Here is a 106,799-nt window from a genome sequence, read left to right on the forward strand (position 1 = left end):
TGTCAACAAGAAAAAAAATAAATTAAATGAACCCTTTTCAATGGTGAATGGTTTTTATAAAAGCATAATCTTGTGAGGTAAAACAACTTCCACCAAGAATGCAACTAACTAGGAAAACCTCCTAACAAAAGAAAATTTATTCCCTCTACTTAAGCGCTCTTAAATCACTGAGAGGCCAATTGGAAATAACAAGTCTCCACAGAGAATTCAGGAAGAGCAGCAACACTGTTCCCTTTCTATATAAGATGGATTTGGCTTGTGTTCTTACAGGGAAGTTGACATTACAGTTCTTGGTTTCCTGTGGATATGGAAAATCCTACAGAAATTATTTCCTTCCTTCCTAGAAATAATGATAGCTGTTGGTCATTCCTTCCCATGTTCAAAAGCCACACAGTTTTGACTCCAAATGAAGTAAACCAGCATTCTAGCTCAGCATCACCTTGCTTAAACCTCCATGCCATGAAAAGATTCCTCTAAATGCCACAAACCTACAAGAAAAAAAAAAAAAAAAAAAAAGCCATCGAAAAGCTCCAAAAAGACACGGTATGTACCAATGGAAAAGTACAGGCATTTTCAGAAAGCTGCTGAAGTGGGTTCTGCCACGCAACACCCCTGAGCCCTCTGACCCCAGGCAGCACAGCAGCCTCTCCCAGGGAACAGTGCCACCTCGTGGAACGGTGGTGCCGGAAAGGACTCGGCACGTGAAAAGCTGGAGAAAACTGAGAAAGATTCTTCTCTCAAGAAACCCATTTTCCCTGCATCCAGCCTAAGAACCAGCACACGAGCAATGCCTTTAACAGAGCCTGGAGACAGGGATACGCCTGCATTATGCAGAAGTCACCAAGAACCGCGGGCCACCTGAACAGTGCATGAACATTCTGAGTAATTTCAAGTAGAGCTACTCAGGCGTTTCTTCTCCTATTTCCCTGCATTACAAGGAGAGCTCCAGAACTCTCCGGCAGTCTCCTCCCCTTCCACCCTTCCTTCTGCTCTAGCAGAGCTTTCAATATGAAGTTTCCTAAAACAGCTTCTTCCTGCTTGCTGGAAAAAGGGTACCTTATCCTGCCACTGTGAGATAACTCTGCCATTCCACTGACACAGTACACACCTAAGGGAAGCTCTTATCTGGAAAACCTGGCTTTTCCAGAGTATCATTTATTTACTTGCTGGCTTCTCAGGCCAGGCTGGCCAAACAGGGAATTGCTCACAGCCCAAAGACCCACCTATGCCATCAGCCTCACACAAAAGAATTCTGAGTCAAGCTACCTAGTAAAACCAAAATCATCACTTTTCCCCTAGTTTTCTGTTGAATAAAACAGAAATGCTTTTAAAATATTTACATCATTAAATTATGTATTATTTAAAGTCTTTATTACAGAAATGACTGTGAATCCAGACAGATAATACAGTTTCTAGCCACAGTGCTCTAACAATACACAACGCTAGACCCATTTTAGGCCCTATACCACAATTTATTTTTGGTAGAATGTGGTAGAATTTTACAATCGCTCCTTAATTCACAAGTTTTTTTTTATTAACTGAACAATGCATGTAGTGATCTGGTTTGCTATTATCCCCTAAGCAAGGACACATCTATGCTTTGACACTAAGAAACTGAAACAGGTGCAAAGTTGCAGTTCTTAAGTCAAAAGTTGAATTTTTTAAATTTTCTGCTCAGTGAGCCCATACTGGCATTTGCAAGGACTAAATCCATGCCCATGAAATGAAACACTAACAGATAAAGTTGCTGATGAAGAATTTCCCATTGTTTCAAAAGATACAAAGGCATACTGCCACTGACATGTTTTATCTATTAATAATTTTTTAGTTGATTTTTTATAGCCTTCCTTTTGGTTTGTAAATTAAAGCCTTAGGAACCAAGAAGTAATTAACTGTGAGGTTTTGTAAGGAGAGGTAACTCAGAACATATGGTAAAAATATTATGTACACCTATTACAAGTGCCTCCAAAATTCAATATATTTTTCTGAATGCATATACTGACTTAGGTCATTAGCATGAAAACATTCTCATGCTTAAGAACTACATCAGAAAACTATTAAAGTGAGTTTATGTGAACAAGACTTGTAAATTCCTTCAAGGGAGACAGTTCTACTGTTTGAAAGCCCCTTCATTATCCCTTCCAAAGAAAACAAAAAATAAATTCAGAGAGATAAGAACAGCACAGGAGACTCCAAGGCCTTGTCCACACATGAACGTTGTATGTATTTAACAATAGTTTCTGGTGGTCCTATATGAAAAGTCTATTTTTATACAGCCAAATTCTAAAACAGAGGAAAAAAATACCCAAAGTTAGAAGAAATATCCAAAGTTAGAAGGACAGTCTTTGGTCCCCAGCACATTTATTTCACCTGTAATTATGATCACCTGGAGAACAGGTGATAAGAAAACAGTAGGAAAGACTGCTAAAAGGCCACAGAACAGAAATACAACTGGAAAGCCATGCTCTTCATCTCTGGGAATGGGGAGGAAGAGGACAGTGTTAGCCCCTTAAGTTTTTTACTAAGTATACAAAAAGCACATGTGTAACTTCAGAAGAGATCTTATTCTAGAGTAAACTGGATCAAAAGACAGAGAGCATGAAATAGAGTTAAATCTAGCTGTCCGTGTTTTTTCCAAACTGCCCAAGTCAGTCTTTGAGTTAAGCAGCTCATCATCCATGGTGTTTGTAGCACACACTGAGAAAAGCTGGCCAATGGTGTGCAACCATAATGAAAATCACCTGGAAGGGGCTGCAACCACCTGCCTGGAGGTAGAGAAGTCCTGATCTGAGTGACTGGAAAGTTACTAAATGTCTGGACTGGCGCCCTGATACCTCAAAAGCTGGAAGATACTGCACTCTGCTTAAGCTTCAGCTCATTATCATGTACAGGAATCCAAATCCTGTGTCCTCAGACAACAGCCAGAGAGGTGGCCAAAGTAACACACACAGAAGTGTGGAGGGAGTCTGTCCCCACCACAGTAAAAGCCGAGATAGAAAAAGGATCTCTCCTACTGGAAGCAATTTTTCAGATCTTTAAATCCTAAAAGGAATTGATTGTCAGTGATTTGACAAGATAGTGGGAGTATTGCCAAATGCACTTTAACAGGAATAACTGACAAAATAAAGTGTATGAAATTAATCAGTCTAAAGTAATTTAGACAAAAACTCCCTCCTGCTAGCTAGCATGGTTTAAGCCAGAAGAAATGGAGCATTGCTAGGCCATTATCTACATGTGTTATGTAGAGTCTTCTAATTCAAATCAGAACTTCTCAAACACCTGAGAGGCCACTCTCAAGCACAGGCAGGCAGCCTGCTCCCTTGCACTTCAACAGGAAAAAAGTCAGAAACTCAAGTATATGGGGCTCAGGTGCCATGAAACAAAACAGCCTCTGAAGAGGATGGCCAAACCAGAGGATGTCAGAAAAGCACATGTGACAAACCTGAAACAGTTTTCCTACGTCCTAATGGTTTTGTGGACTAGGGAGAGAAGGACCAGGATTTGTGGGCAAGGAGCAGCTCACCTGCCACAGACCTGAGACGGCTCTGTTTCAGGATTAAGTCTGAATAACTTTTAATTCATGTCCATGGCAAATGGTTCAAGAAGAAAGTACTAGTGCAGGTCAGGGGTTGATACGAGTCGTTCCTCTGTCCTGAAGGGTTGACACTGATGGTCATTCCATCCTGAAGATAGCCAAAAGCAGCTGTCTCAGAAGGAGTGAGGTACGGCAAATACATGTGATACCTCCACAATCTCTACTCTCCCAGACATTAACCATTCTGCTGAGGAAGTTGTTTCTGCATCTGAAATTATTCAGTCCACGAATGCAGTTCTCTGAAACACTTATCCAGCATCCCTTAAATTCCCATAAACACTTTTAATCTACAATGTCATCTCGTAAGAAGCTTCATTTGATCAATCATTTTATGACTCCCCCTTCTTGCTGTGAGCGTGGCTATTCGCTTCACGTGATGCAGGTACCTGGTGTGTCAGAAAAGAATGCAAGTGCTTGAGCCCTACTCTTTCTCCACTGTCATTTCACAGACACCTCTAAGTCACCTCTCTTCCCTCACTCTGCAAATTGACCCTTCCTAATCTGAAGGGTCCTAACCCTCTCTGATGGACTGACAAAAGGCTTTCCATACATTCACTTATCCATGTTGAAACTTTCTAACATACCCTTTTTCTGAGACTAGAACTCTACACAATGGCTAAGATACGGGTGATCACGTATTTATGCTGTCACTTTATGATGTTTTCTGTTACACTCTATTTCCTTTCCTAAAAAACTGTAACATTTCATGTGTTTTTCTGGCTGCCACCAAATACTGACGTGGTGTTTTGGGAGAACCATGTATCATAATCCCAATCTCCTGACTGAATAGGAACTGTGTCTGATAACATGGTTAAGTAGAATTTACATAAATTTAAAAGGAGCCACGTTATTAAAAGAGCTCCACGTTACCAAAACATTCAGAATAAAACTAAACAGCAGGTGTGGTGCTTCACTGCAACAAAAAGCAAGGAAAATAATAGAACTAGAAACTGTTCAAGCAGGGTAGTGAGACATCCAAACACTAGAACAGCTTTTACAGGGGAATGAGTACGAGGAAGGTGTAACTGAGGACGAGTATGACAGAACCTGTAATCATGAGTAGCATAAATGTCATGGGCAGACATACAGTTTTCCAAAGAAATAATTAAAAGGCCAAGTGCAGGCTGCAAAGGCCTTGACCAAAAAAAAAAGAAACCAAAAAAAACCACCAAAAAACAAACAAACAAAAAAAACCCAAAGGAAATGAAAACAAAAGAAACCAAACCAAAAAAACTCCCCAAACCAAACCAAAGACCTGGTTCATCACACAAGGTGTTGCTGAGATACAGAATCCCTCTCGGGGATCGAAGTGCATCAAACTGACACAGAAAGTTAACACAGGAGAAGCTCTCAGAGGATTACCAAATACGCAAAAACTGCACTGGATGAGCTAAGTAAAGTCAGGAGGCCTGGTGGCTACTTCAGGAAGAAGGGAAACATGATGTATCGCAGCCCCATTCCCATCCTTTTCCGTACGCACGGAGGGCGCGCAGGCAGGGCTCGGGACCGCCGGTCCCTCCTACACGTGGCTGACGGGACACGGACGGTTCCCAGAGAAGGCCCTTTCCTGCCGTCCCCTCCCCTGTGCGTCGCTTGGAGGGCACCCTGCAGCCACACAGAAACCCCGGGGGGGCACGGGGTGACCCCGGCCAGCCCGTCCGCGCCTCGGCCGCCCTCTCCCGGGGTGCGCAGCGGGGTCGGGGGGTGACGGGGCGCTGAGGGGGCACGCGCGGGGGGCCCCCAGCCGCGCCCCCCCCCCCCGCGCCACTCACCGCCCGCCGGCCCCCTCCGCGCGCGCGCAGCTCGCCCCTGGCCCCGCCCCAGCGACGCGCGCGCCGTGCCTGCCAGGGGGCGCGCGCCCCCTGCTGGGCGGCGCGGCGGGGCGGGGCCGGGCCGAGCTCCCGGGCCGGGGGCGGCGGGCGGGGGGTTCCGTGTGGGCTGGGATATCTCACCGGAGCGGTACCGGAGCCTGAGCTGGGCGGCGAGACAGCCACAGGCATCCGGCCTGTCAGACTTGGCGAGCACAGGGGCCCCTCGAGTGAGATGTCAAGTGTTCACAAGCCACGAGCTTCTGCCTTGCACTGCAGCCCAGTGCCCCAAACTGTTTTTCTACATCTGGCTCTCCTGTCCAGGCTCTCCATTTCTGTTAAACATTAGCAAGCCCGAATAAGCTCCCTTTCTTGCATACAAACAGAAGTCAAGCTGATTCTTAGATGCTTTCAAAAGACAGCAAGTTTTAAAATATCTTCTTTGTTTAACTTCATAAAATCATAGAATGGTTTGGGTTGGAAGGGTCCTTAAAGATCATCTAGTTACCACCCCACTGCCATGGGCAGGAACACCTTTCGCTATCCCAGGTTGCTCAGAGCCCCATCCAATCTGTCTTTGAACACTTCCAGGGATCAGGCATCCACAGCTTCTCTGAGCAACCTGTTCCAGAGCCTTACCACTGTCACAGTAAATAATTTCTTCCCAATATCTAATCTAAACCTACTTGCATTCAGTTTGAAGCCATTCCCCCTTGTCCTGTCACTAACATGCCCTTGTAGAAAGTTTCTCTCCATCTTTCTTAAAGGCTCCCTTCAGGCCAATTTTTCCTTCAGATCTCCATATTTTAAACTCTCTCTCATGTGGAGACAAGGCTTTCCACGGCAGTAGAGAACTGTGGGCATTTTCATTTCTTTTAAAAAGACTTCTTTGCAGTCTGGATCTGGCATTCAGTGCATTAGCCACTCTATCTTTGAAAGTTCTTGCTAAAACAAATCTTCATCCCAGCACAGAAGACTGTCTCATGTGGAGTGCATCCATATCTATTCAGGCTACCGCCACTGCTGTAATTTAAAACAAGCAAACCAATCCCTTTTCCCTGCATTGTGCAAAGTCACAGTTGTCTTGATGCCTGCATAGCACTACTGAGTGCAGCAAGAAATGTGGTTTAGATACTACAGTGAAGTGACACTTCAGTAATTTTCCTATTTCACGCATGTTTGTAAGGCATTTTACATGAAAAATGAAAGTAGAAATGAGACTGGGATGACACCTACTCTCAGTCCAGATTTCCCAGAGCAGCAGTCTGCCCCTTGACAAGCAATTCCTCCTCACCAAAACGGTTAAACAGATCACATAAGGGCACAAGGCTGTGTGGTGGCTTGGGGGGTGGGCAGGATGACATTATTTAGGTTATGATATCAGATACTACTTGGCAGCAAACAGACAGCTCAAAACCTTGCTTGAATCCTGTTACAAGACAATTCTAGAAGGAAAGCTCCAAAGGAGCTCAAGTGACCCTGTAGGATGGAAATAACCCAGGTTATCTCTTGCTGCAGTTTCTTTGGGATGTGAGGACAAATGAACCACAAACACAGGAACACCTGTAAAGTGGACCCTGAAAGAAATTTCTTATTAACAATTGGGTTTTATTGTTCCCTCATATTTTTTGCAGACAGGTATTTCTAGTTAAACTATCTCCCCTGTCCTGTCACTGACAGAGCCATGTCACACAGCAGTAATACTGGTGTCCTTGAGACAAACCTGATGACACAGACCACTGCCTCTTCACTAATGCATTTGCTAGATCAAAAGCAGTGTTCAAAAATACAGTTCTACCCTGGAAAGCAGTAGCAACTTCTTACTCACAAGGCTTTTTCTGTTTTGGTGTTTGAGTTTTTATTTTTACTCTATTGTATTTTTTCTCTACTGATGAACTTCTATAGTTTTGTTCTCACCATAGCACAAGCCATAGCCATATGAAAAGGATAACCAGCTTTAATTAATATTAAAATAGATTATTAAATTCTAATTGTAGAATCTTTCCTGTTGCCATTAAGTCTAAAAAACTTCTATTAGCTTTTTCCCAGAAAAATCCCTCAACATGTTTAGGGCTGGCAAACCAACTGCACATTGTTTTGGAAGGCAGCCAAGCATGCAATGCTTTACAACCATACAAGGATTATTTCTAGTTAATGTCAACATAATCCTACTTCTGATGATGGAAAATAGCAAAGTGGAAATATTCTAGTTGGAGGACAACTTCCAACACCTCATCTTTGTAATCAAAGCACTTTTACTTTCACTCCCAAGCTGTTCCCCCTAGAGATGGAGAATCAAACGTGTGTTGGAGCAGGGCAGGTGCACCACAGCTTCCCAAGACTTTGTGGCACAACATGAAGACAGACTGGCAGTCAGCCTCTTAAAAGCTTGCAGTCACTCCATGAATTCAAGTACAGTAGTAAGCTTTCATCTTCAAGCAGGTCACGTAGTCCCAACTCTTTCTCTATGGAGATATAAATCTTAGAAACATGACAGTGATACATGATCCCTGCGACTTCTTTCTCTTTTGCCAGGCTTTGTGCATCCCTTGGAAGTGACTCAGGGTTCACAAAGAGGGCTACAGCTTTCAGATAGAAAAATGCTCTACATAAGTGACCACTAGTCACTTAATACCACCTAGTGGTATTGACATTTAAAACAGAGTTTACAAGTATTTGAAAGAAAACCCCCAACCCTTCAACAGAATTACCAATATCTATACTTTTGTACATTTTCACATCCCTATAGATTTTACCATGGCTTCCAACTTACACAGTTCTCTCAAAAAATGTCCCAAGATACAGGGCAACATCCAACCTTCATGGCATTTTCTGGCCCCAAAGCCTCGTCATGGTTGTTTTTGCTTTTCCCCCCAAAAGATGTAATCACTCTGCCATCACAAGAAGCAGGAAGGAAAATATATAAAATATATTTAGCAAAACCAGTAAAATTAAAGTGGAACAGAAAATGCAGTCAAGTAGCAAACATATACAGCAGCAGATTTTACAGTTTTTCCTACACATACCTCTGCACTTTTTTCACACACGCTCTTTAAGGAGAAGGAAGAAAATAGAAATCAGATAGTGTTACGAAAGAAAACATTTCTTTTCCTGAACAGTAAATGGGGTTTATTACTGCTTTCTGCTTTTGAAACTCCAATTCAGACTATATATACCTCTAAGAAAAATAAGAGAAGGACACCCTTTTCTCTGTCCCTAAAGCAAAATTACACTGTCCTCCTTTTACAGACTATACTGGTATTTTAAATAGTTACACTCGCAGGATCTAGACATTATCTGGCCATCTTAAGGGATGCAGGTAACAAACATTTTAACCAAGATACAAAACAGGTATCCAATTTTTCCAGCTTTCCTGAGGCTGAGTGAATTGTTTAAATACATGTGCGCTTATCAAAATCCATGTTACAGTACATTTTAACAGTAGTTTGTTAAGAAATCATGAAAGTGCATAACAGCCTAAAAGCAGGCAAAAAGTACTTCAGAAGAACAGTCTTTCCTTAAAGTGGCAGAAGAATATAAGCTTTCCCCAAAGCAGTGTTGATCTTACGTGAGGACATCGGTGATCATCCTAAAGATTCCACAGTGTGGTGGTGGGCTTTTGGCTTTGGGGGGTTTTTTTGTGAGTTACAACAATCATTTCAAAAACAAATGACCATTAGCAGTATTGTTGCCATTCTGAAACTAAAGCAAATGTCCTGACAGCTTATTAAACCAAGTTACCAATGAGGCTTTCAAATCAATATTTGTGTTGGAGTCTATTGATAACTCATTCAGGGAACACCAAACACAAAGACCGGAAGCAGTTTGAATATGCCACAAACCTAAACTGCAGCATCCAAAACAATAAGTTAAAGCAAATCAAACATACATGTCTTTACAACCAGTAACAGTAGGCCAGACACAGAGGGGAAGAAAAAGGGAAGTACATCACACCCATAGCTTTGCTTTACTCTAACTTGCAAAGGCAACATGGCATGTCAGGAAAATCAAATCCGATACCATCTAACAGATGTTAAAGTGAAAACAGCTGTTCCACAAGATTCAAATATAGACAGGAGAAAAACTAGTAGTGAATTATGTATCAGTCACAGTGGGTAGCTTCTTTGTTCTCTTTGGATATAGAGATTTGTCTGGAATGTTTTCCAAAATAAAGAGGAATTTATTATTTAATCAACAAAACTCACACTGATAGTATCACATTTCATTTCACAGAATTCCAAAACAGTACTCTCTTTTCCCCAACCAACGTGTTGATAAAACGGCAGACTTTTACTAATCCCTTTCAAGATGACATGGGTTAAAAGTTACGGGATAACACTTGTATCTTGTAGATTGATCTATTTTTCTTTCTCCAGATAAGATTGCAAAGTTATCACTTTCTTCTCCTCCTCCTCCTTCCCTCTTCCAGGTCATGTACAACCTGCTCCTTGGTTGGCCGACCAGACAAATTGCACTTGGAGGGTTGTGCTTTCCTACTTTTCTGTTTGTAAGACATGGCAAATCACTGAAGGAAAAAGTCCACCACCAACTCCACCACGCACAACTGAAGCCAATATAAGTTCCATAAAGGCAAAATTGATGGGGTTTGTGTATACTTAGACAAACAACTGTGAATAAAGGCTTTGTACCCAAATCATTCAAGTTTATTCCAGAACTTGTATTTAAGGTAAAGCAGAATAGTTCCACTTTCTACATGAAAGGCTCTTGGATACGCTGCTGTTAGTCTTACCAATTGCTTTCAGGAATTTCCTCAAAATGACTTTAAATGTTTCTGTCCTTCCCCAAAATATTCACTGAACTAGACCATGCCAATAGAAATATATAACTGCATAATCTTGCTTTTGAAACCAGTAAAATTCTAGTGATACATACAGCCAAGATATATAGCAAGCTGTCACCACCATACTTGTTGCGTAGTTTTACTTTCAGGATTTGTGAAGCTTTTTTTTCTTTTCTAAATGATGTGAGTGCATGGAAGTAAGAGAGGAACAAAAGAAAATAGCTGTAGTTTATCTAAATGTAATTGTATTATAGCACATTAGGAACTGCTGCCTGTAACTGAACTTCTCTGATATCCATGAAGTAACATACTGTTAGATGTTCCTAACATGGGAACAGATTATGAGTTTGGAGAACATTTCTGTGCCAGATATCATCATAAAAACTGTTTAGATTAAATACACACACACACTCTCACACAAATTAAAGACCCAGAAATCAGTATTCCTTTTGAGTAGACAAATACCACTGATAATAGTGACCTGAAAAGTCACTGTTAAAACTTCTTTTGGAAGATGGGGGAAAAGATTAATTTGATTATATATTCACAGCCGCTTCTGGTAATTGTGGTCCAGTGTGAGATACTCCTGTGGCACCCCTAATCACACATTTTTCTGTTGATGGACAAACTCATTCCTTAAGTGCTGATGTAAACTAAAGTTACTCCACCAACTTTTAATCTAATTACTGTGCATTCACTGTAGCCAAAGAGCGAAAGGTGTAGCCTAAGCTTTCATAATGTTCCTATTTATGTTTCCACTGTAAGGAAGTATAACAAATGCTTTTTCAGGGATTCAACACAGGTGATATTTTAGAAAAATATTAAACAAGAATACACACAAATCACACATGGCCAAAACAAAATAATAAAAGTCTTTAGTGGAAAACAATTTTATCCTCTTCCTGCTTATGGATCTTAAAAATACACAAAGTGATCGTTCCAAAATTGAAAATTCAGTCATGATAAGGCTTGATTACACAACCATTTCCCAAGTCTTATTGCAATAAACTGTGAAATACTTCTATGCAACTTCATATCTTCAACTGTACAGGTAAAACAATACTTGAAATCAACTAGCACTTCACTCCCTGTGTTTTTAATATATAAACTCAACACAGTACTGAATGACACATTTAAAATATTTACACACCTGACCAACAGCAGTACTAGCATTTATTGCCTTAAAACTGCATGTTCACTGCATGGAGGTTCCTTATTTTGCACAAAGAGAACAAACAATATAGGTCTTTTTTTTTCTAATTAAAAACTCCAGAATGGTTCAATGGGAGATTCAAATGTGTGGGGAATGCTATTAGAGAGGTTTTCATCAATTTCAAGTATCAAGCTGTAACAGACTGGAAAATTACATGGATAGTATCTTTCTCTTGAGGTTGGAAGGGCCTTCCAAATCAGCTTAAGAGTGGCTTAAAAAGACAGGAAAAGCAGAATAGGGAATGGGAAGAAATGAAAAAGCAGAATCAATTTTAACTCATTAAAGAGAAGGGAAAGCCTTCTCTTTAATGAATTAAAAGGGGTATCTTACTTCTCAGTTTCTAAGGCCCCAAGAAATCTCACACTGAAAAAAGGGTTTTATAAGATAGCTGAGAGCTTGAGGCTCTAGAGCAAAACATACTTCATGATTTGCTTCATGATCAGTGCTAGAAAACATTAATCTAATTTACTGAAAACAGAGCACAATCTACTCAAATGCAAATTTATGGGGGGTGGGGGAGCAGGGCTGGCTTTTAAAATTTTAATTGTAATCATTAGACTTTGGTTATACTGAGTGACTGGAACAGACATGGGAGAAATGAGTGGTGTTTGTTCTTTGCAGAAGAATGTAAAAAAACCAAAAGTAAACCAAACAAAAAACCCTACCACCACAAGCAGCACTTGTCACAAGCAGAGGCACCGAAGCCTGAATAACCAACAACTGTCCTCTCCCTTTGTAGATCAGAACTGAGGCACACTGGTGGGGAATCTCACCTTATTTAAGAAGAAGCCACCATTCCAATTGGCTGTAATTAAAATAATGACAATTTACAGCAAGCATGACTGTACTGCAGTAGATCAGTCCTGGGAATACTGCACCACTGCTGCCTCTACTGGGCTTTACAATTACGAAAATCTTCTGTTTTCATTACAGTAAATCTTACACCTCACAAAACTAAAATTAAAGTATATAATATTTACATAGCATCTCAGATCCTCAATGCATTTTACAGGCATAAGCTAATCCTCACAACATCCCTGTGAGGTAGGTAGGTGTTAATGCTACTTTAACAACAATACAGTTCTAGTGACTTGCCAATGGCCACTGAGGATCCAGTGGAAAAACATTACAAAATTAGAGGAGCCTGGCTCCTACTCCTGCGCTTATATTCATCAAGCTACTTCCATTAAAAAAACACCCCTTCTTATGTAATTACTTAACCAAACCTGAAATTACTTGAAGTGTTTTACAAGCAAAATGCTGCTAATTTGTATTTTTTAATAGTTTTACAGATCACAAATTAGAATTTGCTTTCCCTTTTAAAGAACTAGATTTTAAATGGACAACTGACTGCTCTGAGCAAGCTTATTTTCTAGAACTACATGGCTTAGACATAAAGGGATTTGCCCAGGCAAACACTGGGGCTTTAGTGAGTTCTACTCACTATGAAAGCGATGACTCCAATTCAAACCCCTCTCTTTTAACTAGTAGGATTTGGACATGCTGAGAAAACAAGTTTCTCATTCCTGAGAAAAAAGGTGAGCCCTTTTATCACTAAACAGTGAAACACAAACCTCTGGGCAAAAAAGTAGCAGATTCTGGCGGTAATTCAGTGAAGCGAATTAAGGCATAAATGCACATGAAAGTGGAAGTTTCATGCATCCAGTCCACTTCTCCCTGTCCCTGTGTATCTGTGCTTTCAACAAGGTCTTGAATTTTATGATTGAACTCAATGGTCATGCTTGTCAGTGTTGAAAACTATAGGTTGAACAACAGAAAATTATTATGCCAGCATTAGAACTAACTATTATAATGGGGAAGGAGCTGGCAAAATGGGAAAGAAGCTACTTAATTTCTAGTCTCAGACTGAAAACACTGGTCTAATAATCTGTTTTAGCAAGAAGAGTCTAGACAAATATATTTGTTACAATTATATCACGCAGCATTTATAATTCGGTTTGAATTGTCTTTTTTCTTCCTTCAAAAAACAGGTGCATTTTTAGAACCATTATTCACTTTGCACAGTGAATGGAAAGTCAATGCAATGATGCTATAAAACTTTCAGAACACTTATGTGGAGTCAGCTCTCAGTGTTCACTACAAACAGTCTATGAGTCTTTCCTGTGGACCTCAGTGTGCTTTCACATCCAGATTTACAGCAACTGGATGTGTAGAAGTTCACAGAAGATTCTTTTCTTTTTTTCTTTTTTTTTTTGGTAGGGATACAGAAGCCAAATAGCTCAGGTAGAACAGTCACCAAGCCAGCAGGAGCATGAATGAACAGGACTTATTCCCAGAAGCCTTTGCAACCATTTCATGGATGTCACTAAGCACAGACATCTTAGCATTGCTCTAAAAGAAACATAAAAAGGCATGGAAAGATCCCTGTTGAATATATGAGAATGAAAGAAAAATTTAAAAACAGGAAAGTGTAACATCAAGCAGGAAAATTACAAAAAACTCCAAACCCTTACTAGGACAGTTTTCCTTTAACACATAATATTATTTTTAAATGAAGGTCAAAGGAAATTTTTAAACCACCTTTAAAACTAGTCTTTGAAAGTAAGTGTTCATACTTTAGCTAATGTCTTGATACTCAAAAGATGCTGTGTGTCTCTTATTGTTACAACACAGTGGGCCTGACAAGAAAAATAATGGGTATGCACATTACTTTGCCCAGAATACAAACTCAATTTGTGCTCCCATTCATCACAATATGCAAGGGGATTTCAAAACTTTAAAGTTAATAAATATTTTTAAATAGTGAGCCAGCTTTAGGATTAATTAAACAATAGTGACAGAGCTAGTTAGAAAGGATGACTGAGTGTATCAGTTAGTCAGACCCAAACCATGGAATATTCGCTATGATCTCTTTGAAGACTTCAGTCTGGATATCTGACATCAAGCACTTCATAACACACCAGCAGCTCCTACTGCTGCTGATGTTCCCAGGCTTCAGTGCCCTTCATCTGAAAAAAATGAGGTTTCAGAACTTCTGTCCCATCCAATGTACAAACTCAGAAAAACTCCAGAAGCAGTTTCAAAAACAGCAAACCCCAATTTAAAAATAAAAATTCAGCCATCACTACAGTTTGAAACAGAATGATCTGCCAGGATCATTGTATTTTGTGCAAGTGCACAGTCAAGAAATCCTTTAAAGAAAAGCACTAGAGCTTCAAGAAAAAATTGAGAGCAATACCCCTGTTCTAAAATACTACACAAAGTCTTAGAAATAAAATACTATCTGGGAAGGTACGCTATTATCTAGGAAGTTTTATGGTCACTTTGTAATGTGTAAATCTGCCCTTGCCCAGTTTTCACATCAATTAAAAGAGATAAGTATAATAAAGAGATGGCATTTTTGGCCTTGTGGATCCATGCTTGAGACACTTACAGATTTAACTTTAAAAAAAAAAAAAAAAAAAAAAAAAAGAAGAGCCTTAGATCACTTATAGCACAGTATTAGAGATTTGCATCTGTTGTGAGATTCTGGCTATTGTGAGTAATTTTGAGATGAATAGCTGAAAAATGGCACAGAATTGCAAACACGAAGCTCTACATAGCCATATAAAGGTGTATACCAGACTTTTTATAGAAATTTTAAAAACACATGGGAAATTTTCAACAGCATAATCTAGCAGAGATCTTAAATGGAAGGGCCCACTTCTGCCTCTGTGTATTTCCACAAAAATAATTTTACTAGACATGCAGCATTTGTGTTTGCTTCAGTTTCCTCTGGCTCATGACAGGAGACAAAGCAGGCTTTGCTTTCATAGTCATGGGCTGCTCTCCCTTGTTGGTTGTTTATACTCAGGGCACTATATTCTGCTATGATAAAAGCTAAAGTGCTGATATAAAAAAACCAAGCAAGAGCAGAGCAGCTGGGAGACCTCTGCAGAAGTGGGGCTAGATTCAGCAAAAACAAAAATCTCCTACAGCACTAGATTTCCCAATTACCCTTCCCCACTGGAGTCAGACATGCTTGAGTAAAAGGGTTTGATGCCCCTGTGCTAGCATAATTGTTTTAGCTAATGCCCCAACTTTGTAAAGTTTGCCAGTAATTCACACCTTTTGGGTTGTTATTGCTTAAGCAAACAGTTCAGTGTAGAAATACATTGCAGTTGCGTGCAACCCAGGTGAGAATCAAAACAGATACTGAAAGTAAAACTACACATGAACCTTGCATTAGACACTCATTCCAAAACAACACGTCAACATGAAGGGCTGCAAAAGGTACACAGCAGCTCAGTGCCAACATCCTAAACCAACTCTGAAGAGTAATATCTTGCCTTAAATCTTGCCTTAAATTTCTTACCTAAAGTATATGAGCTTTTTTTTTTCTTTTAAATTAAGGCAATGAAATGGCTACAGTTCCTAAAGTTCATTTTAGGGGAACAAAAATATACACCTTTTTTTCTCTCTGAACTTTAGGCAGCAGAACATAATGTAAAAATCTGCATTGCATTCAACCTGCAATGTCAGATTGACGTAGAAGAACAGAACTAAACACAAGTTAAAATACCATTTGGTTTTTCTTCCCCATTGGAACACAAACTCAAACTTTGAGAGAGGAAAAATAAAGCTTAAAATCAGCTAAACTGTTTAGAGCTTTATATGTATCTGCATCACACTCTAACATGATTTTGGGTAGAAAAGAAATCTGTGTGTTTATACGACCACTCATATTTTAAACCAGTGCAGGGGGAAAGGCACTGCATTTATTTTATTGTGCCCATATCTGCACATAAATGGAAAAAAATTCAATTCAGATTTTCTGTTCATTTTCTTCCACACCCTAGTATGACAGATTGCAGCTAATACATAATAGCAAAAGCTGATTCAAAGTTGACCTCTCCTATTCCATGGTGTTGCGTTCAAACTTCCAGGGTCTCTAGAATCTGAGATGGCTGCAAAGAACCCAGAGACAGGTACAAGATTTAGTCAGCATTCAGCATTTCTCAGTGCATTTTGCAGAAAGGGTCTAAATTAGGCATAGAGTTCTGTTGTTTATTTTACACAGAGAAGTCCACCAACATTTGCCATAAATTCTTCTAAACTCTTTAAGAAGGCCATCTTCTGCTTACGGTCCAGTGTAGGAGGAGTGCTGCTTGCAGTAAGCTTGTTGAAGGCATCTGCTAACCGCTGGTAAATTACTGGATCTTGTTGAGTTGATAGCAATGTTTCAACTAACTCTGAGTATTCAGCCTGTTAAACATAAAAAAAAAAAGATACAATATATACAACTTCTCTCATCATGACAAGAGCCAGAATAAAGGCTGTGACAGAAAACCATCAGTACCTCCCCACCTGTCCTCACAGCCTTTCACCTACCTCTAAACCAGATAAAATCCTTCACCCAGGCTGGGTATTTTAGTAAGGCTAAAGAAGTCTTCAAAGCAAGGTACAGTGCTTTGCAGTGCAGAGTAAGATAACCATTTTAAGGCAAAGGGACCTTCTGGCTCTTTCTTAGCATAGGCTTATTCTTAATGCCTGCCCCATGTTCCACACCAATCATCTCCTCGCACAAGTTCTCCATTTTCTAGGGTGCCTCCCCTGCAACAGAGCTTAGATTCCTTTCTAAGAGCTTCCTACTTACTCTCATGCTTACTTGGACAGAAACAAAAGACAAAGAAACATGTCAAAGATAACTAGAAGGACACTGCCAAGGAACACACACCTGAAGCAAGTCCAAAGGGACCGAGCTCTGGGAGTACAAGTGAAGGACACAGGAGTTAGAATGGCAGTTCCCTCCACTCTACCCATGAGGGGCTGGGTAAGGGTAGACACAAGAAGAATTTGCCACCAAATATCACAGGGTCCTTTTCTCTTACATGTTCATGAGTCCCTCTTTGAGGGATAAGGACTGCTAACAAGAGAGAGGATCCATGGGACAAAGTGGCTTAGCATCGTCTTTGCCCAAGGCTTGCCAAGCCAGCAAGAAGGGCTTTAAAGGGCATGTTGAGGGATGGTGGTAACAACTTGTAGATAAGTAAAGAGAGAGACCAAGAGTATTAAGAACACAAAGAAGTGTGATGGATTTAAAAGTGCTCACCAGGAAGGGTGAAACAGGCTGAAAGGAGGCCAACCTGAAATGCCTGTATGAAAGTGTGTTCAGCTTTGGAAACAGAAGGAGCTAAGAGCTCCATGGGCAGGTTCAGAGCTGCAACCTTACTGCAGGCATTGATATGTGGTGGGACAGGTGGCATGACTGGAGTGTTTCAAGGGACAGACGGAAGCTTGTTAGAGCTCTTTAAGGAAGAAGATGACAGAAGATTGACATTTCTTGAAAAGTCAGCTCAAATTAAAGATGGTTTTCTACAGACTGGGCAGCAATCTAGTTGAGTGCTTATGGATCATGATCAGAGGAGAAGCAGTAAAAATGACATCATCTTTTGGGGTGGGATCTTGTTACAAATCCCCAGAACAGGGCTTTTAGTGGACTGAGTCATCTCTAAGCAACCTGAGGAAGTTTCCAGATCAGACTTACAAGAGATTATCTCCCTGACATTTGCTCAAATACCAGATGGGCTACCCAGGGGTGTGACTTTGCATCTGCTATTCACAGCTAGTAAGAGCTGGTCAGGGATGTGGTAATTAATGCCAACATTTCAGCTATCATTAAATAGTGGAGTTAAGGATTCCCAGGAAAGCAAGGAAAGAGGACAGGCAAGTAAGAACCTGGACATCATGAGAGCAGATGTCACCTTATTCAAGACAGGTGGGTGGGATCCTGTGGGAGTGAGCTCTGAAGACAAAAAGAGCTCAAGAAAGCTGACAGGCCTTTAAGGACAATCTTGTCCACGCACAAGAATGGTCTGTCCAGATACTGAAGAAAACAATAAGGACACAGATTCAGCTAAGCAGGGACTTAATGACTAAACTCCAGCCCAAGGGCAGCACATGCAGGAAATAGAAGCAGGAACAGCTAGAAAGGAGGAAAGAAGAAACATTGTCTGGACAAAAACAATGACAGAAAAATGAACTTCAGCTAAAGTTGAATTTAGCAAAGGACATCAAAGACAAAAAAAGCAGCTTTTACCAGTACTTTAAAAGAAGGAACAGGGAAAATATGGGTTCTACTGCTGAATGGAATAGAAGATTTAATGATCATAGACGAGAGGTAAGGCTGAAATAATCAATGCTTTCTTTTGCCTTGGTCTTTACTGACAGGTTTTTCCAGACCTTTGTGACTAGAGACAGGGTTCAAGGAAGAGAGGAATTATGCATAGTAAAGAGGATCAACCCATGTATCTCTTGAGAAATCTTGATGCATGCAAGCTCATGAGATCTGACAGAATCTATCCAAGGGTTCAGAAAGCTGGTTCATGTCATTCATTACTGGCTGCTCTCTATCATCTTTGAATGACTAAGAAAATCATGAAGCAAGTACTCTTGGAAATTATTTCTGGGCAGGTGAAAGTCACAGGACCCAAGGGAATGGCCTGAAGTTGTCAGGGAAAGTTTACATTGGGTATTAGGAAAAGGCTCTTCACCCAGAGGGTGGTTGGGCACTGGAACAGGCTCCCCAGAGAAGTGGTAACAGCACCAGCCTGACAGAGTTCAAGAAGTGTTCAGACAATGTTCTCAGGCACATGGTGTGATTCTTGGGGATGGTCCTGTGCAGGGCCAGGAGTTGGACTTGATGATACTCATGGGTCCCTTCTAACTCAGCATATTCTGTGATTCTGAGAACAGATAGTATGGATTTACCGAGGGGAAATCATGCTTTACCAACCTGCCTTCTTTGACAAAATGACTACATCTATGGCTAAGACGAGTGCAGTGGATGCCTAAGGTGAGTCTTTAGCAGTTGTGTACTGCACCCTTGCAACCAAGCTGGGATTTTATTGTCTAAATGGGTAAAAGCACATGTGTAAAAACACACCTGTACCATCAGCCTATAAAGGATTGAGGTTAATGGCTCATATTCCACCTGGAAGCTGGTTCCAAGTGGCACTGAGAGCTCTCATCTGGACTTTGTCCTGTTAAATATTTTAGTCAATGACCTGGAGGGGGAGGGAAAATACACTCTTCTCAAGTCTGTGGATGAAACCAAACTGGGGAGTGCAGCCAGTGCATTCAAGGCCAGGACTGACATTTAGAGACACTTACTCAGGCTGGTGCAATGAGCTGACAGGAAAGTCATGAAACTCAAAAAGGACAAATGCAAAGACCTGCAACTGAAACAGGCAGACCTCCTGAGGGTCCCTCCTTCCAACCCAAATGATTCCATGATCCCAAATGATTACCAGGGACACAAGAAATAACCACTCTCCTTTAATAAATGACTTCTTTTCAGGGTGTGTCTGAATGCCATACCTGATGCAAACACACTAACGTGTAGAATGCTTCACCTGCTGCAGTTGTCATTTCTGTATTGTGCTTCTGAAGTACCAGCATATCAAAAACCATCTGAAAATGCAAAACAGAAGTAGTTGTGTAAGTGTAAACTTAACTTTCTACTTTACCAGCATTTGTTGCTGAAGCTCATCTTCACTTCTGATAATAACAATGAACATGTATTACAAACATCCAAGGTTGCTGTTTGCTTTGTTGCCCCCTTTTTCTATTTTTGAATTTAGGTACCAGTAATGTAGAGGCCAAGTTCTTTTAGAAGTTGAGTCTTGGCTTAACAGCATAAATTCACATCTCAGAGCACTGGAACCTCTTGTTGATTTTTATCAACTGTTCTTCAGAGAAATATGACATCACTTATACTTTTCTCCAAAAGCTGCAGATATGTCAGAGAAATAATGAAAAAAGCCTTTGCTGTTTCAGAATAAAATATGGAACTTTTCCTCAAGTTTTGGAGACTCCTATAGCTCACAGAAAGTCAACCCGGGAACAGATTAGTCAAGAGTAATATTATAATATTAAGTGAAAATTTAGGATTAAGGAACAAAACTATGTTAACTTAGAAGACACATAAAGACAAAATTATTTAAGTCTCTCATTCTCTCAGCTTGTCTGATGGAAGCTTTCAATGAGCAATCCTCAGAAGTCCCCATGTCAGTTTGGTAAGAAAAGTTGTCTTAAGTAAAACTGAAGTCTATACAAAATCAGAAGATAAGCACACAAATTCCGCATTTACTTTGTTGCCAGTTAGTAGGAACCTGGTTGCTACCAGGTCACTTCAAAATTTATTAAAGCGGATAGTCCTAAAAAGAAAGTACCGAATGCGATATTGAATTAAGAAAACACATAGTTCATTAGATACATTGAATAAATGACAGCATTTCCTTTCTAGCTCCCAGCTATGATCTTTTTCATGCCTTTTTAGCACTCTACCCAGCCTCCAGTTCACAGAATCCTGGAAGCTTTCTGTTCACAGCTTCCACAGTAACTGCTAGAAGTGTCAATCAGTTCAAAGCTCAAGTGCAGAGCATGGATATATAAATTGCATTCTGAGAGACTCAGGGCTTTTGTTTATTGGCAATAATGGAGTGGTTCCCTCTACATCTCCATCCTCTTTTGTACTCTAGTCCGATATCTCCAGTTCTTCATGCCCTTTTTCTTCTTAAGCTGCCACTTTTTTTTTTTTTTTTTTTTTTAAGGTGACAGGCTGTTTCCTACTATATGTGTGAGCCTGATTAATCTGGATATGATCACTGTTTGGCCTCTGGATGCTACCTTTATGCAAAAAAACAAAGTAACACAAAACGTAGATGCCTTACCTTAAGAAAGTGCCTCGTTGCTAGAAAAAGGGTTGAATCTGTTTCTTGTGCTTTTGCACACTGTTCTGCTAATGGTGTTACAGCCTCCAGACAGAGCTGGCAAACCTCTGAGCTCATTCTGATAATTGGTGTTAAAGAATTGAAGTCAGATTTTAATTAAATTGTGGTCAAACCACCCAGCTGTGACACTAGAAAATATCTGAAATTCTTGTATGTTTCAAGGTTTCTTTTCACTGCAAAGTTGCTAATTAAAAAAACACTAGAAAAAAGGGGGGAAAAAAGGTTCCAACTTCATTACCTTCTTTTATTAGCTACATGCCTTAAGGTAACATAACCCTCTCTGACATAACATTTTCAGAAAGAGTCCCTTATGGTCAAGCTCATCTGTTTCTGACACGTGCCACAGATTAGTAAAAATGGTACTCCCATTATGAGAGGGAGAGCCCATTGGCACCCTGACAGGAAATGCTCTGGAGCCAGCCCAGTAGAACAGCAGCAATGTTTTGTATTACCAGCTGAGAGACTAATTCAGGAATGGCTTTGGGATACCAGCTGAAGGCTTATGAAGTTACACACTCTGAAATGAAGTAATGGAGGAGGCAGGAATGGCTGCCAGAAAAAACTTACATGCTAAGCTACTTAAAGGCTGCGCCCAAGCACCACAAGTCAGAGGCAATTCAGCAAATGTTGGAATCTCAATGGACGCTACAGCGAAACTCTCAATCCCCAGAGAGCAGAGCAAGAGTCAATTACTGATACATAATTATAGATGCAGATATTCATAGAAAGAGGAAAGAAAAGAAAAAAAAACAAAGATAAAAAATTGTTATTTTTAACAGGTCCTTATAAAAGCAACTTAGTTTTTTTTTTTTTTTTTTAACATTCCCAAGCTCTATAAAGGATACGATGACATCCCTAACTCCAGTGAGTACATTAGGCTCTTAAAGAGGTCCTCTGGAAGTTGTGGAATTTTCTCAGGGAATATCTCACATATGAAAGTGATTAATTTGTAATATTGATTACACAGGGATGGAAACTGTCAAAAGAAAAACATGATATTTTTAGATTCAATCACAACTTTTCTGGCATAATTTTCAACAGTAGAAAGAGACAGGACTCATGCTTTGCACTAAAGAAAAATTAGAATGGCTACAACTTTATATAAATATAAACACTGTGGTACAATAAAAGATGATTACTAAAGATAAACAGTTGATGGTGGCAGTCTGGTATCTGCTCTACACAAATTAAAGGAGTTTTACTTCAGACATGGATAAATCTAGTCCTGTGGGGTAAAAGCCTTGCAATCCTTTGGAGCACAATTGAGGGGCTCCCATGGTACATTTTCAGTTTGATCTAAAATGGACACAGCCCTTGCACTCAGCAAGTGCTACCAGATGAGAAGCCATGTGAAGAGGGGACAGCTCAGACACCCTTCAGAAGTGTTCCCCGGGTTCAAAGGAAAACATGAACACAGTGCAACCCAATGAAATGCTGCTGCCCCATTGTTTCATATTTTACTATTCTACTGACAAGCTGCTGATGCCTACAATTGAAAGCCATCTGTATTGTGAAAATAAATAGTTACTTTTAACTAATATCACAGTTTATACTTCTTGTCACATTTCTGACACAATGAGAAAAAGGACTCCATAAGCCACATTTCAGGTTTGGCTGTTGATCTGCACAGACTTGCTTTTAGAAGAACAATTTTGTTTAGGATCTTCAGATATACATTTTCTCAGCTTACAGTATTTATTTTCAAAGAGTATCTAGAACTATGGAACAGTTGTTTACATTTAGGAAGTCTAGAAAATTCAAGTTATGGAGGTTGAATGCATATAGGAACAAATTCTGGGAATTCATTACTATAAAGCTTTCACATTCTAGCAGCTCTGTGTAAAAATATACTTACCTTCAGCAGATCTTGTGACATTAGAGGCAGAACTAAATTAACCCCATATAAGACCACATCTGCTGCTGATACAGATCTATTTGTAACTTGCCCAGGCTCATGTCCTCTAAATACTTCATCTGCAGGAAAGACAAAAAATATTTCGTATAAAAGGAAGATTAAACATATTGAAGTAACAGTCCCATTTCTTTGTAATACAGACATTTTTAAAAATAGGACTAGTCCCCTCTCTCCAAAAAAAACCATGAGGCACTGTATTAAAATAGAAATGTAGTGAGTGGAGGCGGTCACTTCACTCTATATTTACATTCATTAGGACTAAGCATTTCATAATCACTTGTACCAGATGGCATGCTAAACCAGAACACTTCAGATACTGAGGGCTCCCTTCCATTACAGAACATTGCATTTGTTTCTAGTGATAGCTGCTTCATGCCTGCACACATAAACACATAGTGAGTAAAATACTACTGCATTTTTATACTTTTTATATATATTATATATTTACATATGCTTTAATATCTTTTATAAAGAGAAAGAGGAAAAAGAATGGGAGAGTTAATATAGAAAATTTTGCAGTTTGGATGCTGCCAAGTTTACAGGTTAAGGCCTACGTTTCCCATTAACTGGCAGTGACCTTACTTTTATAATTCCTGCATTGAGTCAGCAGCAGTACGTAGAAAACTTGCAATACATTTGATCTCTGGGCATTGCATCTAGGTTTTATTCACATTACTTCATTTCATGGTAAGTATTTTAGTGTTTTCCACACAAGTAACATCCAGATCTCAAAGCAAATACTTTACATAACACTGGGTTGTCCATTCAATGGACAAAGTCTAAATCTGGTTCTGTACTTGTGTTGTGCATGCATGATGAAAAAATAAAATTATGTACTGCATTTTGGAGTACAAGGCTCTCTCTTTCAAGATGTACCTCAGAAAAGCAATTAATATCAAAATATGCTTGGTATCAAACTGAATCTGCCTGGGTTGTTATCTGTGCAAAGTGTATAGAACATTGTGAGATATGAACCATGCAAATGTTTGGCTTATTCAAAAGCAATGCACCACAGCTAACTGCCAGAACATACAACTGCAATTTTACGTGGCAAATACATGTAAGAAAGTAACAGGCTGGGATACAAGAAGGAACCCTTAACTACACCCAGAAATCATAAAGCATGTTCTGTGAAAGAGGAATACAGAAAACCCTCACATGGTGGAATTTTAATGAGCTCAACATTTCACAAAAGTTCAATCCCGTACTAAGAAGACGATCCATCTGCTTTCTAGCACTGCTTTACTACTCCAACTTCTCTACCTGTTTTTTGTTATAAAACTGCTGGTACAACATGTTCAGACTCGCAACATTCAGATTTCAAGCTGTTTTATACAACCCCAATTTATTTTATAACAGCAGTAATAATTTCAGATGTTAGAATATTGTGAAAAGTCCTTCCATTGCTACTTTAAATAGCAATTTTCATATCCGGACCTAGTCAAGCCTAAACTTCAGCTTTTCCTTTATATGGACTGAACACAAGCCCCAAAATGGTTCTTACAGTTTAGAAAACAACTTGTGGTTCATCAATCACCAATTCCTTAATACCTGTATCACTGAAATCTATGAATTCTTTTGATAGAAGATTAGTGAGAAGCTCCATAATAAGAAGGAGATCCTGGTACTGGTCTTCTTCTGCTGTAACATCTATCCGTTGTCGACCTAGATTATTCTTGGAATACACCTGGAGCAGAGTTAGGCAGGCCTCATACAAGTTCATGGCTTTGGCCTATAAAACAATGTTACATAATAAGAAAACTTCCATATGCTAAAAGTGACACACTTTGTTCTAAGATGGCATTACTTGGTAGACAATACATCAAGATTTTAATTTCAGTATATGACCACTTTTGTACCAACTGTAAACAAAATCATCAAGGAAACAGCCACCTGAGACTATAAGAACACTTACAGCCATATATGAATGTGCTACTGATTGAAAGAGCAAAACATTACTTTTCTTGATTCCTCAGTCTTAACAAAAATCCCAACAAGAGTGGCTTGGAACAGACTGACACATCGCACTAATCTCACAAACTAGATTACCAACAAAATCCCCTGGGTACACACTTTAGTTATAGAAGTTTGGAGCCACAATATGCTGTTTGTACATACCCAGTTTGGAATAGGCAGGAACTCTTCCAGACGCAAAAACATAATTAGCCAACAGTGCAAAGATCTAAGTGCACTGCACAAACTCAAAATTTTAACTGTTAACTTCTTGGGATCTATTAATGCCTTGTCGAGGACCAAGGCAGTGTCTCTATGGTATGCATTTGCCACATAAAACAGTGCTGCAATTCTCCTAGACTAGACTTCTGAGAAATTTAATATTGTTATAAAAAAAATACTCAACATTGTCTGTCCTCTTCTGCCACCCATAGAGTCAGACTAGTGATGAATTGCGGATAAATTTATTGGTAAAAAAACCCTAGTCTAAATGTCTTGCTTTTAATCTTTGCAAGTGTATGTTTTAAAACAAAGGAATTCCTTAACAGATGTGTCCATATAGTCTTTCTTTCTCTCTATAAAAATCACTACTGTTTTTTTTTTTTTAAGGAATAGCACTGTATACACACTTACACACATGCATATGCACACACACACTCTGCCCCCTCCTTCCCCTTATGGATGTATTTACCTCTCCAAGATAGCAAATTTGTTTATGTGCAACTTCAACAAAGACTTCTATTATGAGATTGACAGTCTCTGGTGTGTTTTTGTATACTTCCATTAATCCAATGCAATTATTAAGGAAGTCCATTAGGAAATTGAAGAGAATTGCTACATTATCAATCTGGGTAGCCTCAGCAATGCCACAGAGTGCTTCTAAAGTAGCTGTGATTTCCTGTTTCACTTCCTCCTCTTGACAGATCTGCTGAAAGTTTTCTTGGTTTATCACATTCAAGAATCGCTGCTGAAGTGGCTGAAGAACCTTGACATTTTTCAGAAAAGTCACATTAAGATAAGCATACTATTATATGAGATGCGAGATTTAAATAATTTAGCAAACTCATTGCTTTTGGCATGGCAGTACAAGAATCAATCACTTCCACTTTCCAATGACTCAGTTATGTTATCTGTCACATTAATGTAAGCAGAAGTGGTAGCAATTAGTGCTTCTCATTGTCCATCATGGTCTGCAGGCAGGTGTCAAAATGAGCACCTCCATAAATATTTTAGGTAATTTTGTAGTGTTTAAACAAATAACAATGACTTTCTCTGGTTCAAAGCATTCAATTCCCTTCAAATGCAGCATTAGGGGAAAAAAATTGTTACAGCTCATTAATGAAACCACTAAGATTAATGCCCACAGTTATCTTCGCCACATTATGATTCTCAATAGTGAAATCACTTCTCATCATTTGTATTTGGAAACAACTTAGAAACTTCCATAAAAATAGTTAAATGTTTTTTCCCAATTACTTCTAGTACATTACAGTCTTACCTTAAATCACTAGTTTCATAGCTCTGCCAATAAAAGCAAGTTTTTCTCAGAAGGTCAATGCTTTACAAAGTTATGTGGTGCTTCCTGATACCATTTCAGCTACTTTCTAGCATCAACCTTTCTGGTATTAAATATTTGAGCTTTAATGGAGCCAGGGCATAAAGAGCTGGTCAAGATTCTTCATTATGTTGCACATTAGCTTTTCAATTACTGTCATTATGATTAAGTGATAACAGAATAATTCATAACACCATAAAATTAAAATGAAAGGAAGAAATGTCCCGGTACAAGGGAAATTTCTAATGTCCTATTATAGTCTCTTTCAAACATATTGCTCTACTGTCTGCTTCACAGATCCTCCAATTAATTATTAGTGGTTTCTCTTTAGGTTGAGATATTCTAGATACAATTTAGATACAATAGATACAAGTACTGATCAAAGAGAGAATAATTTAAAAAATCACCAGTATTAAATATCAAAATATATTATACAAATTGATTTTGTGTGACTATAAAATTCCCTAAACTAACTTGTTGTACTGCTTGCTTATATGGAGGTAATAGAAGTATCAAAATAGCTTACCTCTGTCCAGTATTGTTGCTTTGTTTCTGTATCCATATGAGCAAAACCTCCTAGAACTAAAGCTTTCATTAGCGTTCTCTGCACAGAACTAGACAAATAGTGAAGAGGAGGGCTTCGCCTTGCAAACTGTTTAGCTAAATTCCACCAGTTTTCACACTGAATAACTAAGTTTGCCCTAAAAAAGAGGGAAAAAGATTTCATTAAAGACTTCACAAAATTGTATGAACAGAGCACATCATGTTTCTAGCAGTTGCCAGAAGTTTTTTGTTGCTATTTTAAAAAAAATTCCTTTATTCTGAGGCCAAATTGCCTTTTGGTTTTCATCTTACTAATGCCTCAGCTTTCAGATTTCTATCTCAGATACTCTGAAAATAGATCAATTCATAAAGGAGAAAAGCAGGGAAGTGCTTTAGTTTTACACACATACACACACAGAGTTAATGGACATATTGCATGGATTAAAAGCTTAGTCTCATTACATCATAATAAAATAAGCAATTTATTCTAAAACTAGCTCCTGTGGGGTTTAATTTTTTTTTTTTAAAGAAAAATCCTCAAACATTTTAAATCCTCATACTTCAGAGCAGTCTTTCAGTAGACTGTGAATGCATGATTGCATGTATAATTGCAGGTCAGTTGACAGAAATAAAGCATTCAAGAACTTCCTGCTTCACAGTTTGCAATACCAGAGAAAACTTTGAAATTTGTCTGAATCCACAAAATCCTGTATTTAAAAAAAGAAATTTAGGTTTACAAAACATATTTCATACTGGCTTAGCCAGTACCTGAACTCCTAATCAACAAAATTAACAGCAACACAAAAATCCTTGCAATAAGAGTGGAGACCAGGAGAGTTTTCCTTTCTCACTGTTTAAGAGTGAGGCACAAAAGTAAGAGAAGGAGAGTGCACTTCTAAACAGTAATAAAAATTAGGTGATGTTTTGTCAAATACAGGTCTCACTCCTCAGCTTATCAGACAAGTTTGTGGTGGTTTTTTCAGTTACAGTATGTTACTAATGTAATTTGACTTACAGAGACATGAATATGAAGTGCCCTATATCTGGATTACTGTGGCCAAAAAACTTTAAAGGAAGCAAAAGAAACTTTTTGACTTCCAGAGGTATAGCAACTTACCGCTCTCTCCTTTCCACTAATGTTACTAGCAGTTGTACAGTATCATTTGCAAGGTCCTGCTCTGAACTCCACACTGCCAGGTTACTGATCACTTTTTCTAAAAGGTAACCCACAATCCACTGGGAACCCTCTGTATCAGCACCAAATGCTGTACTAAATGGCAGACTTATCTATAAGAAAAGCATTAAAATGAGTGAGTTTTACAGAAGCCAGAACCCCAAAGTGTATGGCAATCATTGTCAGCAAATTCTTTTCAGGCTGTCACTTCTTTCCTACTTAAATTACACAAATGTTACATAGACAAAGGCAAAGAATATCTGTAACAGAAAAATCTTTGCCAAATTTATCTTGCGATTTTTAGGACAACATCTAAAACAAAGAAAAGTTTCAACCTCATTACAAAATCAGGTTTGAGTATGCCTAGCTTTTAAGGCCAATGAAAGTTCAAAAGCTTTAATAATTAAAAGAAAGATCCCAAAATCACCTCCCAAAAGTGTTTCCATGAATTTAAGACATAAATCCTCAAAATTCAGTGGTAAAAATTATTAGAAATAAACCTAGTTCTTGATCTAAATAGAAACTTGTAAAAATTAATTTTCACCTCAATTTTTCTAAATGTGCTTTCTGCAGATGGTTTCTTCAATCTACACATCTTTTAGATGTCACACTCAGGTCCTGGCACATTAAAATATGCTTCCTTGAAATTGCCTGTTCTCCTATCTTTAAAGGAAGTTTCTCAAGAGTGAAATCCAAAGACTTTGTAGTAACTGTGCAGGGGCTTCCTGTCAGCACACCACTAACGATTCTACCTTTAAGGACTCATGATATATACATGATTGAGGTTTAAAGGTAAATAAATAAGGTTTAAACCTAAAAATAAGGTTTAAATAGAGGTTTCAATCTCTTTCACATGCCAACACAAACAAAATGTGTGCATTTCCTAGACACTCTGTTTTGTTTCTTTACACTGTTTTTCACGTGGATCTCCTTCTAACATGATCTCCAATTCTTGCCCAACTGGCACCTTTACAAATTCTTAGCTGTGCTGTATGTATGAGCCGAATAATATGACTTCAAGCATTTACAAGTCTATGTGATACCTATTGTTGTTAAGGAGAGGCCTCCTGAAGCGTTAGTATGCTTAGTTGCTTCAATAGTGGAAATAAAGGGGAGGAGGAGGAGACTTCCCAAAAATTAGAGCCAACAGGACCTCCTGAGGATGGGAGGATGGGTGGCCTCTGTGAGCTAGCTGAATTACAGTTAGTTCGATAAGCAAAATCAGGATCAAATTCTAATCACGATTAGTGCTGTCCAAGCACAGTGAGAAGTTGCCCTTTACAAAGAACGCACCGTTGAAATAATGATATATACAATGAGAATGAGGAGAGAAAGTAGCATGACATTAGCTAATGTATACTACCTTGTGGTGGTGTTAAATATCTAACTCAGAATCACAATCAAGAGCAATCACAGTATTAGAGATGAAATGTAAAATCTGATGGACAGTCACAATTTATAACATCACTGCAGTCAGTGAGTTTCACTCACTACACAGCCCAGGAGCACTGTGTTATTCTGATATGGCAATGGCTACCCAAAAAAAAAAAAAAAAAATCACATTTACAGCAAAATGTGCAAGAAGAGTCCCCATACAACTTGTATTTCTAATTAGCAAATGGAAGAAAACATCAATTTTCAAACAAATTCCAAAACGAATCACAACCCATTTAACATTAAAAATACTTTAGCATTGCACTTTTAAATAGCTACACTGACATCTACATTCACAGGACAGTATTATTGCTAATACTCACAAATAAATCCATAAAAGTTATATCCTTACCTGATCATACAACTTTTCATCTACTAGGAGGTAAGTCTTTGCCCAGCGCTTGAGAAACCATACAATATCTTTGCCCATCTGGGGGCTCAGGAGGTGCGTGAGATTTGCCCTTATTGCTCTAGATTCTACTTCTGACACTCTTAAAATAGCAGATAACAACCTGCAGATTTAAAATACAATGAGGATGCTGAGAGTGGTTTTTGGAGAAGCAATGCAACTACCAAAACCACTTTCATTTTTCACAAAATATGACAGAAGGATCAGGATAATACAAGGCACTTCAACTTTAATCAAGTAAAAACACCTGAATTTATTGTTTTTGAAATGTGAGGCAAGGGGGAAAGAGAGAGAGAACAGACTGGCAAATATCATCCAAAAAGTAAGAATTATGCTTTAAAAGACAAGATTTAAAAGTAATTTTGACATCAAAATTAGTGCAACAAAGAATCTTCACAAACATTGTGACAAATGGACTACTTGGGAGTGCCTGAAAAGCTGTTTCGAAAAACCGCTTTTCCCTTCCTTGCACCATAAAGTTTAGTGACCAAACGGGTTCTAATTGTGCAGCGCTTGCAGTGTGACACATACCAAAAAGCAAATACAGAAATGACCAGTTGTTTTGCTCTTATTCATTACTGCAGGGAAATAGTCTGAAGTAGTAAATCACCAGGTGACTGCATTAATACAATCAGTCCATAAAACGACATTAAATACTAGCTTTGGTATTAAATACTAGTATGTCAAATTTTGTAAGAATGTGATTGTACACAAGAAATTTAGGAGTTGACAGTGGCCTATTTCTTGAAGAACTCTGAACTATTTCAGAGTTATTGCCAAAGGGCCTCAAATCTCTCCTTATTTAGATCTGGTTTTTTTTCCTACCACCACTGAGACACTGCATCAAGAAATGCCGTTTGGTGGCTATTTCTTGAAGTGGACAATAGTATAAATGACCAATATTCAAGCTTCTGGACACTAGACACACCTCATTGCTAATGAAGATCTGCTTTTTCTACCTTCTTCCCAGAAAAAAAAACATTTAAAGAACACAACAACTTATCTTGTGTGAAGCCTCTTCTGTGTCAACTAAGAGTGGAATGCAATCTTCTGAAGTGTGAGGATTCAAACTGAGGAGTCCATTGTGAGCATCAGCCTTCTTGCAAAAAGAGAAGGGAAATCTCTCCTGCTTCTTTTATAGGCTGACAGTGATGTGTGTACTTAACTGACAACAATTCCTCACGCCCTGAGGATCAATTTTGCTGCTACTGCCAAGCTTGGGCAGTAACTCATGTTCAAAGTAGAGAAGTTCACTGATATTCTGGAAAGCATTTGCTAAAGCTGTATGTATTATCTAAAGATTTTGAACTGCCAACTTTTCTTTACTTAAGTAGTTTTAAGGATTTTCTGTAATAGATCAAAGATAGGTTTTCAGTAGAAATATAAAAAAACATTTCTGTTTATTTCCTTTGGCTCATTACCTCTGTTAAGACTATTAGGTCAATCCTTCCTTTTTCAAATGTTCAGTGTTTACATATTGCTTACTTTTCACATTCACAGAAGTCTACTCACATTCTAGGTTTGTTTTTTTATCTCTGAAAAAGCATTTAACACACTTAATAGTACAAGATGCATCCTTACCTAATTACAGAATCAGTTCTGTTGTACCCTGGGATGGAAGAGGCCTTTTCTCCTGGAGATCCCAGTATCTGAAGTGTGGTATTGATGTCAACCTCAGCTGAATGTTTAATGGAATATTCCATGACTTCTGGAGGTATTAGCGGAGTCTCTCCCTGAGTATCATTAGCCAAGAGGTAGCCTTACATTAAAAAAGAAAGAGTGATCACAACTTTCTACCCTATGTTAACTTATGGCTTTCTGATTAGAGAATCCACAGGCTTAACTGCAGACATCACACCAGAATCAAATGTTTATACAGACCCTCACTAACACTGCTTAAATGCATACAAATTAACTTTAGAATCCTTAAAGCCATTCAGTAGGAAAGAAGCCTTAAGTGACAAGAAACCAAGACTGGAAAAAGAAACCACCAATTTAAAAACAGATAAAAAGAGACAAGATTTGCATCATGTAAAAGTGCTACAGTCAATTCATCTACTTGGGAGAGGGACAAAACAACATTTCGTTGTCATTTTTTTCTTCTTCTGCTATGTGGTAAAAAAGCCTTGATTTTACAGCTTCCCCACAGAGTCCATATCATTTGGGACTTCTGTTTCACTAACATTCCAAATCTGTCAGTCTTTCAGGCCTCAAGTCCATGTGCTGTAACACAGTTTTCCTCGCCTAGCAACTGCAGATCAGGTGAAGCATGTGTTTTCATAAAATACTCTGGGCTCTAAATAATATTGATTCCAGCTTTAGTTGTAGTCTTCAATATCTGAGCTCATAACCATCTGTGAGCTACAAATTCCATCTCACAGTGTTACAAAAATATTATAATCACATTCATGTCAACATCTGAGAGCAACTAAAACATCAGATCTTCAAAAAAGTACCACAAAATATTTCATGTATTATACATTTCTCCTAGCAAAGTACAGACCATCTTTAATTGTTATGTTTGCCAACTTAAAATAAAATATTTCCATCTAAAAATCAAGCCCAAAAAGGTTTTAAATTCAAGTTCCCTGAAACATAACAAAATGGCAGGTCATAGATCATCAGCACTGAGAAATTCTAGAACTTACTTGATTATCTGTCACCACTGAGTACCATTACCCTGATCTCATGTTGGTTCCCTTACAAAGCCATGTGCACCCACACAACACCACTGATACCATGAACGGACTAATTTCTTGAATAGGTTGACTGATAACACAACTCAAAAAAACTGTAACAAAATTAGTTTCAGGAGTTTCCAACGGACATTGATGAAACCTTTACATGAGGTAATCATTAGAGATAGTATTCCTGTTACACAAAGCAGATGATAGAAAGACAAGGACTTTGCAAGTCCTTTATGTAAGATGAAATCATCGTAAGGGATAAAATGTATAGTCAATCAAGAGTAGTTGATATACAGGGATTTTTTTTTTTTCCTGAGGTGTTCCAGCTGCAGTAAGACTACCGGAATAAGTACTATTTAAAGCTGTTCACTAACCTGTAACTAAAATAAGCCAATGAATATCCTCATACAGGTCATCAAGCACTTTATTGTCAATTGAACCTGATGCTGGTGAGGCAAGTAACTGCTGCTGATGTCTTTGCAACTGTCCATGGAGCCTTGTCACTCGGTCTTCTAACAAACTGTGGACAAATAACAAGAAAGTAGCTTCAATGTTTTTAAACTGTTTTGGCAAATTCAGGCTTTCCCTATGGGACAGCTTTATTGATTTGCATTCGTGACTACTTTCTTTGTACTTACCTTGTGAGAAGAGGTATGCAGTGCTCTGCAGCAATCCTCCCCAGCATGCCCACACTGGCCAACTGGTCACAGAACTGGTCTCTATCATCTTCCTGCAGCTCACTTATTTCTTCTTCTTCCCGAGAGGCCACACCATTGGCAGTCTTTGGTTATTTCAACAAAATTAGAAGCAACCAGTTAGGGTCATACTTGTTAAATTCATTATCACCACAATTTTCTGCATTATTCTGGCTCTTTCTTGTAAGGTAATTTGCATATATGAACAACAGACTTGTACTAAATTAGACACAGAAGAGTTAAACAGAGTCAGCATGGGTTCATACTGTTTTAAAATCAGTATTTCACAAACTCATTAGCAAAATGCCACATTCAGTTCATTTGCTAACATTTCAGTAGTTCACAGTTGTCTGAGATCTTACATTAATCACATAATAGGCAGTATTTTTCATGATGAAATGAATGTTAGCCCTTTCATTAAAGATTTTCCCTAACCTACTGTTTGAGGGGACACAGTAGTTTAAAAAGTACCACTAAATTTTAAAAAAAAGTACCTTAAAAGTAAATGCCATAATCTCAGTAAATAGCAGACTAATAATCTTGATGATCTCAGTTTTATTTCTTGCTGATGCAGGAGTTGCACTGTTCAATTTCTCAAAGCTTATCTTGGTTGCATTATAAAATTATTTAAATTATAATCAGACCTTATTCCTTGAAGAGATTAACCATGATATGCAGAAACCAAGTATAAATACTAAAAGTGTTTCTTATCTCTCAAATAATCATAAAATTTATGCAAGTAACAAAGTAAAATAGAAGAGGCGGAGAAAGCTATCAGTCTGCTTTGTTTCTATAGAGGCCCTGGAAAACTGAATCCACACACAACTCCTTATGCAAACTGCTTTTAACCCATCTTTTCTTTATGCAACCCAGCAAATCATTCTCTTTTGTCAACTTCAAAGTTGCAGCTGTTTACTGAAGGGTGAGCCTCTGCTCTCAAAGCAGAGACTGAAAGTTCCTGTTACCGCTTTGATATTGAACAAGAAGCATTCTAAAATGCCAGCTGTGGCTTTTAAAGGTTACCCATGGGATAAATGACTTATCTCACAGAATGACATGAATTAACCTGTGTATACAAGTTATGTCAAGACCGCCTGATATGAATTCAAAGTTCTCTTGTGAAATACTTCTCTCAGTTTTGGCACTGTTATTACCATCTGTTACATATTGAGATAGCAGAATTACATTTTACACAGCTCTTTTCAGAATGAGGTACCTCTGAGATCTTTGCACAGCATCAAATTAAAGAGAGATTTTATACAGTTATTGAATTGAATCTGTGCAATAACTAATTCATCCAACATTTACATCCAACTTTCTGCATAAGAATCTGTTTTAGTAAGATCCAGATTCCTGGCAAATGGATAATCACCTTTCTTTCTCAATGGCTCAAGAGATACTCGATGTACTTCTAAGTTTTCTCTAGATAGTCAACTCTTCAAAAGCTCAACTGGGAATTTATTTTATCCAAAATGACTACATGATGTTCCAAGTTTCTTCTACTTTGAGCATAGTCACTCTACATTTTTTCAGATATTTATGCACGTCAATTATATTTTGAAGATAGTGCATGGGAGGCAACAATCATAAAAAGGGCCCCCAATTTCACTGAGGATTTTAACTAGAACTCTAATCCAGAAGGAAGGTCAAAAGTTTAGTCACTATTTGTGGAAAGAACAAGATACACATTGATTTGAGTTACAAGTTTACTTATTTCCTTTTTTTTAAGCGATTTCCAACTTTGCATTCCTTTAGTTCTTCTCCAGAATGAGAGAAACAGACTGGGAAATCACAAATGAGTAACAAATTCAGCATTTTTTTTATTTCCAAAGTCACAAATGGCAATTCTATACTAGCTGCCTTGAGCTACGTAATATACACACACCAAAGGACATGGGCTAGTTACTGTATGTTATCATCAAAAACTACTACAATGAAGGCTTACCAAATTCCTTGTGCCATCAGGAGCAGCTAGATGGCACTGAATGTAGGAATTAAAGACTTGAACAGCATGTTGGGTAAAGAAACCTTTATGGAAATGTTTATCATCTTGGACCAAAGTAAGCCAAGATTCCAGCAACTTATCATATGCCTCCATATATACCATGTCATCTTTGTCAAGCTGTAAGAGACGGAAAAAAAACCAAAAACAAATAAAAAATCTAATTTCTAAACTAAACCAGAGGAACATACTTATATTCATCATTATTTTTCAGATGTCCATGTACTGTTGAAACAAACACAAAAAAACCAGACACAAAACCGATCTAAGGATAGCCAAGAAAATATCAGAGTGAACTGATGGAATGCATTGAAAAGGTCACTGCAGCTTTTATGTCTGCTAAGCTTTAAAAACCTGTCAATGAGTTCAGCTATTTCTCTTCACCTGATATTGCATACAGATTTATAGGTATTCCACTATTTCTGAAATAGAGAGAAAAGACAATGATTCTCTGTTCCAGAGGAAATCACTGCAAGACTGCAAGTGTTCAAGAAACCTTATTTACAGGTAGCCAGTTTTGATGATGAATCACAACTTCTTGTTCTAGGAATAAACCAAAACCCAATTAATTTGTACAGAATAAGCCTGCAACTCTAATTACATAGTGCATTTCAACTGACGCTCCTTGTTTTTAATTATTCATGTGCTTCTATATAGTACATAAGTTGCAAAAGGAAATACCTCATCTGAAAAACGAAGTCCTGAGTTGCAGGCAAACTAAAGAATCCAAACAGCAAAGAGGCAATTTATTTTTAGAATATTTTTAATGTAACTATCAACTTTTTGTTTTGATGCAAAAATTGAACGTTTGTAAATACATCCAACTTCAAATAACTTCAGCATGACTGTATAGATAAACAGCCTGCTAAATTTCTTAGAGGAAATCTTACAGGATGGCTCACAGAAGTTACTCTGAGATAGCAGAGCTTAGTAAAATGGTTCAATGATGAAATAAAGAGATATTAAGGCCTTAATCATGCTCCAGACACAAGAATTCCTGACTTCCAGTGAAGTTACAAACACGGTTGGATAAACAGGCAAGGAAAAGAAAACACTGGCTGGATGACTGATTAAGAGGAAAAACTGATATCACATTGGAAGCATTCCAAGATAGCTCCACAGCATCCTTTTGTAACTGCAAAGCTGTCATATTTCCAGAAGTTAAAACAGGGGACATACTGATGCAACTGTGAAAACAAAACCTGAAGATGACAAGGAGAGAGGCAAAATTGTATTCAACACTAACATAAGTCATAAATTTAGGAAGGACACCACAACATGTCTTTCTAAAACTTGGCTAAAGGACACACAAATTTAGAGACAGTCATTCAATCCCGAAGAATTTTGAAACGTACGTAATATATTTACATATATAATTTACATATATGACTTTTAATAATTTTTAATAATTGAGAGCATAAACAAACAGACATGTTTTTATGAACAACATAATACCCTCAAATATATCCAATTTATTTATTTGAAAAGGTACTAAAGAAGTTAATGCCATGAAGAAAAATTAACACTTGGAGATATTCTCATAAGCAATCTAGGACTAACAAGTGCCTCCATAAAATAAATGCCCAAACAGTAAGAAGATTTTATCCATATTGAACCAATCTGGTTCCAAAGAAACCTTACTAAAAAGTCCCAGTCCTTATTTCAAATTAGCTACAGCTAGGCTACCAAAGATGTCATGCAGGCAAAGAGCCGTGCTGTCGACTGGGAGCTGAATCATTCTGATGGATCAGAACTCAGATCTTCAGGAGAGGCAAGATAAACCCAGTAAATATAAAACAAAGATTCTTAATTCCTCCTTATTTCCTCTATGGGAAACAAAAAGAAATTTGGTCCTTCTTCCTTCCTAGCTATCTGACCCTTTAAAGAAAAAATACTGGAAGTTGGTCAAGCAGCAAGAAGCTGCTAAGAGTTGGAAGCACAGCAAGGGGACTAAATTCAGAATGGTCTCTGTCATCACATGCTATTTTTAAAAATATCACTAAACAGGAACAGCACATTAATATTTGTTTTGAGAAAAAGAAGCCTTTGATACAATTTTTATTTGACTTCTCATCCAACATCCTGTTCATACTCTTCACTAATTCAGGTGGACTATTTGATTCTACTTCTGCATAAGCATTAAGTGTTGAGCATGGCAGAGCATAGCTGTGGATGAGCATCTTCTCACACACCCAGTGCCATTAAAGGCAGAGATTACTGGTCCACCTTGCCCCATAAACTAACCCTCAGCACTGCTGAAGCTTACTGCCCTTTGTCCACCAGTGTAGCTGCTCAGGCAAATGTTTCAACCTCCTTCAGCTGATCTCCCCAACCCCAACGAGCAGGTTAAAGCAAAAGAAGCATTTGAACATAATGTTTGGATTGTGGAGTTTTTCCCGTGGTTGAAAATCAGTATTAGATGCTTTGCAGTGGTTTGCATATTTTGATTCAGGACCTCCATATTTTGACAGTTTTCATAGTAGGTCTTCCCCATCAGGCACAAGAAGCCCCCCTAGCTGTTTCTGCCATGTTCACATGGTAAGTTCTGCTGGCATATGAAGAAGCAGAAATATGGGGAAAACAGCTTTACCAACCAGCAAAGCTTAAGGAGTACACCCGCCTGTGTTCTGCTGCATTTCGTATTTCTGAAAAGCTCCAGCAATATTACCTGAGGATTCTACTGAGCTCAACACACAGAGTATTTTATCTATCAGAAAGCTCTTTATTACAGACAGCACATGAGCTGACAGAAAGTATCACTGCACGCATTCTAAAAGAAACTTGGGGAACACATTAGCTGTGGCTAGGACATTCCTCAGCCAAAAGATTGTTTTCAGGGATGCAAAGTAGTACTTCTACAGGCACAGCACGCTGTATCATTGCACCAGATAGTGGTACAAGTTAGTGCAAGCTCTTGCTGAGAGATTAAGTGTTTTAAATGGCACCATGTTAAGCGCTGTTTTCATTAAACATGATTGTGTATTCCAGTTCTCAAGTAACAAGACGCTCCCTTTAGTTCCTTTGAATTTAAATGATAGCTGCCTATGGTTTTGCTGAATCTTATAAAGGCTTCAGGAGCATTTCTATATGTATTGGTGAGCACCAGTATACATATTCAATATTCTACTAGAAAACCTCAAAAGCATACAAACTTTGACCAGTGAGGTTTGGAAAGGAGCTGTATTTTAGATTCTAAATTTAAACACCAATTTTTTGGTTAAGAAATGAAAAAAATGAAAAGTGTAAGTTAAGCACTTAATATAATAAATATAATAAATTTTAACATTGCAGTGAAGACACATCTAATGTTCCTCAATGCATGCTAATTAATACACCTGTGCTCTCTGGTAAAGAAACACATCCATCAACTTTGTAACTAAATACTTCTACAATTATTTTCAAACTCAGGTAAATAACCTCTGTTACTACACCAAACTGTCAAAACAGAAAAAAAAAAATCATACTTTCTTATGATAGTGGGGAAATATTGGCTAGTATTTTGATAGTCTCATTTTAAATCTATAGCCACTGCACATAAATAGCTTAAGTGCAAGATTACTCACCTTAATTCTTACTTTTTTTTTCCTTAAACTATGTGTCCTTGGTAGTTTTTATTTCCAATGCAACTTTTAGAAGCAGAACACTTGGGCTTTGCCAACTGCTCTTTAATGTTACAACCAAAGTTTGAAAGAAAAAAATCCTCTTAATTCCTGTGCTAGATTTGTATGCACAATTACCATTTGAACTGTGTCAGCAACGAAGGGATGATCTGAACAGCTCAGAAGTATGGTGTTAACAACAGACCTTAATGGCTACATTCACTTAAAACAGAAACTCCTGACTCAGAACTCTAGGCAGCAGTTAAGTTACAGTCTGTCCATATGTTCATGTAGTCATTTTGAACTTTCAGGACTGCAGCTTATTCACTATCTACAACAGTTTCCAGAGGAGTCCTACAACAACAAGTCAGCAATACTTAAAACTTTAATATTTTAAATGAATCCATTCACTTAAAATTAAAAACTTAAGATGTGCTTTAAATCAAAACGAAGTCTGAAACAAAGTCTGAAAGATGCACGCAGTGTGTAATTATGTTCATTACGTTGTGTGAAATAAAAAGAAAATCCTCTCATATGTGATTTCAGAAATACCTGAAACCACTGAATTCACAACAGTTATTAACAAAATACCTGAATTCTCATGTCACTTATGCTTATCACAAATAGAAACAAAAAAGGCTACCCAATTTTTTTGAGAGCAGTTACTTACCACTTCTTCCAAGGCAGCACTTCTTCCAAAAGAACAGGTGAGGTGTGCGAGGCAGTTAACAAATGAAGAGAAAAGTTCATTTGGAATGGCCGTTAAAATATTGCGAGGAAATACAGTTATCAGATTGCTGATAATACTGGAAATTCCCACTGCTTCAGAGTCTTCTATTTCAATTCTATAGATAGAAATAGCAGTTTTTTGCCATTAAGAAAATTGCTAAAAGGGAATTGGTTTTGTTGATACACATTCAATCAATAAATCTATTTCATAATAAGCCCCACCTACTTTAAACTACTCTTTCTCAATTTAAGCAATCCAACAGTAAGCACAAATTATATCCAGAAATAAGCAAGCCATACCACTTCTCCACACAGATATGCTACAGTCCAAACTAAAGATTAAAAGATGCCATCTAAATTTAGAGAGCAGGCATACATACCCATTGATAGTATTCAGTAATCCCTCAATGAAGTGTGCCAGGTAATCAACTTGTGAACCTTCATCAGGAAAGACTGGCCCATGCAAAGACGCCAGCTGTGCCAGGCACTGTAATGAATCTTGGGCCATATCTGTATCTTCTCTGATTTTTCTATGTACCTTTCAGGAAGTGAGGTAGTTAATAATACATGAAAACAGGGTGTTCTTACAACAGTCACATGGCTCTCAATCCAAAAGAGTACACACCAAAAAAAGCTTACTATAACTTCCATTCAGTCTGAAATACAAGGGTTTCTGCAACTCCCTAAACCATGGCAAACGTCAAGATCGTGACTCAGCTCACACAATCTCAAGCCTTGAATTAACCCACTGAAACAAACATTTAGTTAAGGCTCATCAACATGTTGAAAATTGAACTGTCTATTGAATGTTATGTCTTAAAGAGAGAAACAGATGCCAGTCAGTCAGACATGCTGCTCCTTCTAAAAACAGCAATAATGACAGTCATCTCTATTATGCTAACTATGCCTGGGCTATACAGTCTTGCTAAAGTTAGTCAACAAGTTCAATCAAGATTATATAGATGCTTCTTTAGCAGAGGTAAACACTGAAGACATATACAAAAATGAATGCATCACTTCCTTGGCAACACCCTTATATTATACAAGGCCAACAGTAATCTTCCTCTATTTGTGCAAACTCTTATGTCATCATTTTTGTCACTGAGACTTTCTACATTTGAATCTTACTATTTCAGTAAACATATTCTCACATACTTATTTTAATCAGTCAAGTATGGATTTAAATAATTTTTTTAGGCTTATGCCTATTTATTCACAGAAGATTTATTGAATAAATAAAAAAATATAAAGTAACTTTTTCACCCAGAAGCAAAATTTAGCTAAATTATTTCAGCAATATTATACCAAAAACTACAGTTAAAACACTAACCATTCCTCTGTGGTGTTACAGTTGCAAGTTCACCTAACTCATAACTAGTTGGATTAGCTGCACAGTTAATCCCTGAAAGATCAAACTAGCAGGAAAAACAAACCCTGCAACAGAAATACCCCTCCTAATATATGTTCCACATGAGGCTGAGATTAGAAATGAAGACTCTCATTCTAACATAGCAGTCCTGCCTGCCAACTTTTGCAAGGTTATTAAAATTTCTCAGATCACATAAATGAATAAAAATTATTACCATTTACTTACATTACTTCAAACAGCAAACTACTGCTGCAAGCCTCAACCATTGCAAATCAGGAATCTAAAACCAGAACTGACAGCATACTGCCCTGGCTAGTGTTCATTCAAAAATAATAGAATACAGGCGAGCCTTTGTTACTATTAAGTAAAACATAAATGTATTAAAACAAATCTGCATATTATTAAAAGTATTTTTCTTATCACAAATAAGTAATTGTAAACCAATCAAGGAAACAGATATGCAACTCTGACAACTTCATACTGTTAAACAAAGAAGGGTTAACATGTAAGCCAAAAAGTTATTTGCATGTGGAGGTTCACAGCTGACAGTAGCAACTGTCTGGATAGTCTAGACAGCTGTTCAGATTGTGTGTAGCTGCTGAGAGTTCTGCCAGTGATTTTTTTACCTTTTCAAAACTGCTGGATAAACTTGCAGTAAAAAATATAAAAATAAAAATTTATATTTATCAAAAATCCTATCAAGTAAGGACATATATCCAAACACATACTGTCAAGCAGCACTGGAGAGTTACATCTACACTGTATTGTAACAACTTCGTCCAAGTTTTGAGCACATTTCTCTGCTTTGCAAAAATGAAAAGAAAACTGAGAATGCTGAATTCTCAGATCCCAAGAGATGTAACCTAAGTCAAATCGCATAGCAAATGAATTTATAAGCCAATATATGTTGCTGCTGCAGTAAGTCCTAGCTGAGCAATGACTACAAACTTCTCCCAACAGCTGTAAAAATAAAACAACACAAGTTCTATCCATTTTTAATATTGTGGGGCTTTTAAGTAACAGAAATTGAATATTACATTCTCCCAACACTACCTCTTCCACAGCCCTCCTGACTTACTCTATTTTAACTTGCATGGATTTCCTTTGTGCTGAGAAGAGTGATGCAGAATTCTGTATGCTGAAACTGGCTAGAAAACTACAACTACATGACTTATTTTCAGCTGTTCTGTTGAGCAAATGCTTTAATATCAGCGAACACATACTGTTTGTTTGATCTTTTCTGAGAGCCGTTACACCTTATCTGAAAGAGTCACTACTCTTCTATTGCTCATCGTGCTTTGTTTTGCCTGATGAGTACATGCCCAGAAGTATTAAATGTATAAAAGTTTAGATAACTACAAGCCTTTTTCTGTTGCTAGTAGTCATCAATTTAAAGCAATTTATAGGCAAAATACATATTCAGTACCCTATGAAAAAGACAATACATCTGTCTGCTTCAATAAGCAAGGTGAACAGAATCAGTCCTACCTGATGCAAAAGGAAGAGTCCGACAATACAGTTTTAGAACAGGAAGGAGCTGCTTTCCCTGTGGTCTGGACTATGAAAGTTGAAGAAAGAAACTTACTGTAAAGAAAAGCTCCATAACTCTGCTGTCCAGGAGGGTCTCGCGCCAGGATTCTGTTGGCTTTAGCATCACATTTTGTGAGGATTCAAACATAGCTATATAATGTCTGCCCAGTTATCTGGTGTCAAGGTCAACAATAACATTCCTACTTGGCTTTTAAAAAATCCTAGATACAACAGGATCCATTCAGAAAGAATGTAATGGAAACAAACTTTAAGCCTCTTCACATACACAGCATAATTCATGCATGAGGCCAAGGAATAAAAGGTATTAAGTATTGAAAAAAAGAATGCTCCAGGAATGTTAGATAACAGTTTGATCGTAATTATGAGACATACCATAGTGATATGATCACTTTGATAACCAGGGTGTCTAATGTGACACAGCGAGAAGGGAAAAAAGCAACCGCAATTAACAGGTGTTAAAATTTATGCAAAATAGAAAATAATTTTCTAAAAAATTTTCCTGGCAGCTTTTAAAAAGGCCTTACCATAGCTAAAGATAGCTCATTGAAATCTATATCTTATTTTTCTAAATAGCCAGATATGTGTCACAGAATGCAGATATGTTAGCCCTGCATTAATCTACATTTTCTAATTACACTGAGAAGAACAAAAGCACAAGTCAGCACAAGGCATTGTCATATTAAACATATTTGTGAGAGACGCCTATGAAAAATGTGCAGGCTGTAAAGACATAATTTTGTTACACTCATTTCAGCTCTCACCATGCATAACTTAATTTACAAAATTCTGCAAATGTTCTAGTACAGAAAAACCAGAGACATGAGCAAAAACATTTAAACAAACAGGTTCAATTCTTTGTCAGTCTGATCACACAACAGTTTTTATCAAAAATTTTTGGAAGTACTTCCCTTTGTGACACCACCCATTTCAAGTAATAGTTGCTAAGTTAAAGCAGTTTTACTAATGTTTTATTTGTCTTTCTTAAACCCAGATTATCCTCTTTGATCCCCTTCTAACCCAACCATCAGAGTAAGTAACAGCATGTTCAGCTGCACATAATTTACTTACTGGTAATGAACGGCATTACCTTTTGTACTGTAAGTAATCCAGTGCGATAAAAAAAGTGTGTAAGAAACTAATTCTATGTCTAGAAGCACATAAATTTTACAATGGTATTGTTCAAAACAGTAGACCCCATAACTGTTGACGGGTTTTGCTTAAGGGAACAATATTTAAAACAAGCATGTAGTTTAGCATGAAAAATTGTGTCACAAAGCAGGATGCACAGTTTCAGTTTATTTATACTTGTCTTCTGAGTTCTGCCACAAAACAAAATTCCTAATGACACTGTGCAAAACCATATTCCAAAAAAGGGACTTCTTCCACAGTACAGTACCAAGTGGACCTTCACTGGTGGTATGTGCCCAGGACTGTTGTCAGCACCTTACGCTGCATAAGAACAATCAGGGGTTTTCACATTAGTGCAAAATAAAGCCAGTTTCACAATTTTCAAAATTATCAATGTATGTTGAGCTATACCAGATCTGCATTATTTCAGATGGCAAAAAACTAAAAGTCACAGAATTTTCTACTTTACTTCCATCTGAAATACTGATGCAATTTAATTGATCAAATATGACCCACTTAAAAAAAAAAAAGTGCATGAAATTATCACACGCAAGCATCCTTTAGCAGGAGTAATATTCTAAATAAAAACTAATTTTATCTGGCAAATTAAGCTATGCCTTTTTTCCTTTCCATTTAGAATGTTTTAGTCAAAATGGTATTTTAAAATTGTTTACTTACAAGAACATCCTTTGCTGTGACTCTCCAATAAGCTATTGTCTCCCCACAATATGTCCAAGCCAATCATAAACACACTATCGGTCTCTGAAAATGAATTTACTCTTCGCTAGGTTGAGTCTATGAGGGGACCAGCTACAAAATGCTTTTCACATGGAATGAAAGAAGCGCTAGTTTGCTGTCACTATTTTAACAAGACTCACTATTCAGCAGCCCTATCCTGTTATTTTTAGTCCTGTTTCTCATGCTAATGGTCCAATGACACATCTGACAATAGGCAATTTGTGGGTAAAATATCTGTTCACTGAACACTACAAATTTTGACTCCACCTATCATGGAGATCTGCACCCGTTTTCCATCGTGTGCTAAATGTACGCAAACATTAGCAGAAACTGGCTTTGGAGATGCTTACTGCCATGAAGTACCCCAGCTTATGTTGTGCTATGGTTTGGTCTTAGTAACAGCAGTCTAGCTATGCCAAACCTGAAAAAAATTGCACTAAATTACCTTGTACATGGGTGTGCACAGGACAAATGCACTCTTCATCACCCAAAATTAACTTACTTCTCAAAACTTACAAAGGAAAAAAAAAGTACAGAACAAGCATAACACTTTTTTTCTAAGCACTCAAGCTTATGATTTAGACTTACAACATAGATTTATGATAAGCATAGATTAATCTACTATGACATCCTGGACAGTTTGCGGGTTTTTTTGTTTCTAAAATGAAAAACAATTGTAAACCACTTCTGGTAATAATACAAATGTTTCTAACACTCCCAGGTCTACTGAGGAATGGCTAACTCTTAATACAATTCACTTCGAATGATATGGAAATCCAGGCTAACAAACAGCTACCAGAAGCATGTCAATGTTTCACCCATTTTGCAAGACTTAGGACACTGATTCCTTCAGACACTGGAATCTTCTGCATGAATCAGATTATTCAGTGATGTGAACCAAACTCTATTAAAAAGCATAAGAATATAATTAGATGCCTTCATGTATGATAAGGCTCATATGCTGGCTATTAGTGCCTAGACAGGAAGAGGAGAAGACCATAATGTTAAAGATGACTCTATTTATGCCTGTAGACATTAGCTCTATGCTTGGTTTTGTTTCATGAGCTGGAGAAATAAGAGTAGTATTTTTTACATTATAAATTTTTTATTTTAAAACTGATTTAGAAAAAAAAGTTTGAGGTTTTATGTGTTTCTTGGAGGAGCATCTAAAGCAACAAAAATAAAAGACCAACAAATGCGTAGTTTTCCTCTCACTCATAGCCTCTGTCCCAGGAAGGGACTGATAGGTGAAGATGAATATCAAAATATTTCATCTCCACAAAGAAGTAAGTTTGGAACTCAAAAATCAAAGCTGAGATTTCTTCTACTAGAACCCCATCCATAAGTTTGTGCACAGAAGTTAAAAAAAAAAAAAAAAAAAATCTCAGAAATGGAAGAAAAAATCCTGAAGTGTTAAGGTCTGAATATCTTTCTTAAAAGTTATTCTAATCACTTTACTTCTGTTGTTTGAAATATTTCTGGACAACTTTGTGCCAGTAACAGACTTGCATTTTAAAAATAAAAAACTGCCTTAGAAAGTTACCTGCCCTCCAGTGATATGTTAAATACTGATTTTATCTGGATTTTTAAGACCTCCTCTGGCTTCCTAGCTAGTGAGCCAAGCACATGGGATGAGTCTAAGGAGCAACTGCCTAAAACTGCTGCAGAGGATTGCTGCCCCCTATAGAGAAATCCTTCACAGACCTTTCCATACCTCATACTCTCAGCAAATACATCCAGCAACCAGGGCAAGGAGCATATGCTTAAATGTTATTAAACACAAGTATTCTTAACAGTCACGAGAATGAAACAATACTTTGTGATGGAGACACTGGACTCAGATTGCAGGAACAGGAGTAGGAAGTGTAGGAACACCCAAGCTAATTTTAAACCCTGCCGATTCCAGAGCCATGCCAGTTCCAAGGCTCATGACCACCCATGTGGATTCTGCAGCTCTTGGTACATTCTGCTGCTATGGTTATGCAGCTTATGGTATGCAAGCTGATCACTTCCAGCCTAACTTGCACTTAAAGCACCTGTGCACAAGTGGCTGCCACACAGATGTGGCTTAGGAGTCACACCTTTCCACCACACACTGGCTGCCATCCAGGGTGTTGTGACCATCACTGCAAAACTGGAAAAGTAAAACCACTGGGGCAAGAGAGCACAATATCAGCTCCCTTTCATAAAAAAGGTCATTCCTGGTCTCTTTTCCTCTTCTGATATTCATGCTTTTAAGATGTTCCTACATTGCAAACTGATTACAGAATTCATTCAGGAAAACCAAAATGATGAAAGACTAATTGTTAAAAAGTTCAACATCAATACAAATATGTTTAGTGAAATTATGACAAAATTCAGGAGATCTGCTAATCTTTTTGGGTTTGCCCAAAGTCATCTTAAAAAGTTGCTAGAAAGGATTGACAAGAAAACACATAGTGCCCTAGAAATAATTTCTAAACATCAGGGATTTCAAAGTCAGGTCAGTTTTCACCTAAAAATGATAGGTGATAAAAGTCTGATAAGAGTAAAATGCAGCTCTCTTAAATACAGCTATTTCATTTACATTGAATGAAATGTACAATGTACAGTTATATTGACTTTTGCTCTGTATCCCAAACAATAGACAGGATAGTGGCCCAATGCTTCATTTCTCAGATAAAAACAGACTGCTGCAGTAAATTCAGGATAATTCCAGGCTGCTAACAAACACAAAGGCCTATGGAAAGCACCCATGCTGCTGAAGAAATCTGTGTTGTCACTCCTTTGTACAGGTTGAATAATGTCTGTAGTTGTGCAACAAATCAAACCAGGGGCCACAACCTGCTAAAAAACCCCACCACATTTTCAGCCAGGTGGTTCCCTGCTCAGCATCATGCTCATGGCAGATGATAAGGCAGGATGCTTTTTCAGCAGCAATGCCAACTTGAATCATTCCTCAAAACCAACCTTGAATGCTCTGTGTGGTTTTCACGCACTTCCATTATGCACAACAGATGCTACCAATCTGGGTTGGACTGAGTTCAAATCTTAAAAGTCTGCAGAACTACATGGTTCACAGAACCTTCCAGACAGGTGTCTCATTCTGGCTTGAGGTTTAAAAGACCTTTTGAAACAGAGATATGATGAGCTTTCTTCCTTCAACTGCATGGCCAAGGAACACAAAAATGTTCAGATCAGACAAAAACTTCAGTCAGTTCATACAACTGCCGTGGCACCATCAATTCCAATGGAACAGCAATGATGTGTATTAGTAGAGTGCAAACCACTAGGTGCAAACCACATAACCTGCATTTTAAATCCCCTATTCTACATTCACTTGAAAATTTGCCAGCTTGCCTCCAAGCAAGTACAGGCACTAAATCCAAAACAAGAACTAAGGCTCAAGTATCTCTTTATTCATATACTGTAATCCATACATTGAAGAATAAGGGATAAGTACTTCTATGACAGCTCCTAATGACAGATAATAGACATCTTTCTGTAGATGGGAGACAGCTGGACACAATTCTAATGTTCTGTTAAAGAACTTTTATGTTTGAGGACATTCAGTCAAAGTCCACTAGAATATGGCTACCAGGAACAGAAAAATCCCAAAGTCAAGACGACAAGAGAAATATCTCTGGAAGTAAAATGATAAAAATTATAATTCTATCCTGACTTCACAGGATGTGTATGTCCATGCCAATGTGCATTAAAGCCCAACAACATTCAGCTTCTTAACTGGACACTTTGGGTACTCACAATGTACTAAAAGTCAGATGCTTGAAGGACCTTTTGTAAAAGAGAGGGCTGTACTTTTTAGTACTGATCAACTGTACTTCCTTAATTAGTCGAAACATTCATTTAAGAAAAGGTGCAGTTAAAACTAGTTCCATCAGAGTAAATAACATTTAACAATACTGTAACAGCACTGAAAAAAGAAACTGTACAGAAGCCAACATGCCACAAGATACTATCTCTGAAGCATCCACAAACACCGGGTAAACTAATATCTCAAGGTGGCAGATAAAAATAACAATAGATGATTGTTGGAAAATGAAATGGGAGAAACTGCACATTACTGAAGGGAGGTTTCCTAGGTCACTGTGCCATGTCCGTCCTACTGCAGGCACTACATCCCAAGATAATTTAAAAATACTGAGTTCCAATTTGAAATTAGGTAGGTGACAGAGCTTCTTCTTTTGTTGCTCCAATGAGGTGGGTATTCCAGAATGCATCTTTCACGGTAGCAACAGACAATGCAGACTTACTGCAACTTTTCTTGCAATTGGTGGCAACACTGTCCAAGACTGCATTTAACAACGCAACACTTATCAAGTTTTCCTATAACAGCACAGAACTCTTGAGAAGTGGTATGTTTTGATCCAATTCTAACAGCTTGGGGATTTGAAGGTGCCACTTTGCAGTAGTCGCAATAGTCACCACACAGTTAATGCACATTTATGCTACTTCTCCTTTTTGGAGATACAAGAATCTTGCTAAAGATTACATAAATATGCTGCAGATTACTGTGATGCTGCAGGAAATACTGAGAATCAATACTATCTTGCCAGGGGAAATACCAACTGAAGGAAAAAAGTCATATCTGAGAATACAATGGATCATTTTACTCCATGCTTCAAGTATTAAATTTATGCCCATTGCTTCAGCATATGTACTGTCAAGATTTGGAAAGAGGACACCAAAAGGACTTTAACCAATCAATCAACACAGCAATTCTTACATTCTTACATAATGTGCTATCTATTTAGAAACTACAGCCAAGCTAAGTTTCACTGCCCATGAGCTAACAATCAACAGTTAAACAGGTCATCTTAAGGAAAAGATTTATGCCACAATACAATCAACATGGCACTGTAAACCCCAATAGTTACTGAATATTTGGCAGCTAAGGCCAACTTTTCTCAAGGATGACTGAAGATGGTCCAACTTCTGTGAAAACAGGTTGATACGTAAAGAAAGAAGACGCAAGCTGGTGCTGTAATTCTTACAGCAAAATGAAACATCCAATGGTAGAAAACAAAAAGACAGTATCAGGTGGATCAGAAATTACAAAAATATTTGAAATGGATCCATCAAGAGCACTTAGGTCCGTCCAGCTTCCAGAAATGGCCAGAACCTGCTTAAGAGCTGTAGTATCTAAAGGCCAAAATAGCAGAAAACGATTAACCTTAAGCAGTAGTATGGCTTGCTTTGCTATTTCTAGTAACATTTATTTACTAGCACCTAAATCACTTCACATTATATAGACGTATAAAGGAAAGCTGGAATTCCAAGACTCCACAGGTTGCATGTATCTATCAATCTATCCATATGGCTCCACCAGTGCAAAGACTAGGACAAAGAGCTCATGAAGAATTACAGCCCTCACTTTCAAACTATTCTAAGATCCCAGACACACCTACAGGTTAGAAGTGATTAAGAGCAGCACTGCAGAGAAGCACTCAAGGGTGATGGTTGATGAAAGACTCAACATGAGCCAACAATGTGCACTTACAGCCCAGAAGGACAACTGCCTCCTGGGCTGAACCAAAAGGTTGAAGGAGGTGATTTCTCCCTGTGCTCTGCTCTTGTGAGACCCCACCTGGAGTACTGACTACAATTCTGGTGTCCTCAACATAAGAAGGACACAGAAGTGTTGGAGTAAGTCCAGAGGAGGCCATGCAGCTGGTAAGAGGACTGGAGCACCTCCCCTATGAAGACAAGCTGAGAAAGTTGGGGCTGTTGAGCCCACAGAAGAGAAGGTTGTGTGGAGACCTCACAGCAACCTTCCAGTGTCTGAAGGGGGCCTACAGGGAAGCTGGAGAGGGATTCTTTGTCAGGAACTGCATGACAGGACAAGGAGCAATGGGCACAAACTGAGAGGAAATTCAGGTTAGATAGTAGGAACAAGTTCCTTATTGTGAGGATGGTGAGGCATGGGAACAGGTTGCCCAGTTAAGCTGTGGATGCCCCAACCCTGGAAGTGTTCAAGGCCAGGTTGGATGGGGCTCTGAGCAGCCTGGTGAAGGTGTCCCTGCCCATGGCAGGGGGGTTGGAAATGGATGATCTTTAAGGTCCCTTCCAAGCCCTTAACATTATTTGATTTTGTATTTAGGACTACATCAGAAGTTTGTGCAGAGGCAGACTAAAATTCAGATGGAACCACCACTGCACAATACAAGAGCATTTTCTTTCTATTTCAAATCCCAAATCCACTTCCAAAGTGCAGTAATTTGACTACAGTCTCCATCTTATAGGCACATGGGCTAAATTCCTCTCTGAACCCCTGCCAAACCACTTCAGGGACGATAGAAGTGGGATATTTACTTTTAATCCACAGAACCTTTCTTAGAGCCAATATAACTGGCATTCTGCTTTACAGATGTGAACCAAGGAATATCCAGTTTCAAATAAATTTACTTTTGCTGCCTGCTGCATAATGAACAGACTAAAAGAAAACAAAAATACACAGATATCACCTGCTGACTGTCACACCAGGAAAGCAAAAAAAAAATCCTTCACAGTGGATTTGAGAGCAACATCAAGATTCCTGCAGTATGTATAACTTGGTAGCAATTTCAAAAGTTTTAGGAAAAAAGTTTATAAACCAGTTTAAAAATTTGGCTCTTGGGAAGTTTGCTGAGCTTCTTAAAGGTAGTCTGGCTATTAAAACAGATACTATAATGATTTACCAGACATGCTGTCTAAAACCTCTATTAAATACAGAGTATTATTGAGTATTTCTACAATATTTGTCTAGCCTGAACATTTTTATATCTTTTTTTTTCTCTCCTTCACTAAGACCCTTTCTCTTTCTGATTCCCATTTCCTTCTCTACTTTCCACTCCACCTTTCTCTGGACTAATGATCAGCATATATCTCAAAAATATCAAAACAGAAGCAATGGCACCTGTGTAAAATGAAGTTGACATTTCTTTTCTCTGCTACCAAATACTTTTTTCAGACTGAAGAGACTCTATTCTATGTTCTAGTATATACCACGTTGTTTTGAGGGGAGTTGGTTGAACATGCATATTCCTACATGATGGGGCATTTTGTCTGTCCCTACCTCTTCTCTGAGGGAGAGAAGTAGGACAGATCAGGCCTCTGCATAAAAATTGATCAGGGCTTAGACTCTTCCTCATATGGTTCTACACTGAAGTAGCAAATTACATGTTTCCTGTTCCCTGCACCAACCAGACAGACCATCAACCTGTAAAACGGGGGTGCTCTGTTTTCTCTTTTATGTAAAATACTTTTAAACTTTAATGAAGAACAGCAGCTTCCATATGTAAGCATCTCTTAGTAAGCATGGTGGAGACAAAAAGCACTAATGGAAGGAAACATAAATCAAGGACTAAACTTAAAGTTTATACGTTTTATGGTTTACTCTCCTTACAAAGACTTTACTCATCACCCAAGAAGTGATGCAAGTCAAGGGAAAAAAAGGACCTGACATGAAAAGGATATAATTTGGAGGAAGGAAGTTCCAGCTTAAGACCTGATTGGCTAGTGCAAGATAACGCTGAAACACTGAAGACATCTGAGCATTGAGGTTTTCACGTCTGCTGAATTCCTGAAGTACCTCTACTGTGAGCATGAAGATCTGCCGCAGGTCGTCCTCCTACAGTCAGGACGAACACAATACATTCAGTATCTCAGACATTTACAAACGTTGATCAACAAGAAATACTTTTCCAAAGAGAAAAAAAATTTCCAGCTTCACCCTATTTTTCATTAAAATACAGAAAATACTCTGAAATTGTGAGAACCCCCCCTTTTGTCAAAATTAATTGACTACGTTTGCAAAGACTATGAAAAAATCCTCCCATAAATACTAGTCGTTAAAAGATAAAAAACCAATATGTTTTTAATAAGTGGTGGAGAAAAGAGTTGGTCTTTGGCATGAAAAAAAGTTGGTAATTTGTTCCACAACAGTCAGTTTAAAGCAATGCCTTCACAAAAACATTTCTGACTGGCCAAACAATACATCTGAGACAACCAGACTACACCATCTGCAATAATATTTTTAAATACATACATAGCTCTCCTTGGCTTTAAACCAAAGCTATATTTAAGACTATCATTGTTCCACAGAGTATTCGTTTTGTTTGCAATTGGTAGCCAAGGAATTAAAGAGTCCAACAGCATAAAGATCTGTAGCTCTACATTCATAAAATGAGCACAAAGGGGTTGTGCCTTTTTGATATAAGTTTTTAAAAAAATACATTATCAATTTTCCTGAAGTAGCCAGTATCTGCATTATTTTCAGTATCTGGCCTTTTAAATGATTTTAGGCAAACAGTGTACCTGACTGCACCTGCCACAACAAAGTATTTCAGCTTCTCAATGTTTAAATTCTAGAAAGAGAGGTAGCATATATCAATACAGAACTAGTTTACCTGAAATATACGTTTACAGTTACCATGGAACTCCATGCTTAGTCCAATGTTGCTGGTTTTACTTGAACTTGAGAACTCGCTCAACAACGCCGTTAGAATGGAACAGGCCAAAGTTTGCTATAAAAAAAATAAGGGGGAATAATATAACTAAAAGGTGTCCAATAATGCAATAGCACCTACAGCGTCCTTCATTTTTCTATTAGCATTTTAATACAACTATTACTTCAGTTCCATCTAACACAAACTAGAACAAGGCAAACTTTCAGGAAAATAGATTACTGGATGAACCATTTCTGGAATCATCAGGGCTCCATCCTTAAAAAAGAAATTCGAGTATTTGAGCAATATAGAAGCTGGTACCTGTGTGATCATCACTACAAACAGAAACCAACTTACTGCAAACCATTTCCCAGCCTTTCCATTTACCTTCTCTCCCTGTGCACAGGCCTTTACAGTTATTAGTTTCAGGGAAGATTCATTTTCCACTTATTTCTATTTATCTAACAGTTCAGGTCGCTCTGGAGTTTTTTTTGGCCCTTCTTTGCATTTGCTACACTTACCATGTTGGTATTTGATCATGATTAACTTTATAGCAACAAAAGTGATACAAGTTTGTCAAAAACAACACCTGCAATAACACTCTCCACTACATCTTTTCCCTCTCTCCCCATCAAAACAATTAGAAGAGGAATCCACAGAAAGCCCGAATGCTTGAAAGGTCTTGGATATCTCCCTCCAAAGCACCACATCCACAAGCCTCAGAAATAACCCTTAAAACTACTCTATTAAAATTATGTCTCTGAAGAGATATAAAAATTGGTGAGAAAAAGGCATATGTTAATTTTAGAGACACAGACTCATGAAGACTGAAGGTTTAAGTATCTTTTCATTCTCAAAATTGAAGATAAGGTAAATGAAATGCTTATCTAAAATACAACTTAAAAGCCAACTTTCTGTATGAAACACATGGCTCCAGCCTTTGTTGTTTCCTGAAATATATAAAAAAGCTTTTTTTCCTGATGCCAAAGTCCAGAAACCATCATCACCAGTTTTAATATCTTTTAACTGATCCCTGCACACAAAGAGGAGTAAGTATTGCACAGTGGAGATGCAAGTAGTACTTCAGACTTGTGCTGTACACTACTGTAACAAGCAGAATAGAAAGTGTATACTGCTGAAATGAAAAGACTTTTTGTTAAAGAGATGTTCTTTACAAAAAACTCCAAAATTACTGGCTATCCTCCCAGACTTTTTGGAGCCAAGGTGCCAGGCATGGACAGAGGGATAGGAATTGTTAAAGGGTCATGCATGCCAGCAAGTGTCCAGGGGTTAAACAGAAATATGCACACTACCTCTGAACACCCGAAAGATTAAAGTGGAGATGATACTATTTATGCAAGCTCATACAACAGCTGAGACCAGTGCCATCCACCCACCAACTGCAACATCTTTGTTCAGAAATGCCTCTGAAGTCAGTACCTTGACCCCCCCAGACAACTAGTTATCTTAGTCAGTGTACACTAAATTAACATTCTTACTCACTAAATAAGTTCCAGACAGATCAAACATAGTGGCTTTGTGATAATACACAGGTTTTCTCTTCCACTATGCAGTAAAGCTGTGTAAGTACAGCAGACCAGCATATTGCTGATCAGTTGCTAAGTAAAAGCTTTCCCATTTTAAAGAAATTATTTGTTTCAAGTGCACTATTTCTCATTTACAATCAGCTCTGTCAAACAACATATATGACTAAAGATGCATTTAGACAGTGAAAACCAGCATCACAATTTAAACTACTCCAGTAAAAGTGCAATTTTGTCACTTCTATACTAGAAGTATTTCTAATTAGCTCAAACATCTCAGTATTTTATTTCCAAATTTTATTTATTTTTTATTTAATTTAGTTCCAAAATTTTATTTATTTCTGTGCAATTTCTGTATTTTTTTTATCTGTAATTATCTGTATTTTTTTAGTTAGAGGAAATACAGATTTGATCTAATATCAAAAAAAAAAAAAATCAGTATAGGCTAGTATTGAGTTTTAAATCCAACATTAAAAGTTCCATATGAAAAGAATTAACCTGGATTAAAAAAAAAAGACAAAAAAAAAACAACTAAAAAAACCCCTCAGGTCCGACTTCAAGACAATGCTTCAGATAAGACTACATGTTTTAAAGAAATAAGGCAGAGTTTTCTCACATGACTCTCTAAATAGTTTAAAACACAAGTTTTTATTTGATGCTTAAATTAGTGACTCACTCACATTTTTCAGCTCAAAGCAACCACAATGTAAGGACATCACTAGCTGCAATTACAAATCTGTACACTTTGATGCTCTGTAACATACCCTGATTACCAAGTGCTATCAGTGGCTCCAACAGTACAACCAACCAGGCTAAAACTAAACTGCTTCTGCTTTATCATATTAAGATCTTGCCACCAAGACACCATCCAGACCACCACAGAACAAGCAGGGCAGCAATGCAGACTACCCATCATTGGCAGGTCATTGCCATTTATTGGAAAATAAATCACCAAGTTCAAATAGGCAAGAACAATAGGAAAAAAAGTTTGTTTCCACTGTGATTACAAATACTTAATATTAGCTGCAACAGTTCCTTCCTTTTTCTCCAATTTGTTTATATGTATATAGTAATTTATCCTTTCTCTTTGGAGAGTAATGTGTTACTGCATGGTAAAAGTGTGTTACAGATTTTCTGTGTGCTTTTCTCCTGATTTCAAGGAAAAATTAAAAGGAAGGTTAAATTTTATGACTGATAGTAAAGACATCTTTTTTAAAGTGTAAAGAGCAATGGGTACAGGTAGGCTGACTAAATCTGCTAAGAGTCCAGTAAAGCAGCTTGAGCAGTGACCTATACCCCTGATTACAGTGAGAACTAGTTCAGATAGTTTTGGGACATCAGCATCTGCTTTGAGCATGACAAGAGAAAAATGATGTTACTAGATTTATACACCTTATTCCGTCCAGCACACTAGCTCACAGCAAATGCCAGGGCACACTGCATCCCTCTGGTTTACTCCCTCCTACTGAATTCCCAGCATCCCATCAACTTCCTTAACTTGGTATTTCAATACCTGGGGTGCCTGCCCCATTCCCTCACCATGCCAAGGGCCTCATGTGCAATATTTGCACATCCATACGCTTCTGTCGCCATCTGCACTTGTGCTGACCCCTTGCATCCATAAGGAATTGTAAGCACTCCCATATATTCCAGGTCATCAGGGCAGGAGAAGACCAAAGAGAAGATACTGGCCAGTAATTTAAAATTTACTGCAACAACAGGCTGAGGTGAGATGGCTTGAGACTGGTTTCCTAGAAGGCAGGTGCCAGCCTCCATGAGTTTAGCTCTCAGACAAGAGCAGAGGAACAGATCAAGACTCTAACCTGTCCTTGCAAGGTCAAGTATTTGCACAGAGCTTTGCAAAACCACCACTGCTTCCCAAAATTGCCATAAGGCTACAGGAATTTATACAGACTGTTGTGCATAGCAGTAAGATGGCCATTTTCATGAGTACTAACAAATTATTAGCTTAAAAGAATATTTGCCCTGCCATCTAGTTAACTTTCCTGAATATGCAGTAGTACTTCAGAAGCTCCGGAATAAAGCTCAAGTAAATTTTACTAAAAATAAAATTTTATTTTCATAAAGTAACTTTACTGAAGGTTAACTACTAATATTTTGAATCATGTTTTTTAATATACAGCTACATTTGGTGTGAAGACACTAAGTACCTCAACACAAATACTATCAGAAGAAAGATTTCAAAAATTTTAAAAGCAACAATTTCAGAGAAACCAATACTGGTGTGCTCAGTGAACTAAAATTTCTTCCTCGTAAATGTAGGAAAATTCAATGCACCTAACACATAAAAAATTCTAGGGTGGAGGGTTTGGGGACTTTTTGTGTTTTGTTTTCTGGTTTGGTTTTTTGTTGTTGTTTTTGGTGTGGGTTTGGTTGGTTCGTTTGTTTGTTCATTTGTTTTGTGGTGGGGTTTTTTTGGTTCTTTTTTAAACTTTTTTTTTAAGGTTTTTGCCACACCACAGAAGAGATTAACAATGCAAGTTAGTAATACCACACTGTAATAAGTAGAAAATGCACGTGACTCTGGGCATCATATTAAAAGCCAGATCTGAGTGTCTATTGTGCAGCAATGCCATTAACTTCATACCAGTAAGAGTACACCTCTGAACCTAGTTTGACTCATTCGCTAGCAATTTCACTAGTTCTGCCACAAGTACATGCCCAAACAATAAGCCCATCTAACAAAATAAAATCTTTCTCTTGTTGAGAGAGAGGATTGCCTCTGAGAATAGCTTGGCACTCACCCCAGTTAGCTTTATTACCAGGAGTAAACTTCATGAAAGATCGCTATACAAAAAATAGACACTCAGCTGCTCAAACAGAAGATCAATGGGACTTGTGATAAGAGATTAACTTGGCAATCAGACACCCAGTAGTAACACTGTTTTAGTGGTTTTCTTTTCAAATGACTTTAATAAAACACAGACACTACAGAAAGACCATGCACCATTTTAACAGTAAACAACATTTATATATCATTCATAAAACTCACACGCAAAAGGTAAATACAACTTATTCCTCCAAATGGAATGTCCCCTACAAAAGAAGCTAAAGTCATAATGTTTGAAGGGATTTCACACTTGTGCCTGGGCTGCCCATGGAATAAATGAAGTGCTTCATTTGAGGGTAGTTGGATTACAAAGCATCTGAAAGGAAGAAGAGTTCAAATACAGCCTAGGAAAAAATGGACATGTGGTACACCAGCTCTGCAGCAATAAAGCCAACAGACAAAGCTGAATGAACTCCAATACCAGAATTGTTTCCTTGTTTTGAATTCAGAGCAGAGATACAGTTCGGTTGTGAGAGGTTTGATTAAAGAATTCATTTTACAACAAAACCTACAAAACTATCATGCAGTGCCTTCTGCAAGTATCATTTACACCTACAGAAAAAGCAGTAAGCATATCTAAAAGAATTAAGGTCTTTCCTGAATAGAGCAAATCATAACATCTACCCTGTTACATTAGATCACTGCCAGCTTGACTATGCATTTAGAGGACTTTTTGTCTCCACATGTATAATGTAAACTCTGTTACTGAAACCAAAAGCAAGCCATGTGAAGATTTAATAATATCCCTAAACTACCTAAATTTAACTTGTGCAAGAGCAGGAAGAATCAAAGAGTAAATGTATCAGAAGCAGAATTTTCTGTATTGCTCCTAGGTGATAGAATTCTGTAATGAGAATGTATCAAAAGCAATTTTTCCAAGTAAGTTGTTTAAAGCAAGGCTTTCTTTATAAAGGCAGTAATACACTTCTAACGTCCTTGAATAAGCACAGCTGTATTTGCTAACGTTTTCAGAGTATCTAAATCTCCAGAATGTAAGCTGTAACTCCAAACTGAAAGGTTAACAGGATGGCCAGAGGGCCAAAAGAAATATCTTTATGTATGCAGAGTAACTGGGGCCACTCCAACTTTTCAGCGTGGGACTATTGCAAAGTGGGTGGGGGACCCAGGAGCTGAAGTCATGGTTCCCAACCAAAGAAAACCAGAACATATCTGAAGAAACGTAAGCAAGCACCAGGAAGAACCCCCTGATTTTTATCTGTTTGTTCCTTCCCAAATGAGCCAACTGGTGGAAAAAAGCTGTAGAGCAGAGACAGGATGATAGCAATAGGACCCACAGCTGCAGTTCTGTGCTGTCAGCAGTAAGGGACTGGCTGGGCAGTGCACTCCTTTCCTCTATTCCCCTTTCTGCCACTGTGCAAAGACAGATGAGCAGCACCAGGTTAACACATCAGAGCTACAGTGGCACAATAGGCAAGACCTTGCTTCCCTTCCTTGAAGGGAACCAGGCAAACCAAGGGAAACACCCAGGGTTGAGCTGAGAAAGAGAAAATCAATTTGCCTGTGAATCACCATGGGCCAGAGGAAGATAATCTTGTGGCATGTGAAGCATGCAGGCTTTGGACAAAGAGAGAAGGGAAGTAGCAGCCTCTACTAATAATGGAAGAGGTCCAAGCAGAGTTAGCTGGAGCATAGGGTGCAAAACATGCTTTTCTTTGTTTCACTGGAGACAGGCAAAGTTGTGAAGCAGAAATCAGGAGGAGAAAAAAAAAAGAAGTAATCTCATAAAAGAAGTTGAAGGCCTGAAAACCATTTATAAAGGTAACATATCCTTCTCCAGGTTCTTGTCTGAACGGCATCAGTTGGATCTTCACTCCTACCATAGCCGCATGAACAAATACAGGACTTTCAATTAAACTCAAAATAATGAATAGTAAGGCTAGCTATGCAGTTCGCCATCAGCAGAACCCAGCTTTAAATATACACCATCCTGACAAGTGCTCTTTGGTGGGCAGGTGTCCTCCCTTCCCCCACTTTTCCCAGTACTCATTCCTGGTCTTTCTTGCCTGCCTCTGCCTGCCATACTGCCAGCTATGTCAAATGAGCTGCATTACACGGCTGTGCTCCACAGCAGATCACCCAAAGAAAAAAATGAGAAGCTGTGAGGGAGAAGGGGCTGTTTCCAAGCAGACTAACAAAGATCCAGTATATTACTGAACACATTTATTCTGAAGGGCGGTACCTTTGAGAGGAAGAATGACTAAACACCAAGCAGCTAAGGACAACAAATGTCTTAAAGAGGCTTTTCCCCTCAAGCCTGTTTATTTGTGTGTCACCACTGTAATAAAAAAAATACATGGTGTAACACATGGAAAGGTTTAATTTCTTCTTTCCCAGTGAGTCTCTGAGGTCACAGGTGAGGGACTCCACAGGTGCAAATCTCATGAGATGGCAAAACAGAAGAAAGAAAGGGTTTGGTATGCTATACTTAGAACATGTGATGCACATCTCGCCACTTGGAACACATCTCCTCACTTCCCAGCCCTGTCTTTGAAACTGTGGCTTTACTGTAAATAATACTGGGGAGTTATCAATTTCTAGTAGTTACTAAGCAACTAAGCTGGAGACTTGCTGTACTGCATCTCTGGTAAAACCGGCTCCCTTTCAACAGAAAAATCTGAAAACTGTAAAAGCACCCTCGTTAATTCAACTACTAAAAACACTTGCATTTTAAAGTTCTTTTACATTTCTATTACTGAATTTTAACCTTACATGTGGACTAGTTTTTGGATTCCTAAAATTCCCAAACCAATCTTTAACACACTAACTTAGGCCTTTATAGAGCACTTATCAGCTTAAATATCCTGGTTCACCCTCTGTTTTTTATATTCAACATGTTTGAAGGGCAATGAGGTTCGTAGAACAAGGTAATAATTTTATTACACCAGAAGACACATCTTAGGAGTGGGATAATATATATGTTTTTGTCAAAACATGAAAGTCAGGAGAGCCTCTCCAACTCCTACCCTACCACATGAAACAGTAACAGCTAGACAGATTTCCAGAAGTAAAATTCCCTTTAAATAATAAAAACAAGAACTGTAAATACTAAATAAATATAATTAGCTATCCAGGTAGCTACTATAATGGATAGATTAACCTCAATAAAGATGAATGCCTAGAGTTTTGCTTATTAGTATTTCCCACCACTCACATGAAATCCATTCACAGCACATCCCTCAAAAGCTTTAGGTAATCTGAAGCAGCTGGATCTTCTCTCTAGCCCAACTAGGAACACTGGGAAACAGAAAAACAGTTTTACAAATTTTACAAGAGAAGGAACGGTTAGGATTCCAGAGCTTTTCCAGTGAGTCTTGACAAGTCATCTTCCATATACAAAAAAATATGTAGGCTTCAGATATGGAGCTTTATATTAAAATACATTCTACATGCCTACAGTATGCACTGTAGGTCTTAAAAAACATAGCTTCTGTTGCTCCCCAGTCCCATGTCAAGTCTATAGCAGCTGGACCCCTCTGCATCTGCCTATACACAGACTGGAAGAAATTGAGGTGTGATCCATATCTCAGTCTGGTTTTAAACAAAATCAATCTGATTGTGTTCACATGCAGACCAGATCCTCCTCCTGGGAGTCAGTCACTTAGCTGCCAGGATTCCTGTCCTTCTGGCAGGGATGAAGGACAAATGAAATCCTTCAGCTGTGCAAAAGCAGAATATTTTAACACAAGAAGAAAAAGCCAAGAAATTGAAAACATGTATACTTGAGAAGAACTTGGCCCATGCAATTCTCCAAAATCTTGAAATCAGTGATAGAAAACATGTATTTAGAATTTTAAGATTGGCTCATGATACTGTGTCTGCTGCCAGAATCTCTGTCCCCCAGAGATGAAGATTTTGAAAAGAGATCCTGAAATTGCTATTGGAGGGAGATTACAGACTCTCCTTCCTGAGCAGAGGGATGGCTTGTATCGATAATACAGGAGGAGGCAGGAAAAACAAAACTAAGAACTCCAAAGCTAATCCTTGTCCTCCTAGAGGATTACTACCTAAACTCAGTTACAAATAAATAGGCAGCCAGACTAAAAGTTTACTTTCCCTTCTCAGACAAAGTTTCTTCTGTGAGATTCATAAAGCACCAAATGGCAGAGAACCAGCAGCAGAAGCCAACACTCCAGGTTCTAAAGCTGGCTCTAACCATGCATCCTTCCCATCCCTGAAGTATTAACTCTCCTTAGTGTCCTGTTATTTCCTTAACATGTACACTGTGTTCCACTATTAAAAGATTACTCAATACTAAAGCCATTTTATTACTCTCATCACAATTCCTCTCCTTATCTTCCTTCCAACCTCCTTATTTTTTCCTTCTCAACAGTTCATCCACCAGTCTTGCTCACATGACAGTTTGCCACTACATAACTAGCCTCAAAATAAATCCATCTCTAAAGATCTTTTTAATCAGTACTTGAGAAGTTGAGGTATTAAGCACATCAAATCCTGCAAATGGACACACACAACAGAGACTACCATCTACATTCACTGCCCTCCTTATTACCCCAACTATCAAGACTTGACCCTGACAAGATATTACTGAAAAGTCCCAAAGATTTCATGTTGCAGGACCGTCTAATGATCACAAAGTTAGTAGAGATGTCTGACAGAAACTGGGTGGAGTGTTGCAGGGAATGGAAAAGATTAAGTACCTACATTATTCTTGTAAGGTAAAGATGGATCAAGAAGCTTCACAGCCAACAGGGACAAAAAAGTAAGCAAGAAGCAGACAAGAGAATGCTTTGCTTTTTCAAAATGGACTTTCTCTCATTTAAAAACTGCCGTAGAAAGCCATTACCTCAGAATACTCTGAGTTGGAAGGGACCCACGAGGATTGAGTCCAACTCTTAAGTGAATGGCCCATACGGAGATCGAACTCACAACCTTGGCATTATTAGCACCACGCTCTAACCAATTAGCAGCAGCTAAGAGCTGCCGATAGTTCTTGTTTGAGAGCTTTAAACATTCTTAAATATGAAGTGACTTGCTGCTGACTCCATGTGTAGTGAACCTCAGGCAGGACAACACAAACGGGTGAGCAGAAGGCTGAGAAGGATACAGAAAGTGGCAAAAGAGACTGGAAAAAAAATTAGGAGTCACAAAGGTATGACAGACTTCTGCAACTTGAGTGTACAAGGAGGCAAGAATGCGTATCACGCCACAGAAAAGACATGTCAAAAAAGTGGAACGATTCCTTCCACAGGGAAGCACAGAGGACTGGAAAATATCTGCCAATCTTTTTCAATACCTACATCCTAGCCTCTTCCCTGATTTGAACAGACGCCTATAAGTAACTAATATAAACGAATCTCCAGAAACACTTGTGACAGTGCATGGCACTGTCCTGACAGCACATCTTGGATCTTGAAAGCAGTACCAGTCCCTTCAGGATGTGGGCTTCACACCATACCCTGAAGCACTTAGCTGAGAATCCCCACGGCAGCAAGGCAACTGCACCATTGGGGTGCCACATGGCCCCACAGGCACGGCTGAATGCTACAGGGACACTAGTAAAGAAACAAAGCCACCCAGCCATATTTGAAAAGATAACTAAAATAATAAATAATTCATTGTATGAATTATTTCATACAACCTTTCAGAGTTGTTATATATTTATACAAGAGGCATGCCCTGACCCCCTTCAGAACGCAGTTTTGGCAGGTACTGTGCTAAAACACCATTTTATTACAGATTATTTTTGTACATGCCTGTCCTGGGTGCCAGTACCAGAGTCTCCCTTGCAGCTAAGTCTCAGAAGATTACAAGAACATTTTCATGAATGAGAACTGGTTTACAATATAAACCCTCATATATACATGGGAGCAAGTGCTTATAACCAGTTTGCCAAAGACTAACAACCATATACCGTGCCGTACAGAAAAGACGTTTCAGCAGCATCACGTGTCTTTTTTTTTTTTTTTTTTGGTATTAAGTCTTATTAGCACACCAGAATAGAAAACATCATTAAATACCCTAGACATTTTCAATACCATTCTTAAAACTTGAGCACAAATATTTTGGAAAAACTATGGAAAAATTCATGCTTGTGAGGAGAGGGAAATTAAATAAAGGGAAATGAAAAACTGAGCTCAACTTGGCAGTGAGCTGAACTTGGAGAAGAGCACCCCTTCCCCCAGCCAGAGCTCCTCTGCAAAGTGCTCTGCTCCACAGCATGCCCAGGATGATATGCTCGGAGCAGGCAGTCTTAGCTTGCTGTATGCTGTGGTCAGTGCAATGCGCCTGTGGACAGTGCATGCCCAGAGTACAACTGCACAAGCTGGACCGTGCATGACTCAGTTCACAGCCCACACTTCTATTTGCGCCACTTTTGTATCTTTACGCAAAGATCCTACGAACTACATGAGCATACAGAGTGTCACGCATAAAACTTGAAAACCTCAGCTGTAACTCTGCTTTAATAACCAGACTATGCTTCCTGGAAAAAAGCATTAGCTCAGTTCTTCTTAACAAATACCCATTTCTATCTGCATTATTCAGAATCAAAAGGCTAAAACAGTTACCTTAAGGTAAATAACTGTGAAATTAAGGTTTACAAGAGTAAATGAAATTTCCATACCCTGGAGGGATATTACTTGTTGCTCAGAGGTGACACACTATTTTTAGGCCCATGACATGAGCTGGATTACTTCTAGTACACTTTGATTGAATTTTCAGAGTTAAACATTTGCCACTCACATCTGTGTAGTACAACTGCTGCTCTAAACACTCAGCAGTGTTAGGAGCCAGTTCTCTCAAGGTTTTTGTCTGAGAAAAGCTTCAGTTAAAGTTTCAGCATGGAATCTATATACTCTTTGATTTTCATTTGGTAGGAGACAAAATCACCTCTCTTTAAGCTCTAGTTACATGCCTCTATTATGACCTATTCTAAACTTATCCCCTGGCATAGCAAACGGAATTTCACTAAATGCATAGATAGATATTGGACACCTTGTTTCCACTTTGAGCTCAGTATGGAAGGTAACACTTACCCCTAGTAGTATGACATTAAATCAAGAATAAGTTTTGTATTTCCATTCCATGTTTTACTTCCGCACACCCCTTTCTCTCCACCTACTTGTCTCCCAGAGAACAGCAGAGGCCTATGCCTCCTGCTCACAGTCTATTTCAACAGCTGAGCTGCAGCAAAGAGCAGCACCGCACAGATGGAAGGGGAACAGAGTGTGCAAAGAATCTTCCAGCTAATGGAAAATCTGTTTTAAATCTTATGATTTGATTAAAGAAAACCAGAGAAAAAAAGAAAACAAATAAAAAAACCCCATACCAAAAAAACCCCAAAACAAAAAACCCCCAAAACAAACCACCAACCCACAACTATGTCACTTAAAGCAGCTATTCAGAAAACCATTCCCTAAAAATATGGTCTCATTGTATACCAAAGAAGTACACATACTACCCCCAGTCCCAACACATTAAAACGTCTCCAACTTGGTAAATGATTTAATAGCTATCAACTTAATTACTAATTGCATAAGAGAGGTATAAAATATTTTATAGCCACTAAGTACAAAACCTAAGCTGCTGATACAGATTGCTTAACTTTTGAAGAAAAAAACCTGAGTACTTACCACAGTGGGGTTACCGCTGCTGATTAGCTGGCTGACTTCATGAAAAATGCTTTTGCAGTCGATTGATTTGTCTAATGATCCCCGTTTCACTATCACCGCTACCGCTAATAAAATCTGCTCCCGAACATACTTTTGAAGGCTGTAAACAACATTGCACAAATATATTTGCAAATAATTCTGGACATCGATGCTCAATAAAATTTTAAACACATTTCTTTTTCAAATATTTTGTGTGAATTCGTAAGGGAAAGGTGACAGAAGTTAACTGCTAAGACTAAAAAACAAATTATTCTTAAAATGATTTTGCACTGCTACCCAGGGAAACAAAAATGATAACCCAGCCTTTATGCAGAATTCTGCATGTTCTGAGGTATGTTTTCTATACTTACTTAGGCCTTTGTAAGACATAGGTTAGAAGGAATGTTCGCAGCGACTCAATGCTCGCTTTTTCCAAGAGAATCCATTCTCTTACAACTGCTTCCATTATCGCAGTAGCAGCTTGAAAAAGGACATAGTCCACTTTGCTAGTTTCTGTGGGAAAAAACAAAGGCAACTTGAGTATTAGAAGACGTGTATTCAGCTTGAGTATGTTTCCGACAAAAAAAATTTTTGGAATTTACTATCATTTATTATTAAATAGAATATTGGTGCTATGAAAACAGATAAAGAATTTACAGCTCAGAAGGGGGTGAAATAGTCAATAATACAATTATCAAATTGTCCAACATTATTCAAGTCAATGACCTAGGAGAAAAGTTGTCTGCACTAGGAGGCTGGTTCAAAGAACAGGAATAAGAATGCTAACAACAGGGGGAATAAAATAAACAAGATGACAGCTTTAGTTCCAATACATTAATTGGTAAAAGTGATTAACCTTACAGGCATGTCAAAGCTGAAAATTTCTGTGCTTGCCTTTGAAAACAACAGTGCATAAAAGTACATGTATTTTATGGGTAATAAAAAGAAGCAAATCCACTTACACTTAAAGGTAACATTTGTGTTTAATTATCCAAGAAAAATTTTACACTGTGGTGTACTTAAAGTGTTCTACTTCATGTTCAAGTTTCCAGTATTTTGAGTCAATCAAAATATAATTTCTGACCAAAGTATAGGAATCATTTGCCATTATTATCTGAATATGGGATTACTATGTATACAGATGCACTAAGGAAAGTATAAAAATATGTTACAGAGAAAGGTAACAGTTTGGTGACTACAAAGTACAATTTAAAGAGAAATGCCAGAATATTAATGTAATTTCTGTGATGACAAAAAGATACAGAGATGTTTTTGTTGTTCTTCTTTGCTTTTAAAAATTTTAACTTGGAAATAGCAGGTAGTATCTCAGAAGCCAGTTTCAAAACATTCTGAGCTGTGTAGAAAATACAGACAGAACTTTCAGAAAGGGTACAGCCACAGGGTGGCAAAAGCATAAAATATGAAATGATGAAATAAAATCCCAAACAAGAAGCAGAGTTTGAGCTATAGTGGGTGACCTGCCAGGACTAGAAAAACTGGTTTTGAGAAAAACTCAATCATGAGATGAAGGGATTTAAATTACTACAAAATTTTTTTCCCCCAATTGCATACACAGAAGTTTATAATATAAATTTCCTTTATATGCAAATACTATATCCAAGATAACAGATAATTTGCTAAAATATTTTAAAGTAATTTAATCAGGCTCCAAATCAAAACCCACACAGGTAAACATGCTTAAATGAAAATAAACCACCTTTAAATCTACTTAGCTTAATTTGGAAAACTAAGTAACCACTTAAGTAAAAGATTAATGCATATGTCTAACACATATAAAAACAAATTGAATTATTCCTGCATGGGAATTTTAATTCTGGCACTTGTTACTGTGGGTCTTCAGCTTTTCTAACTGTAAAAAGCTCACACACCCAAAAAAAGAGGACATAATTAAAATAGGACGGTTTCCCCTTTGCACCAAGTGCCACAGCCACACAACTGCGATCGCCGACAGCACAGACCTGCAGCCCCCAGCACAGGCATGTAATTAGCCAGAGCACCATGATCCCCCACAGGAACTTACTAAAGAAAGGAAGGACAAGTTTTGCCAGTGCACTGAACAGCTATAAGCTTACAGCAGAATGCAGAGCCTTGTGCTTCCTGAGTTCAACTCCAGGTTTCTAAAGAACAACACAATAGTGGCTGTTTCCCTTTTCCAATATGCTCACTTTCTCCATTATTCTCCCTGTGTCCTTCACACACTCTTCTTTCTACGAATGACATCAACATCCTTGTTATCTCTCTCTACCTCCATTCCAGTTCCTGTCTTGACCATTTTTTTGTTTCTTTTTAAGCCATCTACTTAGTTCTCTGGTTCCAGCACACATCCCTTCAGTACACTTCAACTCTTTTATTCTTCATCATGAACAGCTTGTTTCCCTTCCCTGGTTCCTGATTTCACAATCCCCGCCTCTTCTTCCTCAACTCCCAAATCTTAACTACCTGTTCTTTCTGTCCAGACTGTACAGATCCTTACTGAGGAAGCACAAAGTTTTGAAAAAGTCTCTAAGTTCCAGGTCTCAGCATTGTAACTGCCTACATTCCTACAAAAAACCTGCCCCACATGGAAACATGCTGGCTTCTCAGTGGTGGTAGCATATGAACAGTTTAAGATGTAATATTTCTAGACATCCAAAAGGTATTAAAATCAGCATCATATTCTTTCCAACCAGCCACATTTAAGATTTCATGAAATTTCATTATTCATTTCTGATCAATGATGAATGTATCACTTAGTTCCAAATGGTCTGCAAACAAAGTTACTTAAGGATGTTTTTGCCCACTTAGTTTTCTCTAAAAATCAGCGTGAAAACAAGAAGCATCAATTTTGCTGACCCATCAAGCAAAAAGTGTGATTGCAGTCTTCCAAACCAAATGGAGTACTACTATAATATACTAAATGCAGAAGAAACTAATTTGTAGAGAGAAATTTTGGTTGCAGAGTGGGTGTAGGAAAGGAAGCACATCCTGGTCTATATATCACAGTATAACATACGAGTAGGTCTGCAATACTGACATCACAATATTCATGAATTGTAAGTCTCTAACCCAGTAAATTTAGAAATAACTGTTAAAAAAATACTGCAGAATGAATTAAATATGAAAATAATATTTTAAACATAATTCTAATATTTCTCTGTTCATTCTGGCAAATTCTTTAAAAGAAAAGTCACTTTTTGTGGTTTTGGCATGTGTTCTTTTGAGCAAACTTTGAGGTTTCCCCCATCAGCTCTCAGACTCGGCTTTCACTGAAACTCCCCCTCACCAGTCCCCAGCACTCGCATCTGGTCAGTACCACAGTGCTGAGCAGCAATCTTACATCCCTACTGCGCCTGTAATTTTCAGATTTAGCTGCCAAACTCTAATAAGTCTCTATAGCACCTGTAAAAACATTTATTTTTAAAAACTTGCTACACAACCACATTTATAGCATTTCCATTAAAACCGAAGAAATTTCTGATGAAGGGTGGTATCTGCCTCTCTCCTTTCTCCACACGTACAATCACACAAAATTTCAAATCAATACTCTCTTGCTTCTACCAGGTGAACAGAAACTTCTCTAGCTTTTCCCTCTTTTCCTCTGGCTGGGCTGTCAACAGCAACTAAGTTGTTCAATTAGAAATAAACTAATTTCAGCACCAATGCAAAATCTGGTAGAAGTGTATAAAATTGGATCATTGGCTGATTTAATGGGGAGCACAAAGCCAAACAGCCACACTACTGGCAGCTGCACAAGCTGCACAGATTAGACAGTATTACAATAATCATGTTGCAGAGGAAATCTATTAAATCAGTTTAGGAACTTAGCTACATGAAGTTACACCTTACAGCTTTGAAACTGACAGAAATAAAACAGAAAATGACAGTAATAGGCTTCACCCTCCACCAAAAAGCACCCCATATCAAAATCAAAACTGATGTCCATAGTCCCAGCTGTAAAAGAACAGCACAGTTCCAGTTATAAAAGAATGTACACACCTAACTCCATTTATTGAAACTTACCCAAAATATGTTTGCAAACAGCAAATGGTGATTTTGATTTTCTAAATGATAAGAATATGTGCTCAGCATGTTGGCGTTGTTCATTATTGACCATGGAAGGTGGTGCCTGAAAGAAAAAAAACGTTATTCAAGCGCTGATCAAAAACATAGTAAGAGCTATATGTCATGAACTTATAAATGTTTAACAAGTCAAACACCAAAACCAAGTATTTCTTGGCAAAACTGCTTGCTCTCAGGCACAGCCTCTTCTTATATACTACTGTGTATTTACCTTGCATACACATAGGTGTGAATATCAAGATATGAGGCAGAGAGTGAATAATTTAAGTATAGTTTCCTAATGATGTTTCTGAAGAAAATTACAAGTCAGATCTAAATTCAAACCAATCCTTTTTCTGCTCAGACCAAAAATACCACTGCACATCACTAAATGCTGCTATGCATGCTCACAGTCCTGGAAGCAAAGCACTGTTTTTTCTTTAGTTCTACATTTGTTTTAAAATATTTAATTGCATAATAAATTCAAGGGATTTAAAAACTACAGTTACATTCTAAAATAAAGTATTACCAGTAACATACTACCCTCTAGTGTTTAATGTTAAAGTTGACATCCTGAGGACTGGGTGTGATTGAAGAGACAAGTAAGCCCATTTGGGAATGGCTACGGTGGTTCCTCAGCTTACACCCATCCCTATATACACCCACCCCGTTACATCCTGGGCACCTTGGCTGCTAAGGTAACCCTTGCTGCTCTCCTGTTGAAAGCCACCTCCACAGTGGTTTCTACCTGAAAATCAGCTAGAGGTAAAGCATGAAACCATGCAATAACCTGGACCTCTGTGAGGTGCCTACAGAGCACAGACAAGCTGCCTGCACTGCAGCCTCACCTCATGGAGCAACCCCAACACCCCCCTCCCCCACCCTACAAGGTAAACACAACCATGCAGAAAGTACCAGCAGCTCACAGCACCACGCTGCTCTCCACTTCTGTCACTAATAAATATTCTCTCACTTCTGCTATTTGGGATTTATCTGAACACACACATGGCACTGCATTCTGGCAGGGAATTGATACCACAAACAGGGTAAGCAAAACTGATGCACCTTTGAGAAAGGAATGTGCACACACCCAAAGATCACATCCAAACTGCAGAGCAGGATCAAGGTGACAGCGTAGGTTATTGAATGTCAGTGGAACTTCCAAACTCTACATTCCAGCTCTGTCCCCAGCAGTTTGAGGAGAACATGTGTGCCACCTGTCTTTCAGTTGTGAGTCATAGCCACTGCTTTGGGAATAAAAGCACCAAGACCTTAGCATACAGACCAAGGTTTTTAACCCAAGTGAAATATTTTCCAGTAGATAAACCATAAGAAATCTGATTTAACAGACATTTCTGTGATGTAAGCTCAACTCTCCTGCATGCAGCAGGAGCTGTTCCTAACCATCTGTGTTTTCCACAGTCTGAAGGACAGTCCTCTGCATGGACTCTAGCTACATTCACTGCAACAGAACCAGCTGTACAGAATGCCAGAAAAATATCTGGAGCAGGTTATCAAACATTCAGGAATGACCTACACAGCAACAGCACTTCAGTCAGAGCTGTGGCAAATAAACTAAAACAACCCAAAAAAACCAGTCCCCACTTTTCCCCCCACTGTATGGGCAAGCATTTGTGCAAATGCAGAGAACCAGATTGGGGAAGTGATTACCAAAAATCATCCCAGGTTTTTTTCATCTGGATCAGCTGGAACAACAACAAAAAAAGCAGGGTTTTTTTTTCCATCTGGATCAGTTCCCCAGTCTGGTTCACCATAACCCAACAAAAAAGCCTAAACCAGTACAGTAAGGGACATATTGGGTGGTGACAGGCTGCTTTTTTTCAGTACCAGTTATCATTTAAGGTGCATTTAATCTACAGCCTCTGTTGCTGTGCAGTGCCTGGGAATAAATTTTAAGTCTCAAGGAACACACAGCTCTTTCCCAAAGATACAGCATGAGAACTAAGAATAAATTTCTTGAGACAAGTGACTTATTTTAACAACTTTCTGCTACCAAAAGGAGAGGTCCTATTCCTTTCTTGGTCCCAACTGCATGGTCTTGTTACCTCTTTGCATGATACTTTCTATCACCTAGTCCACAAAAGAAAAAGAGGATAGAGGTGAAATCCAGGGGCAAGGGGAATGAACATTTGTTACCCTAACAAACATCAAAAACCCAGACAAGTGCCAGAGCCAGTGCAATGATGGGGAGAAAAGGCGTGGAGAGACATTTCCCTTTCAACACTACTGACCTTGCAGCTCACAGCTCTGCAGTCTCATGAAGCCCCACTAACTACAGCCATTTTAGAACAAATTCTTTGGGTGTGACAAAGCATAACTTTTTACAAGCCTGGGGTCATTTATATTCACATCCTTAGAGCAAGAAGACCAAATCAGGGCTACCTGATCCAAAAACTATTTTTGCATTAACACATTATATTTAAGCTTGCCATACAGAGATCCTATCTGTTTTCACTGTTCTGTAATACTTTAGGGCACTTTCAGGGATATCAGCTTCAAACTATTGGCACCATTGAAAAAACAACCAGAGAAGTAAAGTTTTACAGGAAATACTTCCTTTATGCTTATAATAACTAGAAAATAGACCTCTTGCTTTATATTATTTTAACTCTTCTACTTCTCTGAAGTCCAGTTACAGAAGACCTTTGACACCTTGGAAAGGCATATGGCACATCATATTCCTGTATTAATTTTTAAAATAACAATAACTTAATAATACGTTACAAACTTTGACTCTCAAAACTGTCCAGAACAGACAAGTGCAACAGTTAAGGTTTGAACTGTAAAGCCACCAGAGGGAGCTTAAAGCTCACAGTCTACTGCCTTCACTGCATTCAGACAATATTTATCTGTACAATGAAAATAAAGCCCAGCTAATTTTTGCTTTAAGAAAAGGCCGGCATACGCACATTCTGTGGAAATTTCATATTATAAGAACACTGGCTTAGTAAGCCCAAGAGCCCTGTACCCTCCTGCCAGCACCTCCTTGGCCCAATAGGGTTAGAAACGTACCCAAGGCATTCATCATGTTTGGAAGGTCCCCTAGAACACATACATCCATTCACACTGTTTTCTTTCTAATTGTCTCCTTCAAACTCTTCTCTACTATCCAACTAACAAGGAATTAAAAAACAGTAAGGTAATGAGCAGGCTCTTTTGGCATATTGAAACCATTTGCAGCTATATCACTTTTCTTCCTGTACTGTCTGACATTACCTCTAATACCCATTTGTTCACTCTTTTGCCCTGCCAGTTATGTATAAAAACTTCTCCAGGACAATGATCATCCTTCTGATTTTAGCATAACAAGCTACTGCCCCATAAGAAGAGAGTTCCTATATGACACGGTATTATAAATAAAATTACAACCTTTTAGCTACCAAGGCTGTCTGGATACAGAAAAGGACCAGAAGCAGCAGTGCCCACAAACAGGATCCAGCAGGACTACTGTTTCAAATGGCAGCTATCCACTCAAAGGAAAGAGATTGAAATAAGTCAAGACTAGAAACACTGTAGGAGACTAGCACTAATACTTGCAGGACCACTACACTCATCTGAAAGCCTGGCCAACTAATAAGAAAGTAATGTAACTGCAGAAGACAGAAGACCAACTGGAAAGCACACACATGACTAGGAAACATCTGTTGATGTACATGTGGAAAGAATAAGGGCTTTAGGATTTTTTTATTTTCAATAGGAATAGTTAGATGTATACAGAGGAACTGAACCTACACATACGTATTCAGAAACATCTGCTCTGTACAAGCATTTCCTACCTCAGTAACATACCTTTTAAAAATATAATGTAATGATGACTTACTTGCCAGGATGGAAAGTGCCAAGAAATTAAGGTAATAGATGACAAAAGAAGCAAACAGGTTGCAAATACAAGATGTTCATTAAGACTAAAGTTGAAGTCACTGTGTATCTGCCACTAACTGGCTGAAGAAGTAACACCACATCCACACTTGAAGTCTGCTTTTTTAGCTCCTTCCTCTTATTTGAAAACACTTTTTGCTTTAAAAAAATAAAAGCATCAAATTCCACCCTCCCAAGTGATTCTGTTCAAGCAGTTTCATGTCAATCATCAGAGATATACAAAATACAACTTTTTTTGATCATATATTAGAAGTTACATTATTTTCTTAATGGTTTTAGACCACAGAATAGAATTGCAGGATCCCATAAAAGTTTGAACTGGAAGGGAACTTTAAAGGCCATCTAGTACAACCCCTCGCCATGGGCAAAGACACTTTCACCTTCCACCCAATCAGGGTGCTCAGAGCCCCATCCAATTTGGCCTTTGGCACCCACAACTTCTCTGGACAACCTGTGCCAGTTCCTCACCACCCTCATTGTAAAAAATTTCTATCTTCTTACAAGGCCAATAAAAAAAGACTGAATTGGCTCCTGACTATGAATCTTGACCTCTTCAATATCTTCACCACCTCGATTGTTTAGAAGTTTCTTCTAATATCATTGTGCATCCCAGAGAATATTACTTATTGCTTACTTAAGACACTGACAGTATCTTAAAAGTAACAACTTCTACCATTCAAGTGACAACATTATTATTAAAATCAATAATGGAGTAGTTTTTTATTTAAATATTTAGTTAACCAGCTTGCATTGCTACTTCAGCATCATAATTTTACTAAGAAAAATCCTGGCCATGATCAAATATAAACATAACTAAGGATGGGGTGAGCAGCGTTCATTCCTTGCAGGAAAAAAAACTTGCTAAGACAAATTTCGATTTTTCACTTTTGCTATGGCAAGACAGCACTGAATACAACCAAAGTTAGCACCTTTCTACAATTACACTGGGGGAAATCTGCAAATTACCATGTCACAAAGAACAGTCATGCACTCCTCCAGACTTTGCTTCTTGGGAGGACATGGAGAGAGTACGCTGGAATGTTTTAAGCTGACACCCACAGTATTCCCACCTACAAAAAAGGTCCCCTATGAACAGTACAGCCTAAACACTAGTAGGATTATGGAAAGGCAAACATGCCTACTAAGAGAATTTTCTTGGTTTAAAAAAAAAGGATCAAATTGCTTGTACCTGCTAGTACTAAAGCCAAGTAGGAGCCCTTCTTGCCAAAGGCAATGTTTATGTCTGCAAGTGAAGTACATTACAAACTTGACAAGGGCAGAAACAAAAATCTGATACTTCTACTGAAGTGTGACTTCATAAAATTCACCACAAACTCTCCAAATCTTGCCTTCCTCGCAGTCAAAAGGTACAATAAAACTGTTCCCAAACTCTGGTCTGTGGGCCACTCTTGGCTTATGAAAACTCAGTTAAAGACATTCTTGTTCTTCACAATGGCGTCTAGACTCTGCTGCAGAGAGCCTGGAAACCCAACAGGGAAAGCTTAGGAAACAGATCTCTATCGATGCACAGGGATAAGCAAAAGCTACCACAGATGGCAATGGCACTGCTGGGTCTGGACTTTGCTGACAGCCACCATCAGGCAAGACACGCTCAGAGAAGCAAGGAATAAAGGAAGCCCAGATGGCTTGCCAACATGTCCCAGCAGGCAGGGAAGCCAAGTAATAGTGAGGCATATGCAAAGGAGAAAGATCATGAGTGAACTTGAGAAGCATGTGCAGGGGAACACCATGTGATGGTGATAACATAGCTGAGGAGTACAGGCAAAAATAGAAGGAGAAAGAGAAAAAAAGGGAAGAAGTAATCAACACAAGGGCAAGCAACCATTTTTAACTAGTGCACATACTGCATTTAGGACAGCTAAATATATAACTCCACCCATGTAAGCAATTGTTATAGCTGCAACATAACTAAATAATCAAATGTCATTCAATTTTAAATTACTGGGCTATTCTACCAAGAAGACCAAAACCCACTAAAAACCGATTTCTGTATCTTAAATAACAAAAATACCTTGAAAAAATTACTCCCCCCAATAGTTCTGCTGTATAAGCAACTTATACAAAAGAATCAGACTCTCAGAATAAGGAGATTTCCAAGTTTAACTCTACCAAAGTCACATCAAGCAACATCCCCCAAGACTGCATTGCCCTGACTTCTGTGGAGTCAAGCCATAACAAGTTTCCATTCCAGTTTTAGCAGTAACACTTTTCAAGTGTTTCAAATAAGCTTTTTCCTACAATATATCACAGCACCCTCAAAAACTGTCACTTGTAGCTAATCCAAGAGATTAAAGGGACAGGTCAGGCACAGAGAACTGGACTATTAGCCACACTTTTGTTCTTAGACATTCACCCTACTTATCTAGCAGACACTGATACCGAATGATGCAAGGATGTCTGGTCCTCTCATGAAGCAGATGTCATGAGCCAGCAATTCAGACTAGATGAAGATGCTCAGCTCTGCAGCGTTTGGCAACTGCTTTACATGTGGATCAGACATTACTTGGGCACAAGGCCAGAAGAAATTTAGACAACTGGTATCAAAAGCAGTCTCTGTTGTCCCAGTCAGATCTGTCATGGCATGACTGCCTTGCTTTGAGTAATAGTTACTACAGAAAACTTAGCTAGCATAAAAAACATCTCCAGCTACGTTCCAATGACTTCCTTTACACTTACCTTTTGGAACAATCATTTAAATTACAGCAGTAACTCATCTTCCAATTTAAAAGATACTCAAGATTATTTCTGAAGATTAGTAAGAAAGATGCAATAAATAACTTCCAATCAGACCTGCACTAGAGACAACATGGTAGAGATGCAAGACTTTCTGAACAAAAACTTTCTTTGATTGTTAAAAAAAAAATCTTCCCTAAAAGTAATTATGACTTGAATTACTTAAACCCCAGAGTGCCCAGCATTTTTCAGTATATATTTGGAACAAATGTGTGACTGCTGGTGGAATTGCATCCTACACACCTACTCACTCACATCTTGCTTTAATGACGAAATTTAACAATAGGGAAAAAAGAGCTATTTTTTTCACATCAGCTTTTGCTTTGTATTTTTAAGCTGAAATATGTTATTAAGTCTTTTGCAAGTAAAACAGGAGACAAATTGTGGTTTGTAATAAGAGCTATTCTCAGTTTGGTAATGGTCTTATATAAGATACTATACATATACATTAATTGACTAAAGAGCCAAAGTAAATTATTACCATCAGTAACAAAACATTTTCTGAGATAAGACTTCTCTCCAAGGCAAGCAACAAACACTACTGAGATTTTATTTCTCTGCTAACCATTTGGTCTACAAATATAGATTATTACAGGCTCTCCACTGAAATTGCCCTTCATTTATGTGCACAACACACTTCAGATACATGACTTTGTGGCAACCACACTGCAGAGAACTGGATACAAAAAGGTAAAAGTGCCCTTACAACAACTACACTCACACTAGCCTCAAGTCCTGCTCTCCTGTTTCCTTTCATTGTGTAAAGGCAAAATCTTCCTGTTAAGAGATGGGAGATTTAGCAGAAAATAACCCCCCATGCATTCTAGTAACTCCTCAGATATCACAGGGGCTGGTGGTGGCTGGCCTTAAATTCTGAGTGATAGCCAATTTGGCAACACCATCCTCTGACCATCTCCTGGAGCTGGAGTGAGCTTGGCCTCCTTATCCTGAAGCAAGAAAGAGAAGAGTTGATGGAAATGAACCAAAGTTCTCTCTCAGCCCCCACCAATTCCAGCTGCTTCTCTCTTTCCACACAAGGAGGCAAGATACTCGGGTACTGGGTGGAAAGGAGTCTCACCATCAACACACACCACAAACTTCATTACAAGGTGGACTATCTGCATGACAGGTCCTGGTTCTCCAGCAAGAGACAGGATTCTAGCCTGTCCACAGCCTCCAAAATCCTGATTGCAACTTGATCATAAGATTCAAGTAGCTCACCCCGGTATTGCTCATTTCTGTGCCTATAAGACAGCACAGACATCACTTAAAAAAAAGTGCCAGGATAGTTACAGTGAATTTCAATACAAAGTTTGAAGTAAAGAAAGAACCATTGTGATCCCTCTTCTACTACACAGGAGAACATAATAATGCTGGTAATGGCAATAGTCATCTTCCAAAGTTCATAACTTGAGATGTACTAATACATGAGCCCTTTATCAGGCTCTCTATACATTAAATACAGTCAGCATCTGCTCTCCTTCTGCAAGAGAAACTTTCATATTGTGTGTGAATAAGTGTCTTATACTATCTATTTTTCCTATTGTCCAATTTCAAATTATACTTGCTGAAAGAACAGCTATAACCACCCACTGCTGTAAGGGTGGCATTACTTTTACTTGCATGTAGCCTTCTACAGTAAGCATGGGCAGAGGAGTGAGACATCACAGGAATAAACCCCATGCACCTCACATACAGACCACAAAACACAATTCAAAAGCCATCACCACATGAAATATTTAAACTGAGAGAGTGATAAATTTTGGGTTTTGAGCATTTTAGGCTTTGACTCCTATCAAAAAGGCATTTCCTCCCACCAAGCTAAGAAAGAAAGGCAGGCATACAGGGCAGCCAGTTTCCCTGCCAAAATTCAGAGTTTAGCACTTCCTCTACCATCAATCTTGTTAAAATGTCAAAATCATTTTGTCCTATCATAATTATTTAGGAAGAGTTGATTAAAAGCAAGATAGGGCAGTTTTTAAAGTTGATCTAAATATGATTTGGAAAACTCCTTTGGGTTTATTGTACTTTCAAAATGGCATGGCCTAGAACACCTACCTTTATTAATGGCTTTTAACTGTTAGGGCATTAATGAAAACTTACAGACACAAGTCAAACACACACAAAGTACAATATCTGAATCATGTAAGAAAACAGGTAAGATACAGACAGATACAAGGTACAGGTAAGAAATTACAGTTTCGCAAAAAAGAGGAGCAGAATAGAGGCCAGAGAAGGAAGTTCATCATCTGCGTTAGGTGGAAGATAAGAAAGCCAAGTGAAATTGTGAAATTGAAATTAATTTTGTGAAGAGAATATCATCTTTCACTCAAACCCAGGAAAAATTATGAACTTTCACTGAACACACCCAGAAAAAGGTCCTTCCCCATTTTGCCCATACTGGGAAACAGCAAAAATCCATCTAGAGTTGTACGTAGTTGAGACAGTAAGTGTCTTCTACTTTTACCTTGTTTCATCACTTTGTTCCACTCTTGCAAATACAGCCTGAACAATGATACTGAAGAAGTTACACATCTCCGTATTCATCTTCCAATATGAGCAGGATGGCTCATATTGGAGGATGAATACAGGAGAGCAGACACACAAGGTGTATTTTGAGAAAACCTCTTCTAGACAGGAGTTTATTATTACAAAGTTGGGGTTTTTAAATTCTATATAGAAACATTTTGGGGTTTCATTTAGAAGATGCAATTTTTAGGACTCCCTTAAAGTGAGTGCCTGAGTTCACTCAAAGAAACCTGCACAAATTAGCCAAGTCTCAAGTTCTGAACAGTCACAGGGCTCCATATATTCAGGCTTCACTGAAAAATGATCTTGAAGAAATGTGGTCATAATTATATATTCTATTCTCACCACTATTAGAGGGAATATTACTGTAAAATGAACAGGAGACTAGCTCCAGAAACAATACTGTCATTTCTCTTGATATTAGAATTCAATATTTATATATTCCCCACTAAACAATTCACTATCCTGAAGCTACCCAACATCTGTTCCTAATCCCACTTAAAACAACTTCACAAAAGAAAGGGTTTGCAGCTTACCCTCCCTAATTCTCTCAGAAAGAAGCACAGTTGTTTTTCTGCTTGGGCTTTGGTGGTTCTTGTTGACAGGTGAGGAAAGCACTATTCATACTCTCATCACCAGAGAGGAGTGTGCCTGTTTTGTAAACTTATTTGCACATTTCCTCAATAACAATGCAAGATGTAGCCATCTGGGAAGCTACCAAGACTATGGTTGAAAGAGAAGTCAAACAGCAGCAACATTATTAGCAAAATAAACAGCAGAAGCTGGTGACCTAAGAGATTAAAAAGCTAAACTAAATGTGAACAGTTAAGACCTTGATGAAAAACAAAATGATGACGCAGAAAAAATGCAAAAGTCTCCTTGCACTTAAGATCAGTGAAGGTTAATGTAATGCTTTTCAGCCACTGCTTCAACAAGACACAATTCAGCTTTAAGGCACCTAGTATCAAACCAGCAGCTAGCTCCACAGGGGGAACACATTCCTTCCCCCCCCGCCCAGGGCCGCAGTCCTGTGCAACAGAGATACAGGCTCCCACTTGGGGATCTCCAGTTCCTGTATACACATATCGACATAGAGATGCTGTGGAGACATCCTCATTAAATCTACCAGTGACAAATGCATAAAACGTGGCTTTTAGATGAGGGGTGTAACATAAGAGGAAACCAACTGAGCTGTAAGGCAAAATCCAGAAGAGGCAGGCAGGGTCTGCCAGCACAAACAGCAACTCATCATGGCAAGATGATTGAGCAACTGACTTAAGGGATCATGTGAACACCAGGACCACCAATACAAGACCATGCTGCGGCAGATCAGTTTTGGGGAAGTTAATAACAAAACCTTGTTATGAACTTGAAGACCACCTATTTGCAGAGCCAAACAAAATAAGCAAAAGGAGAAGAGCCTTTGCTGCTTGCCCAAGGCAGAGAAGTGACGCATGTAGATGTTGGGCCTGAAAGGATGACACTTGATCCCACATCACCAGCTTGGATACCTTCCACCTGTCCCCAGACATGCAGTGCACAGAGATGTGACGTCTCTTGTGCTGCCACAAGATACAGGTGGCAGTTCTGATGTAACTCATCAATGAGCACATCAATGAGCCAGTGTGGTTTGTGCTCATACAATTGTTTCTGCTGCTTATTAGCTCTGATACTGCTTGCGTGCCATCCCCAATGCCACAATTAATGATAGTTGGAACATTGTTTCACACTAATAAAGGAAAGTATAACTGACTGTTGGTTATCATCCAATTGCACCGCTGATCTACGAGCAAACCAATGCTTAAGTCCCAGAGCCACAGATGCTCTGCAGCACAAGTCAGTGCACCAGCCTCTGGAGTACACACAGCTACTGGATTTTCACACTCCATGTTAATGATACTGCAACTCATTATTTGAACTCTACAAACTGCCCCTGCCCTCCTTCACACACTCTTGGAGCAAAAACCTATGCAGCCAGGATATTTACTTGTGATGTGAAAGAGGCAAATTCAAGATTCCTTCAAAGCAGCCTGAAGAAGTAGTTGAACATGGCTCAATCACTTCCTGCTGTCTTAAAAGCTATCAAGTTACCCGTTTCTGAAAGACTGGAAATACAAAGTTGAGGAACATACCACTCACTCCAATACAATACCACACAGCTTTTCTGCAGCTCTTCCAAGGAACAGATTTCAAAACACATTTGTGAAGGATGCTGGTATTATTATTTTCCATCATTACAACAGGATCCTAGTCTAAGTCGACAGTAACGAAGAGAGGCTGCCTCTCCAAAACTCCAAGGCTGTCGTGCCTGGAGATCTTCCTCTCTTTCCAGCCATGTTAATTCCTTTCCGCCCCTAGACACACATTATTATCCTGTGCTAGCTTTGGCAAGTGGCAAGTCCTTCTGACAGCCAGTCCAGCTCACTAGCCCAGAAGTTAATCAATCCAGCAAAAAGACAAGTAATGTTTTTTCTCTGCCACTCAGTGTTAGGCTAGTTCAGGCTCCTGTGAAAATACAGCCTATGTCTGCAACACACTTTCAAGCTTGGGACTGCAGATGTTCTTCACCTTGGCCAAGGCTTTTGAAATCCCAGGGACCACCATCATAAACTGTAAAATTCCATGGCAAAACACCTTTCTGCACTTCATCAGTTTCACAGCCACAGATTAATTATATAAAGCCTTCAAGAGCCCTGGCATAAGACATATTTTTAACACTACCACAGCTGCGCCTCTAGCATTTTGCACAGCTGCACATAACACAGCTGGCCTGTATGACAATGAAGACCGAAATTCATAATTTCAGCACAAATCATGATATACCTTTAGTCTTTCTTCATATTCACTTTTGTAGTTCTGTAAATTTTGAATTTGGTAGGCACCCTTAAACCAACTTATCTGACTTACAAAGCAACACAAGCAAAAACCTCCATTCACTTGCTCCTACATTAACTTAAATAACTTTTACCGTATTTTCCACTAAAAAAAAAAATCAGTCTTGATTTGAAAAGAGAGAGAAATGTATATGCTAATTCCTAAGACGTTAAATAACATAATTTGACCAAAATTTCTTACAGGAGCATAGGCAACCTCTCTTATCTCAGTCAAGGCAGTAGAATTGTCTCTAATGCAACACAGTGAAAATTACTGTAATTAAAAGACTCTTTTCTCCCTGCATTCACTTCCCAATCTAGTTCACTATGCAACCACTCAGGTGGGTGTACTATTATCCTATGTTTTGGCAGAACCAAAGACAGCACTGTACAGCAGCCACTCATGGTTATGTCTCTGAAGTAGGAAAGTTTGGGGGTTTCCTTTTTGGGAAACAGGAAAGAGGAAGAAGAGGGACTATTTAAAAAATATCCTCCTGTCAGTTTTCCTTCATTCCCAGAAATCCCTATCTAAACAACCACTCCCTATTCAACAAGATGTTTTGGACTTTAAAGTCCAAAGGACCAATGTCTCCTACAGTTCAGATCTGATACCTTGCCTTGTACGCCACATCTCCCACAACACAGGTGGGTTTATGCCACTCACACACCCCATGACACATCAAAATTGCAGAGATCTTATGTACACCTAACTCAGACAGACTTTTTAGAATCAAAACACTGTCAGAAACTGATGAAAAGGAATATTTTACTTATCTGCTTGTGACAGGATCAGCTAAACTTAATAATCAAGAGGATTTCTTCCACCTCTCCATAGGGAAAGCTGTTAATTAACTAATGAACACAGATTAGCATAACAACGATAAGACTCTTAGGAAGCAGGTTAAAGTGAAAACAGCAGTAGGTAGTGCCTGAAGAAGAATTATCCAGATGGAGTTATGGACTAATGAAGCACCCCAGCAGATGAACGTAGAAGCAAGCACACAGTATTTACATCAACTACTCAGGACAAAATACAGAAATATGCCAATGTAATGGTGACATGTCAAATGGGTGTGAAACATATTGATTCGAAAAGACAAATACTCCCTCTGTGAAACAGGGAGAATAAACCCTAAGCATGCAGAATCCCATTTCACTAGGTTTTCACTTCATCAAACACAATGTTTACTTCTCAAAGATATCAGAATCTCTATCAGTTCTCACTTCTCTAATCTCAATTCTTCACCTTAGTACAGATACGCTTCATGCACATTTATTCTCAGCTCCCAGGTAAGAGTTTCACTAGCACAGTGCACACTGCATGTACTTACCTCCCAGGCTGTAATCTGAACTGTGTGCCTGTAAAATGCACCAACCATACCGGTTCTTAAGCAAAAGAAGAAAAAACTATACATGTATATGATGGATTCTTAAGTAACTCAGTACTGCCCCAAAAAACGATCTGGATGGCTTGGGTATGGTTTTCTGAAAACATCACCTTGCTGCTCTGAAGCAATAAAGAAAAGTACAATGTTAAGTACTATTAGGAAAGGAATACAGAAGAATATCAAAAATTTACAACCATCTAAAATCCTCAAGTACCTACATCACAAAAGAATTTAGTTCTGGTCAGTTCATTCAAATACAATATCATAAATCTAAAAAAATTACAGAGGGATGATTTGATGTATGGGGGACTATCCCACATGAAAAAATGACAAGACCCTCCAGTTCAGCTAAGAAATGACTGGAGTGTGAAATACAATAGAAAATTATAAAAAATCACAAAGGATACTATAGAAGAAAAATCAGAACACTTTATATGTATTTCTCATAATTTAAGAATTAAATTATCAAACAGCAGGCTTCACTCAACTATATTGTGTTTTCCCAAAGACACTTGTAAACCCCATTACATTCAGACAAGCATGTATATATATATACAGAGAGGGAGAGAGAGAGGCACTAAATAATACACATAAAAACTAAAAGAAAAAAAAGCATTCCAAAAACAACTGGACACATTTGAGGAAGAAAAACAACGATAACACATCAAGCTTTTCAAATTGCTAATTCAAATAAGGTAAAGTGTCCACTAGTGAAAGGATTATCCTTACTTTTCAGACCTTCTCTAAATCAGCAGCTAGAGGCCACCACTGGAAAAAACTCATCTGAGCAGATGTTTTGTCTATTCCAGACATAATATAGCACACATCCTGCTTGTTTTATGGGTGACAACTTGGAGGACTTTCACAAATCTTCTCAGCATTGGAATGATTCATTTGTCTGATTTCTTCCAACAGGCAACCTGCCATAACAAAAGCAGAGCTAGTCCATCTCTCCCTTTCACCTTTACTATGAGCCATGTTTCACAGTCTGAAAAACTGCCTCACAATGAAGACAAATTGCAACAAGAAACTGAACTTCCTTGTGGAATAAGGATTGTCATGGCCCTTGTGGAAGACAGACTGGCTGTTTATGTCAAGATGTGAGATGGAGAAGAATTGATGAGGATGATTCAGGAAAACCACAAGCTAAGCCACTTGTTCATCTTGCACCTGAGCTTGAGCAAGGATTAACAACTGAATGGTGTCTGGGCTGAAGCAGAGGGCCCACAGCCCAGTGTTGTCTCAGTGAGGTGCAGAAAAGCACCCACCCTCAGCCTCACAGCCCCTTCACCATGCACAGCAAGCCTTGGTTCAGATCTGTTCCTCTGAGGAGACAATAACGGGAATAAAGACCTGGTGAAGGTCTGATGGCTGCCACTGCTGCCCCAGACATGTGGAGGAGCATACTGAAGTTCCACAGTGCTGCCTTTTTTCAGCCACAAGTTAGGTAGCTCAGTTTGATGAAGGTAATCAATGACCCTCATTATCCTTGTTTACATATTAAAAACCACACCTACCAATACAAAGATAAGAAAACAGATGTCCCCCTACCCCACATCTATGATGGCAGCAACAGGCAGCCAATGATTTTTGACCACCGTCATTCACCCATTTGTCCAAGTATAAAATTGATATTTGAACTCCTCCACTATAGGAGGACAAGAACACAACCCCACTCTGCAGACAAATCGATGGGCTTGCTCATCTCCCCTCCCCAAGGCGGGCATAACTCTGCATTAAGATTTGTGTCTCTGTGTTGGAGCTTACCTGGGAACACTTGTACACAGAGTTATGCACTTATATTTTGCAGGTCTAGTGCAGTTATCAGCAATCTAACAAGAATCTGTAATCTGCTGCTTCAATAAACCAGACTATTCATGACTCCACAACCATGAAAGTTCTTATTCAATGTGACCAGACTTTAGTGCCTAACTGGTTATAAATGAGAAATTAAGCCTATCTGCACCCAGCTCCTCTGATCTCTGAGGAATAGCTAGAAGATAAGGGAGTTTATTTTCTGACAATTTCATACACTTACCGCAACAGCCCTGATCTCCAAGAAAGGTAGGCCAAAAAGAGCCAGCCATACAAACTCTCATGGTTGATGGTATAAACAATCTGGTCTTACTAATGTGGTCTCTCATGCTCTTATTCTGTAAGCTTATTTGAAGCGCTGAAAGTGAAGTTTGTATGACTACTGTCACACTACCCAACTTCAGCCTGAAATATCCCTCAGAATAGCAGGATAAATCACAAACTAAGTGGTAGCCTGAGAAGGTGGTGATGTGAGAATCCACATCACCCCACGCACACACCCAACACCCACCCTTCGAAACAGACCACAGTCAAAGCAGAACATTTACAAACTTTTAAAGAATGGAATTCTTCTGCAAAAGCCTTTGCTCAAACGTTCTTTGCACCTTCCAAGAGCCACACCACACAGAATAGCCTAACAGGGACCTCTGGACCTACTTCACTCAATCCCCTGCCCAAAAAGGAACTCATTTCAAAGTTAGATCAGGTTGTTCAGGGACTTGTTCAGTCAAGTATTAAACATCTCCAAAGACAAGAGATCCTATACCCTCTCCACACAGTCTGCTCCACTGCCTTCACCAATCACACTTAATGTGTTTTTTTTTTTTTTTTTGTCTTCTCTCCAGCTGGAATGTTCCTTTCTGAAACTTGTAACCTCTTCTCTTTCAGTATGCACCTCTAAGTGAAGTCTGGCATTTCTAATATCAGGAGAGTCTGAGTTAGCAAGTAAATTGTACAGTGAAGGTATATTATACACTTGAGCCAACCTGACAGCTCACCACTAACAGGAGCAGACCAGCCCTGTACGTGTCCAACAATCTAATTTCAGTGCCCCTGTGCTAGCTCTGCAACCTAAATGGCTGCACAGATAGCCAATACATCTTGCTAACCTGACAGAAATCCATTCTCTTGTTTAATTCCTATGTCATCTCAGCAATATTAATATCTTCTGCACAGGGTCACAAGAGAGAAAGCAGAGCTGCAGGTAGAACAGAGCACCCCTTTTTGGAGGGAGCTGTGGTGAACAAGCAATAACCTGTGAATTTACATTTAGGTGTCAGAGAATATCATATGCTAGAGAATTTCAACCTGCCTTAATAAACAATCAGCAATAACTACATGGCATTAGGCATGCTTCCTACTTCATCCTCTCACTTCTGGGACGAAATTTACATTATTTTCCTTAATAATACAACCAATGTCTTCTCTAATCCATGAAGACGGCTATTAGAACAGTGCTTAACTAGTACTAATTATATTTGGCATTAATTACCACCTGAGCTAAACAGAACATAACAGATAGGAGCTACATGGTCAGGGGACACCATGCCAGAAGGAAATGGAGGGGGAGTAAATTAATTCAGTTCATACAGATGTTGGTGCATGGTCTTTACTAAGCCAAAGTCACATGGGCCAAAGGTGGATACCAGACTGTGGCACTGAAAAACTTCACAGCAAAGCACTAATGGGGATCTTAGTTCAAGTAAACACCATGTAGCTTTACTGGAAAGGAATTACATACCCAATTTTTTTATTGCAAATACTTTTACACACATTAAAGAAAGTTGTCACAGTACTAGCCTTCAAAGTCTTATTTGGCAGCTACTGACAACATAAGTTTCATCTTTTATAACAACTCTTCAATTTTACCAAATTCCAATTCTTTTTCAAATTAAGCCTTTTGAATGTGAGCTACCTCTAACCTGTTGAAAGGCATTACTGGTAACAAAGGAAAAGCATTTCTATGCAGCTGTAGAAGAGCTTGGTGAGAGAAAAGATTGAGTGTTTCCAGTTTTCAAACACGGCACACCATGGCTTGTAAGGTCCGTAAAGATCAGCAACTTAGAAGATCAGAACTTAGGCATACTTTATCTGATATCAAAGGAAAACTCAACTAACCCAGAGCAATGGGAAAAAAAAAAAAAAAAAAAGAAAATACTTATCAAAGATTTAGAGAGTTCACACTAATCCATACTTATCCTCAAAGAAAGTTAATTAAACACATTCAGGTCTTTTTATTAGCATGCCATTATTCTCCTCAAGGCTCAATATTTCAATTTGAAATCAAGACAAGTATCCAGTAAACCACCACCACTCCCTGCTCTGTGTTTTGAAATGCTGAAACAACTTTGATGCATCCCTAGCCATCTGTATTTTGCAAGGATTGCTACTGTCTCAGCTTTGACAGACTGCCACAAGAAAACCTTACTGAATCCCTCCACAGCTCCCTGCCCAGTTAAAACCTTCTGCCATCTATTGTCAGACCATTCACAGCTCTGTCCTTTCCCATTGCTTCAGGTACGGCTCCACTGCAAGGTGCCCACCTTAACTCATGACCTCCAACACTAGCATCAGGTTCATCACCCTACACCCCACAAGTCCTCAGATTTTTACACAAATACCTTCCTAAGTGATCCCAGAAGTTTGCTTGATCAGTTCACCCCTCCCATTTGTCACACAGAGATAACTTCCTGCCCTCATCCCCAAGCAGACCTTTTACAAAACAGTGCAGTCCCCTGGCTAAATGAAATTCAGATCATCACTGTCCAGGTGCAGTCCTGATACACAATTAGGCCCCTCTTTTTGCACAGTTGCTAATGAGACAGAACAGGAGCAGGGCTCATAACTCTTTCAGTCTCTGGGGTCTCACATCCACCTTTGTGAAGTACCTGCTGAGCTGCACTCCGCTCCTGCATCCCTCCAAAGACTCGATGATTTTTGAGAAGGAACACAGAGCAATAACCCTAAACAGTTCTCACAGCTCTTCCACAGCCAACCCTGCTTAAAACCTGATTCTGGGTCCTCACCCTCATGGATAGCTTTAGTGAATATCTCTGCTTCATGCAGCTTCGTCGGTAAGAGCCATCTAACTAATTATTCTCAGTTTACTGTTGTCTATGAAACTTCCAAAAATCAGTTGTGGAAAAGAAATAGAAGAAGAAAAAGCTGAATACCACAACAAGTCAGGTTTCATACTGTCAGAGCCTGTGGGGAGGAAGGTAGAAATTCAACAAGGATCCTAACATCCATGTGCTTGCAGACCCAAAATGTATTTTTACCAGCAAGTTCAGCAACTATCCTGCAACAGAAGCACAAACACTACCATAAGAGGCCTGCACCTTTTCACTGTATTAAGGTTTTTATTTAATTCAACTCTGTAAGTTGCTTTTCCCTCTCTGTGTTAGCAGAGCTATGCTAGGGAAACAATGCCCACACAAGTTACATTTAGTCTTCAAGCACAGATGCAAGACTTTGGAGGTGCCACTCCACATGCTATCAGTTTGATACTGAAAACTACTTAACCACCAGCTTCATTCCATACACGTGTTCTGTTACACAGTAATACTTACTAGCAATTTTCCTTATGCAGTCAAACTCTCCTGGTAATTACTGCATTTGTGTTATTTTTGAAACAGAGATACATACACCTTACCAGAACATCTAACGATCTACACAGACATGTTTTGTACAGCATGCCTGAATCCAGAGCAGCTCAAAGCTTGAAACCCATCACTAGTGGCATACTTTGAGAAGTATTTTTCTAAAAGGACTAGTGCTTGCTGCCAAGCTATTTACCTTTACTGTCCTGCTTGGAAACACATCAGTGTTTTTCAGGCTTTGACCTCACAAACATGCATGTTTTGATGGGACACCCAGGAGTACAGCTGATCACCTCTCACTTTACCGTCAGGCTACTTCAGCAAGACATTAAAACACAATCGTTCAGGTTTTGGTCATTGATTAATTATTGATATCAGGAAAACTTTGCTACTATTTCTTTGGCTCCTTTGAAAGCCCATTAATATCAACACCTTACAAACTTTATTTCTGTCCGAATCACTTTTTGGTAAGATAAATTCAGTGGGGAAGACTTTCAGCTAGACATGTATAGAAGATCTTCAATAAAGATCTGTAAACTATACCTCCCAACACAGAGCTTTTCATTCAAACAAGGCTTCTACAAGAATGCAAAACTAGGATGTTTTAACACCAGTGGTCACTACCGGTATCCAGCTCCATCGCACTTCTGATCTTTGCCATATGGGCTTGCTTTTCCACGCAGTTAGGAAAACAAGATAACACACATTCAGCAGGGACATTTAATTGATAATAAACAGATCAAATGCGAAGCACCACTAATGGCTTTGCTTCAAGGCGGCAGCACCGTGAGTCTCTGGCTCCTCGGTGCTCCTCCACTTAAAGGAAAACTCTGGAACCGGATCGCGCCACTCCCGAGGCCGCTTCCGAACTGCCCAAGGCGCCTCGCTGCCCGCGCTGGGCTGGGGACGGGCGCGACCTCCCGCCGTTCCTCCGTCGCCGCGGGAGGTGCCCGGGGCCCCGGCCCCGGGAGAGAGGGAGGGAGAGTTGCTCACTGGCAACTTCGGCGAGGGGCTCGGCGGCGGACGGTGGCGGTGCGGGGGCTCGGGGACGGACACGCCGCAGCCGGGGCGGGCAGCGCGGGCAGCCGGCAGCCGGCAGAGCCTGCCGGGGGCGGCGGGGAGCGGGCGGCACATGGAGGAGCGGCGCGGCATGCGCGGCGGGGCCGGCCCCGGCTGCGGGGGCCACAGGGACGAGCCGGCGCGGCGGCGGAGGGACAGGAAGGGAGGGAGGGAGCCCGGCCGAAAGGAGAGCGAGAGGGGGCGGCGGAGGCGACGCGCCCCTGCGGGCTGCGTCCCGAGCCCATCGCCCGAGGGGCGAGGGCAGCGGGAGCGGAGGCGGGGAGGAGAGAGGGGTCCGGCGCGGCCGCCCCATCGGGGGCGAGGCGGCGCTCCGGGCGCGGCGGTGCCGCCGCCCGCCTCACCATGAGCACTTTGGCCGCGTTCTCCAACTGGGCGATCACCTCGGGGGCGCCCCCCGCCGCCGCGGCCACCGCCGCCATCATGGTCTCTCTTCAATGACGCGCCATGCGCTGCATTCTGGGGCGAGGCGGCCGCGCGGCCAATCCCGGTCCGGCCCGGCCCCGCCGCGGAAGCGAAGCGGCGGCGCCGCCGCAGCACCGCGACCGCCGGGCGGGGTCAGCGCCCGCCCCGCGCGCCTCCCTCCCGCCTGCCCGGCCCGGCCCCTCCCCTCACGCCCCTCCCGGCCGCCTCCGGGGCGGGCCCGGCCCGCAGCACGCGGCGGGACCTCCCGAGCCGCGGGGCGGGGCCGCCGCCGCTCCCCGCCGGGCGCAGGTCGCTGCACGTGCCCGGCGCGCAGGTTGTTAGCGGGTGGAAGGGACCTCTGGAGATCATCCGGTCCAACCCTCCTGCCAAGCCAGGGTCACCTAGAGCAGGTTGCACAGGAACCCGTCCAGATGGGTTTGGAATGTCTCCAGAGAGGGAGACTCCACAACCACCCTGGGAAGCTTGTACCAGTGCTCTGCCACCCTCCATGGGAAGAAATCCTTCCTCATGTTGAGGTGGAACTTGTGTATTCAAGTGTGGCCATTGCTCCTCGTCCTGTTGCTGGGCACCACCGAAAAGAGCCTGGCACTTGCCGTGGCACCTGCCGTGGAGACTTACGTGCACTTCCTTGTGCTTCCCAATGAGCTCAGGTGCCGGCGCGGCCGCAGGCACTGGGTGCTGGCACTCCCTTGTGCGTAGCAGTGCTTGCAGATCTGTGGTGGGATGAGAAGCTGAGTTTATAAAATATAGCTTAGAAAATGATGGAGAGGGGAGAGGGTAGCCAGCGTCTTTACAAATGAACTGGTTTACAGCAGACAAAAAAAGAAAAAGAAAGCCAATGTTTAAAACTGTTCTAAAACACACTTTCCCCCCCTTGTAACCACCATCTGGAGCTCCTTTCATGATACTGGTTGTGACTTACAAGACAGTGTCGACTCTGAAATATATGCTGAAGAGAACATCGTTGTGCACCCATAGGAGCAAAAGGACTCTCAGACTGTGCCTTCACTGGCATTTCATTTTTCACTGGCATTTGCCTTTTAAGCAAATCTGATGGTTTCCACTTCAGTTTGCACACTGGAGCAGACTTGGAGCTTTGATACCTTCAGATGAAGCCAAAATGGAAGATCTGCAACTGTCAAGGAGGCCAGATCCCCTTCAGAGCACATCCCTCACAGTGCAGAGCACTGAGCACCATCAGCTGTTTTGTTCCCCTGAACCCACTGGACCACTCTGCTTTTAACAGGCAGGTGATTCTAGCCATAGTTCTCCCAGCCTTGGGGAGGCATTAGCTGACCTCAAGTGCTGGATTTATGCAAGGTTTGGAGTTTATCAGCTAACTGAGCAGGCTGATAGGAGTGTTGAATGCCTGTAGACTGTTCACGTAATCTGAGTGTAAGTGGACAATGTTTCCATGCAGGTGATACAATGTAATAGCCAAAGGCGGAAGAAGGAATCAAGGAAATGAATGACAGCAAGAAATCCATCTTTCCTAGTCCAAATTAAAATTCAAGTATTTTTCTCCTAAGAAATGACAGCTGCCAATGCTGAAGAGGGCATGGCAGTGCTTATGACTAGACAAGTTTAAAACTAGCAATAGAACCATGTAAATGATTGATTGTGGGGTAAAACCTAGGAGGTAATGTAATTCATGCTAGAATATTACATGCATTTCAGGGTAACGTTCAACTTCAAAATTGAAATGTGGAGAGATCAGCAGGGCTGAACTGAAAGGAGGGATGAATATACAACAGTCAGAGATGGAGCAGGTTGAAGGTAGTGAGAGTGTGACAACACATTAAGCCCTGGAGTGTGTTAATTGGGCAAACAGTGCAATGTACAATGAGTCTCAGTGAAATGAGAGCTAAAGACTTAGAAGTTAGAAGACAACAAAGAGGTAAAATGTCAAAAAAATCCCTAAAAGGTATGAAAAATACTATTTTAAAGAATTCTGTGTTCAGTAAAGGACTGCTTCAGTCCTTTTTTTCTGTATTTGTAACTTGTATTCAAAATGAGATTCTTCAACAACTTTTTCAGCATGCTCAAAGGTCCTTCATTCTCCTGTGGCCTTGTGTGTTTAGCAGCACACTTGAATAGCCATGAAAGCAATAGAAGTAGTATTTTTCAGGTTGGGAGGACTCAAGTGGTCTCTACACACACCATCTCTTTCTTCAGCCTTCTCATCAAGTTGCTTAGGGCTTTGTTCAGCAGGGTCTTGAAAACCTCCAAGAATGGAGAGTGAACGACTCTCTGGGGAACCATGTCAATGCTTAATTGGTGTCATGGTGACCTCTTTTTCCACTTAAATCAGAATGTCCTCATGTCACTGTTACCTCTCATCCTGCTGCTGTGCACCTCAGTAGAGAGTGTTCCTGCATTATCTTGATAATCTCAGGTACTGGAAGAAAACTCTTGGGTTCTCTTTCAAGCCTTGGGTTCACTTTCAACCCAAGAAAACTCTTGGGTTGCCTTTCAACTGGATGCAGTTCCCTCAGCCTTTCCTCACAGGGCATGTGCTCCCACCCCCACACCAACTTGACTGCCCTCAGCTGCACTCACTGCAATTTGTCAACTTCTTTCTTGTAGTGCAGGCCTGAGAGTGTAATGTGGTTTTCCAGACGTGATGTAACAAGTGCTGAGTAAAGAGGACTAGTACTTCTTTTGATCTACTGGCTGCATGCCTGTAAAAACAAACTAATACATCTCTATAAAGGTAGCCTTGCTCACTGCTGTGGTGTTCTGCTCACTTATGTTTAGCTTGGTTCCTGTCAGGCCAAGAAAAGTTCATGGCTGGGCCTTAACTGCCCTGACACCCTCACCTGGGACTTTAGCATGTGCAGTGCTGTAGGTTTGCCTGTGCCAAGTCCGGTCTCCTCTCATTGTGGCTCACCAGTTGTATTTCCTCAATGGACCTATGTATTATATAGCCTTGTTTTCAACCCTTTCTCCTGCATGGACCTTTACTCTGACTCTGTCTTCTACTGTTTCTGGCTTCACTTTCTGTCTGGACTCTGGACATGACTCATTATCTTGCCTTGTCTTGGACTCTCAAGCAGACCTGTCACCACTCCAGCCCTACCCAAATCCTATGGAACTGCACCCTGGTTGGTGAGAGCACTGCCCTGCCGGTCCTGTGGTCAACCTCAGCTTATTCATCCTCATGGAGTGGCCCTGCTCATGCTGTCCTTGCCACAGTCCACCAGGATCTCCAGATTCCTACTTCGGTCAGACTTCAGCCTATACTGCTGTAGTGGTTTTAGGTAAGGTATGACACCACAGGATCCATCTCTCACTTCCCTGAACAGGCATAGTGGTTTGATCAATCTGTATCTATCCCTTCTGCCCTTAAGTTGTCTATTTGTGCACACTTTAGCATGTTCATTAAATCCACTCTTCTTTCACAAGTGGTATGATACGTGCAGACAAAACCATGCATTTTACCATATCATCATCAGGTATATCTTGTCCTCATTTTGAGTGGGAGGACTGAGTGGAGTAATCTTCAGTAAAAATTACATGTTCAAGTACAGAATGAGGGCTTTGGTGGATCGATGCCGTATTTATTCCAGAGGGTCCCTCGTGGAGACGCTTAGGCAGCACTCTGCCAGCACCTATGCGTGCACACAATCTCACCTTCGCAGGCAGTCGCAAACAGCCGCTCACACACACAGTCTGTGCATGAACCAGAGATGAAGAGGCGAGAGGGGTTCTCTGCCTGCAATTCCGAGGTGTTCAACAGCAGCACACCCGAAGGGAACAGAGGCAGGAAGAACCCCGAACTGGCGGCCCGCACCGGTTTTATCCCGAAAGCTCCCAAAGGCGGGCAGAGCATCCAAAACCAATAGTCTGAGAGTTAGGGGGCAGAGGCAAGGTTGAATGGCATAGTAGGGACCAATGAGAAAAGGGATGGGAGGGAAGAGTGGGCCAGTGACCAGCAGGATCTAGACAAAGAGAGAACTTTCTAGCACAGTGTTGTAGGGAGAGATCGCTTTTAAGGAAACTTGGGGCATGTAAAGTGGACTTAGCCACCGCAACATTCAAGTAGTCACATTTTCTCTCAGCTGTATTACAATCTTAATGTTCTCTTGGCTAGTCTTAGAAAAGCTGATTGTTCATTTATCTTGTCAGAGGGAATGCTGAAGCTATTTCTGCTGTCGGCTAAAAAAGATGCGTCACATTGTTCCTTCACGCTTTCCTCTTTTGTGGTGCTAATCCTCTTAAAATAGTTCAAAGTTTTGGACTTGTTACCAGAAAGAGTGCTGTTGGTAGCGGAGCCTGGGCTTCCTGCTCTAGCAGTCCTTCTCTAACTTGTTTTCTCCTGCAGCTGAGAACAGCCAACTCCTGCCAATTTGGGCTAAAGATTAAAATGTTAAGGAAAATGAAACAACAGTTGGTTGTTCAAGCCAGTCGTGGATTTGTGTTTGTTTTGTTTTAAATGTGTGAATCATTGCTGTGCACACATACAATAAAACTAGCAAAGGTCTGTTGTAGTCAGGAGCATCTGACTAAGTCTAGTGCAAGGAAATAGAAGTGACTGAGCAGTGAATTAGATGAGGTAAGGAAATCACAGTCAGTAGGGAAGTGGATCACTAGTACAAAAGCACAATAACAGTTGAACGCATGCAAGTGGCAAGCTTGGGGAGGAATTAATCTTTCATCACTGGTTAGGTAGAAGCTTTAGAAATCATCCTCTCCTATAAGGATGTACATCTTGGTTTATTTTCTGTGCTTGATTTCCTAAGGTGTTCCTAAGCTTGATTTCCAACTGTGTTCAAGAGATCTCCTCCTACATAGCCTGCATTTATTTTCTCCATAGACCTCACTTCTCTGGCCGGGACGTCCAATTGGCTTCCTTTCCCGGGTTCATTTTTCCTAACACCTACCTTCATTGCATGGATTTCTGCAACAATTCCTGCAATAAATTCTGTAAATGAATTCTGAAATAAATTTCTGCAATACTTCCTGATTTATTGCTGTCTTTTCATCAGTCCCTAGCAGAGGTCTGTTCAGAGTACTGGTTCCAGTACTAGCTATTCCACTTGTGGTGGTCTGTGATGCTCATCTCCAGTGACACAGAAGATCTTCCACCAGACACTTCAAAACAATTCAGATTAAGTCCTTCAGACAACCTGGCTAGACTTCCATACAAATGGCCTCAGTCAAGTTACCTGGGCACAGTAAGTCACTGTTCCCCTCTGGAGGAAAAGCTTCTACCAAAATTATTGTAAGCAAGTTTGATAACATCACCCAGTGCTGTTGGTCACTTGTGCTCAATTTCTTACAAAACAACAGTAAGCAGTGCTGCAAAGCTGGATTAGTCATTCAAGTAATTACTTTCAAGTTCTCAGTTTTGTTAAGAATGGAGTTTGACAGGGAGTGCATGAGTCACAGATGAGTTTAACTGGGAAGAGGCAAAATATTAGGTATTTAGCCTCTGCATTGCGAGACTGGGTCTTACTGGAAGCAAGATTCAAAACAATTAACCATATTACACAGACAGGGATACAGGGGTTAAGAATGAGGTTATAGGGAATTGGTGTTTTGTGTTGTTGTGTGTGGGCACACACTTGTAACACTGTCAGAGCAGTGAACAGTCACAGTGGCCAGGAGCAGCCACAGCACACACAAGCAGCAGTTGACCTGCCACAACAGCGGCCTGCAGAAGGGGAATTCAGGAGGATGTCAGACACGCAGATGACTGAGTCACATTCAATATTTATTAAACTAATATTCTGCCTGAGAATTGAGGCACACACCTTGCACTTAAACTGGCTTTTCACAAACGAGTCCTTCCATTGGAGTAGATTGACACTGGGTGGCAAAATGTCAGTAGAGTTAAAAAATTAGGCTAGGTGGGCAGTGTTACTAGATACAGACATTTGGCATCTTGTGACACTCATTCCTGTATTTGAAGCTGTAAGAGCTTAAGCATTGTTTAAAACAAGTGAGTGCATTAATTGGTTTGCAGGAAACCCGCTATATTTGGTTTTGTATCTGCTTACGTCCTGTGTCTTCCTGACTCCACTTGTCTGGCAACCACTGTGTCAGTGTTAGCAGTGTGTTGAGAAAAGGGAGAGCTGAACAGAACAGTCACTAAGTTTAGCTATTTTGACCTTCAGAGTTATCTTTAGGATTTATGACTGGTTGACCAGAATATGTTGCTTATGATTCACACTTGGAAGTGATAACTTACACTAAGTATTTGGAAATTATGTATGCTTTCCTCTACACAGCCTCTGTGCTGCCTCTACCATGGACTTCTGGAGTATTTGGGAACACTTTCCTAGTACACTAGATGGAGGATGATAGCTTAAGCTAGCCTTTTTCAACATGTCTGTAACAAACACTTAAAAATCTTCATGCAGCAGGATTCTCTGTTGAATGACACAAATGCCAGCTCAGACTGCCAGCTTACTGCCTCTTTCATCTCACGGCTGTTGTCAAGGCAAACTTACCAACCCAAAAGGGTTCAGTGCAGCACCAGTATATTTTAGGCTACTGTCTTTAAACACTTGTTTCATGTAAGTGTCATTCACTTAAGATTGAGTCGCTTTTGATTAGTACAGGCTAGAGTACTGATGCTTTAGTCTGTCCTCTGAAATTTTTCTGTTCTGACCCTCCTCTAAAGATGCCTGCAAAGGGCTTCCTACTCTTGTTAGTTTATTCCCAAGGTCATCTGCTTAGGAGGTGACTTTTCCTTCCTTTCAGTAACTTACGAGTCACAGCCAAGTTGTCACTGATCCTGCATAAAAAGCAAGGACCTAAGTGGAAATCCTCAGCAAGACCCTTAGGTAAGACTTACCACCTTCATGGGCCTAATCTGGATGTGTGACTCTCCCTGTGTGTTGTATAGGTACAAAAGAGTGGGGTCTGGAGAAGCTGACAGGTGAAATACCTGTGGTAGTTCACAGAAGGTGCCAATGGAGCCTTTAATGCAATCACACACACATGTGCACACCCACAGGCTTGTTTTACTTGTGTTTGGAAATGCTGCCATACTACCTTGGAGGTTTTCCCTTAAGCAGCTTGACACAAACTTTTGCTGAAAAATTTTCCTCCTGGATGCAGAAATACCATGGAGTACTCACAAGTTGGTTCATCATCTAGCCATTTCCTATTTTGAAAGGCAGTCCGTGGAAAGCAAGCTAATTGCCCAGCTGGCTAGTCCTCTGTACAATCACCATAAGTGTGTGCCATATAATGAAATTAACTGCAATAGAGAATGCAAGGTCCCATAGTTAGCTAGGCTATCTGAAGGTGGCTAACTTCTGAAGTTGCAGCAGAAGTATGCAACAAGACTTGTCATTTAGTTTCTCTTTACTTTTGTCCCATATACAGAAGAGGCAAGTAGTAGAAATACCTGCCCTGCCAGTGACAGATTCTCCAGTAGCTGAGGGTCCATAGACAGAATGATCATTGCATAGAACCCTTTTACTGCTTCAGTTTGGGTCTGTAGTTTGCACCAGCTCCCTGAAAATCTTATCCTAAGAATGAGAAGATTTTTCGGCTTTGGCAGTTCCAGAATAAACTTGGATTTTCAAAGAATTTCTTTCTTCCCTTGAGTTTTATGGATGGAACATGACAGTGTACCTTAGGAGGAGATTCCTGTTAGTATGAAGTTAGTATGAGCTGTGGCCATCACTCTTACCTGCCAAGTTTCCTGTAGGGATAACTACTGGCACCCTCATTTTGAACCACTGAAAGCCTTGCCTGGATTTTGCACATCCCCCCTGCCTCCTGCAACACATCACAGCACTGCACTGCTAGAAATGAACTCTTCTTGTTAGCCTCACGTGGATATGACTGTTTTATTGAAAAAATTAGTATTAATGTTCATTGTGTGTTGACACATTAGAAAGATCCTTTAGCAGGTCCAATTACAGCAGATAGCCCAAACATTTGGTAGCCTTATTAGAGAGATTATTATTAGATTAGTATCCATATGGATCATTGGTATGACCAGAACTATGACAGCCTAATGAAGTCAAACGGCAAAAAAAAATGTTGTCTATCACCTATGAGCGGAAGCTTACTGCCTAAAATAATCATGTCATTCTGATAAATCAGATAGTGATAAATCAGAAGTGATAAGGGTCCTAAATTTAAGCCCCTCACTTTGCAGAGTCATGTGCAGCCATGCACAAGATGATAGTGTCTAAGGGAGTTAATTTGCTTTTCCTCACATCTCTTGTTGAACAGCTATTTCAGAGTTTGACTTGGAGAGTTGTAAATCCTTTTGGCATAAATAATAAAAGCTTATTTACTTTCACTATATTTGCTGGCACTTGGACAGATAGTATTCTTTCTCCCAATTAGATTTTCTTCCTTGCTTCCTCATGTTTATCCTAGGTATATTTAGAATATTATGTTGCCCTTATTCTTCATTTTGTGAGTTCATATAGAATTAGAAGAGATTTTTCCCATAAATAAATTCCTTTCCATAAATAATGCTTCATCTATTCTGACATGTATTGATCTTTCTCAAAAAATGACCACCAGAATGGTGATGCTCCAGATGACATTTTACAAGGCCATTGCTTTTTTTGTAGCTGTTGGAAATGCATAGACCAAGGTGATAAAATTGTCTCCCCTAGTTTCACATTTGTATCGTTTTAGTGGCTTAGGTGTCCCCAAAGCAGCTGATGCACATACACACATAGGAATACACATATGGCAGGAATTTTGGAGGGCTAATCCCAGAAGTCACACAGTAAAAAACTTCATGGCATTTTTGTTATTCCATGTGTCAAAGTCATTTAGTTTTCCCTTTTACAGTGCTGTTAATAGTCTTTTACTGAATGTGCCTGAATACTATTTGCAGATTTCATTAGTGTGCTCTACTTTTTGTTCTCAAGCCATTTATAAAAGTATTAAAATTTGATCTATTTATAGGCTCTCCAGGCCTCACCATGTCCCTTTGCAATGCAGTCTGTATGGCAGAAATACCATCTCTCTTCTTCAGCAGCAGCCCCTCAGGGACTTCACCATGGATTTTCTTAGTACTAGAATAAATTCTGCATAGGGCAATTCATTTAAGCAACTATAAAGAAATTCCTAATCCTTATAATAAATAAGGAACAGGAATTCTCCATCTTGCAGGTGAACCTGGAGGTCTCAAGCAGCTGTATACAAATTTTAGATTATATCACCATCTGTGTATGTGCCCACCTCCTAGCCAGCCCTTCCTAGCAGTTCTAGAGACCCCCAGCCAGCCCCTCTTTCAGCAGCTGAGATCTCTGACCCTGCTTTGTCTTCTCTGTTTTGAGGTTTGACGTGGTAAGAAATGGGTACCTTGGTGGCCAGCCCTGTGACCTTAGCTGAAGAAAGTGGCCAGCAAATCCTTTTACTGCCACTCAATTTCCAGTATGAGCATAGGGGAACTAGGGGATAATTCTCTGAAAGTGTTTATTTCCTGGTTTAGGTTTCCCTTTGGTCCCCAGATGTGGTGTTCTAGTCCTGGGAGGTTGAGGGACAAGTATTTAATCTTGTCTCTTGTTTTCAAGGGGAGGTTTAGCAAGATCACAGTTCTTCCCATAGATATCTCACCTAAATTGAGGGTTTTTGCCTGGAAGTGGCCAGAGAAGCCCAGGTGACTGCTGCTGCTTGCTTGCCAATAATGTGCTGTGCACTCAGTTTTGATCAGTCCAGCTGGGGTTCCCTGACTGCACTGCTGAGACACTGGATCTACTGCATGGCAGCTGTAAGCTGCCACTGACAGGAACATGTGAGGAAAGTTATCAATGGATCGATCTTTATGGCTCTAGACACTCCTCTAGATGATCCTCTCATCTCATTTTCTTTCCAATACAATCCATTCTAGTTCTTTCTTTGATAATTTCTATTCTAATAAACTTAAGCATCTTTAGTTTAACTAATAATTTTCTGTGCGACAATGGAGCAACTGCTTTTGAGCTCCAGAAAATTTAATCTAGAGTAAAATAATGGTTTGACTTGTAGTTTTTTGTTTCTATAAAATAAATGCATATCTATATAGGCTTTCCCATTCTGGATCAGACTTTATATAGATCTGATGACTATCTTGTCTTGCACAGAAAGCATGTTAGTTAAACCTTAGCATAGCATTGCACAATTTTCTAGGCATTTTTGCATCCTCTCTTTAACTATCAACTCAACAAATTTGTCAGATACATATAAAAGGTTTGCTGACCTATGCATGTCAGCATAGAGTTATTTTACAATGCAAGAACAATCATGGCCAGCCCCTTAACCCTTCAGCGCTGCAGCTGATTTAAGAGATGGATTCACATAATGGATGGGGTTGAAGATGAGTACTTTGAACAATAAGGATATGAAGATGTTATGAGCCAATGCACTGTCAGAATCTGCTTTAACTCCTTGATGCCATCACAGCTTTCTCGTGTCACAACTTCCCTGTCAGCAGAGTATTAAAGGAATGCATTGTGAAAAGGTTTTCAACAGTGACTTAATTATCAGTTGTCCATGTGTAATGTTGTCAGTGAAGTTACACTCACGTGACTATGCAGATAAATTCAGGTGAAGTTGCATTTGTTTCTTCAGATTAAGGTTTTGATTTATTTAACCACACAGAAGTTTTATTTTGTGATTACATTTGTATCGACCAGAAAAGCAAATACATAATAATTTGGTTAGCCATAAAGAAATTGAAATATTACATTATAAGGCATTATATCTCTTAGATAAGCAGCCTTGACTTCTCAAAGGGCTATTTGTAGTACACAGCTGAAATTTGCTGGGAATACATCTTCCCAAACTAAGCCTGTTAAAATTGCTGTTGCTTGCAAATATTTTTGTGAATAAAGAAAACCATAATGTTGAATTTCTGAAACAATCTTTTTTTCTTAATGAGCTCCTGGTCTCATAGGGGCAAAACCTTGAGACCTATTCCAGATGTAATTCCCATGGAAGCCTGTGCCCAGGGCAGGATTAGAGGTGAAAGCTGATGCCCTGAAATCAATGTGTGATCTGTTCCAAAAGAAAAACAGTAATGTGGAAACTGATGGCACATGACAGGCTAGATTGTACTAATGGATTTCCTGCGGTGACAGAACTACTTTCAGTAGGATTACACTGACATTTTTCAGCAAGAGTAACACTTCTGGCAGTCCCCACCCTGCCCACGCTGACATTATCCTTCCATTCCCTGCACTTCCATTGTGCTCCTCCATTGTGCTGGCATGACTGTCCATGTCACCATGCCCTGAAGTGGTTCAGAAAATCAATCCAGCTAAAATTAGCAGCCAGTGTTTCACTGGGTTGTTTTTTGGCCTAAGCTCTCTGCTCTCAGTGTGCTGACCAGTGACTCAGTTATGCCAGCACAACCAAGGAGACACGGCAGGGCCAGTGGACAGCAGCAAATGCAACAGGCAACATTTGGATCCTGCCATTGCTACGTCTCCTCTGCCTCCAGCACTGCTCTGGCACAAGCATTTGTGAGGCTGCACACTGACCCTTGTTGGACAGCTTTCCTAACCAAAAAAAAAAAAAGGTCATCCCTCCAGGTTTATTTTTCAGCAAGATTAATTCCCTAACATGGAAGGTCCTGTGGTCACAAAAACCCCTGTCCCAGGAAGAAAATGACATGGAGCTGAAAAGTCATTGCAGTACAGAAAGAGCGAGTACCAAGCACATATTCAGATAGTGCAGTTCCTGAATGTCACATCACAGCTTTGGGAGCCCAGCAGTCTTATTAGTAGCCTAGTCTGCCCCCAAAACAATACCCATTGAGAAAACTACAATAACAATCTTATAATGGAAATACATTGTGTATCTTATGCATTTTAAAAATTTGCTCCCAAATACTATGGATTTGACAGAACCACTCTTACTCCTCAGGGATTGAATTTGGTTTGGTTTGGAGATTTGGGAGGCATTGATAGCATGCTTCATTATGAATTTACTGTATGAAAAAATTCAAGTTTAAAACCAACTTAAACTAAAAAAAACCCAACACAACTTAGTGAACAAAAAACCAATATCAAATTTAAATATTGAGAGTAATTGTCCGATACAATCAAAAACAGTAGGTAAGGGTCCTGCTTTGGCAAATTGAAGACAGCAATCCTAATTTATAATCAGTATTTACACATCATTTCTACATGCTGTGACAGTTTACCTTAAAATTTCAAAAGCAAATTGATAATGTAGTGATAATTTGTCATAAGGAAAATATTCCCAATTAGGAGTTTAACTGAAGAAGACAAGATAATTTCTTGTATTACTCATCTTCATAAGCAGAAGTCCTCCCCGTGCAAATCACCTGCTTCACATTACTCTTAGCTGTAGTGTCTGCCAGCACATTTTTCAGTAACTTTACATAATGTGTCACTTGAAAGTGAGCAGCAGAGTAAACAGTCTTGCCTAAAAGACTAGAACTGAGATAAACAGTTCTGTTAGCCTCGAGGAGAGTAGTACTGATGATTTACACAGAGGATGGTTTTTCTCAGACTCTAATTGTTCAACAGGCCAGAGGGGTCAAGTTTTCAGTGTGTCACAGTAAAATGCAGTGAAAGAAGACATTTCTAAGGCTTGGAAGTGACATTTTGTGTGCAGAAATGCTGACTAAAAATTGTCCTTTACCTTGTCTTAGAGAAAATGGTGTCATCCAAATGAACTTTTGGCACAGATAAAGGAGGGAGAAATGCCACATGTATAACAAGAAGGTGTTATGCTGAGTTCAATTTGGTCAGTTCATGTTGGGCATTCAAAGGACTTGTGCATTGAACAAAATGCTGAAGGAAGTTTCTGTTGGGGTGTTGGGAGAGTAAGCGTGAGAGGAGTCAGGTCAAGACTGTGTTTGCTTTTTCTCTAGCTGCTGTTTTGAATCTCTCCATTCTTTAAAGCTTAGTACAGAATTTGTTTTATTTGCTAGCATAGGTATAACTTACTGTCAGCAACTTCATTTAGAAATAACTCCTCCAGAATAATCTAAGTAGAAGATGCATTAGTGTTCATATGTTGGAAAATGGGAAGAAACACAACACAACAGGTGATAGCAGGTCTGTGGGATCCAACAGAGGGACATTTCAACAGTTCAGACAATGCAATGTCCCCTGTCCTGTTCCTCTGCTAGCTGTAGTTATGACATTAGGATGTGTCTGAAAAATAAAACAAGGAAAGAAAGAAGAAATGCAAGAGCATTGTTTTGGACTGCATGAACTCTGAAGCGGAAGGCCAGGGTGATTAAGGCAAATAAACTATGGGACTATGTTTATTAGCCAGGAAGTGGTCATTACTAAATTGTCAGGAAATGTGCTGGAGGCTGATGTACCAACGCCAACATAGCTGTATGTATCAGTCATATTTTCTCAGTGGTGTTGAAATCCTGGAATAATCATGGCAACTGCATTAACTTTTGTTTGAGAACAAGCGATTTCATCTCTCAGCCACTCTTGCAACTGCATCCACCTTTATTTAGAAGGGGTGAACCTGGTCTCTCTGTTGTAAATATTTTGGTGAAGATGGTGCTCATGAAACAGGACTGACCATCACTGTCACAGAGGGTGTTTGGAGAGATGGCAGCTGCACTGTGTCATGATGTGAAATGGCAAGAGCAAACATGGGAGGCATGAGGAGCACACCAGCTGTCACTGCTGGAGGCAGCTTCTTAAAAAATGCCATGACACTGTTTGGAGGGAAGTGGGGTCCCAGAGGCACCCACCTTCTCTCTATTTCATGAAGTAGTTTTGGCAAAATGCCCCCTCCCATGCTGGTAGCAGCCATGCAGCTTCCCAGCTGATTAACAGCATCCTCAACTGGAGGAATCTCTTATGGAAACCACAGCAGCATTTAGCCTTCATGACCTGTTTAAGTCAGGACTGTATCCAGAGGCTCCCGAAAAGGACACCAGCTGCCTATGTGTCTATCCTTCCTTTCCTATCTTCCAAAGTAAGACATTGCTGCACTTATTCCAGGGGTGCTGTATATTTGCAATGGTGAATGGAGGCAGAACAGCTGGTCTAGCACAACTAAAGGCAAAAGAAAAATTGTCTCCTCTGTCTGAGTTGAGCAGTGGTCCTGTACATGCTCCTCCTCACCTGATGCTTCTCGCCATCATCAGTCTGTTCTGTTACATCACCATAGACGGAAAGGGAGTTGTATGGCAACAATCAACCCTAAACTGGGATCCAGGCTGGGAAAGAGAAGAGTAGGTCTCACCCATCAAGCAATAGTAGTCCCCAGAGTAACACAGTGATTCATCCAGTTTCTCTGGCATGAAGAGAAGATGACCTTTCCTGTGTGCTTTTTTCTAACTATTTTTGTAGGTACTGGAACTGCTCTTCAAATACTTTGCTGTCACCTGTTATTTGAAGCAGAGTTGACCTTATAGTCAACTGTATGAATGGATGTTTTTTTGAAAACTATTAAAAATCAGATAGGTAAGTGCCCGTTGTTAGATATCAATAATTAATTAAGGATACAGTGAGAACAATATACAACACATAATGTAGTTCAAATTCAAGGCTACATTGGTATAAAGCAAGATATTAAAGTGAAATAATAACTCTTCTTATTTGGTTTCATATTTGGAAAATTTCAGACCATCAGTTTGCTGCTGGTTACAACACAGCGTAACTTGGTTGTAAGCACCTTTTGAGGTGACAGATATCTTGGCTTTGCTTCAAAGAACACTGAATTTGTGCAAGTGTCTGCACTTTGGCCAAAATATGCAGCAACAGAGAACTTCCATTGCCGTTTCCAAAATTATTCAGGTCTTGGCAGCACCCTGTTCACTTCCTTGACTGGCTGTACAGCAGTCTGCTGTGCTCTGCTCCAGCATGAAGATGATGACCTGACTGTGGCAGCCTGTGTTTAGCAGATTTGTTACAGTCTTGTTTTAGTGTATCTGTGGAGTTGTCATAACTATGGCATTTATTTTAAAAAGCATTCTTGGACACCATTTTTAAAACTGCCAGGCAATTAAATTTGAAATGTGAGAAGTTTCTGAAATCTACCTCAAAAAGATAAAATTCATTTTCCTTTGCAGCCCGGCTCACACTGTGACTGGGGCCAGACTGTCTTTTGTCCTTGTTGGCAAGCCCTTGCCCAGTATGTGCCTACTGGAAAATGTCATCTTCACTTTTGGCTCCCTAAAATACCATCAGTAATGCAGAAAGGTTGGGGGTGGCTCAAGTTATTTCTTTTAACCTAAGGGCATCTCCTGATGGACTGTTTTTAAATGACAACACGAGTGCCTTGCCATGAGATGGCCTTTACCAACCACAGCTTTGGCTTCCATCTCCAACAGCATCTGGGGATTATTATCATCACTACATTTTACTCCACAGAATGGTTTTCCAACACAGCAAGCCTGTGTGATGGGATTACCCTTGGGCTCCACAGTTACTAAACAATGAGTCCTCCTCTCTGCCCAGCTCATGAAGGTGCAGACATGATGAACATAAATTTTTGCACAGTTAACGTGGTTGTAGTTATGTGAAAGCCAAACAACACCTAAAGGGATCAGATTTAGAATGAGATTTCAACACGGAATCAGCACGTCCCTCAAAGGTGGTGCCTGAGGCGTTCTGTGAGAAGACAGTCCAGCAGCAGGGATGAGCCCCATGCAGGACACTCATGCTGAGAGATTAAATTAAATTTCCAGAGCATTTTTCCTGTCCTTGGCTGCTGGAGTGGGAACATTTAGATCAGCAGTTATTAAGGTTAGCACTTAATCTAGTGAGTTCATGGGGTGCTCTCAGCTCTCATTAGCATCAGCAGATGCTGAGGACATCCAGACCTCAGCCTTAACAATCACCAAGAGTAGATCAACAAAAGGGACATCAGTGCCTGAACTTGTGGTGTCACTTATTTTATACAGCCTCAAAGTACACAGCCAGGTCCCATAAATAACTCTTAGGGTGAGCTGAATATCTTATTAGAAGCTTATAATAAATGCAGCCCTTTGTTGAAAGAACCACCAGAGACAACCAATTTTGGTCTAGAGAAAAACCCATCACCTATGTCACCTATTTGGCACCTCTGACCAGAGCTCTGCATGTGTTTGTGGGCAGGAGACACCCAAGCCCAGCTTTCTCCCCTGTGAACAAATAGGAGACTGCTTTCTCTTGAGCATAGTCAGTGGCCTCATGGATGGAGCGGGGCTCGGGATCTTGGACCTCAGATCTCAGATCTCCTGGAGCCAAACTTTCTCTTACCCCTCTTGTGACAGTCCATCTCATCAGAGCACTGGCTCTCATATAGTGGAAGCTCTCTTGATTTCACGTGTTAAAGATGTTTTATTTTGTAAAAATAGCAATATCAAGCTAGAGAGGGACCATCTATCTCCAGTTAACAAGGCACTCCTTTGAAAGATGAATACATGCACTTACCAAAAAAATCTCTTGCAGAAAACTCATATAAATTTATACAAGTTATACAGTAGCATCTGCCTTCATATATGGAATAAAGAAGCTGAAAAATCCTGTTTTGAAGCAGGAACTTCACCCTACACCCCACTCCAGTACCCTAATGAACAAGACACAATTAGCCACCCTTTTCCTTAGAGATACCCACAACATGTCTAACAAAATAGGCTCTCCTGGTCAGGTCAGCACTCCCTTGTCCACAGTGAGAATCTTGTTTTGGCCAACCTGGCATCAGCTTGAAGAAGGACCCCCAGCAACTTGTAAGGAGTGGAGCAAGGTTTGATGTTTGAGCGTCTTTGCACCATGAATTCAGGGACTCCATGGGATTTGGACTTGGGAAGGAGCAACAGTTTGTGATGGCTGTGCAGCAACTAGAGAGTTGCCAGAGCTGTCTAAATGAAGGAGAGGCAGCTAAGAAATCAAATGCTTGTAAACACCTTTTAGGAATTGTGGTTCAGCTACTTTCCTAGATTTAACATATGATACATTCATCTTTCAACCCACTGCTCAAGATTCTGTTAGGGAGAGGGAAGGGAAGATAATCAAAGACAAGTCTTTGCATCCTCTCTGCTTAGCCTCAGTGCTACAAGTGAAGCCAAAGGTAAGGGCAGGCTGGAGGCACCACAGAACAACACGTTTTCTGAACCTGCATCTCCCTTGTTTCACTTTTTTTCCACTGAAAGGAAGTATGGCAGAGGAAGGAAAGCACGCCACCCAGGCACAGGCATTTTCCCCAAAAATCTCCACTGATTCCATACTGGCCACCTCTTGCTTCTTCTCACTGATCAGCTATAGCTGCCTGTTCAGGGACCCGAAGGGAAATGTTTCACCTTTGACTCACATCCCAGGATTTAAAAATAAACTCGAACCTGATTTGCAAAGGCACAGGTGTTCTTTAATGTCTTTTCCCTGAGCTTCAAACATCCTT

The 106,799-nt window shown here is 39.5% G+C and overlaps 2 protein-coding genes across 5 annotated transcripts in view; both read right to left on the reverse strand.

Annotated features, from left to right (window-relative positions):
- The window catches only part of EEF1AKMT1 (EEF1A lysine methyltransferase 1), a 9,731-nt gene extending 4,337 nt beyond the window's left edge, over positions 1-5,394 (reverse strand). The window contains exon 1 of one of the 2 annotated variants that reach the window (XM_082278123.1): positions 5,368-5,394. The gene's annotated coding sequence lies outside the window, so the exon portion shown is untranslated. Of the gene's footprint in view, positions 1-4,957; positions 5,070-5,367 lie in introns of those variants that run through there. The other variant, XM_082278124.1, reaches the window with a different exon arrangement.
- Positions 5,395-15,895: 10,501 nt separating this feature from the next.
- On the reverse strand, positions 15,896-89,522 carry XPO4 (exportin 4). 3 transcript variants are annotated; one of them, XM_082277419.1, is made up of 23 exons: positions 89,423-89,522; positions 69,105-69,210; positions 65,456-65,597; positions 65,067-65,205; positions 53,020-53,136; positions 52,088-52,241; positions 42,801-42,913; positions 40,227-40,384; positions 39,788-39,962; positions 35,462-35,638; positions 33,460-33,602; positions 33,196-33,341; positions 31,716-31,893; positions 30,078-30,237; positions 28,235-28,404; positions 27,101-27,275; positions 25,711-26,004; positions 24,618-24,798; positions 23,007-23,125; positions 21,997-22,127; positions 21,092-21,209; positions 19,737-19,829; positions 15,896-16,622 (listed from the first exon to the last, which is right to left on the reverse strand). In XM_082277419.1, exons 1-23 carry the CDS (start codon positions 89,501-89,503, stop codon positions 16,425-16,427), a joined length of 3,468 nt encoding a protein of 1,155 aa, XP_082133545.1. In that variant the 5' UTR covers positions 89,504-89,522; the 3' UTR covers positions 15,896-16,424. The 3 variants fall into 3 exon arrangements, with proteins under 3 accessions (XP_082133545.1, XP_082133547.1, XP_082133546.1); XM_082277420.1 differs by lacking the exons at positions 15,896-16,622; positions 19,737-19,829; positions 21,092-21,209; positions 21,997-22,127 and adding an exon at positions 21,799-21,843; XM_082277421.1 differs by lacking the exons at positions 65,067-65,205; positions 65,456-65,597; positions 69,105-69,210; positions 89,423-89,522 and having other exon boundaries at positions 53,043-53,108.
- Between the last annotated feature and the right edge of the window lie 17,277 nt (positions 89,523-106,799).

This window comes from Coloeus monedula, assembly GCF_965178545.1.
Source record: "Coloeus monedula genome assembly, chromosome: 3".
Classification (NCBI taxonomy): Eukaryota; Metazoa; Chordata; class Aves; order Passeriformes; family Corvidae; genus Coloeus; species Coloeus monedula.

Coding starts and splice junctions, on each gene's coding strand:
- XPO4 (XM_082277419.1), bottom strand. CDS start 89,503: ATGATGGCGGCGGTGGCCGCGGCGGCGGGGGGCGCCCCCGAGGTGATC. Junction 39,963..40,226: donor TTACTGAATACTATCAATGG/GTATGTATGCCT, acceptor TTCTATCTATAG/AATTGAAATAGAAGACTCTG. Junction 33,603..35,461: donor CTGATGGCACAAGGAATTTG/GTAAGCCTTCAT, acceptor AAATAACCAAAG/ACTGCCAATGGTGTGGCCTC.